This window comes from Balaenoptera physalus (assembly GCF_965194825.1).
Source record: "Balaenoptera physalus genome assembly, chromosome: 8".
Taxonomy (NCBI): domain Eukaryota; kingdom Metazoa; phylum Chordata; class Mammalia; order Artiodactyla; family Balaenopteridae; genus Balaenoptera; species Balaenoptera physalus.
Genome location: NC_138887.1, coordinates 48,057,416 through 48,199,505, shown reverse-complemented (window position 1 = coordinate 48,199,505; position 142,090 = coordinate 48,057,416). Strand labels below are relative to the sequence as shown.

The following is a 142,090-nucleotide window of genomic DNA, read 5'->3' as shown; positions in this document are numbered from 1 at the left end:
TTATCCTTTTTATATATTGTTGGATTTGATTTGACAATACTCTGTTGGGAATTTGGGGGTCTATGTTTATGCAGGTTTTCTTTTCTTATAATGGTTTTGTCTGGTTTCAGTATCAGGATAATGCTGGCCTCATCAAATGAGTTTCCTGGGACTTCCCTGGTGGCGCAGTGCTTAAGACTCCATGCTCCCAATGCAGGGGGCCCGGATTCGATCCCTGGTTGGGAAACTAGATCCCACATGCATGCCGCAACTAAGAGTTCGCATGCCACAACTAAGACCCAGCACAACCAAATAAATAAATAAATATTTTTAAAAACATAATGAGTTTCTTATGTCAACACTCTCAGTACAATTTTCACCCACTTACTTGAAGAACAAAAGAGCCTCTTCAAAATGGCTCCCTATATGAAAAATAGTGTGTATCAACAAAGCCTCTTTAGGATATGGATGACAAGCAGTAAGGTAGACATACTCATTGGTTCAGTAACTGAATCCAGAACCCCAGCCCCATAGTATTAAAGAAAAAACTCTAAGCCTTGGCACAGTTGTATATTAGTGTACCTCATTGGTCTCTTCCTGGCTTGGGACTAGCCAAAAAACACATGTTAATTCCAACTGAGTCTTCATCTATGCAATTGCTACCCTAATTTTTGTTTCAAAAAAACAAAAGAAAATCCAAATTCTCTCTCACTAGAATATAATCTCCTTATGGACAGGGCATATTATTTATTTATTTTTGTATTTGCAATACTAGTACAAGGCTTGAAAATTCTTGGGCATTAGCATACTTCATTTAATGAATGAATGAGCACTTTAAAAAGCTACACTTTGTACAGCTTTTCCTTGTACAAAATTCTTATTTCCGAACAGAATAATACTCTCTGAAACAACATATGTCATAAACACTAAAACTTAAATCTTTCACTGCTACTGTATTCAGTGTATTCAATTTGTCTTTGGGTTTTACAGGAGAAAAGCAAGATGGTATTAAATATAAGTAATGGTAATTGTTGCTTGTTTAAATGGAAGCTTTAATAAACCTCAAGATCATGTTGAAAGCTCAATAGTCTCAAGTTGCAAGCTACATTATATATTATAGACTTATAATATTACTGGTTATGTATATTCTTTTTGCAGAAATATTTTTTACTTAGGCTTCAAAATCTCCTTTAACTTTCAAAATAACCACAATTTTATACTTATGGTGGCTCTATGTCTTTGTCAATAAGAGAAAAAAAAATCTACATGATGTCTTTTTAACATGTATGTGCATCATGCATCAAGGGGAAAAAAAGACATTTCTGAATTCCTTGTCTTTGGGGTAGCTGATCAGTTAGCTGGCCTACACGACAATGACATCTACTGGCACAAGCTGGACTGAGCATCCAGAGGTAATTGTGAATGTGACACAGCAGTCTTTGAGTCTTCCTTTATGATTACTGCCTGATAATATGAGTTGCACCAGCCTGAATTTCTTAAGAACAGAGATCATGTTTTTTGTTTTGTTTTGTTTTTTAATATTTATTTATTTCGCTGTGCCCAGTCTTAGATGTGGCACGCGGGATCTTCCTTGTAGCATGAGAGATCTTTTAGTTGCAGCATGTGGGCTCTTAGTTGCAGCATGCATGCGGGATCTAGTTCCCTGACCAGGGATCAAACCCGGGCCCCCTGCATTGGGAGCATAGAGTCTTAACCACTGGACCACCAGGGAAGTCCCAGAGATCATGTGTTTTTGAGCTTTGACTCTGTGGTGCCTGATACTATGCTTGGCACATTAAAGATGTTCTACAAATGTGTTGGACGATCATGAACGTAATTGCCTGTAGTCTAACCTTTTAAAAAGCATAGGACTTTCCTGGTGGTACAGTTGTTAAGAATCCGCCTGCCAATGCAGGGGACACGAATTCCAGCCCTGTTCGGGGAAGATCCTACATGCCGTGGCAACTAAGCCTGTGCGCCACAACTACTGAGTCTGAACTCTAGAGCCGCAAGCCACAACTACTGAAGCCCGCATGCCTAGAGCCCGTGCTATGCAACAAGAGAAGCCACCTCAGTGAGAAGCCTGTGCACCGCAATGAAGAGAAGCCCCCGCTCACTGCAACTAGAGAAAGCCCGCGTGCAGCAACAAAGACCCAACATAGACAAAAATAAATAAATCAGTATATTTAAAAAGCATGGAATCTGATAATATTGTAACAGTGATTTACATTTTTTAAAAAATGATAAAATACTCTAAAATGATGGCTCTTCATGTTTGTGATTGAGAAATCTCTTATAAAGTCTAAAAATAAAAGTAAGTCCCACGTTCCAGAAAAATCACACACAATTTTACACACCATTTCACAAAGGGCTTAAATCCCATCTCTCAACTCCAGGTTAAGAACCCCAGATCAGGAGGGAGCAATATGTTTTGAGACATTTCAAAATGCATGTGGACAAATTAAAACAACAATGAGATATCATTCTATACCTATTAGAAACGCTAAAATCCAGGGCTTCCCTGGTGGCGCAGTGGTTGAGAGTCTGCCTGCCAATGCAGGCGACACGGGTTCGAGCCCTGGTCTGGGAAGATCCCACATGACGCGGAGCAACTAGGCCCGTGAGCCACAATTACTGAGCCTGCGCGTCTGGAGCCTGTGCTCCGCAATAAGAGAGGCCGCGATAGTGAGAGGCCCGCGCACCGCGATGAAGAGTAGCCTCTGCTTGCCACAACTAGAGAAAGCCCTCGCACAAAAACGAAGACCCAACACAACCATAAATAAGTGGTTAAGATGAAAAATTAAAAAAAAAAAAAAAGAAACGCTAAAATCCAAAACATTGGCAACACCAAATGCTAGCAAATACGTGAAGCAACAGGAATTCTCATTCATTGCTGGTAGGAATGTAAAATGTTACAGTCACTTTGGAGGACAGTTTTGCAGTTCCTTATAAAACTAAACATACCTTCATGTATGAACAAGCACTCATGCTCCTTGGTATTTACCCAACTGGGGTAAAAACTTATGTTCACACAAAAATCTGCATATAAATTTTTATAACAAATTGATTCATAACTACCAAAAGCAACAAAGATGTCCTTTAGTAAGTGAATGGATAAACAAATTGTTGTAATCCATGCAATGAAATATTATTTAGCAATAAAAATAAACTGTTAAGTCACGCAAAGACTTGGATGAAACTTAAGGAGGAAGAAATTTTCCTCTACTCTTCTAGGTTCTTCTGGCTGGTCTAAGAATTAAATTGACATGAGAGAGATTAATAGGAGAGAATCATACAAAAGTTTAATAACATGTGTACATGGGAGAGACCCAGGAAAACTGAGTAACCCACCAAAATGGCTGAAACCCTCACCTTAAATGCCCTCTTCAGCTAAAGACACGTAGTAGTTTGGGACTTCAAAGCAGAGGAAGGCAATTCACATGAAGGTGGAAAAGCAAATGTTTGGTAAACAAATGTTTTCTGGGCCACTCAAAGGCAATGCGACACAGAGCGGACTCTGATCTCCAGGCCCTGCCAAGTTTCCCCCTCCACACCTGGCCCGTGTTCTTTCCATATATCCCTGCTGACAGCTCTTTTCCAGGAACAGGGCCTTTAAATGCTTTAGGCAGCTAAGAGAGAGGTCAAAGTTTCTTCCTGAGTCTTTCGGGCCTTGATTGTTTTCCGTTCAAAATAAACCACAAGCCAAAGAGACATTTTGGGAGGGCCAATTTTGCTCTCCTACAAATGCATATTGCTAAGTGAAAGAAACCAGTGAGAAGAGGCTACATACTGTACAATGCCAACCAAATGACATTCTGGAAAAGCTAAAACTATGGAGATAGAAAAAGTTCAGTGGTTGCCAGGGGTCAGGGGGAGGAAGGGAATAAATAGATGGAGAACAGGGATCTTTGGGACAGTGAAACTATTCTGTATGATACTGGAATGGTGGATACCACATACATTATACATTTGTTTAAACCCAGAGAATGGACAACACAGAGAGTGAATCCTATTGTAAACTAAGTACTTTAGTCAATAATAATGGATCAGTACAGGCTCAGGTGCAACAAGTGTACTACACTAATGCAAGATGTTAATAATAGGAGAAACTCTGGGGCAGGGAGGAGGCAGTGGAGGAAGTGTGTAGGAACTCTGTACTTCCTAATCAATTTTTCTATAAACTTAAAATTACTCTAAAAAAGAGTCTGTTCATTTAAAAAATGAAAAGAAATAAACTTCTATCATATTGATATATTATAGGATCTATTTGTTATGGTAAAAAAAAATGCATGTGGTCTTATAAGGAATGAATTGAACAGGTTTACCTTCTAATGTTATTCTCTGCTACAATTTTAAATGACACATAATCTATGCCAGAAGTTTATTTTATAAGGGCTCATGTAATCAAGTCTCTCTAACAGAGGGCTACTTTGCTATTATAAACCCTACAGAGAAAAAGACTTTTTAGTTAATTCTTGGGTTGATGAAATTAAACACTTCATTTGGTGTGCTTTTCACTTTGATGTCCCTTAGGACTGAGAATTTCCTTTCTCAGAAAGCACTATAAATCAACTGTGAATGGCTGGTGTGATAGAGGGAAGAAGGACAAGTTTATAATAGCTTCTGCCGAGAGCTCTAGGCACATCTAGCTAGCGGCTGCCAAGAAATGCTTATTGGTGTGGTAGGGAGTTCTACTCCCTGGATCCTTGTGAAAAACTGAAAATTGCTTTTGGCCTGTCAGTTGCATTGTAAAAAGTCTTCGGCTTAAAAATTGATTACCATTTTATCTCAGAAAGCAGAATGGCAGTCCAGCAAATCATGATTCCCATAAGTCCTCATCTGAACCCCTGGTGCTTACCAAAGTGGAAATATTTTTAGCCCATCTCCATAAAGTTTAAAGGTAGGTGGACATTTGGGCCATAGCTTGAGCAATTTCAGGACAGCAGTTTGTCTTCTGGCCTGAGTTATTTGGAGTTTGGGTCTCTCATAATAAAAAATTTTTACTAAATAACAACTTCACCACGGGGCAGGCTTAACCTTAGGTAACAGAAAAAAAATAAATAATTGTAAGATAAAATTATAGCTATAACTGTTCATATTATTCAGGTTAAAAGATATTTTGGTGTGACTGAATGTGCTTGGCTTGTGTCCAGGGAAAAGACCCTGCCCCAAATGAAGAGATAAAACCAAAGGAAGTGAATCTCTACAGCCCCACTGGAGTCCTACCTTGCTCTTAGCTTGCTTGGGGTGTAAACTGGTGCATATACTGAAGTCTAGTCCACCGGGGCCAATGGAAGCTTTTTGATGGAAAGCAGACCACGTGAGACGGGAGGAGCCTTAGAGAGTCTCCCACTCTAACATCTCTACCCACCCAGACTCTTGTTAGAAATGCATGTATCTAATTTTGTAAGTTGCAGTTCTTTCTGGTCACTCACTGTAAACTGCAGTTATACTGGTCACTAACACCCTTGAGTGAATTCATTTGTCAGATTTCACTCTTATGTAGCATCTGGCCCAAAACAGGGCTCTAAAGAAACCATATACTCTAAAAAAATCTATTTAAGATAGGGAGGAGGAATGATTTTGGAAGAAGAAAGTATTGGGACACTCGGGGGACTGCCCAAAACTGTAGCAGTAACAGCAGTACTTCTGCTTAAAGGTATTTATTACAAGCAGCAACAGCAACTACGCACATATGTTTGCCTCCTACTCAGTATCCAGATTCCTTTGCTGAGAAATTCAGAGGATGAAATACCTAGTGGATAACTGTTATCACCTTTACTAACATTTCCCCCTCCGTTCAGTACTAAATGTTTCACTTGTGAAAATCCTTTGGCCAGACATTAATTTGAGATAATATACTGAGGCCTACTTATCTTTAAGGTAGAGGAATCTGAGCTGCTATACTCAAAGCAGCATCAACCTGATTTTCATAAGCATTAATAATCAGCATTAACCTGATTGTTATCAATCAGACCTATCAAAATAGGAAGAAATGATTGTAGGGGAAGGGGTAATGCTGTAGTGCTAAAACAGGTCCTATTCTTAAAACCTGTTTATTAACACAAGTCATACATTAGGTACACAGAGTCTAACATTTTGGTCCAGGTCACATGGTTGCTAAGTAGCTGAGTCAGGATTTAAACCCAAGCTCATCTGACTCACATTATTTCCCCCATTATTTCAACATCCTATCAATGACATAAAATTTCAGCCATGGTCTTAAGTGCTTTATGTCCATTAACTCATTTAATCTTCCCTGTAGTTCTATGGAGTAGGACTATTATTATCTCTATTTACACATGAAGACCCGGAGACAGTGACAGCAGAAATAATCTGTCCCAGGCTAGGCAGCTAGAAAATGGTAAAGCTTGGATTTGACCCCAGATAGCCTTGACAATACAATAATGTTTCTCTAAAACTCTAACTTGAGATTTGTCTTCTTACAAATGAATTTTGAAATCCTCCCCCATGGTGATCAGTTTCAGCCTTTAGAAGACATCTCTCTTCCCACTCCCTTTGCACACCCTTGTTCTTCATCTGTAGCAGGTGAGGTCATGAGCTCAGTGACAGCAGCACACCACAGACATTCAGCAGGCTTGCTCTGAATCAGTGGACAGGATTCAAAGCTTAACTCCCAGCTGTGTAAAATTGGACAAGTCCCATAACCTCCCCCTTAGTTCTCTTGTGTATAGAATGGGGATATTCAACCCTATCTCATGTCATTGTTATGAGGATTAAAAAGGTATGTGTGGGGACTTCCCGGGTGGCGCAGTGGGTAAAAATCCCCCTGCCAATGCGGGGGACACGGGTTCAAGCCTTGGTTGGGGAAGATCCCACATGCCGCGGAGCAGCTAAGCCCATGCACCACACCTACTGAGCCTGCGTGCCACAACTAGTGAAGCCCGCGCCCCTAGAGCCTGTGCTCCGCAACAAGAGAGGCCACCGCAGTGAGAAGCCCGAGCACCGCAATGAGGAGTAGCCCCCGCTTGCCGCAACTAGAGAAAGCCCGCACCCAGCAACGAAGACCCAACACAGCCAAAAATAAAATATAAAATAAATAAATAAATTTATTTTTTTTTAAATGTATGTGTGGCTCTTTTCATGCCTAGCGCAGCCATGGCTCATGGTCCCAAGAAGCAGCTGAAGCACGTAGCAGCTCCAGAGCATTGGATGCTGGATAAACTGACTGGTGTGTTTGTTCCTCGTCCATCTAGAGGACCCCACAGGCTGAGGGGATGTCTCCCCCTCATCATTTTCCTAAGGAACAGACTTAAGTATGCCCTAACAGGAGATGAAGTAAAGAAGATCTGCATGCAGCGTTTCATTTAGATTGATGGCGATATCCACACTGATATAACCTACTCTGCTGGTTTTATATATGTCATCAGCATTGACAAGACTGGAGAGAATTTTCGTCTCACCTATGAAACCAAGGGTCGCTTTGCTGTTCATCGTATTACACCAGAGGAGGCCAAGTATAAGTTGTGCAAAGTGAGAAAGATCTTTGTGGGAACAAAAGGAATCCCTCATCTGGTGACCCACTATGCTCACACCATCCTCTACCCTGATCCCCTCATCAAGATGAATGACACTATTCAAATTGATTTGGAGACTGGCAATATTACTGACTTCATCAAATCTGACACTGGGCAACAAACCATGGATCTCTCTTCCCCGTGGAAAGTGTAGCCGCCTTACCATTGCTGAGGAGAGAGGCAAGAGACTGGCGGCCAAACAGAGCAGTGGATAAAATGATCTCTAAGTGACATGACTTGTACTTAAAGATAACACTACATTAAAAAAAAAAAATGTATGTGTGTATACACCCCAGTGTTCACAGCGGCACTGTTTATAATAGCCAAGACATGGAAGCAACCTAAGTAAGTATCCATCAATAGATGAATGGATAAAGAAGATGTGGTACATATATACAATGGACTACTACTCAGCCATAAGAAAGAATGAAATGACGCCATTTGCAGCAACACAGATGGACCTAGAAAATATCATAATACTAAGTGAAGTTATTCAGACAGAGAAGACAAATACCATATGATGTCACTTACATGTGGAATCTAAAAAATAATACAAATGAATTTATTTACAAAACAGAAACAGACTCACAGACATAGAAAACAAACTTATGGTTACCAAGGGGGAAAGGGCAGGGGGGAGGAGTACGGGATTAACAGAAACACACACCACTATATATAAAACAGATAAGCAACAAGGATTTACTGAATAGCACAGAGAACTATATTCAATATCTTATAATAATCTAAATGGAAAATAATCTGAAAAAATATATATATGTATAACTAAATCACTTTGCTGTACATCTGAAACTAACACAGTATTGTAAATCAACTCTACTTCAATTAAAAAAAAGAAAAGAAAAAAATAAATGTGTGTATAAATATTCTCAGCCCAGTGGTTGGCACCATTCAATAAATGGTAGCTATCATTATTATTAATCATTACTATTATGACTATATTACTGTGTTACTGTTATACCAGTAACACAAATTGATAATGAGAGTGCTTGCCATTTTCAGTTACATATTTGTGTGCTGTTTCCAAAGGGAGGTACTCACATTTCCAATCCTGGGAAAGATGACTCATATTGTTCTTTCTTCAAAAATATTTGAAGCAAAGTAGTAAGAATTTGGAACAATGATATGCTTTATGGAAAACACCATGTACCAAAGAATGATGGTTATTTATCACAAGTGTAAAGTCAGAAACTTGAACCTAACTTTTTGCATTAAGCCACCTGGCAGGGATGACAGAGAGGCAGTAGTTATTAAGGAGTGTCCCCTCCAACCCATAAGAAGCAGTGACTCAGCACAGTGACCTTGCCCATGCAGGTCCATTGTTATGAGGCTTTCACTGTTATACGCCTTTGGCATAGAACACTGTAGCAGACACTGTGGATCCAACTACTTTTCTTCCTTTCTCCAACACTACTAGAATACCAAACTCTTTCATGCATCAGGCAGCAAAATGCTCAGGGAAGGTCAATTCCGCCTCTGGGAATAAATCATAATTGGCCTAAGCCAGTCCTGGTAATCTCATTTCCCTTTATTTCATTGGCTTAAGTATAAAAGTGTGATACATTGGGGGTCAATTAATTATAAGGGAAAGTCAGCTGGAGGTTATTTTTTAAATTCCCTGATGAAAGAGAGAGTCATATGAGAAGAAAATCCTTTCCTATTGCTGATATTGTCTGATGAGGGCATAATGTTTAGAATTGTAGCAATTATTTTGTGTCCATGAGGAGAAAAACAATAAAATTGCAGTCTAGCTGACCAAGAGCTCAAGCATCAATAAACATTCTGGAACTTCTCACATCTAGATTTCTTTTATATAAGATAATAGACTCCCATTGTTTAGCCATGTTTAGTCAGATATTCTGTTACTTGCAACCAAAAGCCTCCTAATTAATTCAAACCATAATTCACTTGGTTCTAAACTAAAATTGATGTGTGAAGTTAGGTGAGCTCCTAAAGCTCTCTGTAAAAGGGATATATTATGGGGAAATAAACAGTACACAATTCAACTTGGCTTATAATAAATATCCCAAACATCCGTCGTACATTAAGATGAAAAAAGAATGAAAAGAAGACAAGTTTTAGGATGAGACAGGTATGGACTTGAATCTTGGCTCTGCCACTTAACAGCAGTGTGATCTTAAACAAATTATTTAACATCTCTGAGCCTCACTTTTGAAATTTGTCAGGTGGGAAGAACAATACTTACCTGATAGCATTTGTGATAAGGATCATATAGAAACACATAGAAAGCTTTGTCTTAGTTTCTCTTTTGACTATGCAGGTCCTGACACATAGGAGGGCCTTAATTTGGTGATTGTATAATTTGTTGTTTAAACTGACACTGATCCAGGCAACCAAGACATATGGTCATCTTAGGCTTAATAGGTGCCTTAGTAAATGCCTTAATAAATGCCTTCCCTGCCCCCAACTCTCCCCTCCCTCTCTCTCTCTCTCTCTCCCTCTTCCTCTTCCCCTCCTTCCCTCACCAATTTAGGGATATCTTATTTAAATTACTCATTTCAAATCTTGACCATACCCAACATCCAAGTCCTCAGCAAGGTGCCCTCATCTAGGAGGCCCTCATGAACCCCAATTCCCATCATTCATGCCCTGGTATAATTCCCTCCTGTTGAGTGTGGACAAGACCTGTGACATGTTTCTAATCAATAGAATGAGGCCAAGGTGATGGGATGTCACTTCTGTGATCATGTTACCTTATGTAAGACCCTGGCTTGCTAGCACACTCCCTCTAGAGGCTTTCCTTGCTGTCTTGATGAAGTAAGCAGCCATATCATGAGGTCCACAAGGCAAGGAACAGCTTGTGGGCAGCTTTTATGAACTGTATGGTCTCTAGGAGTTGAGGACAGCTTCTAGATGTAGCAAGAAGCTGGGACCCTCAGTCCTACCACTAAAAGAAAATGAATTCTGCTAACAATCTAAGTGAGCTTGGAAGCAGTTCTTCCCCCACTCAGTCCTCCAGATGAGACCACATCTTGTTTGTGGTTGGGTGAGACCCTAATCAAAGGACCCAGCTAAACTGTACCCAAACTCCTGACCCACAGAAATTGTGAGACAATAAATGTGTGCTATTTTAAGCTGCTAAGTTTGTAGTGATTTTCTACACAGCAATAGACAATACATCAACTATCTAGCACGGTGTTCTTCCAAGACAAGATGATTCTCTCCTGAAGAGAAATTTTGCTTAAAACCTATTATAATATTAAAATAATAACAATTTCCCTACATTATGATATGCAAATCGAGAAACAGGCTCAGAAGGATTTACTGACTATATTAAGAGGGGTAATTAAGGAGAATTTAATAAAGGGTCTGTTTATAATAAAGCTGTGGCCAGGTCTTAGGAAAAGCAACAGAGCCAGAATCAGTGGGAAAGTTTTGCCATCATGTCTGAAGGAGAAAGAAGCAGTTACTAAAACCAGGGGCGCTGTATGGGAAGGGATCTGGGTAGGTGGGAGCTAGAGGACTAAATACCCTGACCTCACTCTCCTCCCTCCTACTCCAGCCAGTGTACTACTTTTGCTGAATTCAACCAAAGCCAGAAGGAAAGAGGCCCCACTGATGCAGTTCATCCAGGCTAGCCTCGCAGGGCAAGGAGCAAGGTGGAAGAGAGTGGAAAGTAAATCTGTAGGGGACATTCAAAGAAATCTGGTACAGGGGCTTACCCAAGATCTCACAGGGAGTTGGTGACAGACATGGGACCAGGACCTATGCCTCTGACCTCCAGACCTATCTTCTCTGGCCCAAAGTAGGTCAGAGACAATGGGGATGATGGGGTGTCCAGAGGAAGAAAAATTCACCATTTGTAGAAGGTTTTCCTTCTCCTAAGTAGTGTCTGGTATACAGTACATCTTCAATACAATTTTACCAAATGAAGAATATAAGTGATTAATGAAAGAAGTTTGACCAACTCACCTTCTACAGGGATTCAACCAGGCACGCTCACAGACCCCTCTGCCCTCCATAGGCACGAGCTTCCCTAACACCATTCCACCCACCCTGAGTGAGCCAAGCAGCTTTGGGTGATGCCAGGTCACTAAGTCCCAGGCTACTTCAGTTCTCTCTCTCCACCTGGCAGTACTTGACAGATGACCCCAGCATCTTCCAAACCATGTTTGTCCTCAGGTATCATATGGCCCTAAAACAACCTTCTGGTCACCAGAAATGCAGAAGAACATTAAGGGCTACAGCCAGATCCTCTTCTACATAAATTCTATATAACTTGTGTGTCCAGACACTGGTGAGCAGGAAGAACACTGGACTAGAAGTAGGCTGAGCTGGGTCCCAGTGCCCTCTCTGTCCCTAGTTTATACATTCGTTTATTCATTCAACAAACCTCTATTGAGAACCTCTCCTGTATCAAGCACTGTGCCATGTGCTGGAATTACAATGATTTTTAAGACCCTGTATCTACCTTCAAGGAGTTTATGCTAACCAGCTGGTCAATTCAGGACAACTCACTTGACTTTAGCTTTCTCATCTGAAAAATATGGATAATAACACCCACTATACTTCACTTCCTTTTTTTTTTTTTTAATTTTTTAAATGATATTCCTGTCTGCTTACATTCTTTTTATTTATGTATGTATGTATGGCTGTGTTGGGTCTTCGTTTCTGTGCAAGGGCTTTCTCTAGTTGTGGCAAGCGGGGGCCACTCTTCATCGCGGTGCGCGGGCCTCTCACTATCGCGACCTCTCGCTGCCGAGCATAGGCTCCAGACGCACAGGCTCAGCAATTGCGGCTCACAGGCCGAGTTGCTCCACGGCATGCGGGATCTTCCCAGACCAGGGCTCGAACCCGCGTCCCCTGCATTGGCAGGCAGACTCTCAACCACTGCGCCACCAGGGAAGCCCCACTTCCTTTTTAATAGCTTCAGTTTATAGATGGATTTCACATAGTTGTTACGGAGCAAAATAAAATGACTTATAGGAAAGTGTTCTGAAGAGAAGATAAAATTCTATGCAAACACACTCTTCCATGCAGAGAATTAAAAGACAGCCCTTTCCGGGACTTCTCTTGTGGTCCAGTGGTAAAGAATCCACCCTGAAATGCAGGGGACGTGGGTTCGATCCCTGGTCGAGGAATTAAGATCCCACGTGCCGCAGGGCAACTAAGCCTGCGTGCCGCAACTGCTGAACCCACACGCCTCAACAAGAGAACCCACCTGCTGCAAACTACAGAGCCCATGCGCTCTGGAGCCCACACACCACAACTAGAGAGAGAAAACCCGCATGCCACAACTAGAGAGAAGCCCATGCGCAGCAATGAAGAGCCCTCATGCCACGACAAAGATCCCGTGTGCTGCAACTAAGAGCTGACACAGCCAAAAATAAAAAATTAAATAATAAAATAAACAAACAAAGACAAAATGCTTAAAAAAAAAAAGACGGTCCTTTCCTTTGAGCACCTGTCTAAATGGGAAACATTCTTTGACTTGAGATGAAAGGCAAAAAATTTATACCTATATTTCCATTATCATTATTATTATTATTATCATTATCATTATTCTTTATTCTTTCCTATCCCCAGATTATCATTATCATCCCCAAATGCCAGCAGCTTAGAGCTGAATTATTTTTTGTTTGTTTTAAACATATGACCACTCCTGAGTATATCCAGAAAAAATAAAAACACTAATTCTAAAAGATACATGCACCCCAGTGTTCATAGCAGCACTATTTACAATACCCAAGACATGGAAGCAATCCAAGTGCCCATCAACAGAAGAATGGATAAAGAAGATGTGGTGTATATATACAATGGAGTATTACTCAACCATAAAAAAGAATGAAATTCTGCCATTTGCAGCAACATGGATGGACCTAGAGAATATTATGCTTAGTGAAATGTCAAAGACAAATACTATACGATACATGGAATCTAGAAAATAATACAAATGAATGTACATGCAGAACAGAAACAGATTCACAGATATAGAAAACAAACTTGTGGTACCAAAGGGGAGAGGGAAGAGGGGAGGGACAAATTAGGAGTATGGGATTAACAGATATAAACTACTATGTATAAAACAGATAAGGAACAAAGATATATAGTATAGCACAGGGAATATTATATATTTGTGTTACATATTCTCTATATAAGGAGGGTATTTAGTGGTTCACTATGTCACACCCCCTTTAATATACATAAGTATCTCAACCCTTTCTGTAGTTTGTTTTAGAAAAAATATATAAAAATTTAAAATTGTAACCAGTGTATTGAATAATCCAGACTCCACAGGGTGCAAGCAAAAAACAATGTAGTTTTTTCTCCCCGCTGCCCTTGCAAATCCTCTCTGATTGTTATTTTCTGTCCCTTGGCTGAAATCTTTGGCAGATCTCATAGCTTTTCTTGCCATTCTCGGTAATAAAAGAATGTTCTCCTTGTTTTCAGATCTTAAATAATCCAGTTCAGTGAAACATCAAAACTCTGAACTCTCATGGGATTGAAAACGTCTCTCCCCCCTCCTTTCTGCTCAGATGAAATCAAGATCTGCAGGGGTGATGCCTCAGTTTCTTCTCTCTGTCTCTTGTTATACTTTCCCCCACTTGCTGGCTGCAGTTTAGAAGCCTTTATAGGTTTGGAGCAGGGGTGAAGGAGAAGCATAAGGGGCAGGAACAGTCCTTGATGAGTACAGTTTTAATCTGGGTGTGCCAGTTTCCAAATGCATCCTCTTTCCTTCTGGGGAACCATTTTGGGTTCTCTGGTGAAGCCCCACCCTTACCCCTTCTGTACCCTCCCGTCTCTGGGATCAGCTGTCTCCACTTCCTTTGATGTAGGTGATGCCTCCTTAGGGGACCCGGACTCTGCTTTTGCATCTGAAGGTTCATCTGTAGCTTCTTCCCGCTGTGGTCCCCTCACCCTTATCAGAAGTCCCTCTTGGGCATGGCCAATTTCAAGACAACAACCCATGCCCAGGTTTAATCTGCAGGGTCCACTCTAGCCCAGGAGAAATATGCTTGTGTTCTTGACCTGCTGAAGCACTTTCTACCCTGTCAAATCCAGGTGCAACCCCTCAACTTCAGACTTTTCAGGTGTGAGTTCAGTGTCAAGCTCTGTGTCCCCCCAGCTCCAAGGATGTATGTCAAGTTCTCAAAGTGGTTCCATTGAAGCCTATTGCACCTGGCTTCAGATGAAGGTTCAGTCTCTCCCTTCCGCATCCCTTCTTCTTGGAGGCAAGAAGAAGAAATGCACAGCACCCTGCCCTCCTCCCAAGTCTCTTTCAAACTTGAATGCCCCCTATTTTCTCAGACAGTCTGGAAGTGGGTCATGGGCAATGGCAGCAAGATGGGGCCATCCTGAGGTAGCCTCACATTTTCCTGAAACTGAAGGGATTTAGCCTTCAGTTTCAAAATGTGCCTCCCCAGTATGTGCCAGTTTGGTCAATGGATTATTTTGAGTTGAAGACAACAGAGGCTCAAAAGACTTAGGAAGAGCTTTTTCCCTCCCCCTCAACTGCCTAAAAGAATTTATTTTTTTAATTAATTTTTATTGGAGTATAGTTCCATTACAATGTTGTATTAGTTTCTAACGTACAGTAAAATGAATCACCTATACATACACATACGTCCCTTCTTTTTTGGATTTCTTTCCCATTTAGGTCACCACACTGCATTAAGTAGAGTTCCCTGTGCTATACAGTATGTTCTCATTAGTTACTTATTTTATACATAGTATCGATAGTGTATATGTGTCAATCCCAATTTCCCAGTTCCTCCCACCTTTCCCCCTTGTCCAGCTGGTATCCACACATTTGTTCTCTACATCTGTGTCTCTATTTCTGCTCTGCAAATAAGATCATCTATACTATTTTTCTAGATTCCACACGTATGCATTAATATACTATATTTGTTTTTCTCTTTCTGACTTACTTCAATCTGTATGACACTCTCTAGGTCCATCCATGTCTCTACACATGACCCAATTTCATTCCTTTTTATGGCTGAATAATATTCCATTGTATATATGTACCACATCTTCTTTATCCATTCCTCTGTTGATGGACATTTAGGTTGCTTCCATGTCCTGGCTATTGTAAATAGAGCTGCAATGAACATTGGGGTGCATGTGTCTTTTTGAATTATGGTTTTCTCTGGGTATATGCCCAGTAGTGGGATTACTGGGTCATGTGGTAATTCTATTTTTAGTTTTTTAAGGAACCTCCATACTGTTTTCCACAGTGGCTGTATCAATTTACATTCCCAACAACAGTGCATGAGGGTTCCCTTTTCTCCACACCCTCTCCAGCATTTATTGTTTGTAGATTTTTTGATGATGGCCATTCTGACTGGTGTGAGGTGATACCTCATTGTAGTTTTGATTTGCATTTCTCTAATAATTAGTGATATTGAGCATTTTTTCATGTGTTTGTTGGCCATCCATATGTTTTCTTTGAAAAAATGTCTATTTAGGTCTTCTGCACATTTTTGGATTGGGTTGTTTGTTTTTTTGATATTGAGCTGCATGAGCTTCTTGTATATTTTGGAGATTAATCCTTTGTCACTTGCTTCATTTGCAAATATTTTCTCCCATTCTAAGGGTTGTCTTTTCATCTTGTTAATGGTTTCCTTTGCTGTGCAAAAACTTTTAAGTTTAATTAGGTACCATTTATTTATTTTTGTTTTTATTTTCATTACTCTAGGAGGTGGGTCAAAAGAGATCTTGCTGTGATTTATGTCAAAGAGTGTTCTGCCTATGTTTTCCTCTAAGAGTTTTATAGTGTCTGGCCTTACATTTAGATCTTTAATCCATAGATAAAGGGCCTGGTCCAGGAAGAATGCTATCACCAGAGATGACTACAGAGAATATGGGCTAAGTGTGATGGGCTGGGGGGAGCTGGGCAGGGCCTGTTTATTCAAAGTCCTCTGTGTCTCCCACTGTCTCTACATGGCAAGGCAAACATTTGTTTACCAAAATTTGCTCTTGCCATCTTCCTGAGAATTGTTTTCCTTCCCTTAGAAGCCCCAGGACCCTACCCCCTTCTTCTTAGCTCAGAAAGGTATCTAAGCCTCAATTGTCTGTCAGGAAACTCTCATTGGCTTTGTGGGGCTCCTATACATACGTAATTAAATTTGTTTATCTCCTATTAATCTCTCTTATGGTAACTTAACTAATAGAGCAGCCAGAAGAACCTAGAAGGGTAGAGGAAAAGTTTTCTCCCTTACAAAGCTTCTGCTGAAACTTTGAGATAACAGGAAAAGTTCATTTAATATCCAATTCCCAAGGTATATTATAATATTAAATAAACTTTAAAAATGAATATTTTCTCTCAGAGATTCTTAAATACTCCTTCCAGGGTCAGTGCCCATCCCCCATGTAGTTGAGGAAGATCACTGTTTGTTTTTGTTTTTGTTTTAGCTGTGCCGAGGCATGTGGTATCTTAGTTCCCCCGACCAGGGATAGAACCCCTGCTCTCTGCACTGAAGCGTGGAGTCTTAACCACTGGACTGCCAGGGAAGTCCAGACCACTGTTTTATGCATAAAAAATATTAAATCATCTTGAGCTTTTTCTTGGGGCCCCAGGCATCTTTGAATCCACCCAAATTTGGTACCTGGGATCAAGGATCTGTAGGGACCTCTGCCCAGATATAATATCTAACTTCGGTTAGTTGTAACTGGAGGTTGCATTTGACAAGGTTTACAGCAAAAACTGAAAATGCTGAGGCTCTTCGGCCATGCTACAGTTACAGTTCCCTAGGTCGTTAGAACTGGAAAGGCTCTGTCTGTCTAAGGGGTCAGTAAGACCTGAGCTTTGAGACATCATTTCAGCCACTTGTTTGCTTTCCTTAAGATCAGGAGCAGCTTGGGGTTGGAATGCTCATATAAGGCCACGAAGTAGAGTCAAAATGACTGTACCCTGGAGACCTGAATATACAACTCTAGCCTCACTGGCCTCATTCTCATGGCAACTGAGCTCACATTGCAGAGAGCAGTGAGTAATACAGTAGCTGTCCCTAGAATGCTGTTTCTCCCTTTGCCGAGAATGGTTCTAAAATATTTGCAGCCCTCCTCTTGACTAGATAATCAATCTAAGAGTCTGGATTTTCCCATAAAGTCTATATCAATATGATTCTGAGTTTTAAAAGGATTTTAAATGCCCAAGGAGATACATAAAGGAGAAAATATTCTACCAAGAAGGCTGTAACTCTCAGAGTACCACTCCACAGGACACGATGCTATCAAAGTGTTTTGTTACCAAGGTATCTCTGCTAACCCCAGGTGCCAGCCCAGTAATAGAATAGACACAGTAGATGTGGCATTTCCTCATTGGAGGAATCAGTTCATTTCCCAGATCTTAACAAGTCCTGATGGATTTGGGAATTGGTTTGAAATCTCCTCTAGGAGTTTCTACAAAACTCTACTCTGGATAGGAGTATGTATGAAGCGGTTTCTATTCCTTAAAAGCCCTGAAGATCAGGAACAGCATTAATTCTGTGAGTTATGGCTCCTATGAGAGCAGTGCTCTTAATCTTCCCAGGTGGTTGTCAACCAGGAGAAGAGGTAGTATCTCCTTCTGAGACGCTAAATGCCACAGTGCAGCAACTCATTGTTCTAAGGTTGTACGTCCCAGAGTCTGGCCACAGAGAGGGGGCACAGGATTCATGACAATGCAGATGAGACTTCTTTTGATCAGAGGTTAAGGGTGGGTGATAAATGAAAATGATTCCTATTGCCTACCCTGTAATGATAAGTAATTTGGAGATGATTAATCTATTTTTCTTTCTTATTCTTAGATAAGTCTCATCACTCCTGGCTGCCCCCCCAACCCCCAAAACACACACACACACACACACACACACACACACACACACACACACACACACACACAAAGTTAATGGTTGTTTACAAGTGAATGTCAACCTCAGGTCATGTATGTCCTAGATTGTACTCCACCATGCTGCCTACGAAGATAATAGACCTAAGAGTGGAAGCAAATCTGATTGTCTGAAGTATTATTCAGCTTGAGCCCTGACAAGTACAGAGTGTCAGTGTAACAGCAGCTGAACTTTGAAAAATTCACGTTTCTCTCTTTTGCTTTTCCTAAAAGTCATGACTTCCTCTTTAAAGAGTTAAAGCACCCATCTTTGGGGAAGGGTGGTAATTAGGAATGAAAGAAGTAACAGCTAGTTTCTGACATGTAAACTAGGATTTTGCAATGAGAAACAGTCAAGGGGAAGGAGATTTATTTTCTACATCTCTCTGGCTCCCACTTAACATGTTAGGAGCTAGACTTGGCAAACAAAATCATAGAGCTTTTCCTCTTTCACTTAAACACTATGCCAAGAAACTTCCTACTCTGTAGGTGTGTAGAAAGAGGATGGATGGAGAAGAAGCAAAAGAAAACCTTCCTCTGTGGTCCCTGGGATGGTGAGAAGGAAAAGAGGGATCAGAGGAAGGGAAAGTAGACAATGAGAAATTCATGCTCCAAGGTGGTCATCTTGTCCTTGTGGGATTCCGGGAGACTTATGCTGAGTGGCTTCACTTCACCATGTAATGCCCCAGTATGATTAGAAGACTGCAGTGCTGAGGTCCCTCCCTGAGAGAAAGAGAGAGAGAACTTAATTTGCACTCCAAAGCCTACCTTGCTACCCATGTAACATGGACACAGAATTGGCAGCCAGAAGCTTGCCATGGGACCTGTTGTGGCGATGGAAGAGATGATCCTGCTGTGTTTTCAGGATGGACAGCCTGGCCGGGGGCTGGATGGGGGAGAGAACCAGAGGGTCTGCAGCCAGAGAGAGTTGCAGGAGGGCCAAGCAAACAAGGAAGGCATGACCAAGCCCTGATTAAAGCAGGAAAAAATAGACAACTTTAGGAGCAACTGAAGTCTGTAGCCAAAACTTGGATGAACTGACCAGTGCACAATCAAAAGCCAGGACAGGACAAGTCCATACGGACCCCCTCTCCCAACCGCATACCATAAGAATACAATAAACTATACCCTTCCCCATGTATTTTCAGATAGGAGGGCAGTGAGAAGTGAAAATGTGGGAAATCTCAGAACCTGAGAAATATCTAATGAGGTGGTTTAAATTACTGGATCGGAATACATTGAAACCAGATCAAATCAAGTTAGTTTTGTTTTGTTTTTTCTTTCCCACTACCTACCAGTTCATAAGACCAGATCAGCTATAGACAAAGTAAAGAAACTAAATTTTTTCTAAGTTTCTGTTATCATGAGTAATTTTGCAATCCTGCTACAAAAACACTGAGATCAAATAATAAGTTCACATCATACTGCATTTGACCCCACAAAAATAGTCTTTTATTCCTCAGAACTTTGTTACTGATAAAGGTTTTTCTTTACGAGAGGCTTTTGTGCATGAAGAATGATCACTACTATTTGTGCTTTGGTTATTATCCAATATTTTAATCTCGTGGATGTATTAAATATGGTAGACTACATTATCTGCCCACAATTCTTCCTTCCCTCCCCTCTTCGCCATGGTTCACTGCAGGCAAACCATTCTTCCTTACCTCTTTGATGTTGGCCTTGGCCATGTGACATGCTTTAGACAATGGAATATGGGTAGAAAAGAGAGCCTGTCAGTTTTGAGCCAAGGTATTAAGGTAGTTACCTGTTTCTACTCTTCTCTTGCACTTCTGCCATCGAGCTTGAAAAGATCCTTGAGTAGCCACTGGTCCTACAATAGAAGCACTTGGAACATACCTAAACTCAACACACAACCTGAAAGATATCCTCACCAGCCCCCAGCTACAGGCCGTGAACATGAAATAAGCAATTTGGGTGTTACACTTTACACATCAATATTGCAGAAGAAACCTGACTGATGCATTAAGCCATTCGCATTTCTTTAAATAGTAAACAATCAACATTATCCTAAATATTCATATAACATTCATACTGCTGATAAATCAAATCACAGATTTATAAGTCAAATTTCTCAGATATTCAAACATTGATTATAAACTTATTTAATTATACTCTCTAGATAATGACTTAGGAACTTCCCTGGCAGTCCAGTGGTTAAGACTCCGTGCTTCCAATGCAGGGGGCGCAGGTTCGATCCCTGGCCAGGGAACTAAGATCCCACATGCCGCGCAGCCAAAAAATTTAAAAATAAAAATAAAATAAAATAAATAATGACTTTAAATCACAGATTAACATAGGTTCTTATAAACGTTTTAAACAACTTATAATAAAGACAAAACACACACACACAGTATTATACTGATTACTAGCACTAAAGGGTTTGGGTAGACAAATGACTGCTTCTCAGTTGGATTTGGAATCCAATCACACAGTTCTACCCCAAACCACTGGTTACTAAATTAAACCTCTATTATAGTCAACACTCACTTTTACTTTTAATTAATTGCCTTTCTTACAGATTTTAATTTTTTGACACATGGTTTCTCTCTACAAAATGATATGTTCTTTCATGTTTTCTATGTCTGGCAGTATATAACCAAATAGCTTACCACTCTGACTTAATAGTCTAACCTGAAGGTTTAATTGACAACTTCTGTTTCATGAGTACCTCATTATAATTAGCAGAATATCTAGATCAGGGTTTTGTAAACTTTAAGGTACATGCAAATCACCTGTGAATCTTGTTAAACTACAGACTTTGGTTCAGTAGGTTTGGAATAGGACCTGCGATTCTGCATTTCTAACAAGCTCCCAAGTGATGCTGAGGCTACTGGCCCTTGAAACATACTTTGCATAACAAAGATATAGAGATGTCTTCTCCTGGGTGGTTAAGGATTATGTCTATGTAGCCCATTCTCCTCTTTGGGATAACTGACTCTTATTTTCTTGGAATACATTATCTTCTTGCACGGCTATTGTATGTGCTGAATAGTTGTCAAACCCCCATTCTATTGGTTACTTTATATGGCTGCTGGTGTTGAAGAGTTTCTTGGAACAATATCTACTTCTTCTGCTGTTCCCTGTGTATATTCTTTCCTGTATACAGACATAAAAATAAGGACATTTATATACCTCATAAACAGACTGTGAGGAAAAATTGTGAAAGACTTTGAAATCAGAAAAAAAAATTCTTAACTCTCCTGTCTAGCACAATTTTCCACGGTTCATTGATGGGGTTCAGGACACACTACCACAAAATATGGCACCTTGGCATATTGAATATATTAAGCTGAAGAAATTTGAGAGATGGCGTGTGCAGGAAGGACTTTCTGACCTTACTCTGAAGCAGTTTATGAAACCCTTATGTGAGAAGTGCCCTCCCTGTACTTGGAAAAGAACATCCTTATCTCCAAGACTCCAAGTGGAATCTGAACAGGCCTTGCTGTTTACCCCAGTTTTCTATACTTAGTTCATATCCCATTTTTGTCCTATCACATTTTTCCACCACTCTCTACTCTTCATCAAATCTAGCATTAAAACACTCAGGTATGGGACTTCCCTGGTGGCACAGTGGTTGGGAATCTGCCTGCCAATGCAGGGGACACACATTCGAGCCCTGGTCCGGGAAGATCCCACATGCCCTGGAACAACTAAGCCCGTGAGCCACGACTACCAAGCCTGTGCTCTAGAGCCCGCGAGCCACAACTACTGAGCCCGTGTGCCACAACTACGGAAGCCTGCTTGCCTAGAGCCCATGCTCCGCAACAAGAGAAGCCACCGCCATGAGAAGCCTGCGCTCCACAATGAAGAGTAGCCCGCGCTCACCACAACTAGAGAAAGCCCGCACGCAGAAACAAAGACTTAATGCAGCCAAAAAATTGATTAATTAATTAATTAAAAGAAAAAAAAAACAAGCACTCAGGAGTAACCACTTCAGCTCTTCATTTTCTTATGAAGTGTCTTGTGTCACATAGAACTTATATTAAACAAATTCATATGTTTTTCTCTTGTGAATCTGTCTTGTTCTTGTCCCAGCCAAGAACTTAGAAAGGTAGAAGAAAACCATATTTTTCCTCCACTGTAAACTATTTTACAACTCTGTAAGCTGTAGTGGACTAATAATAGTACAAAGGATTTTTGTCTATAGAAATGCAAATTAACAGTCGAATGCAATTTATTATTGCCTGTGGATATATGCATTTTCATCTATTTGTAAATTTATTTTGGCATTCCTTATTGCCTGTATATATACGTGGTTTTTTTAATTCTCCTTTGACCAAGTAGTAACAAATGGCTGGTACCTTCATTAATTAATGAGTCACATGGATTTATTTTATGTCTACATAAGAATGTCATATAGAAATAATGCTCGCTTTTAAAAATTATCCTTTAGCAAGACATAGAAATTGAAAAGAAAAAAACTGCTTACTGTCTTATTCACTATTTAATATCATTAATAAGTAAAAATTAAACAAATCTATTCATCTTCACCATTCTTTTGTCTTATATCCACCTTTTTTCTTACATTTTATTATTTTAACTTTTTTCTTTTGAGTATTATTGTGAACTTAGAAAATAAAAATAATGATTTGATTCTTAATTTTTCAAAATTTAGAATATGGGAACGCCTTTAATTTACACCTACGCCCTTTCAGCACTGACTCTAATGTTTTTTTAAAGTATCTTTGTCTTCTGTCAATAGAAGGATATTTCCTGACCCGTTTCCATTTTTTTTCCTGTCATCTGGGAAACTGCTACCGTCCAAGGAGTCCAGGCTCCTTTTGGTGGAGAAAAGTATCAAAGACCCAAATATGGGCATTATAAGTACACATGAGAGTTGGTGGTGAGTGAATGCTACTGCTGCTGAGGCATTGGAGAAGTCACAGAGTTGGAAAATATAAGTCTTTTTGGAGTCTTGAGTTCATACTCATTTTCCCAAGTATATTAAATTGCTATGTCCTACTTTTCTCATAGGCTGGGGTTTTACTGACCTCTGAGAATTTTTCCCATGCTTCTGCTAAAGTAAACATGCTAAACCCATAGAAAAACACAGAGACATAGGTTTCCAGACACAAAGAAGAATGCTTGGGGGACAGCTGCAAAACAAAGGTTTCTATCTTAATTCTAACTTATTTCCTTTCCCTAATCTTGTATGGATAGTTATTTACATATGACAAGAGGAGGGAAGAGAGTTGGAAACCACAAAGATTTGGGAAAATCACTTAGGGACATAATGAGGACAAGATATGAACCATGAACAAGAACTCAAATATTCTGTCTTAAACAATCTCCAGGGCTTCCCTGGTGTCGCAGTGGTTGAGAATCTGCCTGCCAATGCAGGGCACACGGGTTCGAGCCCTGGTCTGGGAAGATCCCACTTGCCGCGGAGCAGCTGGGCCCGTGAGCCACAACTACTGAGCCTGCGCGTCTGGAGCCTGTGCTCCGCAACAAGAGAGGCCGCGATAGTGAGAGGCCCGCGCACAGCGATGAAGAGTGGCCCCCACTTGCCACAACTAGAGAAAGCCCTCGCACAGAAACGAAGACCCAACACAGCCATAAATTTTAAAAATAAATAAATAAATAAATAAATAAATAAATAAATAAATAAATAAAAATTAAAAAAAAAAAATCTCCATTCCTCTGGGTTCGAACTAGATTCCCAAATTGGATGAAGTAAAATATTCATCTTAACCTCCCCCTTGGTAGCGACAGAGAGTCAGTGTTCTCCAAGAGCGCTGTAACTGTGGCTTATGATCCCCTGGAGCTTTCTCTAAAGCAGGAAATACAATTTTTTTTCCACTGTGAGGTTTTTCACTTTGGCTATGAAAACCAAGTACCACTTGATTCTAAAGAGTTTTCCTCTTACCAGCTAATTCCCCACTGAGTTTCCTCCCCTTAGTTGCACTTTTCATCAGAACAAATTACCTCTTGCCCCACCCAGAGAATTGGAACCATGATTAATGTCAGATTCTTGGATCTAAGCATTAAATACAGCCACATCTGAGTTACAGGGCTCAGGCATCCTCTCAGTTCCCATGTGAGGCAGCCAGAGGGTGGAAAGAGAGTACAGCTCCTGTCCCCATGGATTGGCTGTGCTTTAGCACAGAGCTCATGTGACTTGGGGCCAAACTCTCTTAAAATCTAGATTGTTTCTCAAAGACGATCAAATCAAAATTTAAGTGCCCTCCCTTCACACAAACATACACACACACACACACACACACACACTCAAAGAATGAAATGTTGTTGTATTACAATAAGATTCTTCCTAAAACTGTATCACAGATTACCAGGTAAAGAATAGACTTGAATGATTTGTATACACTTTGTGGGAATACTGTAGGGTCTGTCAACTAATATTATATTTCCATCTTGAAAATGACCTCCTCTCTGCTTGTCTGAAGCAAGCAGCAGTTAATGGTGAGTACGAAGCAACAAAGTGCTCTGTTCATTTCTGATCACTGAGAAGTTAATACTACCCCCAAAGAAGAGAAGTTATCCTTTAAAAATCACAAATGAGGGACTTCCCTGGTGGTCCAATGGGTAAGGCTCCACGTTCCCAGTGCAGGGGGCGCCGGTTCGATCCCTGGTCTGGAACTAGATCCCGCATGCCGCAACTAAGACCAGGCACAGCCTAAATAAATAAATAAATAGTTTAAAAATAAATAAAATTGATCACTTAACCATTCAAAAAAATCACAAATGAACCAAATTTGGGGACACATTTAAGTTACTATCTCTTTGAATCATTTGTAAGAGACAAAATTTGGGGTACCTAGGCTCACATATGGAGGAGGATGAAGTAATGTATAAAAGATTTTCCAAACCTCATGAGGGTGAGGTTAACAGGAGACCTTATTGCCTTACTTTCTGAAAAGATGCTGAAATTTGAACAAGCAATTCACAAACTCCATTTATCCAATTTTATCACATTCCAGTACTAGGTAAAGTTTATAGACAAGAAGTATTTATAGTCTAGTTAAATTTGTATATGCTTACTTCATTTACTGAATATCTACTATGTGCCAGGTCTTGTGTTAGGACTAGTGATAAAAAGGTAAGGAGGAAAAACAAATCCCTGCCACCAGAATTTCTTTTGGTACCGATTTTATAAGCAGTTCTTTGACTTTTGCATTTAAAAGAAGCAGCATTGGTTGTGAAGGCAGCTAGAAAGGAACAGTCATTTTGCCTAAATACTGAACTCAGTGGGGAATTAACTGGTGGGTAATAGACGTTTCTGAGCAGCCAAAACCAATTTCCCACATTCCAAATACTGAAAGTCATAAGTTAAATCCCTAGACATGCCTCCTGGAGCATTTATTCCTATTTTATACACAATTTTAGCCATGGTGGTACAGGAAAATACTGGCTCCCTTACAAAGACATATTGTGAGAACTTTCAATGGAGGGAGGGAGAGTCTCCAGCGAGGAACAGAGTGAAACTGTGCAGTCCTGGTTTACCTTCATCTGATTCTAGTAGCTTTGTTTTCAAAGTATGTTTGACCAACAGCCCACAACTGATAAAAGGGCAAACGGTGCCACAGCCTTATAAAGCTGGAGGTTACCCTGAGGGATTTGATAAGGTGTTACGATTTTATAGCCTTCAGAGAAAGTAACCCAGAAGATGTTATGGTTTTATTGCCCTGTAGCATGTTATCCAGTTTTGTATCTCAATTAGCCACAATTTTTTTTTTTTTTGCGAACAGTATACACATCTGTATGTGTGTGAAAGCATTCAAGGAAACCAACTCTTTTGTCTAATTGCCTAATTCCTGATTCCCTCACTAATAAAAAGTAGATACATTCGAACAAATACACTTGTTCAAGAATTTTGTTTTTAAAGCTCTGTAGTGTTCCACACATTATCTGAGATACCTGCCCTTCAAATACTGACATAAATTCACAGGTATCTCATCTATCTTGCTTTCTTCTTAGCTCCTATCCTGTCTACAGAAAGAGGCAGCCATCTAAACATTCATTCCAGAGTATGTTTTATTGATAGTTTTGATGGCTTTGTGGTTGGGACCAAGAGAGATGTATTCTTAGCTCACAGCAGCTCCCCAGACCTCTCCTTCCCAGCCTCTCATCAGCTGACTGCACCATGAAGGACCTGACCTGGACAATGTAACCATCTGACTATAATAAAATACCAAAGTTCTGTGCCAAGAGAAATGTACCCGGGGCGTTTTCTTAAAGAACTTTGCAGTATGCGTAACTCCGATATATTTACTGTTTCTGTTACTCCTTATTTGTTTCCCTAAAATAAGTGGTAAAACTTAAAATAAGAAGAGCCTATGCTGAAGGATTATGAGAATAAATTTTCCCTTTTTTATTTCTGTTCAAATATCTCTCATCCCCTATATATAAGCACTGTTAGCAATTTGGTTTGTAATTTGGTTTCCAGACAGTTTTTCTATGTATTTTCAATGTGTTCTGCTATCTTTCCATATAAAAGCCTGTCTTTTTGTATCATTTCCTCACAATTCTGAAAGATTTTCCCAAAAGACTTTGAATGTTGGTACAGCAATGGAATACTTGGAAATTGTGCTCAACCTATTTGGGGATTTAGAAAATTGCTTGTAATTTTTCTGTTTTGTCTATTATTGGAAAGACTTGTGGAGTATGGGGAAAGGTAGGTGGAAATGTGGAGAAGACGATAGAAAAGAAGCTTAGAGGGCTTCCCTGGTGGCGTAGGGGTTAAGAATCCACCTACCAATGTAGGGGACACGGGTTCAATCATTGGCCTGGGAAGATCCCACATGCCGCAGAGCAACTAAGCCCGTGCGCCACAGCTACTGAGCCTGCGCTCTAGAGCCCGCGAGGCAAAACGACTGAGCCTGCGTGCCACAACTACTGAAGCCCACGCGCCTAGAGCCCGTGCTCCGCAGCAAGAGAAGCCACCACAATGAGAAGCCCGCGCACCACAACGAAGAGTAGCCCCCGCTCGCCACAACTAGAGAAAGCCCGCATGCAGCACGAAGACCCAACACAGCCAAAAATAAATAAATTAATTAAAAAAAAAAAAAAGCAGGGTGGTCTTAGGCATGGGAAATGTGACTGGAGGTAGGGAAAAGGTGAGGTAATCGGTGTTCTGCAGAGGCGTATCCGCGTTACATGCCTCTTCATAGGATACATGTTCCAAAATGGTGCAGTTTTTAGTCTTCTGATGTCAAAAGGTCATTTACGGAACACCTGGGCAGGCCCAGTTTGGGGGTCAGTGGTCCCAACCACTCTTGGCCAGTTTGAACTGGACGAGAGTCAACTCCAGGTCCCTGGGAAACAACTTAAGCCCACCTGTTACTATAGTGACCCATACATCAGAGGTGTTATCTATAGGGGTGGTTAAGGAGTCCTGTAATATATTACCTAGGCTACGTGAAGCTTGGAGGGTAGGCAATTAAAGAAAAAAAACAACTAAAGCAGGTTGATTAGTAAAGGCAGGTTACAAACAGAGGGGGTTTTAATAAGCTGTTCCCTTATCTGCTGTTCTGTAAGACACACTCAAGGATTTCTAAGACGCCAGCTTCTGTTAACCCTGTAGTTTCAATCCCACGTGACAACAAATTGTGCATTTCTGCTTTGTACAAGGAGGAACAACCATAGCCTGGGCTAGGACCTGTGGTGGAATTAGAGCCACAGCTGTTTGGGTTGGCACGGGTCAGCAGACAGCAATCCTGAGGTTCAGTGTCAGCAACAGCAGTGACAGTGCAGGTGGTCACTGTGCAACAGCAGCATGGCCTGGTCAGGGCATGCCTTCAGACTGCTCAGGTTTCCGAAGGCAGTGTACCAGGCACCTTAGTCAACACTGAGTCAGCAGCACATTCTGGAGTTACAGCATCAGGGCTGCGCTGTGGAATCCTCTGGCCTCAAGGGGGCACACTGAGTTTTGGGTCTGCGAAGAAAAATAGCTAGAAGGACGAACATTTGGACATGAACCAGCTTCTTGGATATACAGTACTTGGGGGGGAAAACTCAAAAAATACTGGACTTCCTGCAGTCATCCATGCCACACTAGATTGTATAAAAAAAGGAAGCATGGCTTGTGAGGATCATATGAGGACATGCTTTTCCACATCACTCTGAATACTTCTTTTTTGCCTCTGCTGGATCCTTTTCCTCCACGGGTTCTAAATCAGTATTCTACTTTCCCTCATTTGTATTCATTCATTCATTCATTCATTTATTTATGGCTGTGTTGGGTCTTCGTTTCCGTGCAAGGGCCCTCTCTAATTGCGGCAAGTGGGGGCCACTCTTCATCGCGGTGCGCAGGCCTCCCACTATTGCGGCCTCTCTTGCTGCGGAGCACAGGCTCCAGACGCGCAGGCTCAGTAATTGTGGCTCACGGGCCTAGTTGCTCCGCGGCACGCGGGATCTTCCCAGACCAGGGCTCGAACCCGCGTCCCCTGCATTGGCAGGCAGACTCTCAACCACTGTGCCACCAGAGAAGCCCCACATTTGTATTCTTTTATTGGTGGCCACATCCTGAGTCTTCAATGACTTACTGGATATTTTACACATATATTATCTCACAGTTTACCTAAAACCCACCTTAACAAAGAATCCTTATAGGTGAAATTCAGCCTCTGTACCCTGGTACCAAACTGAAACTCAGAGACAGAGTTTTGGGTGAAGTAGAAAAGAATAGCTCTATTGCTTTGCCAGGCGAAAGGGGCCACAGCAGACTAATGCCCTCAAAACTATGTGTCTACCTGGAGGAGGTAATGAGGAGTTTTATACTAATGGTTCAAAGCAGATGGCATGATCAACTAGCTCATGGACATTTTTCTGATTGGTTGGTAGTGAGGTAATTGGGAGGCGGCATCATCAACCTTCTGTTTCCAACCAGTCTGGGGTCTACATGCTTGTGGGCATCACACAGTTAACTTCTTCCACCTGGTAGGGGTTTCAGTATCTGCAAAACAGCTCAAAGATATTATTATGTATATTCCTTGAGAGGCGGAATCAGGACCCCGCCCCAAGTCTGCACTATTGTTTCTTGACTGCTCCCCTCTTGTTTCTGCATTCCCTCCCTTCCTTGATCAGCAACTGTTTGAACCTGCCCTTTGGAAATCAGGGAAGGTCATGAAGGCTGAATGAAGCTTATTTCCTACAAACGAGAAACGGGGGACACAGAAAGACTTTTGTGTCCAGAAATCCCATAGGGTCCTGCTTAGTTCCATGCTTACAAATCAATAAGAAAAAAATGTGCGAAAGAAAAATGAACAAAGGACATAGGCAATACAGAAAATGCATGAAACAAAAAACGTAAATGGCCAATAAACATGAAAAAGTATTCAATCTCATTAGGAATTTTTAAAATAACACAAAAAATCATTTTTTGCCTGTCATATTTATAAAGGTTTCTAAAACCTAGGGTTCCACTGTCATTATCCGGATCTAAAGCTCTTTTTAAAATGGTGATCCCAATGCCTCCAAGCTCGTAGTCAGTTTTCTTGTCCACTTGGGACTCTTCCCTTCAGGTGAATGATCCCTCCATTCATTAGTTATCTTTACAAAAGGAACAAAGGAGGTCTTCTGACAATTAGAAAAGCTAAGAAACCTCAAAAGGTAGTCTACTACAGCAAAGTAGACCTAATCAAGTTTCAAGCAATAGGTACAACAAGTCTTCTCCAAACACTTAATATGCAAATATATTTGAGATTGTCTCCGAGAATGACATGTTAACGTATTTCGCAAAGTTGTATTCCCAGGGATACTATTTCAGGAGAGGAGAGAGGAGAGGGGGATGGTTCACAGCACTAGTATTCTGAAGAACACGTTTTGGGAAATGCTGGATTAAATAATAATAATTAATATTATTAGCTCAATAAAGTAATACTGTTTGTCTTGCTCTGGCACCAATCTAAGCATTTTTGTAAACCTTATAACAGTTCCATGGGAGGTTCTATTTTTACAGATAAGGAGACTGAGACACAAGAGAAGTTAAGCAATTTGCCCAAAGTTGAACAACTAGAGAGTGGCGAGTTTGACTTTGCATCCAGGCAAAACCTAGTGCCTAACCTCTGTGCTATATAACCTCCATGGTCTCTTTTTTTTTTTTTTTTTTAATTTATTTACTTATGGCTGTGTTGGGTCTTCATTTCTGTGTGAGGGCTTTCTCTAGTTGTGGCAAGTGGGGGCCACTCTTCATCGCGGTGCACGGGCCCCCCATTATCGCGGCCTCTCTTGTTGCGGAGCACAAGCTCCAGACGCGCAGGCTCAGTAATTGTGGCTCACGGGCCTAGTTGCTCTGCGGCATGTGGGATCCTCCCAGACCAGGGCTTGAACCCGCGTCCCCTGCATTGGCAGGCAGACTCTCAACCACTGCGCCACCAGGGAAGCCCCTCCATGGTCTCTTTAAGCTCTAAATCCTAAGGCTCTTCCATGACGTTTGGTGTTCTATATTCTGCAATACGTGAAAGGACTGTTCCAACATCAGGTAGAAAGGATGCTGCTCCTTGTTTCCTTTGCCATCCATCTCAGTGTTACAGAATAGCACTCCATCTCATCGCCAACATTTCTGCCTTTGAATCATGGATCCTTAGTGTCTGCCAAGGCCTTAGAGTAAGAAGACAGATTTCCACTTCATTTCAATTAAAAAATGTTTAAATACACTCACTCTTCAGTATCCTAGGTCGTTTAATAAAGTAAATGAAATTTTCCTCATTTCTAATTCCATTAGGAATAAATGGTTTCTATTGCCAGGGTCTGCTCTAAAGCCTCAAATTAGAGCTTACTCTTGAACAACAGGGGTCTGAACTGCACAGTTCCACTTACACATGGATTTTTTTCAATAAATACATGTAGTACTACACGATCCATGGTTGGTTGAATCACCTGATGCAGAACCATGGATATAGAGGGCTTATTATGGGACTTTGAGCATTCATGGATTTTGGTGTCCCCGACAGGTCCTGGAACCAACCCCCCTACAAATACCCAGCGATGACTGTATTGACTAGTTAAAATAGAAGATCTGAGAACCTTTAGATGAAAAGAAAAAGAAAAGGCGCACAAAAACATAAATGTCTTATTCTTTTGTAGAAACGTAGGCTTATATGCCACTTGCTCTTTCATTTGAGTTATACTATATTGTTTTGTTCTCATCAAGAGAAAGCATAATGCTTTGATAGTGTCAATTATTTTACTTAAAACGTTTCTATGTATTCCTATATAGACCTAGGTAGCAAATTAAAGGGATATGTATAAGTTTTCAAAATGTAAAATAATGTACAATTTCAAATAATCTTGTAGATTATCATATACTAGAAAGAAAAAATTATTATAGTTACAAAAAGCATGCTCCTGAGTTCCGTGACTAAGTTCCGTGTTCCTGTAGAACACTTGGGGAAGCCTAATTGAAGATTTCTGGACCTGACACCTGATCTTAGTCTCAAACATTGAGGAGTAAAACAGCCTAAGCAAGCAGGCATTCTACATCAAGGAGACATCAATGGGGATTGTGTGTTCTTGCCTTATGAATCCCAAGCAAATAAATCTTGTACTCCATGCAATAAACCTTTAACTTTCAGTATGTGATAGTCTTTCCTCATTTCATAAATATTTATTGAGAGCCTGCAATATGCCAGTCTCTGATACAGCAGTGAAGAAAACACCAACCCTGCTCCTACGGAGCTTACATTAATGGGAGACTCTTTAATGTGTTCTACCACCCAATTATCCAAAAAAGATAATCTCGCCACGTAATCCAATTGTGTAAAATCTGTCTTGGGCAAAGGGAACGGCACGCGCATCCTCGAATCAGCTTGAAATGAAAACTCAGCCTGTGCGGGAAGGACGCAGGGCGCCAAACGCAAGAGGGCGCCCTCGCCTCGCGCCGCTCGGAGCGGCGCGCCGCTGTGACGCGTAGGCTCCGCCCCATGCTCCCTTCATAGCGCCCCCGCCCCCTTGAGCGAAATGCGCAGACTCCTCCTCCGGGCTCTGCTTCTGCTGGAGACGCAGCGGAGTCGCAGACGTCGCCTCCCCGCGTGCTTCTGAGGTTAGCTGCCGGGCCTTGTCCTACCGCAGTGGCTGCGCCGCGCGGTTCGGGAGCAGGGCGCTGCAGCCGCGGTCCCGGCCTCGGTGTTTGGTAAACAGAAGCCCCAGCGTGCCGGGAGCGTGCAACCCCTCGCCCGGCTCGGCGAGCCCCGGGCGTGAACCGCGGTGACGGAGGATGGCAGCCTCCGGGGTGGAGAAGAGCAGCAAGAAGAAGACCGAGAAGAAACTTGCTGCTCGAGAGGAAGCTAAACTGTTGGCGGGCTTCATGGGCGTCATGAATAACATGCGGAAACAGGTACCGCCTCTGTGGGAGTGACCGACGGCGTCGGGGAGGTGGTCCGGGACTTGGGCCCCTGTCAGCCGCGGCTGAAACCCGCGCCCCGGGGATCGCGACCCTCTTCTTCCTCTATCCTCGCCCTTCCTTGCATTTTCGCACGCCGGCGAAGCCGCTGTCGGTGGAGGGTAGCGTTAAACAGTTCTCGAGCAAAAGTGCCTCGTCGTCCGCCGATGCTGTGGCTCCTGACTCCTATGGGGCCCCGTGGGCCGGCATTCGGCGTCGGGTATCGCTTGTATAACAGCTGTGCCCTAGTTATCTCTTTGTGAGGCGAGGATCTCTCCATTGGCCAGCCGTTTTAAGGTGTCGTGAGATCTCGGGCGAAGAACCCCACTGGCACAGCCCAAACCGAAGCCCCCCAAGGAAGGGAGAAGCATTGCTGGCCTGACATCAGCTCCTCTAAAATAAGGATCCCCGCCCCCCTTCTGTGTTACCAGGGTGGAGCTAGTAGAAGACAAATCCTCCTGTACGTGTTAATTTAGAGCAGAAACAGCCGTGGATAAATACCGTGCCGCCTTTTAAGGGCACCGTGCGCCTCTGTTGAGAGGAGTTCTTTGTTCTTTGATGTGTGGCGTATTAGTGAAAGTCTTCAGCACGTCGGCGAAAGGTGGGTTATGAAAAGAATGGGTTTTAACGCCAGAGCATGTAGACTAGAGCATCTATTTGTTTTTAAATTCCATAGCATCTTATACCAGTAGGCGTAGAAAAGTCACTTGGTTATTTTCTCGTCCTGGCAGCTTTATTTCTAGAAATATGCATCCAGGAAGATTTGTGGGAGTGTTTCAGTTTTGTGACCGTGGTCCTGTTTTTCATGACAAAAGCAGGACATGAGTATAAGTAACTGCAAAACCTAGTTTGCTCAGCTGGTGGTGCTGAAACCACACAACCCAGATTGGGACTGGAACCTACAGGCAGGGACTCGAATCCACCGTCTTTTAACTGAGATCACACACCTGGTCTCAGGACTTTAATGAAGCTCAGGTTCTTTTTTTGTTTTGGGGGGGTTTTTTTTTTTGGCTGCGCAGCGTGGCTTGTGGGATCTTAGTTCCCCGACTAGGGATTGAACCTGCGCCCACGGCAGTGAAAGCGCAGAGTCCTAACCACTGGGCCGCCAGGGAGTTCCCAAAGCTCAGGTAGTTTATGTCTCATGGCAGAAGGAATTCAGTGAAAGACAAGGTGATAGGTAAGAAGTGGATTTATTTATAGAGATACACATTCCATAGACAGAGCGCAGTCTGTCTCAAAAGGCGAGAACGGCCTTGGGAGAAACACACTTCACAGACAGAGTGTGGGCCATCGCAGAAGGCAAGAGTCCCCAAAATATGGGGTGGTTCGTTTCTATGGGCTGGGTAATTTCATAGACTAATGCGTGGGAGGATTATTCCAACTATTGCGGGGGGGTGGGGGGAAGGGGCGGAGATTTCCAGGAACTGGGCCAACACCTACTTTTTGGCCTTTTATGGTTAACCTCAGAACAGTCAGGGCACTGATGGGTGTGTCATTTAGCATATGCTAATACATCACAGTGAGCGTGTAATGAGGAAGAAGGTCCACTGGAAGTCAGATCTTCCACCATTTTGGACCTAGTTGGTTCTAACCAGTTTTTGTCATGTTCTATGGCTATGTCATTCTTTTAAAGGTTGTGCCCTGCCCCCTTTCCTCCTGTTTCAGTTCTGATGGGACTGTGGACAACAGTAGAGGAATTTAAGAGTTTTATGAGGATATTAACTTTGGTTTCTTTAAGCAGATTCTGCTGGGGTCTTGTCTTTGTTCATCAGCTCCTGACATTGTGCATGAATGCAGTAGATATTTGTGGGAGTGCCTTTAAATCTTGCCTGGTCTTTGGGCTGAAGTAGCTGTGAATGCTTGAATTCAATATTTTATGTAACTTTCATGTATCTATTTCCATGTATACATTCATGTTCCTTTCCTGTGAACCTTTCTTACATTTAGGACACCACTGACTTTGCATTGCTGGTGCATTTAACTAGCGTCTGCCTCTAAAACGTAATTGCACCGCAGTTCACCAGTGCCCACATTTGTTTCCAGCAACCCTCCCACTCCCCCAAATACATGTTTTCATACGCAGACTGTAGCATTGTAAAGCATTGCCTCATTCCCTGCGTAGATAGGGTGCAACTGGGTTGCAGCATCAGATGTTTACTTGAGGAGGAGGGGATTTTCTGAGACTGTATGTTTAGCTTTTGGGGTTTAAAAATTGATTCATATCCATTTCTTAGACTTAGCTTTAAACAATATTAGCATCTACTTATTTACTGTTAAAATAGAAATACAGTTACTGAAATACCAGGATTCTGTTACTGAGTAGGAAGGGGGAAATGGATGCTGGGTGAGACATCAGGAATTTCTTCGACAATGGTTAACTGGCCTTAATCTGCCAGTTTCTCCTTTTGTCATTGGCTTTGCTTGTTATTCAGACAGTTCTCCAGTAACACTTTTACCAACTTCATGGAATCCTGCATCTTTTGTAAGGTGGGCAGCTTCACTTTGCAGTTGATTTACATTATACATGTATTGTTCTGTTTAACATAACACAGAAGAGGCTCACCAAGAATGACTGACAAGGGCAGTTGATGGGAAGTGGCAGAAATAGAAGCTGGTCTGAGCCAGAGGAGGAATGTTTGAGTGAGGACCAGTTTTAAAAGTGTTCTTCTATGGTGAATACTTTTGTGTTATTACTATTTTTGCTTTCCCTTACGATCTCATTACTTTGGGGATCAGGATAATGAGTGCCTGGATGACAAGGGCCCCCAGTAACATCCCTATACAAATTTAAGAACACTGTGAAATTAGAATTCCGGAATCCCAATTCCTGCTCTATCATTAATTAGTTTTGTGATATTAGAAAAAGATTTAGGTCATTTCATCTCTCTGTAGCATTGCAGCCAATCTGTACGTAGTGGTGAAAGGGGGTTCTGCTGAACCCGCAGCCTCAGCTTCCAGTGGAGCCTTTTCCTCCATTATCCTTTCAGTCGTTTCTAGCCTTTTGTTTTTAAGTAAACTTTACAATGAAGTATAGGATTCACGAAAAGGATCCAAATCATAAATGTGCAGCTCAAAGAATTACTGCAAAACGAACACACCCCCTCCAAGAAAAAGAGATTGGCTAGTACACCAGAAAGTCTCCACCTTGTGCCCTTCTCAATTGCTACCCCCTCAAAGGTAACCACTATTCTAATTTCTACTACCATAGATTTGTTTGTCCTGTTTTTGAACTTGTATACATGGAATCATACAGTATATACTTGTGTGTCTTGCTTTCTTAAAGCTAGCATTTTTTTTTAATTTTTGAATTTTATTTTATTTATTTTTTTATACAGCAGGTTCTTATTAGTTATCCATTTTATACATATTACTGTATAAACGTCAATCCCAATCTCCCAGTTCATCCCACCACCACCACCACCCTGCCACTTTCCCCCCTTGGTGTCCAAGTCTAGAAACTGTCATACAGAGTGAAGTAAGTCAGAAAGAGAAAAATATCGTATGTTAACGCATATATGTGGAACCTGGAAAAATGGTACAGATGAACTGGTTTGCAGGGCAGAAATTGAGACACAGATGTAGAGAACAGACTTATGGACACTAAAGCTAGCATTTTGTTTGTGAGATTTATCTATATTGTTGTGTGTTGCTCTAGTCCGTCTTAACTGTGTGTAATATCCCATTGTATGAATACACCAGAATTTATCCATTCTATCATGTTGGGTATTTGGGACTGTTAAAAGTAGTGCTACTTTGAATATTTTTGTACATTTTGTACATGACTCTTGATGTGTACATGTATGCATTTCTGCATTTTTGTTGGGAAATACCCAAGCGTGGAGTTGTTGAGTCATAGGTTAGGCTACATTCAGCTTTAATAGATCCTGTGGTACAATTTCCGAAGTTGTGCCAGTTCACACTTTGGCCAGCTCTGTATGAGAGAGGCTTTTGCTCTACATCTTTGCTAACACTTGATATTGTCAGTCTTTATAACATTAGCCATTCTAGTGGATGTATAGTGGCATCTTATTTAATTTGGTTGAGCACCTTTTCATTCATTTTTCCAACTCTTTTTTAGATTAATGTTATTATCTGTTACACTAGAAAGGGGCTCTACAAAGCAGGGCAGGGTCAAAGTCACTCTTGCAGGTACCCAGTGCTATTGCTATTGTGTTAATGAAGTCCAGAAGACCCTTAACAATTGAGAGATGTTTTGAGAACTTTCTGGGTACCACTACAGTTCACAGTTTCCTCAGGTTAAATGAATTAAAACATAATTAGAATTTTAAAGCTTATGTTAAAGCCCCATTGAGAGTTAAGTGAGAGAACCACAAAGCTGATTTGAGGATTGGATGCTGGGCAGTCACCTGGGCTCACTTACTAACTGAAATGACTCAGCTTCTGTATACTCACCTCTCCAAGACTGTCAATTACTACATGTCATTAATCTTTAGGGTCTCTTGTGAATAATCCAAACCTTCTGCATTAAATCCTCAATAATAGAAACACCAGCCATTCTCCAAAGTGTTTTATATGCTTGTCTCATTTAATTTTCATAACAACTCCGATTGACAACTCCCATTATCCATATCTTCCTATTCTTAACTCTATTCTATTTTCTCTTTTTGTCTGTCCAGTTTAGGAGATATATCTCTCTCTTCACTGTCTTTTCAATGTCCTAAGCTTTCTTGGCCCTCAGTCCTTTTTTCACATCCTTTGGGCAAAAAGCACTGATGACTGTTTACCTTCTTTGTGCAAGGCTTCTAAGCACAGCTGAAGAATATTCCATTACTGGGCAGTCCTCTGCCAGGTGAGTCCTAACTTCAGCTGGGCTGGCAGTACTACTGGTGAGCAGTTCTACTTACTATTTATTTTACTGTTTTCCTCTAACCCAAGCCCTTACTCTGTATCCTCATTTTCAGTACATCATCTCTCTTTTGACATCACAAATAAATAGAAGTCATTAGTCTGGAACTATCTAACTTTAAACTTTCCACCACCAAATCTATAAACCTGTTTTGGCACCTTTTTTTTATTCTGCTGCAATGGATAAAGCCATTTAAAGCCAGTACTTTCACCTGGGCTTTGACTTTCTCAGTACTAGTGTAGTCAGAAAAGTTACACCATTAGTTATTCTTTCTTTGTTAAGCATCTTTAACTTCTCCTTCTCTGCTGGATTCTAGCCATCAACATTTAGGCATGTTTTAACCTCTCTAGCCTTTAAGCTAACCAACAAACCAATACACTTATTCTTAGTCTCAATATTTCCCTGTAAATAAAATCCCTCTCCCCCTTGTTAAAACCAAAAGGTGGGTAGAGTCACTGCCTCTTGGCTCACTGTTTATCTATTCCCCTATTTCAGTTTGGCTTTCTAACTTATCCATTTAGATGAGTACTTGTTGAGAACCCATTGTGTGAGACCTACTTACCGTAAAATGGCAGGTACAAGAGACTGATACAAGGCCAGTGTGACTGGAGCACAGAACATAAGGGGAGGATGGTGCAAGATGAAATTGGAGAAGTCGCTAAAGATCTGCCCGTGTATAGCCTCATAAGTCAAGTTAGGGGGTTTTGCCTTTATTCTAAAACCCTTTCAAATATATGTGTGTATAAGAGGAGGAACAGGTGTGTCAGTCTTTCTTTTGAAAAAGATGATTGACTGCTCTATGGTGAATGAATTAGCTCTCAGAGTAGAAGCTGGCAGACCAAACAGGAAGTTGTTACAGTAGCGCAGTGAGATGGTCCTTTGGACTAAGGTGATAGCAGCAACGGCAATATCAATAAAGAAAAGATGGTATATTCAAGAGATTTAGGAGGTAAGATCAACAAGACTTAGTGATGGTAACGACATGTGGTTGTGATGACTAAATTAGAAAAACAAATTAAAATAACTTAAAACAGAACCTGATAATGAGTAAGCTCTCAATAAATGTTGGCTCTTTTTGCTGTTGTTGTGATGGTGGTGGTTGATTGGATGCTGAGGGGTTCTGTGCAAGATGTCATTTATGACCTCCAGGGTTCTGAAATGCATAACTAGATGGATGGTGACACAGTTCTCTGAGAGAGGAGATACTGGAAACGGATCAAGGCTTTGAGGAAAGGATTATAGTTTGTGTTTTAGATAGTTTAGTTTGCAGTGCCCCTGAGACATTAAGGTATCTGATGAGTTGACAGGTCTGGAGAGTTGTGGGTTAAAAGTATAAATTTTTGAGTTATCTGCATATAGAAGATAAACTTCATTGAAGCTGTGGGGAGTTAAGAATCTAGGATAAAGGCTGGGTAGGGAATGAGCCTGTAAAGAAGACAAAAAAGTAGTGGCCAGAAGAGTAGGAGGAAAATGAGAGTTTTGAGGATCAGAGAAGAAATTGTTTCAGAAGGAAGATGACAAATTTTGATGCCTAAGAGAAGTCAGAGTAAGATTAGAACTAGAAACGTTCAGAGGATATAGCAACAAAGAGGGGTTTATTGACTGTGATGAGAGTTGTTTTGATGGGGAGACGGATGGAAGTCAGATTAGTGTGAGTAGGATATGAGAAAATTGAGACAGTTCATTTGAGATTTGGCCCTGAAGGGAGTGAGGGAATCAAATAAAGGCTTTTTAAATGGAAGATGTATGTGTGTTTAAAAACTAGTAGGAAGAATTCATTTGAAATGGCGAGGTTTAATGTATGTGAAACAGAATGGGTGATTGATAGGTGATTCCTGAGATGAAGTCCAAAGTAAAGGTGAGTAATCTCCCATGGGAGGAGGATGGTTCCTCTTCCATAGGAGTGGGAAGGAGGAGAGGGTTGGTAGGTACATAGGTGGGTGTGTTTGGAATCAAGAGAATGAAGGAGTTCCTATCTAGAGGCTTTTGTTTTCTCTGAAAAGTAGGAGATGAGATCATCTGCTAAAATGAAGGAGGAAGAAGATGAAGCTGGAGGTTGAGGAAAGTTGTTTTGTGAAGAATAGAAATGGTATGATGGCTGGCAGTGTGGTTTTGTTTTGTTGCTGTTTTGGCCGCACCACATGGTGTGTGGGATCTTAGTTACCCGACCAACCAGGGATCAAATCCATACCCCCTGTAGGAGTCCTAACCACTGGACCGCCAGCACATCTTAAGAGAGACATGATTGTATTAAAATTACCTTCTGAGAAGAAGGGGGACAGTCAAGATTTGGGAGATGCAGGAACCAGGGTAGCCCCAAAAGCCTCTGGCCTTTTTCTAGGACAGTGTCTTCATTGCACCTCACCTCTGACTATTTGCAGTCTGTTTCTCTTTCAGAATTTCAAATCCTGGAGAGAGAGGATCTGATAGACGTAGTTTGGGTTAAATGTTAATCCTGTGAATAAATTATCCTAAGCAGAATAGGGCCATGTAGCACAAACATGATCTTGAAAGGCCCATGTATTGAGGCCATTTCCTGAGAAGGAAGAATTGTAAGTCAGGTGGCTACTCCAGTTGGCATCTACTACAAAGATTCATATTAGTGAAATCACTGATTAATTTTTTAGTACGTAATATAGCATATAATTTAGTTACATTCCGTTGAGCTGTCAAAAAATGTGGTTGATTAACATTTAAGAGAGACACTCTTAAGAATATGCCATCTTAAAGATGTTTAAAAAAAAAAAGAATATGCCATCTTATTTCAGGTTAGCTTACTGGAAAATGGTGTGCCAGGATTAAATGAGTTCTGCCTTAGACCTTCTCTTTGAGTTGCAATTAAATTGAATCACAATTTAATATTACACTGTAAGCTATTACTGTGAAAAATTATTTTAAAATGGTTTTGTGTCTTCTATAAAACTTCTTTTAGTAATTTTGCCTTTAGTCACTCATTGCTTTAGGAAGCAGCATGCTATAGTGGAAATAACATGGACATTGGATTCAAACAGATTTCTGGGTTTGAATTCTGCTCTGTCTTCTTACTAATTGTGTGACGTTGAGCAAGTCGATTCTTCAGCCTTTTGTGTTCCTATGTGCACAATGATCATAATATCCTACCTTACTGATGTTGGGACTAGTGAGAGAAAGAATGTGAAAACTCTTGATAAATTATTCAGTGTTACGCAGATATTGTTGGTATTGTTATTATCACAGTGAATCTGCTGGGATTCTTGGTTACCAGCAACAGAAACCATTCTGTCTTAAGTAAAAGTAATTTATTGCAAGGGTATCGGGAATTTACACCATTCACCGTAGGCTGGAAGATGAGCAGTCCTGGTAAACAAGCCTAGGGATTCTTTGGTAGCTAGGCTGCAGAAACCCTGGAGTCAAGGTTACAATGCAGGAACAGTCTTGACGACTTGCTGGTGCCACCATAAAGACATCCCGTTGTCCCCGACACACCGCCCCATCTTTCTGTCATTCACCCAAGATTCAGAATCCTGGAAGTAGGTATCTAATTGGTTGGCCTTAGATTGTTTGCCAGATTAGGGCTCTGCTAAGGAGTGAATAGAAGAATTATCTGACTTACTTGTTCCATAACGAGAGGCAGGCTCTGAGAATTGCCCTCTCCCCAAGATAGTTCATAATGAGGATTTTTTCCAGAAATGAGAGTTTGGGGTTCTAGGAGGCAGGGGAAATTGGATGCTAGATTGCCAGAATCCACAAATACCCACTATGACCTATACCTTAGGTGTCCAATGCAAACATGCATGCCCTTATTCTGTCCTATGATTTTTTAAAAATTATATATATATATATATATAGATAGATATCACCAATTAAATTTTTTCACTTACCATATCTAACTCCAAGATCACTTGGTGATATCCATTTCTTCTATAGGCATTTTAAGACCCTAAGGGTATATGTAATAATAGATTCTTTATATGATCGTGGAGGGGAAAGGAAACTAGTTAACACTTAGGTAAATATAAAAGCAAAGATGAAAATAAAAGTAGAAGCCACATTCACTGTTTATTATTTTTTCATTGTTGTATTTGTGACTTCTTCCTTCACTGGCTATTCCTATTCTTTGTCTTTAGCCAACCCCTTAAGGTTCTTTATCTGATGGGGTGACCTGATCTTTTATTCCTAGATATCTTGAACCTTTGGTCTTGCGTGTATAGGGTTACTTTAGTCTTACATTAACATTTACCACTGCAGTTGGCAGTACTAGTGTTGGCTCTGGGATTTGATTTTATGCTACTTAAAAGCTGATTAGTTAGCCTGTTGCTGTTTAATGGATGCTGGCAGAAGACATGAGACTCCTAGGTCAGAGACAACAGACTTGATTGTTCACAGCATAGCATCACCAGCATCAGCATGTATGCATCAGTTCCCCTTGCCCCACAGGTACTATGAGGGTGACATGGTGGGACCCAGATGGATGTTAGGGTTTGTGTTGCAGCTAAGGAATAAACAGTAAGGAATCTGCCACTTTTATAGCAAATGATAGGCAAGCTTGCTGTTTATCCTGGAGGGGAGACATTATCTCACCCTTATGGTCGCTTTCTGCCAACAAAACCCTGAGAAATGATGGCCTGGGTAAAAAGTGGTAGAGCCTTGCCTTCTTGGCATGTCCAGGAAGATACGCAGGAACTCGAGACCCATAGAGAACTGTCTCTCCCAACAACCAGAAGGTATCCAAGGGGGTCCCCTGAGTTCCAGTCATCTTCTGTCCCATGGAGGAAGAGCAACAACTTTTTTCTTGATGGCCAGGATCAGGCACCTACCCAAATGTAATAACTTTTTACCGGTGGCATGAGGAGGCCAAAATGGCCAGGTCACAGTCTTAACTGTCCATTCTGTGGAAACGTTGTTATATCGCTTGATTAAATGATTCTTCTTTTGGGTCCCCAAATCTCTAAACTGCTAGCAGAACCCACCTCCAGAAAGACTAATTGCTGAGATCAGAAACAAAATTTCTGTAAATGAATCCTTAAGCATATTAGTGAGGGGAGCCTCTTCCATGCCTTGGTTGCCAGGCTAGTTCTGGCTAGAACCCATTCTATCTATACAAATTAAGTGAAATCCACTTAATTTGTATAGATAGAATGAAAATGGATTGAAAATGGATTCAGCTGCTTAAAGAAAAAGGTTTGAAAACCACTGATCTGAGGCTTTTCCCTGAAAAGAGAATAAACTGTGTGTGTCTTTCTGTGTCTAAGCGGTGTTGAGAACAGAGGATTTGCAGGGGTGGTCTTAAGCAAAGCCTCATCTTCCAACTTTATTTTACTAGAGAAGCACTGCATATAGGGGATTACCAGGTAGTTGCCCATCTGTCAATAGGGTGTTCTATTATGTCTCAGTTGGCTGTTGATCTCTACATAAACTCCCTGAGTTGAGAATCTCAGAGAGCTGAATGGTAGAATTCAGGCACCAAATCCCCTCACAAAAGTTGGCTGGAGAAAGTACTGTGAGTTCGAATTCCCAGGTTTGCTTTGTCTTTTAGTTGTTCTGTTTTCTTACTGGCACAGGGAGTGCTTTGTTCTATCTTAAATGCTGACAAGGCATCCTCTATCAATGACTGTTCCTTTTTGTAGCCTCTGAAGAACAGTTGAAGAGGTTATTTACATTTTTACTCCAGAAAGCTCTGGAATGGGTCGATACCTCTTAAGTTAACTCTAGACTGGAAGGTCATTTCCATTTCTCATCTCAAATTTTTCTCAGCCAAGATGTCATTCATAGCTCTCTGGATTGTCTGCAGTGAACCGAAGGACAGCACTCCATCTAATTCCATATTAGCAACAGAAAATCCCCCAAATTTGTCTGTTATGAACCCTCTTATTATTAAATTCCCACATCTATAATCTCCCTGTAAATTAAAATTAAAGCAATTGAAAGGCAAAAGTCTGCTCTCCCTGGTTTCTTAAACTGCTCAGTCTCAGCCAGAAGGCGTTCACTTAAGTGTTTGGGTCAAGTCAGGGTAACTTCTTCAGCAGCTTCAGCGTCGGCTGTCTTCCATTGGAATAGATTAAGTTAGTTTAGCACCTCCAAAGCTGAACATCTCCAGTTTCAAGGTAGTTTGTGTCACGTGTTTTCAGTATGTCAAAGGGTCTCTGGGACTTTTAAGATTAGCATAGTGTCACCCCCACCCCTACAAACCTGAAAAGATTCAAGCACATCTCCTCTCTCTACAATAAATAGTGCAGATGTTGACACATTATTATACAGTCCTAACCCACCTTATTGTTCCCAGCCAAAAACACACAGAAACTTCGTTTCTGGAGGAACAGGGTTTTCAAAGTAAGAAAATCTTGGCTTTTGGTTTTGACAGATTGCCAGTCTGTGTCATTTCTCTGTAATTGATAGACCCTAAGACTAAACTCAGCTGGGAAGAATCACTTATCAAGAGGCTAATAGGGACACTATGTTTACTGGATAGGGAAGGAATTTCACATATGCATAGTAATGTTTCATTGGCATATGATACATTGTTTTTCACGGGCAAAATGTTAGGTATTTGCCAGGGGGATTTCTCAGCTGCTCAGTCTCTTAGAGTTTCTTTTTTCCCCTTGTTGTCCATCCTGCATGTTTAAAGATTAATTTTCATTTCTTTTTTGAACCCTGTGGTCCTGGCCACTCAGTGCAGAAATGATTGAGTTTTGTCTAGTGACAAACTCTTCCCTCCCTGTTGGGAGGAGAGTGGTCCCCATTTGTGACAGGCAGTTGTGCAGAGCACAGTTTGTGGCCTTGAATTCTCTGCAGTTCTAATCCTCCTGGTTGTTCTGCACCTTCGTGTCCTCATTAGAAGCCTCACCTCCTGTGAAATTCCTTATATGTATACATATACATGTGTATGTTTAAAATATATTGAGGTATAGTTAATTTACAGTGTTGTGTTAGTTTCAAGTGCACAGCACAGTGATTCAGTTTCTTTATATACATTAATCCTGTCTCTCGGAAGAGCCTTTTCTTGTTTCCCCTCCATTTGTCTCAGCTGGAGTGTGACCTTTAACAGATTCCTCTAAGGCCTGTGGCCCTTTACAGCGTGCTCCTCAAAACCTTGCCTTTCTTCATTTTTTGTTTTCCAGGCCTTGGAAACTTGGTGGTAGCAGACACATTCCTTTCTGTTACCTATTTGTGTCAAAATGGGCTGTGTCTTTGTGTCTGTTCCTTCCAGACAGCCCCAGCTGAGTTATTAACCTGTTTTTAAGTTGAAAACTTTCCTATCCGGTAGAGCTAACATTGTTTAGATCAAATGCCTCTTTTCCTTTTCTTTTTGGGCCCAGATGTTTTGCTAACCTACTTCTACTAGTGCCTTTCAAAGTCTGTAGATTTTGCCATGGTGGAAAATAAGAGGTCTGTGCGTTCAGGATTACTGCCAACCCTTAGCACCCTCAGTAAGGTAATTTTAATCATGGGGAAGCCCAGCATCTAACTTAGGTCTGGACTATGTCTGAATTATTTGGCTTCCCTTAAGGTGACCTAGTACTCTCCCTTAGTCTTATCTCCACAAACTTCCCATATACGTTGCACTAGAGCATATACCGTTCCTGTCTTCCCACCAGATCACCTTGCAGATTATTTAATAATGCATGAAATACTCTACTGCTGCTCTTCCTTTTCCCTTTTCAAATCAATCTGAACTTACTGTAATCACCTACTATAATTGTCCCAGGCTTTTGAGGGCAGTCCTTTAATTATGTGTTTGATTTCTTACCTTTAGCTTTAAAATAAATCTTATAAAAAAATTCCAGGATCAAGCTTCTTTCTGAGAGAAACGATTTAGTCTGCTCCTGAATTCTTTCTTCCTTCATTGTATCTCTTTGGTCCATATTACTTTTGTATAAATAACAATAAAAATAACTTTTTTGTGTTTCCTAATCTCGTCTTTTAGAGAACAGTTATACCAAAGTTTATCTCCTTTCCCTTTCGAAGCTGTTTGGCCTAGCTTGTCATATGTTTCCCTTAAGGAAGGAAATCCCCTTTTCCTTTATTAATCTAGGTGTGTTCCTTTGTTTTTCTTTAACTGTCCCACTCGCCTTATTGTGATTATACATGTGTTTAAGCCCAGTGCTGTTTTTCTTGCTTTTCTGAACAAAGATGATTTCCAAAGAGGCCTTTTAAATTTTTTCTCTTAACCTTTGGGTTTATTATGGCTTTGTTGAGACTTTTCTAGTATCTCAATCCAACATGATGATTTACCCTATATAATAAGGGTTCCGTTTTCGTTTATCCTTTCAGTGATTTAAATCCACCACCCAACTATAGTTGAATCTACAGTCTACCCAGGGATTTGTACCCAGGGTCAACTTGAAATCACGCTGGGAGGGACTGATTGCAGAACCTTGTTGACAAGCTACATAAATCCAAAGGTTAGTCATTCCTCAGTCCTCTCCTTGGGATACAGTAAAGAATAGAATTTGGGACAGCTGCTTGCATGCCTCCTACTAACGCCAGCACACATTGTTAAAAGCTAGAACCTCATGCAATGCTGTGGAGCTTACAGGAACCTAAAGTGCCTTTTGCAGTCCTGTCTGGCAAATACATAAAGAGAGCAAAAGGTTATTCCACTAATGCATGCCTAAAATGCTTGCCTGTTTTGAGGTCTTTCCAAACCAAAGGACTCTTCCCTCAAAAGTGTCTAATACTTGCAAACACTAAAGTAGCACCAAAGTTTCTGTTTGCCTCTGTTTGAGTGTCTATGCATACGGATTTGAGGGGCCCTCTTCTTCTTCTGGTTCTAAATATTTGAGAAGTAGAGGTAGGAGACAGATAAATTAATGGTGATGACAGACTAGTGAACATGGCATTGAGTTGAGCATAAAATGGGCTTCCTCTTCTTTTTCCCCTTAACCAAAAACTTACCCAGTCTGAGGCAGAGCAGCTGAGGAATGGGAACAGTCCTCTCCTGCCATAGATAGGGGCAAGCCTCCCAATGAATTATGTTCTACTTTGGGGGCAGATTAATGGAAGAAGAGTGAGCCAGGAGGCCTGGCTCTGTGTGGTCAGTGACCTCTACCATGCTCTTGCTCATCCTGTAGTCACTCTTCCACAAGCGACAGATGGAGAAAAGGACTGAAACTTCCTTCCCAGTACTTACCTTCCCCAGAGGAAGAGAGAGGACTTCGTGACAGAGAAATCTGTTGTTTCTCAAATTGATATGTTATCCCATTTTTTCAATTATCAAATCTCTCACCACATTTTTTAAATTAAACTTTATTTTTTTTTAGAGCAGTTTTAGGTTTAACAGAAAAATTGAGCAGAAAGTGCAGTTTTCATTTACCCCCGTTGCCCCTCCCCCCGGCCCCAGTTTCCCCTGTTATTAACATCTTGTCTAAGTGTGGGGCATTTGTTACAGTGGATGAGCCATTGTTACATTACTGGCTCACTCTTTGTGTTGTACATTCTGTGGGTTTTGACAGATGTATAATGACATATAGCCACTGTTAGAGTATCATACAAAATAATTTCCCTGCCTTAAACATTACCTGTGCTCCACCTTCTCACTACATATGTGAAATGGTATCTTTATCATATGCCAAATGCCCGTTAATGTGGATCCCTCACATTTCTTAGGTTTATTTCTCAACATTTAATTATTTTGTTGCTGCTATGACTGGGATTTTTATTTCTCTCATTTTTGTGTTTTTCTAATGGCATATTACATCTAATTGCTTTTTCATGTTTTATCTTATTTGTCTAGCCACCTTACTAACTTTTCATATTAGTTCTACAAGTGTTAAATTGATTTATCTTTATTTCCTTAGTGATATGGCTAAAATTTCCAGAACAGTGTGACAGGGTGTGTGTGTGTGTGTATGTGTGTATATATATATATATATATATTTCAAACTTGAATGAGAATGTCTCTCCTGTTTCACTAGTTTGCTGTTGATTCTGATGAATGACCTTCAACATACAGACACATCATTTTCTTTACTAAAGAATCTCAGGAAATGAATTTTTAATTTTATCAAACATCCTTTTGCCCATATATTGAAGTTTTTCTTTTTTTTTGGCCAAGCCTCATGGCATGCAGGATCTTATTCCCTAACCAGGGATCGAACCGGTGCCCCCTGCAATGGAAGCACAGAGTCCTAACCACTGGACCACCAGGGAATTCCCTGAAGTCCTTCTACATGAAAATTTTCTCTTTTAACCTGTCAGTATGATGAATTACATTTATAGAATTATCATTCTTGAACCCTTCTTGCATTCCTAGAACAATACCCTGCTGGATTCAGTTTGCAAATACTTGACAGATCTGTAAATGAGACACCTAAAGGAGGAAAAAGTCCAAAGAAAATGTGACCAAAATAGCAACCAACAGTTTAAAAAAAAAAAATGAAGACAGCAAGGAAACAATAAATAGTATTTTAAAAGATGGCATATGTAAGATGAAACATAAGTTATCAGTAATAAATAGGAGGGATTCAACTAAACCCTACTAAAAATAATCCTTAGATGGTGAGAACTTCAGACTAAGTTACACAAAAATCTATGCTGTTTATAAGAGGCTAAAAATTCAAAAGCTGAAAATAATAAATACAAAGATATAATTTTGGGAGGACATAAACAGAGAAATTTCAAGGTTTTTTGGTTTGTTTAATCCAGTGAAGATGTATTGCTCAAAAGGTAGTTTTGTTTGTTTTGTTTCTCTTCCATTCACCTAGGACTTGTTACCTCTCATTATCCAGATCACCTGAATCTCTGTCTCTTCCCATTTCCTGTCTTTGCGTACACCTCTTCCCCAGAGGATTGATAGCAGGAGGGACCTCTCTTTTTAGGTCAGTCTCATTTCTTGTTGAATAGGACCTATTCATCTATTGTAGTCCAGTCAAATAAATGCACCATTTGGGTATAAAAGATTGCTCCCATTTCACCTCCTCCTACTCGCCACACACAGCATTAATATCTGGCTAGAGATTAATCTTAGACTAAGACTAAATTGTACAGAGATCCCTCTGATTCCTCTCATTTCCTTCAGTGCCTGTAAATTCACTACACTAACATTCCCCATTCCTGAGTATGCCTTGGAAAGGTTTTTTGCTACATTTCCGTTTACCTTTACATTTTCTGGAACTTCCCGTCGGCAGCCATAGGCCCCTCCCCTATCTAATTTGCTTGCTATTCTGTCAGTATTCTTTCTTCCTCTCCCTCCTTTTTTCCTTCCTTCCCTCCCTCCCTCCCTTCTCCCTTTCTCTTTCTTTATCTTCAGCAACTTGATCAGCTTGTTTTGATAGTAACCAAATAGTTGGCTTGGTTTTGCTACCTGGTATTTTTGGGTGCGGCAAAGTCACCTGAGAGCTATGCCTATTCTGTACCCCCTCCCCAAATAAAAGGAAATAAAAATAAATAAAAATTTAAGACACTGTTGGAATAACAGTAGCTTTAACTATAATCTGCATATAATTTCTAAGCAATAGTCTATAGGCCTTATAAAAAAATATTTAAGTAAGCTATAAGAGTGAAATGTTCATCCCTTAGCCCATTAATTGGGACTCATTTCTTTTCTCATGCTAAGCATTACCATCTTATATGGGTTTTTTATTCATGAAGTAATAAAGTAGGAAATAGCAGTGATTTATCTATCAGAAACTATATCAGTAGTTTCAGTAAAATACTTAAAATTTGCAAAATGCCATATCCTCTGAGCTCCTGAGCCATTATTTAGTTTTGTGAGTGAAATTACTCTGAAAATACTATTTATCTCATATTCCCAGTGCCTAAGAGGGTGCTTCACAAAATTTTTTCTGAGCCCAAGCTGTACATTATCTTTAACTTCATTAAAAAATTGAAATTTTATTTGATAAAAAGGACATTTCTTTTTCCTTGAAATTCATCTTTAAGGGTTCCAGTAAATCTTAAATTTTTTCCTTAATGTACCCCATTTTTCCAACATTTTAAGTGTATAATTTAGATCTGCCTTCTCTCAGTAACCTAGAGCGACACATTTTGGCCTAGGTCAGAAATCACAATTTAAAAGTGGCTGCTGGGCTTCCCTGGTGGCGCAGTGGTTGAGAATCTGCCTGCCAATGCAGGGGACACGGGTTCGAGCCCTGGTCCGGGAAGATCCCACATGCCACGGAGCAACTAGGCCCGTGAGCCACAACTACTGAGCCTGCGCGTCTGGAGCCTGTGCTCCGCAACAAGAGAGGCCGCGATAGTGAGACACCCACACACTGCGATGAAGAGTGGACCCCACTTGCTGCAACTAGAGAAAGTCCTCGCACAGAAACGAAGACCCAACACAGCCAAAAGATAAATAAATAAATAAATAAATAAATTTAATTTTAAAAAAGTGGCTGCTATCCAGGTCCCATCAGAAGTGCATTTTAGAGAAGTGTTATTTAAGGAAAGAGTGCCGAATGGACATTTGGTTCATCCACTCTATATATTCTGAGTTGTTTCTGTTGCAAGTTAGATCTATGAAGGCAACTTCTTTGGAAAATGCAGTGTGCCACCTGCATTTTATCAAGGACAATTTTTAAAAAGCAGATTGTTATATTTGAAAAACCATCAAGGACATTGCCATTAGGTCATTTAATGTCCCCATAAAATCTCACCATGAGAAATATCTTAGAATTTGTGTCAGAAAAAAAAATTTGGCTTCCCCCAAAGATTAGTAGACTACTTTTTTTCTGATTATAAAGATCTTTTCTTTTTTTTTTCTGACTGTTGGGAAGCTAAGTGCCAAATTTTGATACAGCAAACTCATGACAGCAACTCTGTAAGTCCTTCCTAAATAGGTTTTACATTAAAAACAAAATCTGTGCTGGAAAAAGACTGGATTTAAATACAAAATAGAGATAAAGCATTTGGCAAGCGCCTGTTTTATATCTTCGCTAAGCCATGCCCATTGAACCCCTTTTAATTTTATTTATTTCTCTCTTGATTAGAAAACATTGTGTGATGTGATCCTTATGGTCCAGGAAAGAAAGATACCTGCTCATCGTGTTGTCCTTGCTGCAGCGAGTCATTTTTTTAACTTAATGTTCACAAGTAAGTATCTTAAGATAAAACATAATATTTTTTCTATGAGAATTAGGTGGGGTCTAATTGAAAATATGCCATTTTTCCCAGTTTTAGAAGCAGTTAAGTTAAGGCCACAGAACAGTGAAGAGATTGAAGAGTGGTCATGGTGATGACTGATCAAAGGAAAACTGTCCTTTCATTGGCCCTAAAGGCCTGAAGTCTTTATTAATGGAGATATAGCTTCTGCTTGAATACCGGGTTTTTTTCTTAACCTCCGGTAGAAAGGCAAAGGAGCAGATAAGTCTTATGGCATTTTATCTAGCAAGTTAAACTAAATAAAAATGAAATATAACATATTATACTAGAAAGAACCCTAGTTTGGAGTTGAGAATTGGGTCCAAGTCCTGGTTCTACTTAGTACTGCTTGTGAGCTTGATCAGGTTATATAATATATCTGCCTCAAGTTTTCTCTTTAGTGCTCTGGCTACCTGCCAGGGTTTTGGGGAAGAATGAGAGCTTTGCTAGTGAAAGCTGACTATATATATAATTGTCATTGTTCTTGTAGGTTTGTTCCAGTTACATCAGAGGCATTTTGCCTGTAACAATTTAAGAGAATGCTACCAAATTAATTTAGGAGTTGGGGAAATACTAAATGTAGTTTTATGTCTCTCTGTTCACTTGGGCTTTTTTTTTAGAAGTACACTAATTCACTAATTTCTTAAATTATTTTAAGGCACATGTCAAGTATGGAGAATTAATTTGCATTTATTATAGGAATGTGTTGGGCTTTCTGAGGTATTTTCTTTCAGAGAGGTCTCTGTCCTGTTATTTTTCTCCAACATTTAACACAGCCTAGAATGATCGGGTTCTTCAGTTAAACTCAGGGTAGTACCCATGCCATTTATGTTTCTTCTCTTTGTATTAGCTAACATGCTTGAATCAAAGTCCTTTGAAGTGGAACTCAAAGATGCTGAACCTGACATTATTGAACAACTTGTGGAATTCGCTTATACCGCTAGGTAAGTTAGGGATCGTTTCTGTTGTGGAGGAGTAAGGTCGGGATCTGCCATGACAAAGCGTTGTTGTAACAAATTGGTGTGCTCCAGAATCTTCAGAATGAAAAACTACACGGGTGGTAGGGGCGGGGTTTGAGGATCCTATGCCATACTAATTCAAGGGCTGAAAAGTTTAATTTTTTGTTTAATTTCAGGGGCTAGAAGGATACATTCTATGGTAGCATTATTTAAATAATAAATTGTAGAAAATTAACTTTCACTTTAACTTACTTACAGAATTTCTGTGAATAGCAACAATGTTCAGTCTTTGTTAGATGCAGCAAACCAGTACCAGATTGAACCTGTGAAGAAAATGTGTGTTGATTTTTTGAAAGAACAAGTTGATGCTTCAAATTGTCTTGGTAAGAAATGAGATTCCTATTTTTTAAAAAACCAAAAAACACCATTAATGTGTATTTTAATAAAGAAAAAAAGCATGGTTATAAGCGTCCTCATTTAATCTTTTTTTTACTCTCATTTAATCTTTTTTTTTTTTTAATTTTTATTTATTTATTTATTTATTTTTATTTATTTATGGCTGTGTTGGGTCTTCATTTCTGTGCGAGGGCTTTCTCTAGTTGCGGCAAGTGGAGGCCACTCTTCATCGCGGTGCGCGCACCTCTCACTATCGCGGCCTCTCTTGTTACGGAGCACAGGCTCCAGACGCGCAGGCTCAGTAATTGTGGCTCACGGGCCTAGTTGCTCCGCGGCATGTGGGATCTTCCCAGACCAGGGCTCGAACCCGTGTCCCCTGCATTGGCAGGCAGACTCTCAACCACTACGCCACCAGGGAAGCCCACTCTCATTTAATCTTAAAGACGTTGTCCACTACAAAATTTTCTAGTAATATATTTTATTTATTTATTTATTTATTTTTAACATCTTTATTGGAGTATAATTTCTTTATAATGTTATGTTAGTTTCTGCTGTATAACAAAGTGAATCAGCTATATGTATACATATATCCCCATATCCCTTCCCTCTTGCATCTCCCTCCCACCCTCCCTATCCCACCGCTATAGGTGGTCACCTAGTAATATATTTTAAGAGGAGGTTAGGGAGATACATATTAACCTGGGCAGAAACAAGCCATAAAATACCGTATCAACATTTTCCAAAATAAAAAATAGCCTCAGTAATGAGTTTTTGTGTGTTTAGGAAAAGGAGTAATGATTTACTTCAGAAATGACAGAATGATTCAGCATTAAAAAACCAAACATAATATACTATACTAACATGCTATAGGAAAAAAATATTTAAAATCATAGCAACAGATGCTGAAGGCACTTTTGTGTTTTCAGTACTCATTCCTAATGTTTAAAAAAAAAACTCTTAAACTAGAAATAAAATACCTAAGTTAACCTATATGTGTCTGAAACCTAAAGCTAATATTCTTTGCATGGAAACATGCTACTGTTCAGCTTCGTGCTGAAGATTTCCATCAATGTAGTCAATCAAAAAAATAAATAAGGTAACAATAAAAGTTTCCTTATCAGGCATAATCAGAACAGTAGTTTGTTGGCTAATTTAAAATTTCATTAACGCAGTGAGTGGTTAAACAAGATTACATCTGTCATAAAGGTGTTATTTTAGTGTAACATAATAATATACCAATCTGCCAATCTCTGACTGTAAGACCAAGTCTATGATTTGAATACTGATCCATTGTCTGTCTTTTCTAAATCACATCAATAATATATTATCTATGATTTTTTATTTTTAGTTTCCTTAAAATGAATTGATAACTGAGCAAGACAGTCTGATTACAGAATCCCTCTAGAATTTTGCAGTGTTTTCCCAGATTTTATCAGTTGTCCTGGTTATGCTTAATTTGAGCTGTTTTCAAGTCTGTCATAAACCTTAGAATTAGTTTTCATAGAAGCAACTGCTTTCTTTTCACATTCATATTTTATTGATCTGCATGATATTTAATTGGGTTGCATAATTACAACAAATTCAACTGCCAAAAATTAGTTAAAAAACAAATACTGGTTCTTGGTGAAAATATCATTTCCCTGGTGGGAACATAAATGTTCAGATGTAGCAAAGTGTGAGCACGTAGCATGCCATGGCATTGGTCAGTGCATTTAGAAAATGGCAACTAGTCTGACAAGTCACTAGCAGGCATCAGTTATGAGAACCATTATGGTTATAAATATGAAAGTGTCAAAACTATCTGAAGACAACATGAAGTTGAAACATGGAAAATCAAAGCTAATAAACTAAAAAAAATTTAACTGATGACTTTGAACGGAGGCCTGCCACAAATCATATACAGTAATCAGTGGTTTTATTTAGCAGAGGTTGGCAAACTTTTCCTTTAAGGGCCAAATAGCAAATATTTTAGGCTTTGTGGGCCACGTGTCACGTGTGGTCCTTGTTGCTCCTCTTCCTACTTCTCCCTCTCCTGCTTCTCCTCTCCTTCCCCTCCCCCCCTTTTCTCCCCCACTCCCTCTTTTTTCACAACCCTTCAAAAATATGAAAAATGTTCTTAGCTGCTGACCCTACAGCTAGATGTGGGGTGGATTTGGCTCATGGACAGTATTTTGCAGACTCCTGATACAGAACATTAATAATCAGTTAGGGGGGATCTTCCCTCCTAAAGAGAAAATAAGATAGCTGAATGGAAAATATATGGGGTTTCTATGAAGAAAACTGTTAATTACATTGAAGATCATTGAAAAATATAAGTGGAGATCTATGTCATGTTCCTAAGTGGAACTCGTCCATGTTGCAGAACAGGCAACTGTCCCTAACGTAATCCAAAAATTCAGCAATCCTAATTGAAGTCATATCAGGATTTTTAAAAAGTAGAATGTTATAAGCTTATTTTAAATTTATTTGCAAGAGAAAATTCTATACCAGTAGCCAAGAAAAGTTTGAAAAAACACTGAAGGGGGCCTGTCCTACATAGTACCAAATTCAGCCACACAGAAGAGAGTATATTGGCATAACAATAGACAAATCAATGGAAAAGAAAAGGATCCAGATTTATGAAATTTATTGTCTCATTTTCCTAGAGTCATACTTAATCTTTAATGTATATTTGTTTGTTTTTTAAGGTATTCATTTTTTATTCATTTATTTTCTTTCTGTGTTCAGGTATAAGTGTGCTAGCAGAGTGTCTAGACTGTCCTGAATTGAAAGCAACCGCAGATGACTTTATTCATCAGCATTTTACTGAAGTTTATAAAACTGATGAATTTCTACAACTTGATGTCAAGCGAGTTACACATCTCCTCAACCAGGACACTCTGACTGTGAGGGCAGAGGATCAGGTGACTAAATTGGCTTCTCACATTTTTCTTAGTAAAAATGTCCCTATGGATTTCTTATGCTTCATTTTTGGATACATGACAAAGAAAAGAATCATATTAGGAGAGAATGTGTTCTTTACACTAATTCCAAATTCTGTTTCATAGGAAAAATAAGTTTTGGGTGCTTGTAGGGGCTGGCTCTTTGAGAGACAGGCCACTTGTAGAGATGCTATTGGGTCGGTAAAACAATGCCTCCCCCAAAGTTGTCCACATCCTAATCCCTGGAATCTGTGAATGTGTTACCTTACATAGCAGTTGAGACTCAGCAGATGTGGTTAAGGATCATGAGAGTAGGAGATTATTGGGTAGGTCCAATGTAATCACAAGGGTGCTTAAATATGAAAGAGGGACAGAAGAGTCAGTGTCAGTGTGATGTGATATGAGATAGACTTGGTTGGCCGTTGTTGGCTTTGAAGATAGAGGAAGGGCCGCCAGCCAAGGAATGCAGATGGCTGCTAGATGTTAGAAAAAAGCAAGGAAATGGTTTCTCCTCTAGGCCTTCAGGCAGCCCTGCTGACACCTTGATTTTTGCCCAGTGTGTGACCCATTTTGGACTCTGACCTCCAGAACTGTCAGATAAACAGTCAGAGGCGTAAGCTGGGTACAGGTGTTGGGAACTGGATGAGGTAATACTTTGATATGCAGACATTCACTTAAACCCTGTTTTCGGTTCCCCATCCTTCTCTGTATTTTAAGTCAATAAGTTTGTGATAATGTGTTACAGCAGCAATAGGAAACTAATAGAGGTACAGTAAGATCGCATGCTTTGAGTTACTTTTGTTCTAGAGATAAAAGGTTTGCACTGAGCCATATTCTTTCTCCCAGTCTTCATGGCCCAGAGTATTAGTTTGCAAGTTGACAGGTTGGACCTGGAGAACCTGAGTAGGCATAAAGAAAAAACTCAGTTATATGATCAAAATTGACTGACTTATATATAGTGTAGAAAGTAATTTTAGACTGAAGAAACCTGACAAACTTGATGAACACTACCTACAGGTTAATATCATCAGTGATATCATGTACCCTTGTGTAATGAGGATGGCATGTTACCTCTGTGTCTTCCTCCCAAAAAAACTGTAACCCCAGCCTAATCATGAGGAAAACATCAGACAGACCCAGATTGAGGGACAGTCTATAAAATACCTGATCAGAACTCAAAGCTGTCAAAAAGTCCTCAAAAACAAGGAGGGTCTGAGAAACAGTCATAGTCTAGAAGAGCCTAAGGTGACATAACCACTAAATGTAATGTGGTATCTTTTATGGGATTGTGGAACAGAAAAAGAACATTAGACAAAAACTAAAGGATTTTTTTTTTTTTAAGTATGGACCTTAGTTAATAATAATGTATCAGTATTGGTTCATTAGTTATGATAAGAGTTTCATACTAATGTACTATTTTAACAACTGAGTGCAGGGTGTATGGGAACTCTGCACTATCTTTGCAACTTTTCTGTAAATCAGAAAGTATTCCAATAAATAGTTTATTTAAAAAAACAGACCAATTCCCATAAAAAATTAACTGTCTCAGACTTAGGGCTTATTAACACCAACCCAAAATAACTAATGTAACTAACTCAAATGTGTGTGGTAGATGTGTATGTATATGAAATAATGGGTTGGTTTTCAGTGTATTTAAACTAGTGATTTATAAATCCAATTATGTTAATAAACTTGGGCTTGTTTGGTACAGTTAAATGAATGCTACCATATGATTTTGGAAAGCAATTCTTATGTAAATATCCTGTAATTTATTTTTTTTATATAGAATTATTATATCATAAAGTTTCCATGAAGTAAATAAGTCTGTCAATTCATTATTCACGAATAAAATCGTAGATGACCTTCATATCTCTTGGGGTAGAAGGCCTCTGAGGAAATTAACCTGCTTTCCTGGTACCATGTGAACATATATTGAAACTATCATTGACCAATAGATATTTTTCAGTGGAAATGTACATCATATCTCCTTCCAAAAAGGAAGCTATGTTTTGTTTAAAAACAATTATAGATTCAACATCCTACCTATCATTACATTACGTAGTAGTAATTAGTTTTAAAAAACATATTACCTAGAAGAATCACTAGAGCATTGTGTAAACTGTTCTGAAGTACAGATGGTGTTTGGGGGTGAAAGCAAATATCTGGATAAAATATTGGGAATAAGAAGTTGTGTCCTCATGAGACTCTCCGCCTTCAACGTAAGAGCAAACATAGGTAATTGGAAGTGCTGCTGCCTTCTAAGAACTGTACTATGCTGTTTTTCTCCCCTTAGGTTTATGATGCTGCAGTCAGGTGGTTGAAATATGATGAACCTAACCGCCAGCCATTTATGGTTGACATCCTTGCTAAAGTCAGGTTTCCTCTTATATCAAAGAATTTCTTAAGTAAAACAGTACAAGCTGAACCACTTATTCAAGACAATCCTGAATGCCTTAAGATGGTCATAAGTAAGTTGCCTTAATATCCATTTATAACTTATCGTGTAGCCAGTTTCTCATGGGCTTAAAACCCTTCAGAATGGATCAGACTCGGTAGGCAGGGAGAAACGCTCAAGACTTTGCGCTTCTGGATAATTAATCTATTGGGGTTCTCAACTGTCTATCTGGAGGGAACTTAGCCTCAGCCCTTATTTATAGGAACATGTGTGATAGAAGTTTAAAAATTACTTATGCTTTGTCTCCTTTTGTGTACAATAACTTTCATTCACTTTGGTTTTTGTGTTTCCTTTTTAAAATAATTTAGCCAAGTAGTGTACTGTGATCACATTTTCTTTCTTAAAGAAAAAGGTTTGTTTGTTGTGCCTGGAGCACATTTTTTGCCACATTTTTTTTTTCATTTACTTAATTTTTCTTGACTTGCAGGCTAAGTTCCAAACCCTCTGTAAAATGCCTCTTAATAAAATTGTCTGTACAATTAAACAATCTGCTGCTTTTATTTTTTGGAAACACATTTATAGAGCCTTCCTTCTGCCTATTCCAGTATGGAGTGTTTGCCCTTTAGGCTGAAGGCACAGTTCTTGTCCTGGGCCTTCCCTTCTCTGCCATACTGGGATGTTCTTTCACTCCTTTCCTAAGTTAGATTCACTATCTTCCTCAACCCCAGGTCTTTACCTTTCTTAATTCTGTTTGATTGAACATATCCTTAAAAGGTTCCTGAGAAAGAATATATGATCAATAAATATTTGGAGATTTGACAAATCTCATACCTTTATTTTATCATAAAATGTTGAAAGATAGTTAACCTGGGTATAGAATTATGTTGAAAATCATAGGCATTCTCCATTATTTGCTAGCTTTCATTGTTGCTTTTGAGAAATCTGATGCCAGTTTATTTATTTATTTATTCTTCCTTGTAAGCATTTTAAATCTTTTTTTTTTTTAATCCCTGATGTTTTGAAAGTTCACAATAATGTACCTTGGTGTGCATCTTTTCTTTTTTTTTTTTTCTTTTTTTTAAGTCATCATATTGGGCATTCTCTATCTTTTCAGCCACAGATTTCTCAGTTCTTTATTATTGATATTGTGATTCTTTAGGCATTGAGTCTCTAAAGTCTCTCTTGTTATCCATCTTTGCCTCTTTGTTCTATCTTCTTGGAGATAGGCTTAATTTTTCCTTCAGCACTTTTCTTTTTTTTTGGCTGCACCGTGTGGCCTGCAGGATTGTAGTTCCCTGACAAGGGGTCGAACCTGTGCCCCCTGCAGTGGAATTTCAGAGTCTTGACCACTGGACCACCAGGGAAGTCCCATTAAATACAGTTATTTTATATTCTGTGATTGATAATACCAATATCTGAAGTCTTTGAAGACCAAATGCTGCTGTTTTTTCATTGACTTATTCCTGGTGGCTTAATTCTTTGTGTTTTGTAATTTTGGATTGGGAGCTTATATATATATATATTTTTATATATATATATATATATTTTTTTTTTTTTTTTAATATTTGTTTATTTGGCCGCTTCGGGTCTTCCTTGCGGCGTGCAGGATCTTTAGTTGCGGCATGTGGGATCTAGTTCCCTGACCAAGGATCGAACCCGGACCCCCTGCACTGGGAGTACAAAGTCTTAGCCGCTAGACCACCAGGAAAGTCCCGTGAGCTTATATTTGATCGATCTTAATCTCCAGAAGTACTAGGAGGTGTGGTTTGTATTCCTCCAGGTTTTCCCTGTTTTCCGTAAGAGGAGAATCGTGTTTGCTTTTGCCAGGTGCCCTGGACCACGACAATCCAGGACTACTTTGAATTCTTCTCGGCTTGTGGGTTTCTAGACTTGTAGACAGGTAAATGCAGACCTCAAACCTGTACGAGCTGTCATTATAAATTCTCAAAAGAGGGAGGCTTTACCTCTGCCTGGAGGTGAAATTGAAATAGGCAGATTACTATTTTTCCTTTTTGCCATTAGACAGTTTTCTTAGCTTATCTTCATCAAAAGTGTAACCGATACAAGTGATCCAGCTTTAGATAGAGCTCTCAGTTCCAACACTTGTGCAAATCCAAGACCTAATCTTATTTCCCTCATACAGCCAATAATATCAATTTCTAGGTTTCCAGTATTATCGAAAGCTCTCAGAGTAGCTCCAGGGTCTCTTAACGCTCACTATTCTGGTGTTTAGTTCACTCTCCATTTTTTGGGCCTCTGATCTTAGCTATACACTTAAAAGAATGTTTCTTTTATTCTTTCCAGCATTATAGTAATTTTGTAGCAGAAAGTTATTTCTGAAAGTCTCAACTGTCATACTGCTGTAAGTGGAAGTTCAGCTTGTTCTTTAAACAGGCATGAAATGTGTAGTGTATGACTGTGATATGCTGAGATAAGTATGTTCCTGCTAACTCTACCAGGCTCTTCTTGAGTTCCCATTCATCTTAAACCAAAAACCACATAGACAGTATCCACACATGGGATAGCAGTATAGATTTCAATTAATATGTAATGAGCAAGGAAGCCTCTCCTAGAAGGTATTTAGAAACCTACTTTGAAACCTTAAGTTGTTTTTGGCATTCATCTGCGCATTTCATTTAAGGTATCGCTGGTTTCAGACACAAAATTAAGGAAGGAAATAAAAGAGAAATGAGAACTTTCATTCCTGCCTAAGATACCCTTCTCAAGAGTGGCAATAAGTTTGAGTGTCCTGATTATTAAATAGTATCACTTGCCTGTTAATTTGGAAGTAAAGTAAAATTTCTGTCAGACTCATCACATAGCTACTACCTAATAATATTATTGTGGTTTTAGGTAAGTTGACCCAATAGTGTCCCCTAGTTTGGAAAAGTATTACAATATATCCATACAATGGAATGCTCTATATTTACTAAAAATATTTTAGATGAATATCTAATAATATAAAAATTTTTCATGAGTGGCAAAAGTACAAGACAGTGCATGGTATAATACCTTTTGGTTACAGTTATGGTGTCAAGGGAAAAAAAAAGAGGGTATGAATCAAAGATACATCCTTGTGAATATCTACATTTAAGGGCTGGTAGACAAAGAACCGGGAAAAGAGAGTTCACCAAGCTACTTGAACCACAGGCTGGTATCTTTTTTTTTTTTTTTTTTTAACATCTTTATTGGATTATAATTGCTTTACAATGGTGTGTTAGTTTCTGCTTTATAACAAAGTGAATCAGCTATACATATACATATATCCCCATATCTCCTCCCTCTGGCGTCTCCCTCCCACCCTCCCTATCCCACCCCTCTAGGTGGTCACAAAGCACCAAGCTGATCTCCCTGTGCTATGCAGCTGCTTCCCACTAGCTATCTATTTTACAGTTGGTAGTATATATAAGTCCATGCCACTCTCTCACTTCGTCCCAGCTTACCCTTCCCAGGCTGGTATCCTGATAACCAAGATGTAGGGAGTTTTAAGAAGCACAGCATAGGTTGCCACTAGTTTCTTGAAGTACAGGGACCTCAAAGAAAATCAGGCCTAGAAGATGCCTTTAGATTAGGACTTTCATCTTTTGGATTTCACAAGTTAATATCAGATTTTTTGTTATGCCTCTATTTGCAAACTCTGTGTCATATTTCTGGTTTCATTGGGTAGAGAGCTGCACCTGTTTCTTCATACATGGTGTAAGCTGTTGAAGATAAATTAGCCAGTTTCAGTGAAGTATTTAGTTCTTATGTGGATTCTGAATTGATTTAGAAACAGGATACCAGGATTATTCAAGAAATCCAAACAAGTGTGGGGATTAGGCTCTTGAGCAGGAATCTTTGTTTTTTGTTACATTTTTTTCTTTTTCTTTTTCTTTTTCTTTTCCTTTTTTGTTTCGTCTTGTTCTAATAAAGAACTGTGAGTTCTAAAATTCCTTGACTAGGCACAAGCAGCTGAGACTCTTCCAGGCTTTGGAGCCTGGGTAGAGCTCAGTGGAGGAAAGAAGGCCTCCCTTCTTCAGATCATCAGTTACCTTCCTACCATCTGATTTAGGGGCTGCCTTTTGAGAGAAGAAGAAGAAAGATGATAGGAATATAGAATAAAACTAAACTGAAAGAATTTACAACTAAAAGAAAACAAGTCATAAAAACAAAATGAAGAGCACAGTCAAAACCATAACAAAGGGGCTTCCCTGGTGGTGCAGTGGTTAAGAATTTGCCTGCCAATGCAGGGGACATGGGTTTGAGCCCTGGTCTGGGAAGATCCCACATGCTGCGGAGCAGTTAAGCCTGTGCACCACAACTACTGAGCCTGCGCTCTAGAGCCCGCGTGCCACAACTACTGAGCCCGTGTGCCACAACTACTGAGCCCACGTGCCACAACTCCTGAAGCCTGCGCACCTAGAGCCTGTGCTCCACAGCAATGAGAAGCCTGCACACCACAATGAAGAGTAGCCCCCCGCTCGCCACAACTAGAGAAAGCCCGCACGCAGCAACAAAGACTCAACACAGCCAAAAATAAATAAATACATAAATTTATATTAAAAAAAAACCATAACAAAGGGTCAGACTAAGTTCTTATTCAAAATTTGCAAATGACAGTACCTGGCTCTCAAAGGAATAACTCCCAAAGGAATAAACCTAAGGAGCAAGGCGTTTCTCAGGGAAAGGTGCCAGAGAGTTTGTCCCCAGCCCTGTCCTGGGCGAGAAACAGCCCATCAGTGAAGGAGTTTGTGCTTCCTCCAGGGTCGACATGGTTAGCCACATTCAGCCACTTTTACCCAGTGGCCTGTTGCCTGGAACAGTTCCCTCCTGTTTCTCTCCTTCCCTGCTGCCTGTCTTCTCTTGTTGGGAGTATTATGTGCATAGATCCCACAGTACACCTCTGCCCTGTGTGGAGCCCTCACTAGAGCAGCGGCTCCCAAACCCCACAAGATCCATTCAGGTGTAGTGTTCAATAATTCGGATTTCTGACACATTTCCAAGTGATGCTGCTAGTCAGGGAACTATATATCTTAAGAACTACAGTCTTAGACCTAGAGTGGGAGAGGAGGGAATGAGGAGAAGTGGTTTCTATAATTGTAAAGGATTGTAAAAAACAAACAAATGAAGAATATATGATAGAAACCATATGTGGCCTGCAGAGCCTAAAATATTTGCTCTCTGGCCCTTTACAGAGGAAGTTTGCTGACCCCTGACCTAGAGCAGGCTGCTGAGCGTTCCAGCTGTTCTAATGCACAGTGCTTCTACTCATACCCTGAAATGGAAGGAGATGCTAGCAATATTGATAACTGATTTTCATTCATTCACAACCTGTTTTCCAAACGTGTCTTCTCTATCTCTCTTATAAAGGCCCAACACAGCCTCATGAACAGAAGTGTTTTCTGCATGTATTGAGAATTGCTTACTTTATTTTATTTTTGGATCAGTAATACTGCACATCATCTACAATTCAAAAAGGTATAAAAGGGTATATGGTGAAAAGTAAGTCTCACTGGAGGTAACCATTATTATCTTGCATATCCTTCCAAAGGTAGTCTTGAGTTTGTGCATATACAGTAATTTACTGACATATACTTGTATAAATTATGTATAAAAATATATATGAATAAAGATATAAATTTTTTAAACAAATGGTATCACACTCTGTGTACTCTTTTACGTCTTGCTTTTTTTCTTTCTTTTTTTTCTTTTGGCTGCGCCACATGGCTTGTAGGATCTTACTTCCCCGACCAGGGATGGAACCTGGGCCCTTGGCAGTGGAAGCCTGAGTCCTAACCACTGGACCACCAGGAAATTTCCCATCTTGCTTTTTTTCATTCCACATTATTTCTTGGAAATCGTCCCTTGTGTACATGTTACCCTTCTTCATGTTTCTCAACAGCCACATACAGTATTCCATTATGTGAATATACTGTAATTTTTAACCACTTGCCTGACAGTGAACTTCAGGTTGATAAAATCCAAAAGGGGGAATTACTGGCTAAAGGGTGTGTGCATTTGTGATTTTCACAGATTATCCTGTATTGCCTTCCAGATAATTTGTACCCATCCACATCCCCACCAGCAGTGTAGGAGCATGCTGCTTCCTTTATCATACCCTGTGTTCCAGATAGTTTGATCTTGTACAATCTGATGAGTGAGAAAGTATGATTTTAATTTTTATTTCTCTAACTAGAGCAGTTGAGCATCTCTTCATATGTTTGAGAGTTATTTGTAATTAGTTCTTTTTCTGTGAACTTTGTTCAGATTATTAATCTAATTTTCTGTTAGTTGATTGTCTTAATATTATTAAGAATATCCTTAGGTCTTTTATATGATTTATAAATACTTTCCTAGTTTGTCATTGTCTTTTGATTTTGTTTTTTCTTTTTTGCCATGAAGTAGTTTAACTTAAAATTTTATGTAGTTCTGAATATTTTTTTCATAGTTTCTGTGTTATTTGTCTTTTCTTAGGCTTCCTTGTTCTGGGCCTATTTTTTTTTAACTATCTGATTTTTCCTATAGTTCGTTTGTGAGGTTTTTTACATTTTAAAATATTCTATTGATTTGGCATTTGCTTTAGAGTAAAATATGAGGTAGCGGTACAAATATTTTCTCCATATCATTGTCTAACGTCATTTATTGAACAATCTACCTTTCCCACACTGATTTGAAATGACGTCTTAAAAGTTTTTAACTGTTGAGTGTCCCCTGACTTGACAAAATTAAGGAATTGCTTGAAGGAAAAGGGTCATGTTAGATCACAATAGTTCTGAATCCTCACTGCATTTTAGAATTGTCTAAGCAGTAAGTACTTCTCAAAGTTTTATGTGCGTCTGATTTACCTTAGGATTTTGTTAAATATGTGGATTCTGATTCAGTAGGTCTGGGATTCAGTATTTCTAACAAGCTCCCAGGTGCTGAAGCTGCTGATCTTTTAACCACATTTAAGTGGCGATACCAGTGCCTCAGCCCTACCACCAGAGATTTTGATTTAACTGGCCTGTGGTCAGGCCCAGGTATAGGTGGTTTCTGAGATTTTCTAGGTGATTCTAATGTACAGTGAAGATTGAGAACAGCTGGGTTGGGAGATCTGAATTTCAATAATTAGTATTATGGCAGCTGTTGCTTAAAAAGCCAGATAATTCCCTGGCATTTTAGTAAGTGGGTGGGACAATCTTAGCATTAATGGTGATGGCTGAGAATAATAAATTGATTAGGACTCAGATGATTATACATTTCTCCTGCCTCTTCTCCCTCACTCTTTCCTTAAATGCTATAGAGGGATGATTGAAAAAAAAAAAAAAAAACAGTTCCAGAAATAAAAACACTATTTTGTTTGGGTATTTCCTTTTCAAAGTATTAAAGTGCCTGAAGTTCTTGAAGAGTTGCCATGTATTTTTCTACAGGTGGAATGAGGTATCATCTCCTGTCTCCAGAGGATCGAGAAGAACTGGTAGAAGGCACAAGGCCCAGAAGAAAGAAACATGACTACCGCATAGCACTATTTGGAGGCTCCCAACCACAGTCTTGTAGATATTTTAACCCAAAGGTAACTAATTTTTATTCTTGTTTTTGTTTTTAAAAGCACTGAGCACATAGACACGCACCTACCACCAGCAGTAATAACTCATATAGGAGATGTTATAGTTTATGGTGTTCTTTCATAGACCTTACAAGATACATAGTTATCACCTTCATTTTACAAATAAGGAAACTGTGAGGGTTAGTCAGATTTCAAATGTTTCCATGATTGCTCTGGAGTGCTACATGGTAACCATTATCAAAGAAAACGGGAAACAGTTCTAGCTTCTTTTGTTAGGAGGTCCTTGCATTCATTACAGCTCCTTGCTTTCCTTATGTGCGATTTTCATTGAAAATCTGCTTCTAGAGCTATGTGGGTTGTTTTTTTTCCCCCTTAGTAATTATGTTTGAATATAAAATAATACACAGTCATTCTAGAAAATGTGGAAAATCTAGACCATCATGAAGAAAAAAAGAAAATTACCTTTAATCCAATCATCTAAAAAAATATAAATTTATTTTATTTATTTTTGGCTGTGTTGGGTCTTCATTGCTGCACATGGGCTTTCTCTAGTTGCAGCGAGCGGGGGCTACTCTTCGTTGCGGTGCGCGGGCTTCTCATTGCGGTGCCTTCTCTTGTTGCAGAGCACGGGCTCTAGGCACGCAGGCTTAGTAGTTGTGGCGCATGGGTTCAGTAGTTGTAGCTCGTGGGCTCTAGAGCTCAGGCTCAGGAGTTGTGGCGCATGGGCTTAGTTGCTCCGCGCCATGTGGGATCTTCCCAGACCAGGGCTCAAACCCGTGTCCCTTGCATTAGTAGGCAGATTCTTAACCACTGCGTCACCAGGGAAGCCCCAACCGTCTAGAAATTATTACCAGTTTTAATGTGTTTTCCATTATGTGTTATGCCAGTTGGACAGCAGAGCCTGAGTCATAGGTCTAGGAACACAATTTTTAAAAATAGATTATGAGAAAATGCACTCATATTTCTACCCCTTGTTTCTTAGAACTGTGTTTTTTGGCTGTGGGGGAGATAATACCATATTTTGCTGTTACTACATGTATTGCCCAAGCAGAGCAGATACCATAATCCTAAAAGATAGCACCCCGACCTTGCAAGGTGGTACCCATAACCGATGTTGAATCTTAGCACTTAATGGTCTCTTTCAACATCTCATAGGCCCATTTTTTGTTGATGATAGATAACCTGGTGAGTCCAGAGCATCCTTTTTACATCAGGATACTCCTTTCTCTGAGATGTGGGTCCTTGGAGGCTTTCTGTGTAATACTGTAGTGGTGATAATACAAGGCATTTATAAAAACACATATGATGGTGTTGTCAAGAGTGCAAAAGACAGCAAAGGCCAATCCAAATCCAGAGTAAGTATCAGTTCCAATGAGGACAGAGCTTTGTCCCTTCAACAATGGAAGGGTTCCAGTGTAGTTAGCTTGGTGTTAGGTAACTAACTGGTTCCCTCAAGGTGTGATAACAAATCAAGTTCTTAGAATCGGTCAGTATTGCCAACAAAGTGGGTGCTAGCCAGTAGTGGACAGCCACACTGGCCTCAGGGAGGGAAAGTCCATCAGCTTCTGTAGCCACTGACTTATGCAGTTACTGCATGCATATCTATCACTGCCACTGGAGTCACTCATAAGCCCATTGAGCAAGCATCGGATTGGGGAGGAAAGATATAGATGCAATCCCGTCCACATGATTATTAAGAGACTTTGCTGCAGTTGTGGGCACTCTGGTAGGAATTCATGTGGGACCCAAATTTGTTTCCTTTCTGGAGTGCGTTCTACATTATCCTTCCTCAGATCTCCTTGTCAGCAGTCTTTCGTGCTTGCTTATTTTAAGTCCGTATCCGTCTGGGAAAACCATTAGTCACCATCCGAGAATGGATAAAAACTGACCTGAGGCTTTCTCTACTGAGAGGTATAATGGACATTAAAAGGAACTGCTTGAAAATCTGCCATATCAGGATATGTCTCTTCTGTATTATCCTTCAGTACCATTCCTGAAGGGAGTATAATGCTTAAGCAGTCCACTCTTGGCTAGTACTATCACAAATGAACCAAGCTCAGGTCTCTCAATTTTGTCAGCTGATCTGTAGGGACCACCTCCCTGAAGACATAACCCTGGGTGAGGGAGAAGGCCTACTGAGTAAGGGTTGTGATTATCCCATTTGGGTATTCTGTGCCTTGGGGACCTCCATATGCCCAGTTTTATGTTTAAATACTAGATCATGGGTTGAAAGCATGCTATTTGTGATTTGGTAGGTCAGGGAAAACTGTTCAAAATGGGTTAATGATATGGTCACCTGGTGTCCCTTGGTGTCAGACATTTGCTGTCTGTCAGACCCTAGCAGCCAGCCAGGAGCTATTTACTGAAAAAATGGTACCTGCTTAAAGTAGGTTGGCCTTGCTCCAGAATCCCACAGGTGTGCTCTCTGGTCATATTGAGACATGCCTGAAGTTATATGCAGCATCTCAATCAGCATCCCAATGCCCTAGGATCACAGGATAGCCTGAGCAGCTGAGCCGTATGATTATAGCCTGTCCCACTTAGAAAGTTTACCCAGTAAAAGTATAAATGTAGGACACCCAAACACAGGATATGTGTCATCTGTAAAATGTTAGAAGATGGTTGGGGCAGCAAGCTGTCCTTCCTTTCCAAGGGGCTATGCCAACATGCTGTAGATCAGGGCTTGCCAAACTTTTTCTATACAAGACCAAAGAATATTTTTAGCTTTTTAGGCTACACATTCTCTGCCATAACTGCTCAACTCTGATGCTGTAGCAGGAAAGCAGCCATAGATAATACATAAACAAGTGGGCATGGCTGTATTCCAATCAGATTTTTTTTTTTAAACAGTGTGATGAGGTTTTTTTTTTTTTTAAGTTTATTTATTTATTTATTTTTGGCTATGTTGCGTCTTCGATGCTGTGCGCAAGCTTTCTCTGGTTGCGGCGAGCGGGGGCTACTCTTCGTTGCAGTGCGCGGGCTTCTCATTGCAGTGGCTTCTCTTGTTGCAGAGCACAGGATCTAGGCGCACAGGCTTCAGTAGTTGTGGCACGCGGGCTCAGTAGTTGTGGCTTGCGGGCTCTAGAGCGCAGGCTCATTTGTGGCGCACGGGCTTAGTTGCTTAGCGGCATGTGGGATCGTCCTGGACCAGGACTTGAACCCGTGTCCCCTGCATTGGCAGGAGGATTCTTAACCACTGTGCCACCAGGGAAGTCCCTCCAATCAAATTTTATTTACAGAAACAATCATTGGGTTGGATTTAGCCTGCAAGCCATAGTTTGCCAACCCCTGCTGCAGACCTGTGGACATCTAGGGACTCTGAAGTGACCAACACTGTACTCTAGGATAACTTCTCTCCTGTCCTGTGAAGCACTTGTCTAACCAAGACATACGGGATCCTTTCCATTTTCTGTTCAGTTCTGTTTCTTGAACTGATCAGTATTACAGGCATCAATATAGGAGACCTTTGGCAAGGTGAGATAGACCAGGGCTCCTGCAGCTGAGATTATAGCAGAGAGTTAGAGTCTAGAGATCTTGAGGTCAGACTATGAAATTATTTTATTTTCCCTGCCAGTTGAAATTCCATGTAATGATCTGGGTAAATAGTAACAGAAATACACATTAGCCAGAGTGTTAACTACAGACCAAGTTTTAGTCAATCTGTTCCAGTAAGGAGACCACATCTGGCCCTGCTACAGTAGTTAGAGTCGCCAGTGTGAGTCATATAACTCATAGAGTATATATGCTGCCAGATATCAAAAAGACCTCCAAGGAAAGAGTATCAGGTTAGATTGGTTAAATACCATCATATTTGGACTATCCCTGTGGGCTGCTCTCAGGTCATATATCTATCTCCGGTCCATTCCTCCATCTCCAGGCTGATTTTTTACTAAAGACATCTAGCTTCCTTTCTTAGTAGAAGACTGAGCGACTGGCAGGTACCATGAGTTTTCATGGCCTGTGCAATACAGTTCAATAAGCACAATGTCAGTGTGCTTAACAGGTTGATACACCTACACATCTGTTTCATACCAGGTAAGTTTTAAAACTACTAACATTTCAGTGGCTATTTAATTTCACTGTTTTTTAATTTTTCAGGATCCTTTTGAGTCAACAGCAGGAAATTTGTAAATAAACTTTTTTTTTTTCCAAGGAAAATCTGAAGTCATAGGAGCTTAATTAAATCTGTAAACCACAGCTTTCAGCTGTTGATAATAGTTACACCCCTCTTGTTTCCCAAAGCCTAACTTGGTGTTGATTTTGACAGTTAAAAGGCAATTAAAGTATGTTTTGGTAGAAAATACTTTATCTTAAAGTAGATGTCTATTCTGATGTACAGGGGGACAAGGAGAATCCTGATTTCATTTGAGAGACAGCACTGTTTTTAGAATAAGGCAAATATGGAATGACTACTAGCACTTTGTTTTTGGTCTGTAGTTGTAACACTTCCCTTAATTTTTTTTTTTAAATTGGACAGATGAAAAAAAAAAAAGATGGATATTCTGCACGAGCCTGGAAATGAGACTGTAACTTCAGAATTCTCATTTGATGTCTTACTTTGCTCTTATAAATGGCACGTTCCTAGTGCTCTTTTGTATACTCAGTCACAAGTTTTTAGACTTCCAGTGGAAAAATTTAAATAACTGAGGATATAACTACCAATAAAAACATCCTCATTCCATCAGTTATTACTTTATTCCCTAACACTGACACCATTAGAATCCCATTACAATATTTATTAAATATTTCTATTAGAAGTACCAACCTCTCCTTTCTTTCTGCTGAAAACTTCATCTTGAAAATATTCACTATTTACTATTATTTATAATATTTTAATATAAGTTGGTTGTCTTTATTATTTATAATATTAAAACAATTGGGAAGGCTGATTTCATTATAAGTTATTATTTACCTTGAATCTCCCAAGGTGAACATTATTTCATTATTTAAGTAGACTGCTTAATAATAAGTACTGTATAGGAATTGTTTTAAAATTCTTGAACTTAATATTTTCAGAGATGCTAAAATGGTTTTAACTGTCATTAAACGGAACCCATTGATGTGTGTCCTGTACCAACCCAAAATGATTATTTTCACTGAATTGATCTCCTTCAAAGAGACAATTTAAGCAGTACTACTTAATTGAATTATCTAGAATTAAGCCAACATCCCTATAAACTATTATCTTTAGATATTCCTTGGCTATTGCTCATGAGAGGTGGCAAATATTTGTATTAACTGCTGACTGAAAAATGATTAGAAAGAAAATCTTAACATTTTTTCTAGTAGATAAGTAGATAAAGGATAAAGAAATCTTGGGTTGCTATATTGAATTGAAATGACACTCTTCTTGTCAGGGTCCTTTCATGAAGCCTGCTGAGTCTCCCCTTCCCCACCTGTACCTGTTTTTAAAGTTTTCAAGTGCTTATTGATTACTAGAAGAGTTTTTTTTCTGAATCCAGTGCTCTGTTCTCTTAGAATTGGTGTTCTCAAATTGTAGTATGGGAACGTTTTATGATATTGATGCCAAATAAAAGTTGACTTAATTGACCAGATTATTTGGACTATTCTTGTCAGTGAAATCATCAGCTTTGAGGGCTTAAAACTTTGTAGGGGTCTTGGCTCACCACTTTCATATGGTGGAGAAATAGGAGACTATGGGACTTCCCTGGTGGTGCAGTGGTTAAGAATCTGCCTGCCAATACAGGTTCAATCCCTGGTCCGGGAAGATCCCACATGCCACGGAGCAGCTAAACCCGTGCGCCACAATTGCTAAGCCCACGTGCCACAACCACTGAAGCCTGAGCACCTAGAGCCCGTGATCTGCAACAGGAGAAGCCACCACAGTGAAGAGTAGCCCCTGCTCGCCGCAAATAGAGAAAGCCTGTGGCCAGCAACAAAGACCCAACGCAACCAAAAAAAAAGGAGACTGTGCTCTAGAGAAAAAGGGATTCTGCATATTCCCTGGCAAAACCAAACAAGGAGTAAGACCAGCAGAGTGAGGGCTAGACCCTGTAAATTGCAAAGGCAGAAAACCATATGGTGCCATATTTTATGGAACCATCAGTTTCTTCTCCTGAGTACCTTCTTCTTTTTTTTTTTTTTTTTTTGGTCTCACCGCGGGGGCTTGTGGGATTTTAGTTCCCCGACCAGGGATTGAACCCAGGCCCTTGGCAATGAGAGCACAGAGTCCTAACCACTGGACCGCCAGGGAAGTCCCTCTTAGTACCTTTTCCTACTTAAAACTCTGAAGTAGATTCATCACTGAGCTTAGTGTCTGGCCCAATGTGGGTAGTCAAGTTTGTGAGGATGAATGAACCGGTATAACTTTATATAATATTTCATAAGCAATTTTGTCAGTTGGTTTTATAGGACTGGATTTAAATATAGGTGGACCCTAAATCAAAAGAAGTGAAGTTACTTTCAACACAAAACACATTTTCCTCTTGGAAATATTGTTTACTAAAGGTATCACAGTGCCTTTTCTCACAGTATCATAGCTAACTTCCCTCTTAAACAGGCCTTCACTAAGGAGACAGTCCTACATTGTCATCAGGGTGGAAACTGGCAGTTATATGTTGCATGTGATTTTAAAAGACCTGTGTGTAAAAGAAGTGTAAACCTTATAGGAAAATGGTGTTACATTAAAAAATTAATGAAGCTTTTGTAAGAGTGCATCAGTAGTGTTTGTCACCAGCAAAAGAGTGTTGTAGGAGCAGTATACTGGAGTCAAAGAGTGAGTGTTGCTAAAATGATCAGGGGCACCTGTAAGAACAAAATATCCAAAATGGACAGCAGTAATCCCAGGTGGTTTGGACCTATAGCTGTGTCCCACAGGGACTGATGTTGCTGGAATGCAAGTGTGGGCCAACATGGGTATCCCTTAAGCTTCCTTAGTGGTCAGTATAACAGGCGCCAGTGGTAAAAATCAGTGTTCTTTGCCGCTTATGCACAATAAGTATTCCTCATACCTGTTTGTTTGCAGGCAGTTTGGTTAGACAGGTGGTCCTCACATTCAAGTAGAAGAGATTGGAACACATTCTGAGGTAAATTCTCAGTAGAGTGCCTTCCTAGAATGTCTTCCAAAATAGGAATATTGAGAGCCTCTGTTTTGTTTTGTTTTCAAGCATCTCCATAACACACTTTTGTAGTTTTGTTGTAAAGTCAACCTCACAGCCCTTGTACCCTACAAAGGTGCAGTACCTGAAGTTCCCACCTTCAGGGATCAGTTTCCTTTTGTGTTTAGTCACTGTGCCTGCAAAAAACCCCGGTGAAAATACGACTCACCAAGAGAGGGATGACTTCAGACTCTGTAAGCCACAGCCAGCCATAATTATTGTAAATTAACAGATCAGTCCCCTTAAAGGACAGAGAGGGCAGAAACAAAGCTGTAGGTATTTGATTGAGGGCCACAGGTGGGAAGGAATAAGGAGACTAGGGATGATAAATCTGTGTGGTGGTGTTTTAAAGGACTCTTGTCATCCTGGAATTAGCTGGAGGGTAGTGGCTACATAAATGCAGGGCTAGTGGGTAAGAGGCTGAGGGAAATCACCAGGGAATGAAATAAATATTTACTATGCCATGTCATTCAAAAATTACTGTTGGCTACCTTTGGTAATTGTTCATATGATGACCCAAAGGCACAGTAAGATCTTTTATCCTAGAAGTATTAAATCATGTTCAGATAGGTTTCCTGTGATATTCTTTGAAAATTGGTGATCAGTATAAGAGAAAAATTGGTGATCAGTATAAGAGAAAGCTACCCTCAGTTGCTATAAACAATAGCAGATTGTACCATAGCATACTGTACAGTTAGCTGGTTATAAACTGCAGTTTGAACAAATATTTTGTCATATATTACCAGTATGACAGTTCATCTAGAATTTGAAATTTTGGGGTTGGACTGCAGCAGGGATTATGAAGGAGTCAAACGCAAAGTGTATGAGATGTATACAAGCTTGAAGCAATTAGAGAACACAGAGGCTGAGGTTGGTGAAGCTGCCCCTGAGTGTAGCCAATTAAAAGTCCCAGTATGGGGGCTTCCCTGGTGGCGCAGTGGTTGAGAATCCGCCTGCCAATGCAGGGCACACGGGTTCGAGCCCTGGTCTGGGAGGATCCCACATGCCGCAGAGCAACTGGGCCCCTGCGCTACAACTACTGAGCCTGCGCTCTAGAGCTCGTGCTCCGCAACAAGAGAAGCCACGACAATGAGAAGCCCACGCACCGCATCGAAGAGTAGCCCCGGCTCGTCGCAACTAGAGAAAGACCGCGTGCAGCAACAAAGACCCAATGCAGCCAAAAATAAATAAATAAATAAATGTTTAAAAAAAAAAAAAAAAAGTCCCAGTATGGGATAGGTAATGACAGCCTGGGTGGTCTGAAAAGAAGAGATTCCCCTGGGTTGAATTTGTCCATGGACGCTTCATGGAAGTTTTCTTTTTCTTTTTTTTTTTTTAAATATTAGATATACGTCCCCCAAAATCAATGCATTTTTTTTAATTAATTTATTTATGGCTGTGTTGGGTCTTAGTTTCTGTGCGAGGGCTTTCTCCAGTTGCGGCAAGCGGGGGCCACTCTTCATCGCAGTGCGCGGGCCTCTCACTATCGTGGCCTCTCTTGTTGCGGAGCACAGGCTCCAGACACGCAGGCTCAGTAATTGTGGCTCACGGGCCTAGTTGCTCCGTGGCATGTGGGATCTTCCCAGACCAGGGCTCGAACCCGTGTCCCCTGCATTGGCAGGCAGATTCTCAACCACTGCACCACCAGGGAAGCCCCATGGAAGTTTTCTTGAGGGACACTTACTGGTAGAGTTTAGATAGGAAGAAAGAGAAAGAAAAGAATATATTGAGTCCTAAGTATGAATATATCTTTTTGGTTTGATAAGTATGAGTATTAAAAGTTTTCATAAAATGCATACAAAGTATTATTTAACTGAATGGAGTCTAACTTTTTGCTTTAAAAAAAAAAGAATTTAGATATAGGTGGAAGAACTGAAGGACTCACCCATTGGTCTTTTTTCTTTTGTGAGACCTTTTTTTTGGTCCCTTGTCTTGTCTTCCTTCCTCCCTCCTTTCCTTCCTTCTTTCCTTCCTTCCTTCCTTTATTTCTAAAAGAAAGCAGCTGTTTTGTAGAAGGAGCATGTCAAGTCCAGGTATAGGAGCTTAGGCAAGTCAGCCTTTCTGAACTTCAGTTTTCTGGTCTATTAACAGAAGGTTTAAATCTTAGGATTTGCGTGAATATCAATTATGTTCATTTGACTCTTTGATCTTCATTCACTGAGTCTCTTTCTCCCTGCCATCCTTAAGTTTTTCTCATTTTCCCATATTTAAATGTAAAAAGGCTTACCATCTCCATTTTGTTATTTTCTTCCCCCTGCCTAACTCTTCCAAACCCCCTGACTGGGTGCATTATCTCCTATACTGTACACATCTGAGACAAGAGTTGATGTTTGTCCCATTGGTGAGAACGTTTTATTAAATGGGTATGTTACTGCATTTTGAGATTTGAGATAATCATTTAAAGTATAATATGCCTTCCTGTGCCAAGATAAAAAATTACACGTCAAAGTTCATCTAAAGGCAAATCTTGTCATTGAGATATCTGGCAAGGTGCTAGCGCAGAGATGTTCCCCTGCTATTTCATGTATTTTTTACTGAAAGGACAAGAGCTGATATTGAGCATAATATTCATATCAGGTTTCACTTTTGAACTGCGTTTCATCTCACTTAAATTTCTGAGTAGATTTGAGTTGTGTGTCTTGGTGGTATGGTTTTAGTTTGAGAGTGGAGGGGGGAGAACATTTTGTGACTTTATAAAACAGTAGTGATTCTTAATTAGTAATTCCCTTTGAGCTGGTGTCTGGCCTCACTTCCCACTCCTTGCTGGTTTTAACTATCAGTAGCTGGGAACTGCCCGTTGATATGTTCACTGTTCCTGAGTTTATCTAGCAGCTTACAGTAGCACAGTCATGCCCTGCCCACCCACTGCCAACTGTGGAAGCCTTTTTTCTAGCTGTGATGCTATGTTTTATGAAGAACTTCAGTTACAAGAGTATTTTCTTCCAGTGGCTGATTATTAAATCCCTTTCTGGACTTTGGGAGGTTAATATGTTTACAGAAATATCTGTGTGATCCCATTGAAAATGAGTGCATTTCAAAGTGGGTACAGCCTAGGAAATTAAGCACAATCAAGTGTTCACTTCTGAAAAACTAGAGTGCCCTAATAGCGTGCTATTTAGAAGGAAGGCAAAGACTGTTTCTGATCCGTCTTGTAGTTGAAATTCAGCCGCGTAGTATAATAGCTATTTGTTTAAATTTTTAAAGCCTTAACTTAAATTAGTTTTAAGTCCACATTTCTGTTAAAACATTTAGTACTATTATAAGCATCTGACGTGAGAAGTTGTTTTCTTTGTACCATACTTTTGGTACTACTTGCCTGGTTGTTGTATTTACTTTTTCTGTTTAAAAAAATAATATATGCTCATTGTAGAAAATTCAAACATAGCAAGATAAAAAGGAGAAAGCCAGAGTGCTCCCAGCATAACAGACAGTCATCAATGGTTGGTGAACATCATTCCAGTCCTCTCATTTTTTTTTTTAATTTAGAATTTTTTATTTTTTTAATTTTATTTTTTATTTATTTTTTGTTTTGGCCGCACCTTGCGGCATGCAGAGCTTCCCTGACCAGGGATCGAACCCATGCCCTCTGCAGTGGAAGCACGGAGTCTTAACCACTGAACTGCCAGGAAAGTCCCCAGTGTTCTCACTTTATATATGTAGATCATGCCATACGTGCTATTTTACAAAAACTTTTTTTTACTCTCTCAGCATTTATATTGTGGTATTTTCATGTCAATGAAAATACCATCCTTTTGAAGGGCTGTGGAGTATTCCTCATAAGGATATATAATATTATCATTTATTTGTAATAGTGACTCTATTTCTGTTTTGTAAGTAAGTTCATTTGTACCTTTTTTTAGATTCTACATTATATGTGGATATCATATATTTGTGATATCATATATTTGTCTTTCTCTGTCTCACTTCACTCAGTATGACAATCTCTAGGTCCATCCATGTTGCTGTAAATGGCATTATTTTGTTCTTTTTTATAAGCCACAGTGTTTTGATGTACTTTTCATGAAACTACTTCTAGGAATGTTGTGGCATCTGGCATATACCTCCTCTCTCCCCTAGCTTTGCTTGATTTTCTCTCAAAATGATGCAAAATAAAGTTCTCAAGTCTTAAAAATAAAAAGTTTCTTTCACTTTGCATTTTGGTTGTCTTGATTATTATTAAAATTTACATCTGTAGTGTTTCTATTATTTGAGGATTCATGTGTTTTCAGAATAAAGATTATATAAAATCAATCCTTACTCTCAAGGAAAATAGCAGGCTGATGTTTTTACCCTAAGGCATTTGGAGAAAAATATTACAGCCCTTCAACTCAAGAAGGGCTTTCACTTTCACTTCCTGTAGCAGTGTCCTACAGCTGAAAAGTCACACAAGACAAGATGTAATGGCGTACTCAGTCATCAACTGCAGACTTCAGTGTGGTGGGGATTCAGAAAAAGGAAATCTGAGGGAAGCTTGCAAAAAGAAAAGGAGTCTTGAGCTTGAAAAAAGTCTAGAATGTGATATATCACAGTAGAGGCAAGAAAGGCTGACTGGGACCAGGAAAGACAGGACTTTATACATGGGTATGTCTGCATATATATGTGTGGATGCATACATGGGTGATGTGTCAGAGCTTAAGAAATCCTTCTACCTGTGTTTTTTCTAAGCTTTCCGGTTTTCTCATTTTCATATCTTCTCAGCAGCTAAGCATAGAACCTTGCCTGGAATAGGTACTCAATAAAAACTGCATTAAATTATATTTTTAGGGTAACAATTTCCTGCCCACACACATACACTGTGACTCTAGTGCTGTTCATCCATCTGTTGCTAACATGAAAGCTCCATGCCCCTCTAGCTTGCCCTGTAGCCTGTGAGTGCTGGGAGCCATAAGTACTTCTTCCTCCACCTACAGGCCCCAGGTTGGGAGTGGTCCCATGACTAGAATAAGACCTGGCAAAGATATCCACTGAGCTGACAAGCCTGACTTCCCCTCTGTTTTTTTCCCCTCTCTGCTTGCTTCTTCAACTACACAAATCTCCTAGGTAGTGTAATAAGTTATTAAAGGGCAAACGTTAAATCACATTCTCAGTACTCTATTTTGGATGTGGGGTAGATTGAGGGAATTGGGTAGATTTCCAGGGAGGTTGGCCCATACACACACAGAAAAAAAAGACCATAAGCTCCCCTGCGTACAACCAAAGGCAGATATGCTCAAACATAGGTGCATTTAACACCTGACAGGTATATTTAATGAGCCCAAATGTAAAGCATTACATTTTATCTGAAATAAAGTCTATTTTGCATTCCAGGTAAAAAGAAAGATCATTTCACTTACCTGCGTAGAAGATGAACTATTAGGGAGAATATTATTTATAGCTAGTATTTATCAAGCATAGTGTTTAACATGTATGGTGACCAATGACAGTATTGGGAGAGTTGGAAAAGATTTAAAAACTTGAGGACTTCTAGAGAAATCAGAGCCCACATTGCAAGTAGATAGAAACATGTGCCTATTCCCGTGTTACACACACACACACACACACACACACACTGCAGACACACAAGCTAATCAATTTTCCCTTGGGCTTAGAGTTCTGAGAGAGCAATGCATTTTAATTCTTAAATATGAAGCATAACCAAGTCCTATATGACTTATGATCATCCATTCCCTACTCGGACCCTTGAGTAGTATTGGAAAGTTAGAATTATTCTGTTACCAGCCTCTTTGAAATTATTTCATTCTTTGGAACCTCATAATCTTAGTGCCTAAGTGTTTAAGCTCATCTAGCTAAAAGAAATAGTATATTGTTCTTTTAGTTCCAGCTTCTACATGGGCAGTTCTTTTTAATTTGAAGAGTATCAGGTCTTGGAGACCATTTCAAAGAATATCTGACCAACTTTCTCATCCTGAAATTAAGGAAGAGTTTAGAAAGATAATGTTCTTAATGATGTCTTTAGAAATTATGGGAAAATTTGCTTATTACTTTCTAATAATATCAGATAAATTGGGTGTAAGAGTGGCAAGATTTGAGATCCACTAAGTTAATGTACCTTATTAATGAAATTGTATTTCTCTGCTAATGAACCTGGTCAGGTAGGAGCTATGGGTAGATTTGCATAATATGTAAGAGAGTCATTTTGTTTACTTTTGAGGTATCGCTCCCTGTAGAATATTTTATCGCTTACTTTTTTTCATCCTGTGGTACACAGTTTCCCCAAGAAAACGAATTTTTAAGATATTCTTCCTCAGTTTTTCAAATCCATTGAGTAAAACTGAAGCTTCAGGAAGATGTTATGTTTATCCTACAGTTCTGTGTGCCTACCAATAAAAATACCACTGAGTAACCCAGGGGGACTCATAGACCCTAATTTGAGAATAAGAAAGGGATTAAGGCTCTGTTTCTCTGGTCACCTGAAAAGCAGAATGTTTATCATCACTAGGAATCAGGATATTCTCAATCAGGGACTCTTCTTTTTCCTAAGAGACCATTTCTTATGTTCCATGATGCTTTGATCTAATTCAGTGAATGCCTGAAAAACAGGACATTAGCATGATAGATATCAAATTTTCCCAAAGGGAAATCAACATTAATAAATCACACACAGTGCTTTGATTGATGAGATTGGGAATTGTTTGGATTTCTATCTGACCCTAATTATTTTCAACCATTTTCAGAAAGCAGCAGGAACACTGTAACTTCCTTGCTTTAATAGGGGGAGGATCCAACAAGCTATAACTTTAGGAGCATTCCCCCACATATTTACATAGAAGAAGGGCACAGGTGTCCTTGGATATCATCAAACATAGGAATCAGTGGTGCTGTGAACAGCCTTTATGGTGAAGTACTGATAGGTGCCCATTTCTTCTCATTGAGAAGAAAAAAGTTGTTTCCAGACTACTCAGGTTATTCAAGTATTTCATAATATCACAGCTTTAAGAGTCTGGCTGACTATACTGGCTCACCTGAATATTTACAGAAAATTAATATCTCTCAGAAGTCTACAAAATGCCTTCTGGCTTTAGACATTAGTAGGTTAATGGCAGTTAAAGCTTCAAATTATCCATTGATTCTTTATATCCCTATACATCCGGCAAAGAAGGGATGCGCATATTTACATTTGAAAAAAAAATCTTTCTTTAAATAACAAAACTGCTTATTTTAGTATTTTCTTGTATTGTTATCCTCAATAACAGAAGGAATAGAAGACTGGGTGGTGGTGATACATACAAATGTGTTAAAGTTTATTTTAGAGCCAGAAAAGACCCAAAGCCGTCACTGTCTTCCTCTTGCCTTCTGACACGACTAACCAACATTCCGAAGAAGCCACGCAAGATTAAATAATAGTCTCAAGCCAAGCATTCTTATATGTACTCTGATAAATTTAACATATTCTTATGTTTTGTATGTTCTCAATTATATCTTTGCTTCATCCTTTTCTATTATAGTTTTCCATTACTGAAATCTTCCTGTCCTTTCCTGTTACAGGATTATAGCTGGACAGACATCCGCTGCCCCTTTGAAAAACGAAGAGACGCAGCATGCGTGTTTTGGGACAATGTAGTTTACATTTTGGGTGGCTCTCAGCTTTTCCCCATAAAACGAATGGACTGCTATAATGTCGTTAAAGATAGCTGGTATTCCAAACTGGGCCCTCCAACACCTCGAGACAGCCTTGCTGCCTGCGCTGCAGAAGGCAAAATTTATACATCTGGAGGTTCCGAAGTTGGTAAGGACTTATTCAGTATTTGTGTGTGCTTTAAAGCTGAGGATCTTGGCTTTCATATTCAAACAGAGTTGGTATTATTTGTCCAGATACTTTTTGACAAATTTAAATACATATCTGTCATATTTTAGAGCACATTTCCCTGAAGGTTTACCTTACTCTTTATAAGTCATTAATTTACGAGAACTTCAACTTCCTTGATTACGTTAACTGTCCATTTTTTTGTCATGACAGCGGTTTCGTTGACGTCACCTGGATTTTAGCTTCATTGTTGCCATCTGGATTAGTCATTTTATATATGTAATATTATTTGCTTTAAAGATTTCAGAGTTTGGCTTACTCATAGACCCACATTCAGGCTTTTAAAATCTGTATTATCTTTGCTTTCTTTGTATCAGAAAAAAGTAAGAATAATCTTTTTCATTTGCTTTATTCTTTAACTTTTTTTGTTTCTTTTGGCTTCGTCGGGTCTTCGTTGTGGCATGCGGGATCTTCGTTGCGGTGCGTGGGCTTCTCTCTAGTTGTGGTGTGCAGGTTTTCTGTCTCTAGTCGTGGCACGCGGGCTCTGTAGTTAGCGGCACTCGGGCTCTCTAGTTGAAGCACGTGGGCCTAGTTGCCCAACCAGGGGTTGAACCCGTGTCCACTGCATTGGAAGGCAGATTATTTACCACTGGACCACCAGAGAAGTCCCTATTCTTTAACTTTTTAATGTAATGATTGGTAGTGGTATCTTAAGCTTATTGATCAGAACAGGGTGTGGGTATGGGTATAAAAACCTTTCTCATTGACAGATAATGTGTAAGTGTCCACTAGTGTTTGTTTACTAAATGAATAATTTTTCTAAATGAATATTCTAGGTGCAGACTAGCTTTTATATGCTTTCGTCTTTTCAAGTAATTTCTTTAGCTAAATAATGGGCTTATAAAGAAAACTAGGAAGACCAAGTAAATCTAAAGTATGGAATTTAAACATTGTCTTTTTATTTTCTTTTATGATTTTTATATTAGCCCAAAGACTGTTTTACTCTTGGTCAGCATATTTATTTGTTTTAAGTTTCTACCCCCCGCTCCCACTAGATGCAAAATGAATACAAGAAAGATGATGATTTTCTAAATGTGACTTAAGAGGTGATCTTTCCCTCTCTTTAAAAGCATTCTCACAGAATGTCTAATACAGCATATTTCAAATACAATAAATCCTAAATATAGTAGGAAGTGTTTTATAGATATACTTTTTTGTGTAAAGTATAGTAGATAACTTCATTTCTTCAGCATTTACTAAGTCAGTTTTTCACTTAAATAGTAACTTTTTTTAATCTGCTATATACTGTATATTTCCCTTTAGTGTCAACCGACTGAATCTACCAAATTTGAAATGTTTAAAAAGTTAAAAAGAAGTTACTGTTAGTCATGACTATTACTTCTTCTGTCTGTTACTCTTCATAGGCTTTGGTTTTGATAGAGACTTATAAGGGTGTTATTGCTTTTAAGCGTTAGAAAAGTCCAGAAAAGTGGGAGGGGAGCAATAATTTGATAAAGTTCTAGCTTCGTTTTTCTTGGGAAAGAAAAAAAGCACTTGATCTTTAGTGGTATCATTTCTAAAACTCTTTATTGAGCTCCTAAAATGTGCAGAAGTTGCAAAACAGGATGGGTGTGTTTTGCCGTTAAAGTGTATAATCAAAGTACACCAGAAACACATAACGATACTTTGAGTGTATACTCAAGAATGGACTGGCATGACTTCAGGGCCTACCCACACAACTACTGAGAGCAGTCAGGAAGAACAGTTTTGTTAATGATGCAGTAGCTGTTGTAGAACATTAAATGACAAGCCTGAGGATACTCTTCAGATAGTAGTCTTCATATTTTAAGATATAGACTTCCCATCTGTAAACAGCTGTGTTTTTCCCCCTCTCTATAAACATTTGAGGTTCAATTAATTCCCATCATGCGTAACTGGGCCGGAAGACATACATAATGTTTCTTATTTAATTTGAAAATCTTTTGAAATCAAACCAATTTCTTTTTTTGTTTGTTTAATTACCAATTAATGTCTCTCCAGCAGATCCTTTTTTGAATATTTTCCAAGGTCTATACAAACAGGGATAGCTTTTTCTGAAAGTATTTCTACGTTTTGTTGTTGTTGTTGAGTAGAGAAAAGACTCTACAACCCTAAATTCTTTCCTCCAGTAATTAATGATTCAACTCTACAGTCAACTCACTTCAGGCCCACATACACACTAAGTTAAGCAAGATGGGGTCCTTTTCTTTTACAGGAAACTCGGCTCTGTATTTATTTGAGTGCTATGATACAAGAACTGAAAGCTGGCACACAAAGCCCAGCATGCTGACTCAGCGCTGCAGCCATGGGATGGTGGAAGCCAACGGCCTGATCTATGTTTGTGGTGGAAGTTTAGGGAACAATGTTTCTGGGCGAGTACTGAATTCCTGTGAAGTCTATGATCCTGCCACAGAAACGTATGTTATCAGTTTAAAACTCTTACTACACAATTAATTGTATTCTATAAGCTCAATGGAAGAAGATGTCAAAAGGCAGAAAGAACCCAGCAGAAGGATTTTTGAATGTGCTAGGGTCAGGGGCATGTTTATAGCCTTGACCCTTCCTCTACACCTTAAGAAATGGCTTGACCTTATACCCCATGGGAGCCCCTCTCTTTCTATTCCTGCTTGTGCAATAAATAAATGTCTGTGAATAAGAAAATATGACCGATTCATCAAACTCAAAATATTTTTGTTTGAGAGATCAGGAAGTGTAGAGAAGGGGAAACAATTTATGATCAGTAGTAAATTTGCCTTTAATTAGAAAAATATTATGTATTGGTTCGTGGCATTAATGAATCATACCCCTAGGTATAATGTCTTTTTTGAGTTTGTGCTTACTAAAGTATGTTTGGATTCATATTTATTAAATAAAACTATTCTTTTTTAAAATATTTATTTACTTATTTATTGGGCTGTGCCATGTCTTAGTTGAGGCATGTGGTATCTAGTTTCCTGACCAGGGATCAAACCTGGGCCCCCTGCATTGAGAGCGCAGAGACTTAACCACTGGACCACCAGGGAAGTCCCTAAATAAAATATTCTTAAGTCAACTGGGAAGTAAAATAACTGCTTTTAAAAGGCAAAATACAAAGAAATAAATGGTTAGCCCGTTTTTCTGATCTCGTAATTAATGATGGAACCCATTCAATACAGCCAAAGGATATGAGCTAGTTATTGATAGTGGGGGGTGGTAAGTATAGTGTAATTAACTAACAAGAAAATGAACCCAGATGATCTTCCAGTCAGACCTTTTGTTGATAGTCAGAAACATCCAAAGACCTTCAATAAGAAAATTAACTTGCTCGTTTGAAAGGATTGTTCTTCCTTTACCAGAACAAGTTATTGGGCAAATATGTTCAACTTAAATGTTATGCCAAAGAGCTGCACCAAAACTCTTGTGCTCAATTTTTGTATTTAGGAAATATTTCCAGGCTACAAAACATAGAAGTCTTCTACTCCAGCTATTGCTTTTATTAAATTAAGAGTAAAGATTTAATTATAAAATATGATTGTCATTTGCAGTTATTTATGCTTCCCACCTATTTTTGAAGGATTTAAGGAAGCAAAATCAGTAACTCCTTTCCCAAAGAAAAGTGCAATTACAATTGTTCTTTTCTCATTTTTTTGCTCAACTAGTCACCCATGTTAGGGATAGAATTGAAAGAAGCTTATCTTGAAACTTATCTTTTGCTAAGTGTCTAGACTAGGAAACCTCTTGAGATCATCAAACTTAATACTTCCCAATGTTTTTTTAAACTGTACCTTTGTACTTGCCAGGGCACACCGGGGATACGCCTTATCCTAATCCCATCATCCGTCCATCCAGCTATCTATCCACCCCCTCTTGTCCTAAACCATAGGAGCAAGGTATATACCAACTGTCCTCTCTCCTATATCAATCTCTACTTAACCTCCCATAAATCCTATACTCAAAAAGCATTACAGCATACTAGTTGGAAAGCTGTAATCTCATTCATTCTGCTGCCTAATTATTGTTTTGTTTCTAAAAAAATATCTTAGAGTAGAACCCATACCATATGAACTCCAGGCTTCTAAATTCTGAGATCTTTATTCAGGCAGTATCGGTGTAAATCAATATATTCTTATTTATAGTAGCAGAGAAAGAGTATAAAGGAATTCTACAACTTCAATATTTTTTAAAACTAGGTGAATATAATCAGTTTGGGGAATATTTTAAAACTTACACAACTTAGCATTTCTTTTGTCTTGTATATACTGAGCTTATGTATTAAATTTGAATTCTCTATATTCTCTAAATTTTCCTAAGTGAAAAAGCTAGTGTGAATATAATTATCCAAATCTCAAAGTGAAAGATGTTATATACTACTATGATTTCCTTTCTAATATGTTGTGTCCATCCAACGTATTTTTTGTAAAACTGTTTCTTCCCAATTTTGACAATTTTTAAAGTGTTTTCTAACTAGAATATGTTCGATTGGAAGCTAAGAAATGAAACCTATGGAAACAACACAACACAGTTTCCACAGTTAGAATTTTAAGGAAAGCTACTGAACACTAAACTCAGGTTGGAGAGAGCAAAGACCTAGTGCATACTCTGCATGTGAATTATAGGAGGAAGGAAGCGTGTTTCATGAAGTTCCTTAATTCTAAACCTTGAGGAGACTTAGATGTACATAAAACATTCTCTTATTTTATATCATAGACATATTTAGAGAAGAAAGGGGTATGTATATTGAATTTTTCCAAGTCAGATACTCTGTTTAACACACTTTGACAGCTCACTGTGTGGAGAGGCTGTGGAGGTCGAGTACTGGCTCTCCCACTTTCAAGCTGAATGCTGGTCTTTTCACCTGGAGGAGCACCTGTGTTCATCCTGAAAAACAGGAGGACTTACTTTAACTGAATGCTCAGAAAATGAGAGTGGTGACTGTCAAACCATTTTTAAAACCAAAAGTATGTAAATATAAGGCAACAAGAGTTGTTGATATTTCAGAGTTCATCATTATGTTCTAATTATGTTTTGAAAAGTTAAATGTATTAAATTATTTAAAAGAAGAGTTATAAATCACCATATTAGAGCATTACACTTATGCCAAGTTGCCCTTTTTTTGTTTTTGTTTGGAGTCTTTCGATTTATATCAGCTGTTAAGAGCTGTGTGTTGGTACCACCTTCACAGTCACCAATGTCAGTTATCTGTATGGGAGTACATGCAAAAGAAGAGATGAATATCATAGAAAACAATAACAAAATTGTCTGTGTGTTTAATGCTGCTACCTGTGAATTAGTATCCTTCAACACTTGTGTCCACATTTATATTCTCAGTCTCTTTCTTTATAGTAGTGCCTGTGAACACAGCAACGTGCTGATAAGTTATTAAACATGACAGAATGATAGGAGCTGCCTGAAGTTCTAAGTGTATATTTAAAGATGGGTGTGTGAATAGTAACAGATATGCTAATTTGCTGATTGCTAGAGGCCCATGATAAATTTGTTTTACTTACCCTATGTAAATATTAATTAAAACCACGTGTGAGTAAAACCATATTAGTACCTTATATTTTCTTACATATCTTCCCCGTTTTGTTTGTTACTGTTTTACAAGTTATTGTGAACTGTAGGAAATGGATGTCTTCCAAAGACATGTTAATAGTCTCCAGATATCCTCTATTTCCCATATCCTATTGGAGTTGAAAGGAATAAAATCCCTATTTACCCCACCTATAAATTACTGAAAACCACTGTTAAACTTTTGTTTTCTAGCTTTCCAAATGTGCACGTGCACATTTGTGTGTGTGTGCGTGCATGTGTACACATATGTGAGTGGTAAATGAGCGCTTACTTGGGATAACAGACCTTTCTTATAAATTCGTATGAGTCCTTTTACCTTCTTGTGAACATGTATACTGAAAACTTTCCTTTGTTTTTTCAGATGGACTGAGCTGTGTCCAATGATTGAAGCCAGGAAGAATCATGGACTGGTATTTGTAAAAGACAAGATATTTGCTGTGGGTGGTCAGAATGGCTTAGGTATGTGAAGTTAGTTCACTTTTCAACTTTTGCAATGAATTTGCTGATATTTCCTTATCTTAAGTTATGAAAATGTTTCTTGAGATCTAGATACAAGCATTAATCACATACATCATTAGACTTTTCTTTTTATAGTTTCTGTGAACTAATGGTTTATGAAACATTGTAATACGTTTAACATTTCTATCCATGAATGTAGGTAATAGCCACCAGTCATTGTGACAGTCTCAGGTGGCTTTAGCACGTTTCCAAATACCCTCTGGGGAATGGTATCACATTAGCTTAAGAACTATTGAGTGGGGACTTCCCTGGTGGTCCCGTGGCTAAGACTCCATGCTCCCAATGCAGGGGGCCCGGGTTCGATTCCTGGTCTGGGAACTAGATCCCACATGCTGCAACTAAGAGATCACGTACCGCAACTAAAGATCCCACATGCCACAACTAAGACCTGGCACAGCCAAATAAATAAATATTTAAAAAAAAAAAAACAACTATTGAGTGACAGAAACATTTGAACTTGAATATAACTTTTTTTTTTTAATTTATTTATTTATATTTATTTTTTTTTTGGCTGTGTTGGGTCTTCATTTCTGTGTGAGGGCTTTCTCCAGTTGCGGCGAGCGGGGGCCACTCTTCATCGCGGTGCGCGGGCCTCTCTCTGTCGCGGCCTCTCTTGTTGCGGAGCACAGGCTTCAGACGCGCAGGCTCAGTAGTTGTGGCTCACGGGCTTAGTTGCTCCGCGGCATGTGGGATCTTCCCAGACCAGGGCTCGAACCCATGTCCCCCGCATTGGCAGGCAGATTCTCAATGACTGCGCCACCAGGGAAGCCCTGAATATAAATTTTTAATTTAACTTTTAGGACTTGTATCCAGGCTCTGAATGGCAGTGTTTCCTACACATTTTTAAACGTTGCATGAAAATATCAGTATTACTTTTTTAAATGAGTAAATTTGATCTTTTTATTTTCTTAAATAATGTTGTACTAAAGAATCTTAAATAATTTCTTTTAATAATGTAGAATTTGGACTGAATCTATAGATAAGATTCCACAAAGCTTATTTTAGTCAGTACCTTTAATCATTACTTAAGTATAACAAAGAAATAACTTTATTTCCTTCTTCTGTCTCTATCCATTGCTGTTTTTCATAAGCTGCTGACAGATAAATGGTAGAAGGAAACAGAAGGACATTTGAAAGATTATACTCAAACTTAATCAGAAGGAAACTTCACTGGTCTACTTTTTAATTTTTCCAGAGCAGATAGAACATCTTTAATTTTATAGAATAAATATAAGTATTTATGATTCTAAAATGACAGATAAAAATTAAGTTAAATTTCTGTTGTGTTCAAGTAAGAATAGGAATTTAAATGGTAGATATGTGAGGATTCATTGTAAAATTCTGACAACTCTTCTACATGTTTGAAGTTTTTCATAATAAAAGGTTTGGAAAAAATACAAAGAATTATTACTTTAAGAGATCTTAGAATTGTTCATGTAGTTGTTCACGTTTTATTCTTTTGAAGGTGGTCTGGACAATGTGGAATATTACGATATTAAATTAAACGAATGGAAGATGGTCTCACCAATGCCATGGAAGGGTGTAACTGTGAAGTGTGCAGCAGTCGGCTCTGTAGTTTATGTCTTGGCTGGTTTTCAAGGTGTGGGTCGATTAGGACACATCCTCGAATATAACACTGAAACAGACAAATGGATCGCCAACTCCAAAGTCCGAGCTTTTCCAGTAACAAGTTGTTTAATTTGTGTTGTTGATACTTGTGGAGCAAATGAAGAAACCCTTGAAACATGAAAAATGAGTGAACTTCAAGACTCACTGGAGACTCAAAACTATGGCCACCAGTGCTTTGTTCCAAGAGTTTGGTTACAAAGTTTTAGTTTGGTGTTTTGTTTTTTTCAAGGAAGTTTCAAGTAAAGTAAGATTCCTATAAAATAGATTTTCTTTTATATGGGATTTCTTACTTAATTCAAAGACCGTATTTCAGCTGGCCACATAACCAAGAACGTATCTAGCAAGAAAACTTGTAAAGTTATAAGCACTTGGTGAAAGTATGAATTCTTAAATGAATTTCACATTTGTAACTATGATTATGGCAGAATGGGGGACTGACTCACCATAGAAGCAACCTCATCTTAGCTCTAGATTCTATTTTCATACATCATAGAAGTGCTATGTAGTTAGGTCTGTTTGTTTCTGTTCAGTCAAGAACTAAGAAATAGTATGAATTGTAAGTCAAAGATAGGCGGTTCTGATGGAGCAGCTTAGTCTCACGTAGTTTTGCTTGTCTTCATTTGTTCCATTTAGTGCCAAATGTATTGCATTTTAAAAACAAGCCAGAGTGAGTCAAAGCATACACTTATATCTCACAAAACTTCATAAATACATTTTGAGAGTTAAAAATGTACCCAACTCCTCATGAAATATATTCTATCCAGTTAAATAATTCCATCTTTTTAACACAAAATGTCAAGCCTAGCACCCATCACGAATTTATATCACTTTTTTTCCCAGGGGTTAAAAAAGGATTATGCCTCTTCAGTGCTCACTCTGTTAAATAAAATCCAATCATTATAAGAATTATTACCTAGCAAAAGAAAGCTACTTATAGCAAATTTCTAGGTCACTAGAACAGCACTGATAGTTATACATTTTGAACTTCTTACAGATTAGAAAGGTACATGACTTCTCTTCCTTAGCAGAGCACATCATTGATATTTGACTCAGTTGTCTCTAAAAGTTTTTTAGTTGAGTTAAATATTTGTCATCTTGTATTAATTGCTTATATGTGGTCAGTAAATCTTTTACAAACCCACCTATTCATTTCTTTCCTAGTAATGTTTTGCCCTTTTACATTATGAAATGTATGGAGTGAGCCATGTAAAGCTGTCACCATCCATGTTTTTACCTGGTAATATTAAATATTTTTAAACTTCAAGTAGACCGCTAAGTTCATTCTTCATTTTAAATGTGTTAGGTAATAGTTGTTTTTTGAACTTGTGAAACAATGTTTCTTTTTAAATTTTTATTGTTTTCTTTATAATGGAGGTTATAAGCTTAAAACCTAAAAATGTTTAAATGAAAAAGGAATTATAAAACGATTATGGTAGATATATTTCTATTTATGTAAGGTTTTATGTACATAACAGCTTTATTAAGATATAATTTACATGTCATACAGTTCACTGATTTAAAGTGTACTATTCAATGGTCTTTAATATATTCACAGAGTTATGCAACCATCACCATAATTTTGGAACACTTTCTTCAGCACAAAAAGAAACCCCATCCTCATTAGCAGTCACTCCCCATTTTCCCTGTATTACCTTCTTATGGCTCCTGGAACAAATTACCATAAACTTTGTTGCTTAAAACAACAGAAATTTATTCTTTCACAATTTGGGAGACCAGAAGTCCTAAATCAAGGTGCTGTTAGAGTTGAGTCCTTCTGGAGGCTCTGAGGCGAAAACTTCCCACACCTCTCCTGTAGCTTCTGATGGCTACCGGCAAATGTCGGTGTTTCTTGGCTTATAACTACATCACTTCAGTCACTGCCCCAGTCTTCACATGGCCTTCTTCCCTGTGTGTCTCGTCTCTCTGCATCTTCATGTGGTGTTATAAGGACAACAGTCGTTGGATTTAGCTCACCCTCCTCTTAATCCATTGTGACCATATCTTAACCAATGACATCTGCAAAGACCCTGTCTCCAAATAAGGTCACATTTTGGAGTTTTGGGGAGACATTATTCAACCCAGTTGCATCTCCCAAACACCCCATCCCTAGGAAACCATTAATCTTTCTGTCTCTAGATTTGCCCATTCTGAACATTTTTATGTTGGATTTTGAATTTTTCTCTCCGTTGGAAAAAAATGTGTCAATTTTTTTTGAGGGTAGAATATCCATTTATCATATTACAATGGTTATATTACTTAATTTGATACAATAATTTCCCATATGGGAATATGCAGCTGTTTAAGGTATTTTAAATAACTACCCTTTTCTTTAGGCTGTATCTGCTGACTAGAGCACACTACGATAAGTATGTAGACAGCTTTGATGTAGGTTATAATGAAGTGTGTTTGGTTTTTTTCCTTAGTAATCTTAGTAATTCTAATTAGTGTCTGTTTCCTGTCCTGGAAATAGTCTGATATTGTCAATATCATGATAATGAGTAAAAGTACAATATGTTGGCGAGTATATTTTCTATTACTCCCCCACCCAAAATTCCTATCCTGTATAGTGCTCTACTTTCTTTTTAGTAGATAAGTGATTGTTAATGTTATATTTTTTGCAGTGACACGACTTTGATGACATAGCAGTTTAGCTTTTACTTTTGAAAATCACAGCGTGAGCATGAAATTTTAATGTCTTGAAGAAAATTGTTGCTGTCAAAAACAGTCATTAATTACAATTGTGACCTAGCTTTCAAAAATGTGACATATAGTGTCATGGAAAATTTAGAGTCATGAAAAGGAGACATTTTTTAAAACCAGCGGTCTATTTTCCTTTTGCCTCATATACTGTTAACGGCAAATATTTTGGATTTGCTGCAGAGGCCAGGGTAAAGGAGATATTTGAAGGAAATTTTGCTTTTTAAGGGTGGTAGTGTTAACACACATCAACAACTTCAAAAATTCAATCCACTCAAACATGGCACCAAAACAGGTCTCACTAAGTCCCCGTAATGTTAATATGAAAGTATATTTTACAGGTCACATCATTCAGCACTTGATAAATCATTCCTTTAAATAACCCCCTTTCTCCTTACAGTTGCCTCAAAAGACTTTTAAAAGCTTGAATCTACTTTCATCTTCCTAACTTTCCTCCTTCCCAAGGTGATTCAAACTACTTTAGGAGAAAATCTGTACTGGGAAATTGTCTGAAATGTCATCCTTACTAACTAGAAAGCTTTTTTACTTTCCAGAGCTTTAAACCTCTTCTGATAACAAAGCTGTAAAATGGGGTTCAAGGTCTGGTTTATTCAGTTCTTTTTTTTTTTTTTTTTTAACATCTTCATTGGAGTACAATTTATTCAGTTCTTGTAGGGGATCTCCCTGACTATCTTCCAGCCATCCATTGAATTTGTTTCCACTATCCATGTTTAATTTCCAAGAGCATTTTCTTTTTAGGATTGTCCTTTTATATAGCATGCTGGTCTTGTTTCATGTTGCCCTGTCTGAGGATATTTTAGTTTCCTTAACATTACTTATATTTTTGGTGTGTTTCTCTTTCCTCTGACTTCTTTTTCAATTGCTTTGCTCTTTCCTATTGGAGTCTTTCCTCAAATATCTGGTGCCTGGCTGTGCATTTTATATTTAAAATTAGACATTAAGAAGTTGCGAACTTTTGTTTACAAACGTGAGCTGAATTGTCAGTGAATCTCATCATATGTTAAGGAAATGGCTGCTTGTTTTTTAATAAATTTATTTATTTATTTATTTATTTATTTATGGCTGTGTTGGGTCTTCGTTGCTACACGTGGGCTTTCTCTAGTTGTGGTGAGCGGGGACTACTCTTCGTTGCGGTGCACAGGCTTCTCATTGTCGTGGCTTCTCGTTGCAGAGCATGGGCTCTAGGCGCGCAGCCTTCAGTAGTTGTGGCACATGGGCTCAGTAGTTGTGGCTCGCGGGCTCTAGAGCTCAGGCTCAGTAGTTGTGGCGCACGGGCTTAGTTGCTCCGCGGCATGTGGGATCTTCCCGGGCCAGGGCTCAAACCCATGTCCCTTGCATTGGCAGACAGATTCTTAACCACTGTGCCACCAGGGAAGCCCCTGTCTGCCTGTTTTTGTTGGAGATCCATAAGAGATCCACAGATCTTTTTCTGGGATGTTTGATTCTCCAGAATATAAACTTACAAACTCCTGCCCCTTGGGTGGGGGAGGGCAAGCTGGGAAGAGACTGACTATAAGCCTGGCTGCAGGATTTCTGGAGCTCAGGCAAAGCGCCATTCAACAGGCAGAGTTCGGTTCCTCTTTTGTCAGTACCATAACTTGACCCTCTATATTTACATCCTGAACTCTAAAGCCTCTCTTGTTCCCTTTTTTGAAGAAAAGAACCTATCTCCCAACAGGTAAGGATAGTCACCTAATGGATTTCTAACTGAACGTCATACAGATTTTCAAACAGTCCACCGTTCTGTGATACCTGGTGGTTCTTAATTCTTGTGGCTTTTCAGCCTTCTCTGGGGACATCAGTCGTCCATCTTACAGGAATATGGTTCTTCCTCTAAGTAATTTACTATGTACTCTTCTATGTGCATTCAGTCTTCATAAATTGTGGTTTGAAATCACGGTTATCTCCTAGTATAATCAAAGACGATGTTTTTGCTTGTTTTCCCTCTCATTTTGAGATATTTTCAAGAGGAAAGGGTGGCAGAGGCATTTTTACTCTGCCACCTTGAAACCAGACATTTCCTTCCCGTGACCTCACTCTCCTGATTTCCACCTACCCCTCCCCTATCACTACTGAGTTCTACATGCCTCAGCCCTAGGCTGTCATCATCTCACACAGCACTTTATCCAGATGATTTCAGTCAGAATTCTGCCCTTGCCCACCTCTCCACCTTCACGGAGCACCATACACACCCTCATTTAAGCTTCAGCCTAACTGGTATTATTTTAGGTCTTTGATGCCAGCAAAGTCCTTACACATGCTGGCATTTGCATGGGTGAAAAGTCAGTGAACACAGAGGTTCATTACTACAAAGGGACTGCTCAAAATAGATATGTTAAGAATAATGGGAGCCAAGTTTCTCACTATGAAAGAAAAAAATACAGAGGGGAAATAAAATGAATTCTGTGATCTTGGGTTGAAATTGGAGGTTATCAGTGTGAAGTCATAGTTTTTAATATACATATAGATATAGGAATATGTATTAATGTAAATGTGTCTGTGTATAGTATGTATTCTCTAGCAATGCCCATGAAAGGATTTGGGAACAAAGATACCACAATAGCAATGAGCAAATTTAGAGCTCAGATCTTGGCTTCTAAGTGCCACCAAAGAAGACCCAGGGCTCCTCGGAGAACAGGCTGATTCCAGGACTGAAGCAGGGAAAGTGTCAGATGACCCTGGAGCATCTTTTAGGCCAGGAAGTGAAGTGCTCAAAGAATCATGGGATGTGTCAACTGGAAATGATTTGAGCATCACAATAAATGATAGTAACAAATTATAACCCAATGAATAAAATTGGAAACCATAAGTCATACTGATAGGGATAAATAAATGAGTGAACTAAAAGTTTGGTGAGGAATGAGGTTTTTATATACTTTCAAAGTCTCTCCCTACAAAATCCTTATTACTAACAAAGAGGAAAAGAGTAATTTTACAGTGGAGCAGCTTGCCAGACAGCACCTGAAGTGATCAAAGTGAACGTGACAATATGACAAACAGAAACTGTGCACAACTTGACAGGTACATTGTGAAGGCCATGGATGCCAAAGATGCATAATCTAAATCTAATTACTAGAAAACAGATAAGTCTGCATTAAGGAAATTCTACAAAATAACTAGCTGTAATGTTTGTGTCAAGGTCATGAAAGTCAAGGAGAGACTGAGAAAATGTTCCAGAATGAAGCCTGAAGAAATATGAGTAAGGCAACAATGATTCCGAACTGCATCCTTGTCCTTTAAAGGACATTACTGGGACATTAGGCAAAATATGCATAGAATCTAAGGATTACATAGTAGTATGCAGCAATATTAATGTCCTGATTTTGGTGATTATATTGTGGTTAAGTAGAATGTCCTTGTCTGTAGGAAATACAATAAATAACTGGGTGTTGGGGCATGAGGTCTGCAATATAGTCTCAAATGGTTCAGGAAAAAGATCTTTGTACTATATATACATGTAACTCCTCCATAAATTTTTTTCAAAATAAATGAATTAAACTGATTTAAAAAACTAGGTTGCACCAGTTATTCCCAGTGCTCCTGTAGATTCTGCTGTCATCAAAATCCAAACAAAGTATATGAGCCAGAACAATGGCTAGTCATCTTAAACCACCGGGGACGAACCTGTAATCCAACAAAGTCAGATTTATTGACGCACTGCCACCAAGGAGACTGCACACTAGAGGAACTGTAGGGTGTCTCACCACACAATGGAAAAGGTAGATGTAGGATTTGTGGGAAAGGTGGAGTTCAGGTAAAATCTAAATGAAACAGTTTTGATAGTCTCAAAGCAAAGCAGAGCGGTGTAAAGAGGCATCAACATCACATCTGGAGTGAGAAGTGGGTGTAGGGTCATGTTCCCTTGGAAACCACAAAGTTAAGAGAATAAGTAATGTTCTTTTCAGGAACCCCTTGTCTGCAGCTCTGCACCTGATTAGAAATAGAAGCTGCTTCTCTGTGTCAAAGTGTCTTAGATCCTCCAGGCAAGAGTGGAATGTTTCATTCTTACTGATAAAATTTCAAATAGCAACGTTTACATGGACTTTAAAGAACAAGGTTTCTCCGTGTAAGAATGTAGTACTCATCCAAAGACGCGGGTTGTTATGATACTTTTTAGTTGCAGTTTGTCCTTAAAAGAAACTGTTTCCTGTAAACGTTACAACTGGCTTTTATCTTATACTGTTACCCATCCTGATGAATGGCTGGGCAGATTTTTACTTTCTCAGCAGTTACAAATGAAAAATACGACTCGGTCTCTCAAACCACAGCTAATCCTCCTCTCAGGGCCTTGCTGAAGTTATGGGTTTGCCTGACGAACTTTCTTTCCTCTCATTTTGGACCTCAAGCCTCCCCTGATGAACGACACCCTACACCACGGTCTTCAGCACCTTTCTTCACATAACCTTTCAATCATCCTGCCTTCCCAGGCCACGCTCAGTGCGTGGGGGGCGGTCCCACTCTTCTCAAATCCTATTGGGTAAAATCCACGCCTCTCCGCATTGGGGGCGGGACAAGAGAGAAAGGGCCTTTCCCAGGCGCGAGAAGATGACGTCACAGTAGCGGACCCGCGACCTCCGGTTGCTTTGGGCTCTGCTAGCTGAGGGTGTGGACTGAAAACAGTTCCGTCCGCGATGCCGTCGCCATGACCATTTGTCAGTTCTTCCTTCAAGGCCGGTGTCGCTTCGGAGATCGGTGCTGGAACGAACATCCCGGCGCCGGGGGTTTGGGCGAAGGACGGCAGCAGCAGCTCTCAGGTGACGTTCTCCTCCATCCTTCGCCCCTAGCCGAGCTGAGGAAGGCCTGGCGTGGGGCCGGGCCGGCGAGGAACAGCCGTCCCTCGTGGGCCCAGCCGCTGGGCACAGCGCCGTGGCGCACCAGTCAGGTGACGCGGACGTGCCCGCGTCGTCCCCTCGCCCGCCCCGCCCACCCCGCCCACCGGCTCTTTTATTCATTTATTAGGAACTCGGTTGGCTTTTGTTGAGCGGTTGGAGGCATGGGCTTGGTCCTGGTTACTAATGAAAAACAGTTAATTTTTAAGTCGGAATACGTGTCAGAACTTACCTTGTGGGGCTTCCCTGGTGGCGCAGTGGTTGAGAGTCTGCCTGCCAATGCAGGGGACACGGGTTCGGGCCCTGGTCTGGGAGGATCCCACATGCCACGGAGCGGCTGGGCCCGTGAGCCACAACGGCTGAGTCTGCGCATCTGGAGCCTGTGCTCCGCAACAAGAGAGGCCGCGATAGTGACAGGCCAGCGCTCCGCGATGAAGAGTGGCCCCCGCTTGCCACAACTAGAGAAAGCCCTTGCACAGAAACGAAGGCCCAACACAGCCATAAAAATAAATAAATTAATTAATTAATTAAAAATCCTCTGCCTATAAAAAAAAATTGCTGCAATGAACATGTATTAAAAAAAAAAAAAAAAGAACTTACCTCGTCTTTGGGCGGCAGTGGTTCGCAGAATTGGCATAGGTCGACCCAGACGCCTCCTTTCTTTACTGCTTTACTGTCCTTCTGGGTATTTGTTTTTTCCCCTTGATGCCTTGAATATAATTTTTTCTAAACTTTTTTCTAGGGAGAGGCTAGCGACTGGGGTCAAAGTCAGGATTCTTAACTTTGGGGAACTCCTTTGAAGATCTAATAAAAGCTACAGAGCCATTAACCTCAGATAAATGCACATGCTCATAAAATTTGGGGTAAAATCGAGAGTGGGATGCTCAGTTAAGAACTCTGGGCTATGAGGGAAGGGGGTGCATGACTACGTTGACCTGCTTCCTGGCCTAAGTCATTGTCAAAGCTTTTGGAATATTACACTAAACCAATTGTGGATGATGCAAAAGGATTGACTGTCTTCGAGGAGAGGAGGGGTCCGAAATGAAACCATAGTACAATGCAAGGTTTTAGAGGTCAGATGAATAATTAGGTTTTCTTAGGACTGAAACTTAGTCCTTAAAGGTACCACAAGATGCTGACCACCTCTCCGTTCTCTTTCCTCCTTTAGAGCTATTTATCTGACCCTTAAACCTTGTGTTACATTGTGGTTTCACGTCTGATTCCTCTTCTTGGAGACAGTCTTTTTTCATCACCCACAATTGGTCTAGTGAAATATTCCAAACCAAAAATTAAGACTCAGGATCTGATAAATGTGCGAGTATTTCCAGGAACAACAAAACGTAATATTTGACATTCTGTTGAGACTCACTCTAAATGCAGTAATTAGAGAATAAATGGTGAATGGATACATGTTAATGGATTTTAAAAGTGGAGATAAAACTAGTCAAGTAAACAGTGTATTTAATGCCCAGAAACAAATAAATGCTTATGGAATTAGTAAGTATGAAGACCAAAAGCTGTATACAAAAGATGGAGTGAATTTCTTCAGTTGTGTCATCCCCGCAAAGGATTTGAAACTCTAAGAAAATAAAATATCATTAACCCATACTTGAGGGATCTGGTCTAGCAATCTGCCCCCTTTCCTCCTAGGTTTTGTTAAGCAGTTTTAGAATTGGGAGGTGAATTTTCATAAAGGGAGTGTATCTCCCATCACTCCAGTTTTTTTTTTTTTTAATTAATGAATTTATTTATTTATTTTTGGCTGTGTTGGGTCTTCGTTTCTGTGCGAGGGCTTTCTCTAGTTGCGGTGAGCGGGGGCCACTCTTCATCGCAGTGCGCGGGCCTCTCACTGTCGCGGCCTCTCTTGTTGCAGAGCACAAGCTCCAGACGCGCAGGCTCAGTAGTTGTGGCTCACGGGCCTAGTTGCTCCGCGGCATGTGGGATCTTCCCAGACCAGGGCTCGAACCCGTGTCCCCTGCATCGGCAGGCAGATTCTCAACCACTGCGCCACCAGGGAAGCCCCACTCCAGTTTTTAATATACATATTTAATGGCATATCTCCTAATTCAGTCAGAAACAAGGTGAATTATCTTGACCCCAACTAAGAAGTGATGAATAAATGAGACAGTAGAAGTGAAAAAATTTTGTAAAATATAGAGACAGAGAGGAGGAAAATGTTGGCTTATTTTGATAGTTATGGAATACTAGAAATCTGCTCATAATAGAGGAACTCAGTGCACTTTATTCATATGTAAATTACCTCTATAATCTCCTTATGGAAGGTAGGTGGGTAGGTGTTGTTTTCTCAGAGAGAATACTGAGTCAAATAGACTTACCCATCTATTCAAGGACAGAAGATAGAATCTAATCTTTTATATTCAATACACTTCTCAATACATTGTCTGTTTTTCAGATTTTACTACTATATAGGGCCCAGTTGGGGAGCAAAGAATGATACAGACACATCTTTTTATCATGAAGGAGCTCATGATTTAAGATACATGCCTTCTATCCACTCCATTATCGAACAGTTGTTTACCTAATAAACTTACGTCAGCTGAATTTAGTAATATATCGTTATTTTTCTGTGTATTTACAGTCTTCTCAATCTTGTTAACTTAGACCATTATGTGATTTGTGGATACTACACTTACCTATATAAATTGAAAATGAAGAGTTTTGTAATTTAAAATGAGTGGAAATGTAGTGCTTGTTGAATCTTTACATAATGTCTGCACATAATAAGACAAACTACAATGAAATTTTAAGAGATTTTAAAAATGAGTTGCTAGTAAAGTTGTTTATTTTGTTGTTTATTTCAGGTAGTAACAGACGAGGATGGAATACTACCAGCCAGAGATATTCCAGCGTTATCCAGCCATCCAGTTTCTCCAAATCCACACCATGGGGGGGCAGCAGAGATCAAGAAAAGCCATCTTTTGCTTCTTTTGATTCTGGAGCGTCAGCTAGCAGGAACAGTGGGTTTGGATTGTCTCAGAACCCATTTGCTTCACCTAACTCTGATGGGCAGAAAGATGAAAAGAAACTTCTGTAAGTGAAAGCCTTCAGAAAAATTCCTGCCCATTTGCTTATTTTTTTCAAAAATACCTACAGTACTTTCCTTAAAAAAGAGGTAATGTTATTATTACTTATTAAATTATTAAAAAATCAGAATAAGCAAAAAGCAGAAAAAACATCCATGATCAGAGATAACTACTATTTTGCAGGTATCATACTAGACTTTATTTCGCTTAAAAATGTCATTCTTCTTTATCAATACAGTGAGTTCTTGGGGATAATTATGCTTTTTCCACTTTTCTATTGATAACACTGTCCTGTGAATATCTTTCTAATGTAGTCCTGCTTATGTTAAATTATGAGTTCTTTACAAAGTATGAGGTGATTTAAAGCAACTCGTGATCTTGGAGGTCACTTATAGCATCTTGTATTCTTCTTTCTAAAACTTTTACTTCAGTAAGCCCATGCAAACATTTCATTTGATTTCCTTCATTATTGTGGAGTAGATTTCTTATCATTTATTGAGAACATTCGTAGTAGAATTTATGATTGGTGCCGAAACAGTGCCTGGCTGTGTATAACTGTTCCGTCAGCCCCCAGCAACTAGGACAGAACTTAAATATACTCATTAGTCTTTTACATCCCATAACTAAATTAGACTAGTTGTAAACATTTTGAACCATGTACCATGTATAATTAATAAAAATAAATAAATAAAGTAAAAAAACAAAACAAGAAAAAAGAAACCGTCCTTCCTATATTTGATGTTGTCATAAAAATCCTAAATTTTATTATTATTTTATTATCAGTTATTCTTATTTGATTAATTTTCCTCTTCTGGATAAAGGGAAAATGTTTAATTTAGACCCAGATATATCCATGACTTTGCCAACAAGTTAACCATGGACATGGGTCTGTTCCCTTTTTGCAAAATGTGAGAATTAGACAAAATGATCTCTGAAGTCCTAACCACTTAAATATTTTATGGTTCTTTATTACTTACTGGTTCTTTCTTTCCCAGTTAAATGATCATTGATGTTAATGATAATGAACAAAGAAAGATTAAACTTAGTATTGTGTATTTTATTATATTTCAGTTCTTTAAGATATGTATGGTACGATAGTTGAGTTCTCAGTAAATGTATCAGTTAATGGTTCAGTGTATTGGAAAACCAAAATTATGAACTTCTTTGATATTATAATATTTATAATCATGAAATATAGCTCATATTTCTATAAGCTTCTGCTTTAAAGAATACTCCTCAGAAAATATAACGGAAAAATCTAAAATTATATATTTACTACAATTAAAATTTCCATGATTGAAAATTATAAATGATAAATTTTAACAATCAGAAGAAAAAGATCTTTTGCCCTTTTTATTCTTTCAGGGAAGGAATTGTAAAAGATATGGAGGTTTGGGAATCATCAGGGCAGTGGATGTTTTCTGTTTATTCACCAGTGAAAAAGAAACCTAATATTTCAGGTAACTAGAAATTATGTGTTTTTAAATTGTGTTTTACAACTATTATTTTCTAAAACTAAGACTATGTCAAATAAAGAAATCGACCACAAACTTAGCTACAGTTAGGAGAGTTTGGACATTGTTTAAAGTATCCGAGTATTCTAGCAGAACTTCATAATTCAGAGATTGAGGTTGGAAGATATAGTTCAAGTTATATAGATCCCTTGGGAAAAATAGTAGAATCAGGACCCACCACATTTCCAATTCTGTAAGCCCAAGAAGAGGCTCTGCTTCCTTGGTTTCCTGTAGATACAACTTCAGAACCCTTTAGCTGCCTGCAGTGAATAGAAGAGTCCCGTTATGCCAAGGCTTTGGCTGCCTGATTCTGTTCTTTCTCCCCTATCTTTTTTTCTAAGGATAGTTATTTTTCATAAAGCATGTTGAGATCTATTCTGGGGGTAATATTTGAAGGGAAGAAGCTTTAGCTGGGCTACAGAGATAGCATTTCTTTAGAATACTCCTTTCCTTCCCATTTTCTTTTGCCCATAGCCCTTTTTGGGCTGAAAGCTAGACAACCACAGATTTTTTTGTTTTGTTTTGTTTTGGTTTTTTGACATCTTTATTGGAGTATAATTGCTTTACAATGGTATGTTAGTTTCTGCTGTATAACAAAGTGAATCAGCTATATGCATACATATATCCCCATGTCCCCTCCCTCTTGCATTAGACCACCACAGTTTTCTAAGCCTACTCTGGGTGGTCCTGGGCCCTATTAAGTTGAACAGCAAGTGCCTAGAAGATGAGAGCCCTTTCAGTCTCTCAGAACTCTGGGATTTCTGTCTGTCTCTGCTCTATCTGCTCATTCTCTGTGAGCATTTGTGTCACACCACTCCTTAGTCGTTTATTTACTTAATCATTCAACAAATACTTATTGAATTTCTTTTGTGCCAGGCCTCATTCTAGGTGCTAGGGATATAGCAATGAGTAAGATAGATAGGATCCATCCCTTATGAAGTTTATTTTCTTGAGGGATGGAGGCAATAAGTAATACAAATAAATAAGATAATTTTAGGTAGTCATTTTTCTGTAAAGAAAATAAGTGTGGGCTTCCCTGGTGGCGCAGTGGTTGAGAGTCTGCCTGCCAATGCAGGGGACACGGGATCGAGCCCTGGTCTGGGAAGATCCCATATGCCGCGGAGCAACTAGGCCCGTGAGCCACAACGACTGAGCCTGCGCGTCTGGAGCCTGTGCTCCTCAACAAGAGAGGCCGCGATAGTGAGAGGCCCGCGCACCGCAATGAAGAGTGGCCCTCGCTTGCTACAACTAGAGAAAGCCCTCGCACAGAAGCGAAGACCCAACACACCCAAAAATAAATAAATAAAATTAAAAAAGAAAAAAAAAAACGCTTCCCCCAATATGACCATATATGTTGATTATTTAAATTAAAAAATGATCAACAGGGCTTCCTTGGTGGCGCAGCGGTTGAGAATCTGCCTGCCAATGCAGGGGACACGGGTTCGAGCCCTGGTCTGGGAAGATCCCACATGCCACAGAGCAACTGGGCCCGTGAGCCACAATTACTGAGCCTGCGCGTCTGGAGCCTGTGCTCCGCAACAAGAGAGGCCGCGATAGTGAGAGGCCCACGCACCGCGATGAAGAGTGGCCCCCGCTGGCCACAACTAGAGAAAGCCCTCGCACAGAAACGAAGACCCAACACAGCCATAAATAAATTAATTAATTAATTAAAAAAAAAAAGAAATGATCAACAATCTTCTTGAATTTGCAACTTGAAATCTTTGACACCTTCAAAGGATTCTTCTCTACAAGCAAAATATTTAAAAAAAAAAAAAAAGAAAACGAAAATAAGTGTTAAGTCTTTTTTAAAAAGTTCAGAATTGAACTTAATGCCTAACGCCCTAGAGCAGTGGTTCTCAGTGTGAAATGTAGATCCATAAGCAGGGTTGTAAGATAAAATATGGGACATCCAGTTAAATTTAAATTTCAGATAAACAATATTTTTAGTATATGAATATCCCATGTAGTATTTAGAACATACTTATACTTTTTTTTTTTTTTTTGGCTGTGCCGTGCAGCTTGTGGGATCTTAGCTCCCCGACCAGGGATTGAACCCGGGCCCACGGCAGTGAAAGCACCAAGTCCTAACCACTGGACCACCAGGGAATTCCCGGGACATACTTATACTTTTAAAGTATTTGTTGTTTGTCAAATATTCAAATTTAACTGGGCATCCTCTTTTTTTTGGCTAAATCTGGCAACCCTATTGCTAAAATCCTTTTAGGGGCTGTACAAGTTTAGAAATATTTTCATAATAATACTAAGACATTAATTGCCATTTTCACTGTGTTGACATTTGCACTGTTGGTACAAAAGCTTTGATGAGGCACAGGCAACAAACTGTACTAGTAAATTATAATAGTCAATAAAAAAAAATTTTAACGCCATTTTCACTTAAGAATGTCCTTGATGAAGAGGTAAAAATTATTAATTTTATTAAATATTGACCCTTAAGTGTACACCTTTTAAATATTCTATGTGACAAGATGGGAAGCACACACAAAGTAACATTAACAAATTTTTTGATATTGTAAGATGACATGTGCCAACATTTGGAGGTTCTGGATAACTCACTAAACCAATATTTTCCAGATGACCAATGTGTGATGTTACAAAATTATACATGTTTGAAAAATCCTTTCGAAGTGCAAGATAAAACAATAGTTTTGGTTTATTAATATGATTTCATTAATATGATTTGAGTCCACATTATAGCTAACCTTTAAGAAACTACTGTCTGTCAAGTTTTGGTATAGTATCAAGAAGGATATCCACAATTATCTGAAAAGGCCATTAAAGTCATCCTTTTCCAGCTACACATCTGTGTGAGAACAGTTTTTCTTCATATACTTGAACCAGGCAATATACTGAAACAGGTTGAAGCAGATTGAACAGCAGAAGCAGATATAATAATCCAACAGTCTTCTATGAAGCCATACATTAAAAAGATTTACAAACGTAAGACAATGCCACTTGTATCACTAAATTTTTATTTTTTGTTTTGGAAAATAGTTTTTTCATTTATGTTGATATATTTGTTTCTTATTTTTAAGTGAATTAATATTTTCTATATTTTTTCAGTTCTCATTTCAAATATGGTAAATATTGATTTATGTAACCCATGTAAGCAAAAGGTCTGGCATCCTTATTTACTTTTAAGAATGTAAATGGGTCCTGAAACCAGAAAGTTGGAGAATCACTGTCTGTAGGCATCCATTATAATGAATTAATTTTTCCTGTGCAGCTAGAATGATACTACGTTTGTACCACCCTTGAAAGAATTGAGGAAATAGTCACTCAAATCATTTTCTGTCTTCATGGTTCAGATGAGTAACAGATGGAAGGAGGAGAAAATATCCAGAGGGATAGTGTTTCTTCACAGAGAGTGGCTATCTATTCTTAGGAAGCAGTATTGGAGCTGAGTCCTGAATGAAGAGAAGATGTCACTTACGGGAAGATTTGGGGGAAAATGTTCCTGACAGTACAATAGCTAGTGCAGAGGGCCTTGTGGAAACAAGGTTGGCATGTATTTAGTCTAGCAAGGCCTGAATTGCCAGAGGAGAGTAAATAAGAGAAAGAGTAATATGACATAAGGCCAGAGAGAGGCAGCCAGGGGCCAGATTATGTTGGGCCAAATTGCACTAGGAAGCCAGAAAGAGCTTTGAGCAGGAGGAGGGATATGATCTGATTAGAAAAAGCTCACTTAGGGACTTCCCTGGTGGCACAGTGGTTAAGAATCCACCTGCCAACGCAGGGGACATGCATTTAAGCCCTGGTCCGGGAAGATCCCACATGCCACGGAGCAACTAAGCCCATGCACCACAACTACTGAGCCAGCACTCTAGAGCCCGCGAGCCACAACTGCTGAGCCCGCGTGCCACAGCTAATGAAGCCCGTGCTCCGCAACAATAAAAGCCACCGCACTGAGAAGCCTGCGCACCACAGCGAAGAGTAACCCCTGCTCACCGCAACTTGAGAAAGCCCACGCACAAGCAGCAAAGACTCAATGCAGCCAAAAATAAATAATTAAAATAAATAAATTAATTAATTTTTAAAAAGCTCACTTAGACTGTTGTATGAAAAGAAATGGTCTGTTGGGGGGCAAAATAGCGGCAGGGCAATGAGTTCGGAGACAACTGCTGATGACTGAGAGTTACTAGCAGTGGAGACGGAATAGGTCAAATTCGTGTTCTGTTTTGGAGCTAGAACTGGCAAGAGGCTTATTAATTAGATATGGGGAAAGAGAGAAATGCAAAGTGATTCTAGGTTTTGTGGCCTGAGCAGTTAATAAAGGTGGTAAAGACAAGTAGTTAGAGAGCCTCCAGGATTCTGATTTGAATGTTTAGTCTTTTCTTTATTCTGAGGTAAGGGTCTTTGGAGTTAATGGTGTCTGGTTATCAGTAATTCTCTGTAGAAAAATATCCTGAACTTTTTTTCCCTTTCTTAAAAAGTTTTCCTAATTATGAAAGTTACAGCTGTTGCCATAGAAAACTTGGAAAATACAGAAATATGTGAATAAAGATCAACTGATCTCAGAGATAACAACTGTAACATTTTAGTGTATTTCTTTCAAAACATGCACACACATATTTCTTATTTATATGTATAATTAGGAATCATAACCTAGTGTTGTATTCTGCTTTGTTTTCAGTGTCTCTATTACTAAAAATACTAGAATGAACATCTTTTTATGTAACACCCTTTGTTTATACATTTAATATATGTATATATTATATATTATATAACCTCATATTATATATGAGGTTAAATCCTAGAAATTCTAAGATCAAAAGGTATGAGCATTTTTAAGGCATTCGACATTTATTGACAATTTTCCTCCCAGAAAAGTTTTACCTTTTTGATTTCCATAATGGCAACTTAGGAGAATGTCCATTTCACCACATCCTTAATAACAGTTATTCATTATTAATTTTTGTCAGTCTGATAAATAAAGCATTGTAGCTCTATTTAAGTTGTATTTTTAAATTGAACTTCTTTTGTGTGTGTGTGTGAACTTTTTAGTTTCATTTATTTACTGGCTATTTGAATTGTTTTGTGAATTGCCCGTTCATTATCTTTACCCATACTAACTTATTTTTCTTACTAATTTGTAATAGCTATTTATACATTTATGTTAGCTCTTCTCCTGTCATATATGTTGCAATTATGGTTTTCCCAGTTTACTGTTTGCCTTTCAATTCTGCTATTGTAGTTTCTGACTTACAGAATATTTTTTTTAGAAGTATGAATGTATATGTAGTCAACTCTTTCTTGTTTCTTTTGTTTATTATTCCTTCCACTCCATTTATCTTTAGAAAATTTTTCCCCTTCAAAGATCAAATAACCAGGGCTTCCCTGGTGGCACAGTGGTTGAGAATCTGCCTGCCAATGCAGGGGACACGGGTTCGAGCCCTGGTCTGGGAAGATCCCACATGCCGCGGAGCAACTGGGCCCGTGAGCCACAACTACTGAGCCTGCGTGTCTGGAGCCTGTGCTCCGCAACAAGAGAGGCCACGATAGTGAGAGGCCCACGCACCGCGATGAAGAGTGGCCCCCGCTCGCCACAACTAGAGAAAGCCCTCGCACAGAAACGAAGACCCAACACAGCCAAAAAAACTAACTAAATAAATAAATAAATAAATTTATTAAAAAAAAGATCAAATAACCAACTATATTTTATTCTAATTTTATACTTTATTAAATAGAGTATAGGCTTTGAATTTTTTCCTTATGATTATGAAATTTTTCTAATGATCAAGATTAGCATATTTTCCTGTCTAGCACCTCTTATTTTACTATACTATCAAAAGTATTGGTATTTAAAGATTCCAATTGATTCCTCACTTCAGGTTTTACAGATATTTCACCAGAGGAGTTGAGACTTGAATACCATAACTTCATAACAAGCAATAACTTACAGAGTTATGTAAGTTTGTTTCCTATTCATCTACCTAACAGATTAGCTGTTAATTATTGTCTTCTCTGTAGTGGCTTGCTTGTGTGTTGGCAAAGTGGATGAGGTCTGTAATTTTTTTTCAGAACAAGGCTATTTTTATATTCTAAATTAAAATTTAGAATTTCTTTGAAATTGGTTGGTTATCTAAAATGGTGATAATATACTTTGACTGTAGTAACTAGGAATGTCATTCTTTTTATTATGGGTTATCCAGCAGTCAGTCCCAGAAATCATACCTTTCATCATTTGGCAAACATCTATGGAGCATCTCTTAGGTGCAGACACCACAATGAATGCTAGAAAAACAAACTTAAATAAAATGCAGTGTTGGATATAGATTAACATTCTCATATATCAGATATCAAAAAATTGAAAAGCTGGGCTTGAATAAGTTCAGTGCCTAAAGGAAATGACATAAATCCTGTATTTTTCTATTGTCTACAGTCAATATCATGTGTTTCACCTAGTACACATGTTTGTCTCTGTACTGCCAGGTACTTGTGATTTTAACTAGGTGATACAAGGAGTTGGAGAACAGGGAAAGGGGTCTACAGCTGGAGTATCTTTGGCAAGTAGGGGTAGGTCAATGCAAATTTTACAAGTTACGGGCCGTAAAAATGTTTTATAAATTTATTGTGACTTTGGAAATACAGAAATGAAGTTGTTGGAGAGATTATCTTAAACACTCAATATTGACTCATTATTTTTCTGTCTTCTCTCCAGCTACATTCTATCCAACAGTTAATAAATCAGTGGAGGAACAGGGTAAATGAACTGAAAAGTCTAAATACATCAACTACAATAGCTTTGGTGAGTATTGGAGAATTTTCTACAGGGAGATGTCTTATCTATTGCTTTTTTGCAGAATTTCACTTTGGATTTGGAAAGCAAAGCTAAAATTCTCTGTCAAGAATTGTGATACACACATTCTCAAGAACTATATTATCATTTAGAGGCACGGTCCTGGAATTGTTTTCTCTTTGTTCCTTCGTCAGAAAAGCACAGATAATTATGCTTTTCTAAAACTATTTTTAGGATAAGGTTTTTAACTTTGGTGGTACTTGTTTTAAAAATTGGAAAATATTACATAAATTCAAGTATTCCAGGTTATCAGCATTTAAAAAGAAATTGCTTTGAAAAATATGAATGCATATTTAGACTAATGTATACTTTTGTGACTGAAGGACCATATGTTCCTTGTCTTATACAGAAATGCCTTTAGGAGATATATGCCCACTTGTCCCCAAAGATACATGATCCTACTGCAGCATAGTCATTATCTCTGTCAATTAAGTTTATTTTGCTACCCCCATAAGAAGTTCTTAAGAATATTATTTTTAAATAAGATATTTACATTTAGAATTTGATATTTCCAGTCTCCTAGGTGGTTTTTCTTTGTACTTTCTGAAAAAGGCTATGAGAGTTGTAGCTGCCTAAAGTTAGTGAATGACTGTTTGAAAGTCCCGACACCCTACTCCTTTCTTTTTTTTTTAAATTTATTTATTTATTTATTTATTTTTGGTTGTGTTGGGTCTTCGTTGCTGTGCGTGGGCTTTCTCTAGTTGTGGCAAGAGGGGGCTACTCTTCGTTGCAGTGCGCGGATGTCTCATCGCGGTGGCTTCTCTTGTTGTGGAGCACGGGCTCTAGGCACGTGGGCTTTAGTAGTTGTGGCGCGCGGGCTCAGTAGTTGTGGCTCACGGGCTCTAGAGCGCAGGCTCAGTAGTTGTGGCACACAGGCTTAGTTGCTCCGCGGCATTTGGGATCTTCCCAAACCAGCGCTCAAACCCGTGTCCCCTGCATTGGCAGGCAGATTCTCAGCCACTGCGCCACCAGAGAAGTCCCCCTACTCTTTTCTTAAATATGTGCTTCTAAATGACTAGACTTTTTTTTTGGCATTGCATTTTATTTTTGTTTAATTAATTTTTATTGGAGTATAGTTGCTTTACAATGTTGTGTTAGTTTCTACTGTACAGCAAAATGAATCAACTGTACATATACATATATTCCCTCTTTTTTGGATTTCCTTACTGTTTAGGTCACCACAGTGCATTAAGTAGAGTTTTCTGTGCTATACAGTATGTTCTCATTAGTTGTCTATTTTATGCACAGTATCAATAGTGTATATGTGTCAACCCCAATGCCCCAATTCCTCACACCCTCCCAAATGACTAGACTCTTGTGCAAGCTAATTTCTTCTACCTTTCGGTTGTTGTAATGCCATTTGAATTCAGTAGGACTCCTCGGAAGTATTTTTTCTCTAGATGAGAGGTGGCCCACCATCACCATTGCTGATGTAGAAGGGATAACTGAGTCCAGAGAACTACAGAGCTTCCTTCAAAGTTGGAAGTTCCATGTTCTTTGCCACCTTCCTAGGGGCCCTTCTGTAGGTGAGAATCTTGGACAGCCTACCTACAACTGGCTTACCATGTGTCAATTCTTTATGCCAAGTGATTTTTTTTTAAATATTTATTTATTTATTTTAGTTTTGGCTGTGTCGGGTCTTAGTTGCGGTTAGCGGGATCTTCATCGCGGCATGCGGGATCCTCCGCTGCGGCACCCAGGCTCCTCATTGCGCAGGCTCCTCATTGCAGGGTGCGGGCTTCTCTCTAGTTGTGGCCCGCGTGCTCAGTAGCTGTGGTGTGCGGGGTTAGCTGCCTCGCGTCATGTGGGATCTTAGTTCCCCAACCAGGGATCAAGCCCACGTCCCCTGCATTGGAAGGCAATTCTTAACCACTGGACCACTAGGGAAGTCCCTGCCAAGTGGTTTATTCTTTATTCTTTTAATCTATTATATGGATATAATTTGTTTATCACATACCTGTTAATGACTGAGGGAGAGAAGCTAGATGAAAAAAAGAAAAAGTACATACTATATGATTCCATTTATATGACACTCTAGAAAAGACAAACCTCATCTCTAGTAATAGAAAGTAGGTGAATGGTTCCCTGGGGCCAGAGGTTGGGAGAGTGTTGACTGGAAGGGGACACAAGGGAACTTTTATGGGTGATGGAAATATTCTAAATCTTGATTGTAGTGGTGGTTATAAGTTTGTCAAAACTCATCAAAATATAGATAGATTGTTTTAATGGATGCATTTTATTTTATGTAAACTGTACCTCAGTAAAGTTGATTTTTTTTTTAAAGAAAAAATGCCAATAGGGTTTTAAAATGAGAGAAATCTTATATGCTTAGGTTGATGAGGAAAGGCTTCTTAGAGTTAAGGATTAAGTGAAAAGTTCCTTGAAAAGGAGATTAAGATTTCAGTAAGCAGAGATGAAAGACATTTCTAGAGCAGAAAATAGCAAGAGCATAAAATATTTTCAGGGAATAGGAAATGTTTAATAGATTTTAGTGGTAAGCTTTTAATAATGTAATTGCAAATTAACTTCAGTTCAAGCATTTGAGTAAGTAGACTGGGTAGCCTCTAAAGGTCCTTTACCTAATCTCTAGGTTTTTTGGTAAATGCAGATCAACCAGTAGAAACTAAAATCTAGAATTAAAAAGTATTTTCCTGATTTTAATATGTGTTCATTGAAGAAATTTAGAAAGTGTTTTAAGAGCATAAGTAAAATTAAAATCATTCATAATTCATCAGCCAGACAATCACTTCGAACTCATTGAGGTTGGCCCATTTTTTTCTATGAACATTCACTTGTAGGCATTTTTCTATGTTAAACAAAATGAAGACGTTTTTAAGTGCACATTTTAAAAATTGAATTTGGCTATAAAGTGTATAGAAAAGGTACTTGAGAATTATTCACTTGCCTACCTTTTTTTTAATAGCTCTCTGATATAAAGGGTGGAGTAAATCAAGCAGCACCTGCGTTTGGATTTGGCAGTAGGCCATCAGTAACATTTGGGTCACCAGGTAAGTGACAAAGTAATGAAGGACTCCACTGATTCAGAAAAATAGGATTTTATAGGTTTCAAATATAAAGCCTGAAGTTTTGTTTAGTGCCATTTAAAGTCACCCTTGCCACCTTCTACCACCTTCCATAATAGAACTTCAAAGAATTTGGCTCATCAAGCATTTGCGAAATAGGGTTAAGAATGGGCATGTTCTTTGAAAGAAGAACATGGCTCAGGCTTTAGAAGTATATTTTAGGAATGGTTTTTCAAGACTTCCATAGGAATACATAGTTAAGGTAGCAGCACCTTTGAGGACTTCATTGTCCCTGTACATAACAGCATAGTATTGTCCTCAAATGACAGCTCCGATGAGATGAGGGGACAGGTGAAGTGAAGGCTCACTCCCTAATCCCTGAGGTTTCTCAAGAGCTGCCTCCTTGAGTGTAAATTATGGTGCAAATAAGATCAATGTAGCAGAAAGACAGGACAACAGGGTATAGTGGGTTTGTCCTAGCTTCTCATTTTCACTTTTCTCTTCTTCCTTCCAATAAGTTAATTATCATCTAAATATGACAGAAATAAGAAAAAAAAGGGCGGGTGGGGAATAGTAATATAGCTACATTTTCTGACTAATAGATTCTTTTTTTCTTTTTCTGGTTTTTGTAGGTTTTCCAGTGAATAACAACAGCAGCATTAATGCTCAGAATTTTAGTTTTAAACCAAGCTCTGGATTTGCTACTGCCCCTTCTGGAAACCCTTCTGTGTTTGGGAATACTCCAGCATTTGGAGCTGTACCCTCCGCCAATTCTGCCATCACTGCTTCTACTCCAGCTTTTGGACTTGGGAAACCCCAAATCACATCTGCTGCTTCATTTTCATTTAAAAGCCCTGCAGCTTCTGGTTTTGGATCATCCGGGTTTTCAGCATTTCCAGCTCCTATGGCAGTAGGCCCTGTTGGAGCTCCAGAGGCCCCAGCCTTTGGAAGCGGCAGTTCTTCGGCTCGTTTTGGTAGTCTAGGCTCACAGTCTCACACTGCTTTTTCCAAGTCATCCAGTGGCACCTTTGGAAACAGCAGCATATCCACTTCTCTCTCATTCTCAAATGGCAGCACCACAACAGATAATGTATTATTCACACCCAAAGATCAACTAACAGCAGAAGAACTGGAACAATTTCAATCCAAGAAATTTACTCTGGGAAAAATTCCATTAAAGCCACCTCCTGTGGAACTTCTAAGTATTTAAACGAGTAATTTTAAATACAGAAAAGAACAGCTTTTAAAATTGTTTTGAGTAGTTCATATGAAAGGACAGATATATATATATATGCACATACATATATATTATATATATATACATATATATTTATAAGAAGTATAAACTTTCAATAATAGGAGTTTTTAAATTTAGCATTTTCTTCTTGAGCATAACTATTTAAGTAAAACATAACAAAAACTCAGCAGCGGATTTTTTTTTTTTTTTTTTGCTGTAATTATGAATGGAACTGAAAAAACTGTCAGGGTGCACTGAATAAAGTACTTTTCTTATTCTACATCACTCTACTCTCTTACCATTTAAAATTTTACCTTTAAACATTTTTTTTTTTAAAGGAAGGAGATAATTTCTAGAACCAGCAGAGAAAAAATGCTTAAATGTTTAGCCTACTTACCAAATAAACATCAGTAGCATGACTTTCCTTCATGTTAAAGAAGATTCTCTTAAAGAGAGAAATAATTTTTTTTTTAACATGAGTATTTTTCCTTTTTTTTTTTTTTTAATTAATTAATTTATTTATTTATTTTTGGCTGTGTTGGGTCTTAGTTTCTGTGCGAGGGCTCCCTAGTTGCGGCAAGCGGGGGCCACTCTTCATCGCAGTGCACAGGCCTCTCACTATCGTGGCCTCTCCTGTTGCGGAGCACAGGCTCCAGATGCGCAGGCTCAGCAGTTGTGGCTCACGGGCCTAGTTGCTCCGCGGCATGTGGGATCCTCCCAGACCAGGGCTCGAACCCGTGTCCCCTGCATTAGCAGGCAGACTCTCAACCACTGCACCACCAAGGAAGCCTGAGAAATAACAATTTTTAAAGGGTGAAAAATTTTTAGGACCTAAGAAGCATTTTCCCCTCATATTTTTTCCTCCTCAATTCTGGCTCTCATGGACCATTTGAGTTTTCTTCAACAATTTTGGGCTAATTTTTATCTTGGCCTAATTTTTATGTAATTCTATTTTTTCCTCACATTATCCCATCAAGTGGATGGATTGTAAGAGGAGTAGAAATTATGATCTCGTGGGAATAAATAGTATACATATATCCTTTGTAGTTGCATAAAACATTTCTGGAAGAATATGTAAGAAACTTGCTAACAGTGATTACCTCTGGGAAAAGAATTGGTGTCTGGGTTAGGAGAAATACTTTATATACCATTTTGAACTGTTTGAATATTTTACCATGTACATGCATTACTTTGTTTTTTTAATTAAAAGAAAATCAGGAAAATTAAAGGATTAGGAAGCTTTTTTCAACTAAAAACAGCAACATTATTGGCAAGTTTAATGATACTTATGATCAAGCTAGTTTTTCTAGCTGCATTTTTGAAAAGCATTTTTTTATATAAATTTACTTTTTTTTTTTTTTTTTTTTTTTTGGCTGTGTTGGGTCTTCGTTGCGGTGCGCGGGCTTCTCATTGCCATGGCTTCTCGTTGCAGAGCACGGGATCTAGGCGTGCAAGCTTCAGTAGTTGTGGCACGGGGGCTCAGTAGTTGTGGCACAGGGGCTCAGTAGTTGTGGCGCAGGGGCTCTAGAGCTCAGGCTCAGTAGTTGTGGTGCACGGGCTCAGTTGCTCCGCGGCATGCCGGATCCTCCCAGGCCAGGGCTCGAACCTGTGTCCCTTGCATTGGCAGGCAGATTCTTAACCACTGTGCCACCAGGGAAACCCGAAAAGCATTTTTTTAAAACTAAGAAATAACTCTTTTTTCAAGATGCATCGTCTCTAGACTTTTTTTTAAGTAACAGAGAAAGGACTTTATAACTGGAAAAAAGTTTTTGAACAAATCTAGGCTGCTTTCTTCCATCTCCATTTACATTATTAAGGTATGCTCTTATTCCTTTATGGTATATTTCTTAAAACACTTTTTTATAAAATATGTTTATTATAATAAATTTGGAAATTTCCAACAAGGAAATTAAAATTATCAGTAATCTTCTCCCTGCTTCCCCCAAATAGTTTATGTAGAGCGGTGAGGATTCACCAGCTGTTTCTAGAGTTTCTATTAGAATTCTCAGACATGTTTGAATCTCCCTGTGTCCTCAGATTGAGGGAGTAATATCTTGTATATCTTATATATGGTTGATCCAAATACCCAGAGACCTGTCACGAGTTGAAGCGTATGTGTCAGAGTTCTGTGTTCCTTTCTCAAGCCTCAAAAATTACACAGCTAGCACTGCGAGAACAGTTTCCTAACACAGATCTGGCATTGAAGTCATTTTTTTAAGTGAAAATAAAAACTATTAAAAGATATGCACTCCACGTGGTTTTAGCATATATGCAAAGGGTTTAATCCTCAGGGGATCCAGATTCTCAGTTACAGTTTTTGAAGAACTGTATGACTCTCACAGTTTTGGAACCCCAGCATTTAGAATAAAATCTACTCAAGGGGGTGTATGTTTGAAACCATCCTTGGTGTAGAGGTGATAAATAGACTGTAAGTTCCTGCTTTGGTCGTAAGCTCTAAAGACTTTCCAGTGTTTTTTTCAACTTATAGTTGACTCCTAGAGTTGTCCTACCCTGATGGAATGAACCCTGTGCTACCGTTAGGTTGGTTACAGGCCTACCAGGCTCCCTTGGGTCCCAATTGAACTTCCCCATGTCCTGGAAGCTCTGAGGATGCAGATGAAGGGCCCAGTGTTTCTAAATCTGCCTGACTATAAGGATCACCTGGGGTACTGATTAAATAATATATCCATTGGGCTAAGCCTGGGAATGTGTTTTTTTTACCAAGTGACCCATGAGATCCTTCAGGCAAGTTTGGGAAACTAGCCTATCCAACTACGTTTAGGCTACTTAGTAATATGCAATTTGGGAGTTGTAATTGTTGGAAGTCTATTTTCTGTGCTCTCACACACACACACAAAAATGAGATCCAAAGTTGTCAAATAGCACTTGTCAAAAAGTACAAATAGGTGCTATGAGTTCCTTAAAAGTGTGAGAAACTAAAGCAAAGAAGTCCACAAAGTAGAAGTCAGCAGTATGCATGCATACTGGTATCAGGAGGCCAGGAACTCCTAGACAGGCCCTAAGGGGCAGCAGGGCTTCAGAAAATCAGAAACAGGTAACACTGAGGTGGTGGTGGCCAGGCATAAAGGTAGATTGAGTTTCAAGACCCTAAGAGAGAGTGGAAGGGAAAAGGCAACCACAAGGCACAAGAGCAAGTGCCACCATCTGGATTTATTCAGTGAGGCAAGAAGCGATTCTAGCAGAGCTGGTCAAACTGAAAGTATACCCAAAATAAGCACACACAGCCTCCCTTCACAGCTTCTACAACAGCTGTCCCTTTTACCTAGGACTTAGAGCAAGGGACAGAATTGTATATAAGGTTTTATTACAAGTAAACTGATTTAACTAGGTTGATTATCTGATCACAGATTAGAAGGGGAGAAGTGTAACAGCTGAGAGCTGACTAGAAGGGGAGAGAGAAGCTGATATTAAAACTATTTAAAAGGCATAACATAATTTAGCTACATAGTATTGTTCATAAGAGTAAAATAGTTCAATCCAGTGTCCAACAACAGGAAATTGGTTAATGTGGTAGGTTCACATATTGGAATACTAAACAGCCTTTCTAAATGACCTAGAAGAATAGGGAATAAACTTGGAAAGTTTCCACTCTGTAGTCAATGGGCAAAACCTGTTATAAAACAGCATGTACAATGTGATCCAATTTTGGGGGAAAGTGTATATTCATGGGAGGAAAAAGCCTAAAATTAATAATAGCTCAGATTCGTTTGGTATTTTTATTGTGGTTAAAAAAAAAATAACATTAAATTTACCATCTTAAACATTTTTAAGTCCAGCGGCATTAAGTTACATTCACATTGTTGTACAACAGATCTCTGGAACTATTTCATCTTGCCAAACTGAAACTATATACCCACTAAACATTAATTCTCCCTCCCTCCTTTCTCCAGTACTTGGCAATCACATTTCTACTTTCAGTTTCTATGATTTGACTACTTTAGATACCTCATATGAGTAGAATCATACAGTAATTGTCCTTTTATGCTGGCTTATTAGCATAACGTCCTTGAGGCTCATCCTTGTAGAATGTGATCGAATTTTCTTCTTTTTTTTAAGTTTGCATACTATTCCATTGTATGTATTGTATGAACCACAATTCGATTATCCATTCAGCTGTTAATGGAATTTGGGTTGCTTCTACCTCTTGGCTACTGTAAATAATGTTTTAATGAACATCTCTTAAAGATCCTGCTTTGAATTCTTTTGGATATATACCCAGAAATGGGTTTGCTGGATCATATGGCAGCTCTGTGTTTAGTTTTTTGAGAAACCTTTACACTGCCCTTCATAGGAGCTACACCATTTTACATTCCCACCAGCAGGGTTTCAATTTCTCCACATCCACCCCAACACTTAGTTTCTTGTTTTGATAGTGGCCTTCCTAATAGGTGTGAGGTGATACCTCGTGATTTTGATTTGCATTTCTCTTATGATTAGTGCTGTTGAGTATCTTTTCATATGCTTGTTGGCCATTTGTATATCTTCTTTGGAGCACTATCTATATATTGAACTCCTTTGCCCATTTTTTAATAGGGTTATTTGTTTTCTTGTTGAGTTTTAGAAATTCCCTATGTATTCTGAATGTTAACCCTTTATCATATATATGATTTGCAAATATTTTCACCCATTCCATAGATTGCCTTTTCACTCTGTGGATTGTTTCCTTTGACACACGTAAGTTTTGAAGTTTGATATAGTCCCATTTGTCTATTTTTGCTTCTATTGTCTGTGTTTTTGGTATCACATTCAAGAAATCATTGCCAAATCCAATGTCCTGAAGCTTTTTCTCCTATGTTTTCCTCTAGTAGTTTTATAGTTTTAGGTCTTACATTTAGGTCTTTAACCTATTTTAATTTTGGTCCATGGTATAAGGTAAGTGTCCAACTTCATTCTTTTGCATGTAAATATACAGGTTTCCTAGTACCATTTGTTGAAAAGACTATCTTTCCCTATTTTGTAGTTTTGACATCTTTGCCAAAAATTATTTGGCTATATAGGCAAGGGTTTATTTCTAGGCTCTAGTCTCTGTTTCATTGGTCTGTATATCTGCCTTTATGCCAGTACCAGACTGTCTCAATTGGTGTTGCAGTGTAGCTGGTTTTGGAATAAGGAAATGTGAGGCCTCCAACTTTGATCTTTTTCAAGATTATTTTGGCTATTCAGGGTACCTTGAAATTTTGTATGAGTTTTAGGATTTTTTTTCTACTTCTGCAAAAAAATGACATTGGGTTTTTGATATGAATTGCATTGAATCTTAACATCGCTTTATGTAGTATGCACATTTTACCAATATTAAGTTTCCCAAACCATAAGCACAGGATGTCTCCATTTATTTGTGTCTTCTTTGATTTCTTTTAGCAATGTTTTATAGTTTTCAGTGTACAAGTCTTTCACCTCCTTGGTTCAGCTTATTCCTATGTATTTTATCCATTTTGATGCCATGGTAAATGTGATTGTTTTCTTAATTTTCTTTTCACATTAGCCATTATTAGTGTATAGAAATACACCTGATTTTTGTGTGTTGATTTTGTATCCTGCTACTTTGCTGAAATTACTTATTAATTGTAACAGGGGTTTTTTGTGTGTGTGCTTGAAGTCTTTAGGGTGTTCTACATATACGATCACGTAATCTATGAACAGAGATCATTTTACTTCTTCCTTTCAGAATTGGGTGCCTTTTATTTCTTTTTCTTGTCTAATTGCTCTGGCTAGGACACTTGGTATTAAGTTGAATACAAGTGGTGAGAGGGGGCATCTTTGCCTTGTTTCTTTTTTTTTTTTTTTAATGGAAACTTTTAATCCTAATTGCTTTTTTAAAAAATTCATTTATTTAATTTTTATTTTTGGCTGCATTGGGTCTTCATTGCTGCACACGGGCTTTCTCTAGTTGCGGCGAGCAGGAGCTACTCTTCGTTGCAGCGTGCAGGCTTCTCATTGTGGTGGCTTCTCTTGTTGTGGAGCACGGGCTCTAGGCATGCAGGCTTCAGTAGTTGTGGCACGTCAGCTCAGTAGTTGTGGCTCACAGGCTGTAGAGCACAGGCTCAGTAGTTGTGGTGCACAGGCTTAGTTGCTCCGCTTTGCCTTGTTTCTGACCTTAAAGGAAAAACTCAGTCTTTCGTGGTTGAATATGATGTTAGCTGTGGCCTTTTCATATATGGCTTTTATCATGTTGAGGTAGTTTCCTTCTTTTCCCAGTTTGTTGAGTGTTTTTATCATAAAAATGTGTTGACTTTGTCAAATGCTTTTTCTGCATCATTTGAGATGATCATATGGATTTTGTCCTTCATTTTGTTAATGTGGTGTATTATATTGATTGATTTTGTGTGTTGAACCATTCTTGCATTCCAGGTACAAATCCCACTCAATCATGTGTATTATCCTTTTAATGTGCCGTTGAATTCAGTTTACTAGTATTTTATTGAGGGTTTATGTATCGTTATTCATCAGGAATATTTGTCTGTAGCTTTCTTGTGTCTTTTTCTGGTTTTGGTATCAGAATAATGCTGGCTTTGTACAATGAGTTTGGAAGTGTTCCCTCCTCTTCAGTTCTCTGGAAGGGTGTGAGAAGGATTGGTATTTTAATCCTTTAACTGTTTGGTAAAACCCCTCAGGGAAGTTATCTTGTCCTGGTAGGGAGGTGTTTGATTACTGCTTCAATCTCCTTATTAGTTATAAGTCTGTTCAGATTCTTTATGATTTACTTTTGGTAGGTTGTATGTTTCTAGGAATTAATGCATTTCTTCTAGGTTATCCAATTTGTTGATATATAATTGTTCACAGTAGTCTCTTTTTTTTTTTGGCTGCACTGCACAGTTTGCAGGATCTTAGTTCCCCAACCAGAGATCAAACCCATGCCCTCTGCAGTGGAAGCACAGAGCCCTAACCACTGGACTGCCAGGGAATTCCCCACAGTAGTCTTTTATAATGCTTTTTTATTTCTGTGACATTAGTTATACTATCTACTCTTTCAATTCTAATTTTAGTTATTTGAATCTTCTAGCTCTTTTTCTTAGCTAATCTAGATAAGGGTTGGTCAATTTTGATGATCTTTTTAAAAGACCATGTCTTAGTCTGCTTGGGCTGCCAAAATAAAACATCATAGAATGGATGGCTTAAAAAACAGATATTTATTTCTCACAGTTTTGGAGCCTGAAAGTCCATGTCAGGGTGCCAGCACAGTCAGGTTCTGGTGAGAACCCTTTTCCTAGCTTGCAGATAGCTGCCTTCTTCTTGGGTGCTAAGGTGGCCTTTTCTCATGCATGTGCATGAAGAAATAGATTTCTGTCTCCCTCTTCTTACGAGGGCACTATTCCCATCATGAGGTTCCCACCCTCATGACCTAATTTAAACCTAATTATCTCTCAAAGGCCCCACCTCCAAATACCATCACTTTGGTGGTCAGGGCTTCAACATATGAATTTGGGTGAGGGGACACAAACATTCAGTTGGTTTTATTGGTTTTATTGATAATACCAACTCTTGGATTTATTGATTTTTTTCTGTTGTTTTTCTATTCTTTATTTCATTTACCTCTCCTTTAATCTTTATTGTTTCTTTCCTTCTGCTAAGTTTACGTTTAGTTTGTTCTTTTTCTATTTCTTCAAGGTATAAAATTAGATTATTGATTTGAGATCTTTCTTCTTTTTAATGCAAGCATTTATCTCTATAAAGTTCCCTCTTATCACTGCTTTTGCTGCATCCTGTAAGTTTTGGTATGTTGTATTTTTCATTTGTCTCTAAGTGTTTTCTAAATTCACTTGTGATTTATTCTTTGACTCATTTGTTGTTTAAGAGTATGTTGTTTAATTTCCACATACTTGTGTTTTTTCCTTCTGCTGTTGATTTCTAATTTCATTCCATTGTGGTCAGAGATACTTTGTATGATTTCAGTCTTCTTAAATTTGCTAAGACTTGTTTTGTGACCTAACATATGGACTACCTTGGAGAATGTCCATGTGCACTTGAGAAGAATGTGTATTCTGCTATTGTTGGGTGAAGTGTTCTGTTTATGTTTGGTTCAATTCTTCTATAGTGTTAAGTCCTCTGTTTTCTTATTGATCTTCTGTTTGGCTGTTCTATCCATAACTGAAAGTGGAATATTGAAGTATCCTACTATTATTGTGTTGCTGTCTTTTTCTCCCTTCAGTTCTGTCAATGTTTGCTTCATATATTTGGGAGTTCTAATGTTAGGTGCATGTATATTATAACTGTTATATCTTCCTGGTGAATTGACCCTGTTATCATCATGCAATGTCCTTCTTTGTCTCATATGATAGTTTTGGTATTAAAGTCTATTTTATCTAAGTATGGCCACCTCTGCTCTCTTTAGGTTCCTGTTTGCATGGAATATTTTTTCCATCCTTTCGCTTTTAGCCTATGTGTGTCTTTAGATCTATAGCATGTCTCTGTAGACAGCATATTAGTTGGTTCTTGTTTTTTATCCATTCAACCAATCTGTGTCTTTTAATTGGTACATTTAATCCATTTACATATAAATTAATTATAGGCAGGAAAGGACTTATATTGCCATTTTGTTTTCTGTATATCTTATAACTTTTTTGTCCCTCTCTCCATCCTGCTGCCTTATTTTGCGTTTTGCTGATTTTTTGGTAGTGACGTATTTTGATTCCCTTCTCATTTCCCTTTGTGTATATTCTATAATTTCTCTGTGGTTATCACTGTAATTACATAAAATATTTTAAAGTTATAATAATATGTTTTAAACTGATAACAACTTTAATCACATATAAAAACTCTGCTCCTTTACAGTTCTGCCTCACCCACTTTATGTTATTGAGACATAAATTATCTCTTGTAAAATTGCATATTTATTAACATAAATTTATAATTACTTTTTATGCTTGCTTTTGTTTTTTTAAACTCTGTACCAGATTTAAAAGTGATTTATGCACTTACATTACAATACTACATAATTCTAAATTTATCTATATGTTTACCTTTACCAAGGAATTTTATATTTTTGTATGGTTTTTGTTGCTCTTTATCATCCTTGTGCTTTAACTTGAAGGACTCCCTTCAGTATTTCTTTTTTTTCTTCCTAGCCAGTTTGTTTTCTATTGACCCCACAATGCTCAGGTCTCGACCATGTACTTCGATGGTGGTCACAACCATTGCTTCCATTGCTGCTGCTTGGTCTTCAGGTTCTCCTCACGCTTGTTGAGCTGGCAGTGCATAGTACATATTTTCTTGGGCTGCAGTTCCAGGGGTTTGTACTTCTTGCCCTTGTAGAATTTCCTGAGGTTCTCTTTCTGAGTCTGGTTAATGGCAGCGAGAACACAGGCAATAGATTTGCAAACAACTCGAATCTTATAGAGTTTGGATGCTGCACTGCCTGTCACTTTGGAGACATGCAGCTGGGACAGCTCTACTTTCAGGTCATCCATCTGTTTCAGCAGCTCCTCCTTCTTCTCGCCTGAAAGTCTCAAGACTTAATCTTGGCCATGGCTGCACAAGGATACTTTAAAGTATGAAACAGATGAATGAAGACATCTTCTTTACCCAAAACATTAATTTATGTTAAAAATTATTGCAGAAGAAGAAACTCAAGGGGTCTGACTTCAATAATACTCATCAAAGGTAAATTAATAGAACAAAATACCACTTCATGCCCATCAAATTGGCAAAAATCAAAGTCTTACAATAACAATGTTAATGAAGATGTAACATTGTGGAGACTGGTGAGCTGCTGATAGGAGTGTGGATTGGTGCAAGCACTTTAGAAAGCCATTTGGCCACGTTGAAGATGATCATCCTCTACAACCTAGAAGTTTTACTCCTCTGCAAGGCCCTTGCTCCTCAAAGCATGGTCCTAGGACCAGCAACATCAACACCATCTGGAAACTTAATACATATGCAGAATCTCAGGCCCCATCCCAAACCTACCAAATCAGAGTCTGCATTTTAACAAGATTCACCAGATGATTATATGCACATGAATATATGAGCAACTACTGCATGTGGGGAAAGGAGACATGTATAAAACTTTAAATAGTATTGTTTGTAGTAGCAAAACATTGGAAACAACCAGAAGTCCATGCCCATGATAACAGATACACTTTGGTATAATGGGATACATCTGTACAACAAGTTGAGTTACATGTATAAACAGCCAAAAAAGCACAGGTGCAGAATGATATGTATAATATACCACTGAAAGTACAAAGTACAAAACAATATTATATATTGTTTATGAATTTATAAACATAATAAAGGAATAACAGCATGAGAATAGTAAGCACCAAATTCAGAATAGAGTTTGTTCAGGGCGGGGAAAAAAAAGAATGAGATTTAGGAGGCATATACAGGGGGCTTTATATCTGTGACTTTTTAAAAATTTAAACTTAATATGACAATAGTAAAATTTTATAGAGTGGGTGATGAGTACATAATTATTCATTATATTTTTTCTGTACTTTTCCATATACTTGAAATAAGTTTACAAATTTTTAAAGGTTTAATTCAGAAAAACAAAAAAAGGAATGCCTTCTTTCCCACCCTAAATTTTGTATTATCGAGTAGCTTTTAGATTTCTGAAGTGATCACTATGAATCAACTAGTTTGTCAAATTGTTTCCAAGTCTTGAATTAAATATTCCACTCTGAATATTCCATTCATTCAAGTACTGAAGTACAAGGAGTAAAACTACTCTAAAGAACAACTGACTGTGGATGTAGACCATGTTATTTTTGCTGCTAATGAAATGTTAAAGGTACACATTCAAATATTTGTGAAGCAAAATGGAAATTACATTTGATTCACTTATTTGGGTAAGAATATGTGTTTGTCTCTCTACTTACACCAGACAAGGAAGATAATCTAGAAGCAATATGATAACCTTGAGGCTCTTTTCTCAACCATATGTTATCAACCAACTGGAAGTCTAGTCTTGTTTCCTTGGTCACTTATAATGTAAACAGCATTTAGTCCTATCAGCATTGAAGCAGAGAAATAGAGGAATTATCTGCCACTGATATTTTTTTATCACAATGGTTGTCAAGCTTTTCCATTCGGAAAACTTCTATTGACTCTATATGATTCACATCTCCCCTACACCAAGAAAAAAAAAATCAAAAGAGAACATGACTTTACTGGAATTATCTATTAATTTAGAAGCTATTCAACTGAGGGACATTTACATAATTCAGTAGAGAAAACATACAGTGCTGTGTAAGAAAAAGGTTGCCTGATTATAGGAATTGTTGATCATCAATATTAAGGACCCACCAAATGCAAATGTTACACTAAGGATTCAGTCCTAAGACCTATTGAGAAGGTTTGGAAGCAGGCTCTGAAGGATTATGGGAAGTTCTAAACAAAGTGTCAAGTCTATCAAGGAGCTCATCATCAAAGATGAAGATGAAGGAGAATAGAATCATATGCAAATTCAAACAGTAACCTATATACAAAAGCACTGCAGTGAGTACCTCAAAATGCTACAGAGTAAGGTTAATGGAGTCATGAGGGGCCATGAGCCTGTGGTAACTTCCCAGAGGAAATGAATTTTAATAGTTTTGAGAGGGAAGTGAAATCATAATGGGAAGGAGAAATAGCCCAAAGGGCCAAAAGTGAGCTTCTAAAGTGAGATAAGCTGAGCCTGGGAAGACTATATTCACTTTATGATACAGAGTTTGAAAAGATTGTCTCTTTAGATGATCTAAATGTGAACTTGGGCAGGTTAACTTTTCTAATCCTCTTATCTGTAGAATAGGTAATATTCACCACCCAGAGATTGTGTGATCAATAATGAATGTAACATGCTTAGGAGAGAAATTATGTTCAATAATTCCATTATTCACTAAAATTATGCTTGTTCACTATAGAGAATTCAGACCACATAGAAATACATAAAATGAAAATTATACTTCACGTTCCCAATAACATTGTCTTTAACATTTTTGTGTGCATTTCTTCAATTTTTATCCCTTATACACATTCTAATAGTTATTATCATTATCGATGCTATCATACTACTTTACATCTTGTCACTGAACAGAGTGTCTTGAAGAACCTTCCATGTCAGTACATATAGATTTACCTCACTGTTTTTTGTTTCCTTAGATAAGTAGATTTATTAATATAGGATGCTTGTGAAGGATAGAAGCAGGCAAGCAAGAGAGCTCTGCCCCGAGAACTATGTGGGCTACATTTTTATAATCAAAGGAAAAGTGGGGAGGGAGAGAAGACCACCTTCTTCCTCTTCCTTTGTAAAGTTATTGCAGGAAAATTGGGCACAAGAGGACGGTCATGTCCCAGGTGAGTCCCTGGGATGGGCCACCAAGTGAGGATCCTTGGCTTCGCACAGGAAGGAATTCAAGAGCTAGCCATAATAAACTGAAAGCAGAGATATACATTCCATGGGCAGAATGCGGTCTGTCCCAAAAGGGGAGAGTGGCCCCAGCAGAAACACGCTCCCACAGTGTGGGCCATCTCAAAAGGTGAGAGCGGCTGACCTCACTGTTTTCAAAGTCCATATAGTATTCCACTGTGTGTCCATTGCTTAATTTACTAAACCAGGCCCCTATTTAAGGGCCAACAATCCTTCACTAGGACATTCTAGAACATATATCTTTGCATTGTGGTAGTGTTTTGTAAGAAGCAAAAATGCTGAGTTGAAAGTATGAAAAATTTTCATTTTAATAGAGTTTTTAAATTGTTCTTTGAAAAGTCTTACTGATTTATCCCTCCCCGCTTTCCTCCCCACCATGTAGGTGCTGAAAACAGAAGACATAACCTATTTGTATTTCAAAGGATAATAGAGGATGAATTTTTTGTCATTGAAAATATACAGCAATAATGGCCATGAAGACTGGGAGATCAGCAGCGTTTCCGTAAGTCCCTTCCAGTGACCCCCCGGACCAGTCCTGTATGGACATTGCCTCAGGTCTTATGTGCTTTTTTCATCAAAACCAGAGATCCGTATATATATAATACATCCATATGCATACATAATCAGATACATTGTTGCTATTATTATTTTGAACAGACTGATATTTGTTAGATCAATTAACAGTAAGAAAAATAAAACTTTTATTTTACCTTCAAAAAAACAAAAAGAACAATCCAGAGACCCAGAGAGTCAGGATTCCCAACTGCTCTGAAGATACCATCTGCCCTGCAGACCAGTTTTTGTGCTTGACCAAACAGCGGAATCTCATCAAAACAGGAAGGAAAAAAAAAATTTCTTGGCAGAAAGTACCACCTTAGGCAGCTCACTGTTGGGGGGCAGAATTGGACAGGGATGGCTTTAAGAAACAACCCTAGCCTTCTAACTGGCCAAGCAGCTTCTAACAAGCTGCTAAAGGAAGAGGAAAATGAAACTCTAGGGGAGAGAGAACTATCCCCAAGTGACTGAGGCACCTCCTGACCTCACATGCTTCCTTATCTAGCTTAGATCCCATGGCCCATCAGTCAGTCACTCTTAAAGATACGTAACTGCAACTCTTCTGCACTCCCTTCCTCGAGGTACTTGCCTGGCCAGCCTGAAACCCAGGGAGTCTGTCTCCTGTGACCAACACACCTGCAGGGCAGAGTGCTGCTGCAGACAGCTGCGCTGTGAGTCACGATCTACGATCTCGGTGACACTGCCCAAAATTCCACACAGTTCCTCCAGGGGGCTCAGCACCTGTTCCCAACTAAGCCGTTCTCCACTGTCGCCTAATCTGTCTTCTCTCTGAAAGAATGACTCCTCCTCATACTTCACAGAGAATTCGAAGCCATCCAAGAAGACACTGGTCATTCTCTTCTGCACTCCAAGTCCAGCCCTTCACACATGCTATATGACACCGCCAGTTATCCACTCCCCTTTCACCAAGTCTCCCATAAATGTCACACATGCTGTAGCATCTCCCTGCTTGGGGGGTGGAGAAGCAAATGCAAAATGCTCTCCATCTCATCTTCTCGCCACCACTCCAGCTCTCTACTCCCTGTAACAGTCATGTGTCTTTAAATGTTAGCTTCACTTGATGGCTCCCCTCCTCCGCCCAGTCTCCTCTCACTCTTCAACCCATTTGTCTCCCACCCGCCATTCCCCTGAAACTGTCCTTGGTAAGGTCTCACTACTCTCACTACCAGTTAGGCTTCTTTTCAGGCTCCCTTTTCATCTGACAACATTCCTGCCACAGCTCCAGACTCTACATCTTCTCTGAAAGTCAGTGAAGGAAAAAAGATTCCCAGCAAAATTCTCACAGCCTCTCTGGCTCTGCTCAGGGCTATATGCCCATCCTGGATCAGTCATGGAATACACAGAGGCTCTTCTGATGTCCTGACCAAACTCTGATACGAAGGTCTCCTTTTTAATGGCTGCATAGTATTCCATCGCATGAATGTATCATTATTTATTTAACCTCTCCTTTGCTAATAGACATTTGGGTTTTTCTAGCAATTTGCTAACATAAATAATGCCAGGATTCACTTTCCTGGACCTTGTCCACCTACATACACACTCACACTCACACAGTTCTTTCTTCACTAAACTCATAGAGCTCATGACTGCTGAATTGTGCTTTTTGTGTTTTTAAGGATCTTTCCATCACACCACCAACATGTCACATTGTATGTTCCTGTGACCACTATGAGGAAGAGAAGGGGGGAGGGGACACTGGAGGCTGCAATGTCTAGACTTTGTCTTCATTGTCTTCAGTTCACCAAATGTAGTCCAGCTGTCAAGAAAGGAGCTCTATGAAGTTTAACCTAAAATTAGAAGAAAAAAAAGCTTCAAATTTCTATGGAAGTCTCACTTGCCTTCTAATTTCTCTGGGTGACCTAGGGGTGCAGGGGGAGGCAACTTTCTCCTAATCTGTCCTGCCTTGTAGCCTCTGTTTCCACCATGACAGTTCACATGAACTGTTAAAAACCTTGAAATTTCCCATTTCCCTTCTTTTGCCATTGTCTAAGAGCTGCTATGACCCAAGTTGCAGAGAGAGCCTCTACCACATCCCTCCAACCTCCATCCTCAAAGAGGTGACAGCACCCCCAGACCAATGCCTGACTTCTTAGCCCTTGTCTTGGTCCCCTTCTTTGTGGTACTGGCCTTGCCTGTCCCACAATGCCCTTATCCTGCCAACCCATCACTCTGAAGCTATAAATCAGCACTTCTGGTTAACTAAATGCAGCATCTCTCAGAATGTCATGTGTTCTTTCTGCTTCTGATGCCTGATTTTTAAAAAAATAATGTCTTTACAAACCTTTCTGGGCTAGCTTCAGTTTAGAAGTCCTAGAACTCAGCTCTAACACTATCCAGATCTGCAGTTAATACTTGATTACACTTCCTGTCCTTTTATTGTTGTTAAATAAGCTTTCTCTTCCTTGACTTGTGGGAAATTTTTTCGCATTTTTTTCTCTTGTGCCTTCACATGCTCAGTGCCATGACAAAACACCACCAACCCAATTCTCCCGTCCTTACAACAAAAGTCCTCTTCCTCCTCCTTCTCCCCCCATGCCCAGCAGGGAGTGAAAACACAGACTGAAAATATTCTCTCTCCTACCCCTTTCTGATGGGATCCCTGACCCTCTCCATCAGCATTCGCAACTCCACAGGGGTTCCCAGTGAAAATTCCAGTCCCCTTTGGAATACGGTCTTCCCTCAGGTCACATTTGCTGATATTTTATAAATACAACTTTCTTTTACTGGCACTTAGTAAACTGAATGAACAAGTATCAGTACTACTCATAGGGGCTTCGCTCGTGGTCCAGTGGCTAAGACTCCGTGCTCTCAATGCATGGGGCCCGGGTTCAATCCCTGGTCAGGGAACTAGATCCCATATGGCACAACTAAGGGTTCACATGCCACAACTAAAGACCCGGCACAACCAAATAAATAAATTTTTTTTTTTTAAAGTACTACTCATAAAATATAGAGAGAACTTACAACTGCCAGCATTGTTTCTAAAGGGTATTACAAATGCTGCACTATTGACATTAGTTAACACATTTGTTTTAAAGACTCAATTTTATCAGAAGCTTCAAAACAGAATCAGGAATGGTGTACAAGTTATAGTCCGTACCTTGTGATTATTTTGGTTTTCCAAAGCCTAGTTTCTTTTCTAGATCTGCATACATGAGTGATTCTTTATCCTGTGAAAGTAGCACTTTATCACTGCATAGCTCCCTAATTCCCATTTACTCACAAGATTTAGAAGAGAGGAGCTCAAAAGGCAAGTTATTCAACTTGAAACAAAATTTCTACTAAGAAAATAACTAAGAGGGCTTCCCTGGTGGCGCAGTGGTTAAGAATCTGCCTACCAATGCAGGGGACATGGGTTCGAGCCCTGGATGGGGAAGATCCCACATGCTGCAGAGCAACTAAGCCCGTGCACCACAACTACTGAGCCTGCGCTCTAGAGCCCGCCAGCCACAACTACTGAGCCCTCGTGCCACAACTACTGAAGCCCGCATGCCTAGATCCCGTGCTCTGCAACAAGAGAAGCCAGCGTAATGAGAAGCCTGCATACCTCAACGAAGAGTAGCCCCTGCTCGTTGCAGCTAGAGAAAGCCCATGCACAGCAACGAAGACCCAACGCAGCCAAAACTAAATTAAAAAAAAGAAAATAACTAAGGCTTGAAGCAGAGGAAACCCCAGCTGGCCTATTTCCATTACCTAATTAAGAAGGTAAATCAAGGGACTGCTGTGGTGGTCCAGTGGTTAAGACTCCACACTTCTAGTAGGGGGCACAGGTTTGATCCCTGGTCGGGGAACTAAGATCCTACATGCCATGCAGTGTGGCCAAAAAAAAATGAAGGTGAATCAATATACGAACGTTTGCTGATTTGATTAATTTGGGAGGTGGTGAATTACATTTATGGTATTCAATGTCTCAGTCTATAATAATGCACATATGTACATATGACTCTTTTTTTAATTTCCTTCCTTTTTAAAAATTTATTTATTTATTTATTTTGGGTGCGTTGGGTCTTACTTGTGGCACGTGGGCTCTTTGTTGCGGCACATGGGCTTCTCTCTAGTTGTGGCGTGGGCTCCAGAGCACGTGGGCTCTGTAGTTGAGGAACACGGGCTTAGTTGCCCCGAGGCATGTGGGATCTTGTTCCCGTACCAGGGATCAAACCCACTTCCTCTGCATTGGAAAGGGGATTCCTAACCACGGGACCACCAGGGAAGTCTCACATATGACTCTTTTAAAGGACAGATTCTCTGATCCCCCAAGTCCCACTGGAGCCAACACTTTTCTGCAGTCCTATGAGATCCAGGATTGTTTTCCTCTGGTTTGTCCCAGAGTGTGGCACGTCTACCTCTGGAGGTACCTGAGATGACTTTTGGAGGTATGTGAACACATTTTTAAATTTCAACAGGTTTCCAATATTTATTTTACAATAGATTACTTTTCTATAGCTACAGTAGATTATTTTTCTACAGACAGAAAAAAACATAGCTAGTGTATCAAACTCCTGAATTCATGGGTACTATTGCTTAGGGTGAGATTAAAGTATCACTAGTAGATCCAAAGATAAATATTAAGTAAAAACTACAATAAAAAGTACACAGATATGACAAAAATCAAGAAGGTGGTACAAGGGTGACTGAGGTTGAGAAGACCCTGCTCTCTCTCTCATGCTGCCTGAAACATTATGGTGCTTCATCAGAGTTCAATAATGTGATACCTGTCCCTCATCCATCCTTTTGCCTGCAATATTTCAAATAGTCTGCCACAGGCAAGGTGAGTTAACTTAGTGGCTGGCTTTCTGTGCTCCCTGTTTCCTGCGTAGCTGGTGCAGCAAAGCAGAACCCACCTGCTGAACTAATTGTGCTGAATTTGGGCATCAGAGAAGATGCCGGTCATTTATCTGTTCAGTGGCTAGTGAGTTCTTTTGGATTTGTTTTACTTTTGAGAAAGACGAAGAGGGAGGTAATGATCTCCTCTCCAGGAGCCCTGGGCAGCTGACTCAGGATCACAGGACTTGCTGGCCTGGAGGCATTTCAACACCAGGCTCGGGTCCTTGCAGAGCAAATCCCATGACTCCAAGGGACTGCCCCCACTCACTGTTGTGCCAGAATGCCCCTGTGAATGATACTGCTCAAGTGAGTAGGTCCTGGAAAAATCTTCTTATGTTATACGAATTTTATGGGAAGAAGGTGCTTGATCTTGTAGGATTTAATTTATTTTAACAATTGTCATTGATTTATTCAGGTATAACCTTATTCTAGAAAGCATAGGAGATGACTTACAAAAATACTCACAATAAGAGAAAACTTTAAACAAGTAGATGAGGAAACTGGGGCAAAAGGAAAGTGAGAGCAGGAAAGGTAAAATGGAGCCAGGAATGAGGACTGTCACCAACACGCATGCAGTACGGGCTCTGCGCTTTCTAGCGGCGGTGGCCCGGGGGCCTCTAGGCTCCCTCACAGCGTGAAGGCAACAATGAGTGATGAGCCCATAGTGACCCTGACTTTTTTCCTAAAAAGAGAACACAAACAAACAGCTGCTCAGGACAAGGCTAACCATTCCATGTGCTGAGATCAGAGGAGTTTCTAGTGTACATGTGATGCCTTCAATAGCATCCTCAATAATGTCCCTAGGATGCACCATGGTGGCTTCACAGGGCTGTTTAATACCAGGTCCTTAAGCAGAGGTGGACAACTGACTTTTGACAAATATCTGAAGGCAATTCAGCAGAGAAAGGGTAGTCTTTCAACAAACGGTGCTGGAACAATTGGATATTCACATGCAAAACATGAACTTTGATCCATACCTCACATTATACATAAAAATTAATTCAAATGGACCATATTTTCATTTTAATATTTAATTTAATAGCTGTATTGAGGCATAATAAATCGTATATTGCTCATATTTAACGTGTACAGTTAAATAACTTTGACACACATACATATCCAGGAAGAATGGAATTGCTGCTGAGGGAAGGCAGACCACATCATCAGTCAAGGTTCAGTTGCAGAGAACAGAATCCAGTCTAGCAGAAAATTCCACTCTAGTTGAAGCAGAAAAAGACATTTCAGAGTATAAAATGATGTAGGGGATCATTACAAGGGCAAACAATAGAGGCTCTACCCTGAGCTTCTAGGAACAACTCTCAGTCTCATGACCAAGCCAGAGTCAGCAAGCTGCCTCTGCTAAGCTAGGAAGCCACCCTGACTTCTGCAGGCCTCAGAGCTCTACCACTTCTGCTGCACTCCTCATTAGTAAAGAGATGCATGTGCCCTGCCTCTCCTCATAAAATCAGTTCCAAATTCAGGTCTTGCAACTGATTGTCGAAACCTAACTGACATCTGGAAATCTAGCTTTAAGAAAGTCTGGGCAATGTAGTTTTTAGCTTTCCAGCCTCTGCAGTATTGGAAGGCACTTTATTTTATTTTATTTTATTTTATTTATTTATTTTGGCTGCATTGGGTCTTCGTTGCTGTACGCGGGCTTCTCACTGCAGTGGCCTCTCTTGTTGCGGAGCACGGGCTCAGTAGTTGTGGCACGTGAGCTCTAGAGTGCAGGCTCAGTAGTTGTGGCGCGCGGGCTTAGTTGCTCCACGGCATGTGGGATCTTCCCGGATCAGGGATCGAACCCATGTCCCCTGCATTGGCAAGGGGGTTCTTAACCTCTGCGCCACCAGGGAAGCCCTGGAAGGTACTTTAGAAGGAGCTTGGGATAGATGTTGAGCAAGCAAATCCACAATACCCATCACGCTGTGGAAGGAGTTGGTTTGGGGGACAAAATCAGGAGTTCAGTTTTGAACATGGTAACTTTAAGGTATCTTTTAGATATAATAGTAGAGGTGTATAGTAGGCAGGGTAATAAAATGCTGCAGCATAATATAGTTGTACAAGCACAGATTCTGGGTCTTGGGTTGGGTCTGGGTCTTGAACCCAGTCTGCTAGTGTTCATATCATACCTATATCATTTATTAGCTGTGTGACATTGGAAAACTTACTTAACATCTCTGTGCCTCAAATTTTATCACCTATAAAATGGGAATAGTAATAGCATTTGCCTAAGTAAGGTTGCTCTGAAGACTTAAATGAGTTAAGCTTTGTAAAGTGTTTAAAACAGTACCTGTCACAAAAGAAGTGTGTTTGCTCTAGTAATAATTACTATTGTCTTAATTAATAATTATTGTTTAATTAATAATGCAGGTGGTCCTCCATATCATGGGTTCTGGGAAATAATGAATTTGTGCTATTTTAAGCCACTAAATGTGTTTTGTTACATAGCAACAGATAACCAATACAGTGGCCTAAGTATGAAGTGATGGTCAGGAATTATTAAGTTAGAACTGTTACAATTTGGAGTTACAAAACATGTTCTTTTTACCCTGGGGTGCTGCCTGCCTGCCTCTCCCAGAGAGCCTCAACCCCTGTGTTGGGCCCAGTGACGCTGCCTGGACAGTATGTGCTGACCAAGGCGGCCCAGCCCGATGCCACCCGCTCCTGTTCCATCCAGCCCCAGGCCCTGGTGGCTTCCACCTCTGCCTCTACCCTCTGACTGGGCTTTGCACGTTCCACTGACCCAGGGAGGTGGTGGGTGGAGGCGCCAGGCTTCAGCTGCCTTCTGGGGTAGAGCACTAACCTGACCACGGCGGGTCTGCGGTGCTCACCCCATTGAAAGCAATTCCAACTTTAAAAAAAAAAAAAGGTGATATTTTTAGTGATACGTACGGAAGTATGCAGGAAGTGTCTGGGATTTATTTTAAAATAATGGTAAATAGATAAAAATATATGAAGAAAACACGGTAAAATGTTAGTAATTACTAGATCCAGGTGATGGATATACATGGAATCATTGTGCTATTCTGCTTTTAGATATGTCTGAAATTTTTCATATTAAAATGTAAATATATATACATATAGATGGGTGTGTATAGAGAGAGAATTCTGTCTTAAAGCCCCTTTCTCCTCCTCCTCCTCCTTTATGTTGATGTTTCCTAATTGTCCCTTTCATTTGTCTCACGAGGGTATCCCCTTTGGGTGGACTGTATTTCTGAAAGGTGTCCCTATCAAAGCATACTTTTATAATCTTCTCCTCTTGAAAGTTGGATTAAGCCTGCAGACTCCAGCTCTGTGTGTCCTGAAGTCCAGTGTGAGCCACCCCAGGGGGACTGCCACCTCCTCTCAGCAGGTCTGGTTGAGCCCCTGGGGGCTGAAATGTCCTTGAACAATGGCCCTTATTTGCTGCCTTTCAGGGGGCCTGGCGTGCTCTCCTGGTGCCAACCCCAGCTGCCTTTTTCACCATTCTGAGCTCTCCTCCGCCACCTCGGCCGAGCCTTAATTCTTTCTCAGAAACCCGATTCCTTCGGCAGAAGCCGTGTGTTCCGCTCAGGCCCCATCTGACAGCTGTGGCCCCTGGCCTGGCCCTACAGACATTCAGTGTTCCCTTTCACAGGCCGTGGCGTGTTCCTGCCAGAAAAGTCCACTTCCTTTACGAGTCTCTTTTTCATGGTGTCGCTCTTTGTGGCCTTGAGTGTCATGCCAATTCCTTGCACACTTGATGAAAGGATTTGGGGGCAGAAAACTTGAATCAATGGGGTCTTTTTATTTTTGAACATCAGTAAACAGCACAAATCAGTTCAATGAGTTCAGACTCAGTTATTTCCATGCTTGGTGCAGTCTCTACCCAGCATTAAATCCCACTGAAAATGCCTCTTATTATCTCCAGCTAATGAAGAATGTTGCTCTTTTTTCGTGGTTTGAACACACTCCAAAGCACTGGCCTGAAAGATCGGTTTAACACTGGACAGCACTGAATACAAAAATCTTTAACTTTCCCTTTTCTACAGCTCACTGACATTATTCTAATCGTTTTCTTTCCTCTCCATTTATTCTGCTCACTGACAGTATTTTTATCTGTTTGGTAGTGTAAAATGCAACCATTTGTTTTTGAGACTAATGAAGACATGCCAGGATCCTCTCCATTGATTCAGTTACGAATAATATAATTAGAGATTAAGAGGTCCAGTTAACCTGTTAATTTGTCATAGTTGTACCTCCATCCAAACGGCCCCTTCTCACCTGTGTCATTCTCAATATCCAAACCCAGGAAGAACACTTAACAGTATATTGTGGCACCAGCAAAGAATATGACCCTCAATATTTTTTACTTAAAAATAATTGGTGGTATATGAATTTATTGAGAAATAAAACCACAGAACAAATATTCCTGAAAGAAGATTTTAAGGCAAAAAAATCTATATACTGTCCCCTGTAATACTGAATGCCTCCATATTTTTAAAAGGTTAAATCTTTTATAGTTAAACCACTAATACCACGAGCGTAAGTTAAGTGGTACCAGTGATATAGCTTCATCAGGTACTGATAACACCTAGTGAAACCCTCAGCCCAGCAAGAGGGTTCAGTGGCAGATTCCAGAACCAGACTGCAGGGGTTCAAATCTCAGTTCTAGTACTTACTAACTGTGTGACCTTGGACAAATTACTTCATCTCTCAGTGCCTTAGTCCCCTCTTCTGAAAAATCAGAACAATTAGAGTACCTATTGTCTCCCCTCCTCACCTTGGTGGGTTGTTGTGAGGATGTAAAACACTTAAATTATTGTCCAACATATGGAAAACAATCATTGTCATTGCCATTGTTGTTATCCTGGGTGGATGACCATTAACTCTCTCTGCTCTAGCTTCGCAGCCCTGCCAGAATGTTCTTCCTGAAGCACTGCTACCATCTTTTCTCACACTAGCCCACACTTGACAAAACCTCTGGCATTTTTTCACTCATCAAGTGATCTGCCACTCCCCCTTGGGGGAAGTTTCATTTCTGTGGCACGATAAATCACCAGGCTTTCACTCAGAAGGCAGAAATGATCAGGAAACCCCAGGTCACAACATGAAACAGATCTGGTTTTTCAAGATCCTCATTCACTTAAAAAACTTTAAAAAAATGTTAACCTAGATGGAAAGTTGAGTTAATTTTATTCCTCTGTTTGAAGCACATTCTCATTAGTCTCCACATAAGTCTGTTCCCTTGTTTTATATTTTACTTATTCTCTTATTCACTTTCCTCGCTCCCATCTCCCCCCACTCCAGCATTCTATGTTTAAGGTGACTCTCTGTTTCGGGCTTTGTGGAAAGGCAGTGTGGCAGTGGTGAACGCATGTGTCTTTAAGTTACACATGTGTTATGTGTGATATTCCCCCTACAGTCTTAAGGTCCACGCCGCTGTGAGGACTTCTAGGCTTCTCTTCTCCCTGCCTAGTACCCCAGAGCACCAATCCTTACATCTGACTCTCCTGGTCCCCAGGTGACAGACACCCAAGTTGCTCCCAAACGTCCTCTACAACGAACCAGGGAAAAGAGGGGTTCTCGGAAGATGGTCTCGGGAAATCTTGCTACTACGTGGATGAAAATAAAATTGGATCCCCACCTCCCACTACGTACGAAGTGAACTCTAGATCGATTAAAGACCAATATCCGAAAGCTGAAACAATGGGATTAAAAGAAGTAGGTGTGTGTGACTATCTAAGTGACCTGGGGGAGTAGAGAACTTCTTAAACTAAACCTTAAAAGCATGAAAATCCTTGAACATTTCTTCCATTCACCTTGGTTTTCCAGTCCTTCCTCACCTCTTGGTCAGCCCTTCTCAATTGCCAAGAGGTTATCTTTTGTTTAAAAACAAAAGTGGAACAACAGAACTTTCAATTCTCCCTTCCTGTAAATCAAAGAGATAGTCTTTTTTCTAGGCTTTTCCTTCATCCAGCACAGGGATCAGTAATCTATGACCCATGAGCCAAGTCTAGCCTACCTCACAGTTTGGTACAGTGTGCTAAAAAAGGTTTTTACATTTTCAAATGGTTGAGGAAAAAACAGAAGAAGAATATTTTGTGACACTTGAACAACCTATGAAATGTCAGTGTCCATAAATGAAGTTCTGTTGGAACCCAGCCAAAATCACTTATTTCCATCTTGTCTACACTTGCTTTCTCACCGCAGCTGCAGGGTTGAGTAGTTGTGACAGAGACTGTACGACTCACAAAGCCTGAAGTAGTGACTCTCTGGCCCTTGACTGGAAAAGGTCTTCCAACTGGATTGCATGCCCCTTGAGGATGGGAGTCATATCCAATAGGTCTTTTTTTTTAATATAAATTTATGTATTTATTTATTTTTGGTTGCATTGGGTCTTCGTTGCTGTGTGCGGGCTTTCTCTAGTTGTGGCGAGCGGGGGCTACTCTTCGTTGTGGTGCGCGGGCTTCTCATTGCGGTGGCTTCTCTTGTTGCAGAGCACGGGCTCTAGGCGTGTGGGCTTCAGTAGTTGTGGCTCACGGACTCAGCAGTTGTGGCGCGTGGGCTTTAGAGCACAGGCTCAGTAGTTGTGGTGCACGGGCTTAGTTGCTCCGCGGCATGTGGGATCTTCCCGGACCAGGGTTCGAACCGGTGTCCCCTGAATTGGCAGGCAGATTCTTAACCACTGTGCCACCAGGGAAGCCCCTCCAATAGGTCTTTTATTTCCCTGATGTCTTAGCACAGGGCCTTGCAGGTAGCCAGTGCTACTTATAACACATAGGACTACTTTTGGCTTCAAGTAACAGAATACCCTACCGATAGGGTTTTTAATTCTAACGTAACAAGGAATCCAGAGATAGGGCTGGCACTGATTCAGCAGCTCAAGGTCTCTTCCCCTGTCCCCTCAGGGTTGCAAGAGAATAGAGATAGCTCCTCAGAGAGTTTCTTCAAGTGACCATGTTCAAAGGCAGAAAACTGGCGGCAACATGGGCAAAGAAATGACCTGGTATACCCTTCTCTTACAAGAGAAAAAAATATTCCCTGAGACACCCCCATCCCAACAGACTTCCCCCCTTGGTATTAGCCAGAAGTGGATCATGTGCTCACTTAGGCCAGGGGCTGGATCCCCCTTCCCTGAGAGCTAGAGATCTCCACCCAAAACTCAAACGGTATCAGAGAATGAGGAATAGGGGATGGCTTTGGAGTAGGCAAAGAATAGCGTCTACCTAAGGATTAACTAATGATGCGGCTGATTTTTGAACTTGGAAAGGCAACCCAAAATTTTGAACTATTTTTTTCTGAGTGGAACCAAGCAGTAGCTTGATTCCAACCTTCCCTATGATTGATAACTCATTTTAAAAGAGAATAAATTTTTCAAATAGTTTCAGATGGTTTTCAAACTGCAGACGCACCAAAATTGACTGAGTAGCTTTTACAAGTTCTGCATGTTCTTTTCTAATGAAATTTAACGGTCCACAGTCAGGCCCCTCAGCTGCACAGAGTCGCATGGTGGGAGGCCGTAAATTGAATAGCATCCCACAGCCTGCCCTCTTATAGTCAAAACTCTTATATGCATAATGGCTGGTCGATCAGGATCACGGGAGTGATCTTTCACAATGGTTAAACAAGCAATCAAACAGAACGATAGTAATGGCTTCCAACCAGAGCATGCTGCTGCGTGTAGGAAAGAAAGGCCAGGATGTGAACACACAGGTTCCAGAGAGATGTGAAGCCAATGCCCAGCATGTGATCCGGGCCCCTGTGATTCAGAGCCGCCGGCTCTGGCAGCCTGCCACAACAGGTGGCCCCTTTGATTCTCCTGACTCACGTGTTTCACATTCTGTTTATGAACCTCTGCACATTCAGTTCAGCAGATGAGCAAATGCAGACACAATCAAACAAGGACAAGTAATAACAAGAAAAATAATATAACTTTTAAACCTAGAAATCTCGAAATGCCAGCTCTGTAAAGAGAGTGTTATGATGTGGTGGGTTTTATATACTTTTAGAAGATTTGGCTGGTCTTCTTGCTCAATATCAGTGTTTCCCAAAATTTTTCAGGCTATGACATTGTGGGATCTGTCCCCACATGCTTGTCCTATTCTGACAGTCCCACCTGCCTCTAAGACCCAGGCGTGAACATAATCCACACCGTCCTGCACCACAAAAACTTGGGGGAAACAGGTGCAGGGGTAGAAATTACAAATTTATATGTAGCGAATAAAACACTTTGTTTCACAAAGGCAACTTCCTTGACCACTTCAGTGCATAGCCTTAACTTTGTAGATCAATGTTTCCTAATGCCAGAAGAAGGTAAGGAAGTGGTCAAAAGAACAACAGCAAAACATATTTAAAAATTTAAACTTTAAAGCATTGACTCCTGCCATGAACCATAGTCTACCCAAACTTCTCCCAGAAATTCAAATATGGCTATGGAGTTGCTCTCTCTGCTTCAGTCAAACATTACACTTTTTATGACCTGTTGTCAATATTATCGGCACCCCCAATACACACACACACACACACACACACACATACTCAAAAATTGTAATAGAATTTGCATTCTGTGGCTTGCATTCTGTCAGCTTCCAACTGTATCCCCTTCTCCTGGGTCCCTGGGAGAAGCAGGGGGTGAGGCCTGTGATGCTGGGCCCTAAACCTGACTCTACTCACAGGTCTCGGCTCTGGAACAGAGCGTGCAGCTGGGCACAATTTTCACTGAACTGGAGTTCTTTTGCATTTCCGTATTTAGTTCAAGGTACTGAGAAAACCCCTGTTTCATTTTCAGTCATTTCATGTAAAGGATTAGTGAATAGATACCATTTAGCTCTAAAACTACATAAGCTTTAGAATTCACATGATTCATAAAAGAAAGATAAATAAATGTGCAAGAAAGTTTTTGTCCAAACCCACCAAATTAAGAAAATGCTGAAGATAAAGAGAGCAAGATGGAATGTAGCCTCTTTATAAAAACTGACCTGCTCTAACAAGGGAGTTGTGTGTGAGCTGAGGTTTGTTTCATTACAGTTATGTATGTCTTCAATGAAATCACATTCTAAACATTTTCAGAATTTTCCCATATATACTTAAATCAGAAGCTTGCTGCTTTTTATGTGAAGGAAACTTCAATTTGTTTTCTAAATTTCATGTGAGAATTGCAATAGCCCTCTCTTATTGGCATAAGGCCTCCAAACCTCAATCAATAAGAATGGTCCAGAGCCTACTCTATGCCTTGCCCTGTGCTGTTTGTATATACTTACTTTTAATTAATAGTCTCTTCAATTTAGTGACTAGAAAAGTGTTCAAAAGTTATTAGAAGATGTGATGCAATAAAAAGGAAGTAGTATTACTTATGCAGTACTCAAAATGCAAAACCTGAATGTAAGCATGAGGAAGCATGAGGCAACCCTAAAATGAGGGGCATTCTGTAAAACACTGGCCAATACTCTTCAAAAATATTAATGTCTTGAAAGATAAAATAGGCTGAGGGAATGTTCCAGATTAAAGAAGACTAAAGAGGGCTTCCTTGGTGGTGCAGTGGTTAAGAATCCGCCTGCCAATGCAGGGGACACGGGTTCAAGCCCTGGTCCGGGAAGATCCCACATGCTGTGGAGCAACTAAGCCCGTGCACCACAATTACTGAGCCTGCACTCTAGAACCCACGAGCCACAACTACAGAGCCCACGTGCCTAGAGCCCGTGCTCCGCAACAAGAGAAGCCACCACAAGGAGAAGCGCGCGCACCACAACAAAGACCCAAGACAGCCAATAAATAAATAAATGTTCCTTTGCAAAAAAAAAAAAGAAAAGAATGCTGGAGACAGACAGTTGGGTGTAGGGAGTGGGCATTAAGTCAATTATGTGTAATGGGAACTCGACCTCTGTGTTTCCTCTTCTTCATCTCCACTCCTGGGAAATAGGTCAGAGAAAACAATACCAGATGTGCATTAAAACATCGTCCCTGGGCTTCCCTGGTGGCGCAGTGGTTGAGAATCTGCCTGCCAATGCAGGGAACACGGGTTCGAGCCCTGGTCTGGGAAGATCCCACATGCCGCGGAGCAGCTAGGCCCGTGAGCCACAACTACTGAGCCTGCGCGTCTGGAGCCTGTGCTCCGCAACAAGAGAGGCTGTGATAGTGAGAGGCCCGCGCACCGCGATGAAGAGTGGCCCCCACTTGCCACAACTAGAGAAAGCCCTCGCACAGAAACGAAGACCCAACACAGCCATAAATAAATAAATAAAACTAAAAAAAAAAAAAAAAAAAAAACATCGTCCCTATTACACTCATTTTCCATAGAAATCAGGCTTGACCCTCTGCCCTGGCTGTAGGGTGAGCATGTCACCCTCATAGCTCCCCTCCAGCTGTGGCCCCCAACCCCTGACTTGGTTGCCTGGAGCAACACAAACTCCAGGCCACTGCTCAACCCGTGGGGAAGCTCTTCCTGTCCTTCTGGAGCTGCTCTGTGTGACACACCAGCCACTGGCACATGTGGCCAGTGAGCACTTGCAATGTGCTGGTCTAAACTGACACATGCTGTAAGTCTAAAATACACAGTGGACTTCAAAGACTTTGCATGAAAAAAATATAAAACATCTCATTAATCATTTTACACATTGATTACATGCTGAAATGATGTTTTAGAGATATCGAGTTAAATGGAACATAGTCTTAAAAGAATTTCAACTGTTTCTCTTTTTTTTTGTAAAATGTGGCTGCCAGGAAATTTAAAGTTACACACATGGCTCACATTATATTTGTACTGGACAGTGCTACCCAGCTGGGACTGAGCAGCCCCTTTCTTCGTGCCCTCAGTGTGCACCCTGACATATTAGCACCTGCACATGCTTCTTCACCTGGCTGTTAACTCCAACTGGACTGCCAGCGCCATAATGCTTGGTGCCCTTTTATCCTCGGTTTCTAGCATCGTGCCTGGCACACCTAACAAAGGGTGTCATGGAGTTAATCATTTTTTTTTTTTTTGTAATCAGGGTGAAATTCACACAACATAATATGAACCATTTTTTATAGTAAATATTTTATACTTTTATTTATTTATTTATTTATTTAACATCTTTATTGGAGTATAATTGCTTTACAATGGTGTGTTAGTTACTGCTTTATAACAAAGTGAATCAGTTATACATATACATATGTTCCCATATCTCTTCCCTCTTGCGTCTCCCTCCCTCCCACCCTCCCTATCCCACCCCTCTAGGTGGTCACAAAGCACCGAGCTGATCTCCCTGTGCTATGCAGCTGCTTCCCACTAGCTAGCTATTTTACATTTGGTAGTGTATATATGTCCATGCCACTCATATGAACCATTTTAAAGTGAACAATTCAGTGGCATCTAGTACATTCACAATGTTTTCCAACCACCACCTCTATTTAGTTCCCAAACTTTTTCACCATGCCAAAATAAAACCCATACTCATTAAGCAGTTACTCCCCATTCTCACCTCCCTATAGCCCCTGGCAATCACCAATCTGTTTTCTTTCTATGGATTTGCCTATTCTGGATATTTCATATAATAGAATCATACAACACGTGACCTTTTTTGTCTGGTTTCTTTCACTTAGCATATTGTTTTCCAGGTTCATCCACATCGTAGCATGCATCTGTGCTTCATTCCTTTTTTTTTTTAATGTTCCTTCTTCTATTCACATTATTCCCTCCTACCTGAATGCACTCTCCCCGTGCCTCCTCTGTGCTTATCCAGCTTAACTCATCACTCAAGAACTAAGTCATACTTTCTCCATAAAGATTTCTCTACACCTTCCATCTTCTCTGAACTCCTTTAGCTCTATCTACATTACTTAATTTAAATGCCACACACCAGTGATGTGTAGGATTGGTTTTTAAATAATCCAGCAGATAATGGTGTGGGGAGGGGGATGAATAAGACAAGATTGGCCATATATTGATGACCATTGGAGCAAGTGATGCGTACATGGAAGTTGATTATGTCATTCTCTCTATATTGTGCATGTTTGAAAGTTTCCAGAATAAGAATTTCAAAAGGTGTTTCATACTATTACCTGTTCTATGAGTCTCATCCTCCCCATGAGATCCTATGCTCCTCTGAGGTCAGAGATTGTCATTCATGCCTTGGTTGATGATGGCCAGTATAGAAAGGCAGACCTCCACTGGTGAATTAAATTCTATCTGAGGTGTTAAAAAATTTCATTGAGAAAAAGCTGAATTTAGACATGAGAATAAAGATCCAAGAGGCTATTCCAGCTTCAGTTTCCTGACCTTTCTTCTACAGTTAAAATCCCTTTTGATTTTTGCTCTAACTTCTTTCTTGGGCTTACAGTTGATCTCCCATGAATGAGTGCAATGCACTGGCTCCTGTGTTCTGAGACATGTCTGGATAATCCATAATTATCAAAAATCTGGAAGCCAGGTTTCCATTCAGATTTCTAGTTTTGCCCCTCCCTTCTTTCTCTCTGCTTAGATCCCATTCTAGTTCTCTCTTTCGTCCCACTGATCTACGGGCACCAGAAGTAGAAAAGAAAGGCATCATTGCTTCCACCTCCACTCATTAAACTTTCATGTCTTATTCTCCTTCTACACTAATAATTCAGAGAAAGTACTTTAATAACAAAACTAGGACTTAGTATGATAACCCACACTTTTCTACACCTACTGCTCTTTCTAATTTCAAACGGGCAACTCCTTAAGAAGAGTCTTGTCAAAAAACGTTTGCAGCCAGCACCGCAAGAAGAAGACTCCTTTACCCGAGTCTAGTGTCCGATTCCTTCAGGTAGAAAATCAGGCTAAAAATATAACAGCAATTGCCACTTTGTGATAGCAGAGGTGACCAGAAAACGATGCACTGACCTTTTCTCCTCTTTCCCTGAAAAGCAAGGGAAAATATTTTCATGGAAGAGTAATTTCAAAGCTTAGCAAACCTAGAAACCAGGGGGTTTAATTACTTATTCGTGTGGGGAGCGCCCAGACAGAAGAGGCCGAGGAAGTGGACACAAAACAGAAGTCTCTGCGTCATTTGTTAATGCTTAAATCTGAAAACTGTGACTCTGATTATAACACGTTAGAAAGCCCACATTAGGACAAAGCAGTCACATGCGCTTTCTCTCTCTCTGAACTGATTCCTTTATCTTCAGTTTATTCTTGCCTTCTGCCCTGCCAAATATCAAAAGCTTTGTTTCAACAAGTCATGTAACCTCTGAGAGTTACTTCCCACCACTGCTCTTATCACACACTCTTCTTACAAACAGAATTTTTTTGCTAAATCACCTGCTGTATAACTGTGACAGGCAGAATAATGGCGCCCCCAAAGATGTCCACATCCTAATCCCAGGAACCCGTGAAGCTGTTCTGTGGCAAGAGGGGATTAAAGGCTGCATATGGTATTAACGTTGCTAATCAACGGACTTTAAGACAAGGAAATTAACCTGGATTATCCAGGTGAGCCCAATGTAATCACAAGGTCTTATAAGTGAGAGAGGGAGGAAGGAGAGTCAGTGTCAGAGTGATTGGGTGTGAGAAAGACGTGCCTGGTCATGGCTGGCTTTGAAGATGGAAGCGGGCCCCGAGCCAGGAAATGCAGTGAGACCTCTAGAAGCTAGAAAAGGCAAAGAAACAGATGCCTCACTGGAGCTTCCCTGCTGCCGCTTTGATTTTAGCCCGCTGAGACCCATACCAGAAAGCAAGGTATTAGATTTGTGTAGTTTCAAGCCTCCAAGTTTCTGCAAATTCTGCTAACA

At 39.5% G+C, this 142,090-nt stretch overlaps 2 protein-coding genes and 1 pseudogene across 7 annotated transcripts; all 3 read left to right on the top strand.

Moving 5' to 3' along the window:
- The first annotated feature begins 4,079 nt into the window (after positions 1-4,079).
- LOC309665905 (small ribosomal subunit protein eS4 pseudogene) lies at positions 4,080-10,088 on the top strand (annotated as a pseudogene). Its single transcript has one exon. The product of its transcript is annotated as a small ribosomal subunit protein eS4 pseudogene (transcript).
- Positions 10,089-32,307: 22,219 nt separating this feature from the next.
- KLHL7 (kelch like family member 7) lies at positions 32,308-88,713 on the top strand. 5 transcript variants are annotated; one of them, XM_082472718.1, is made up of 13 exons: positions 32,542-32,680; positions 45,843-45,973; positions 48,299-48,388; positions 50,501-50,603; positions 51,502-51,595; positions 51,869-51,993; positions 54,734-54,909; positions 57,221-57,395; positions 64,711-64,853; positions 79,451-79,691; positions 81,964-82,165; positions 85,663-85,760; positions 87,286-88,713. In XM_082472718.1, the coding sequence occupies exons 4-13, from the start codon at positions 50,525-50,527 to the stop codon at positions 87,567-87,569; spliced, it is 1,617 nt and encodes a 538-aa protein (XP_082328844.1). In that variant the 5' UTR covers positions 32,542-32,680; positions 45,843-45,973; positions 48,299-48,388; positions 50,501-50,524; the 3' UTR covers positions 87,570-88,713. The 5 variants fall into 5 exon arrangements, with proteins under 5 accessions (XP_082328843.1, XP_082328842.1, XP_082328844.1 ...); XM_082472719.1 differs by lacking the exon at positions 48,299-48,388 and adding an exon at positions 33,157-33,326 and having other exon boundaries at positions 32,543-32,680; XM_082472717.1 differs by lacking the exon at positions 48,299-48,388 and having other exon boundaries at positions 32,308-32,680.
- A 150-nt stretch (positions 88,714-88,863) lies between these two features.
- On the top strand, positions 88,864-110,911 carry NUP42 (nucleoporin 42). The gene is made up of 7 exons (XM_082472761.1): positions 88,864-94,921; positions 97,819-98,047; positions 99,406-99,500; positions 105,404-105,480; positions 106,234-106,320; positions 109,295-109,379; positions 110,027-110,911. The coding sequence occupies exons 1-7, from the start codon at positions 94,810-94,812 to the stop codon at positions 110,602-110,604; spliced, it is 1,263 nt and encodes a 420-aa protein (XP_082328887.1). The 5' UTR covers positions 88,864-94,809; the 3' UTR covers positions 110,605-110,911.
- Positions 110,912-142,090: the final 31,179 nt, after the last annotated feature.

Coding starts and splice junctions, on each gene's coding strand:
- KLHL7 (XM_082472716.1), top strand. CDS start 32,561: ATGGCAGCCTCCGGGGTGGAGAAGAGCAGCAAGAAGAAGACCGAGAAG. Junction 64,854..79,450: donor GTAGATATTTTAACCCAAAG/GTAACTAATTTT, acceptor TTCCTGTTACAG/GATTATAGCTGGACAGACAT. Junction 79,692..81,963: donor ATCTGGAGGTTCCGAAGTTG/GTAAGGACTTAT, acceptor TTTCTTTTACAG/GAAACTCGGCTCTGTATTTA.
- NUP42 (XM_082472761.1), top strand. CDS start 94,810: ATGACCATTTGTCAGTTCTTCCTTCAAGGCCGGTGTCGCTTCGGAGAT. Junction 105,481..106,233: donor GCAATAACTTACAGAGTTAT/GTAAGTTTGTTT, acceptor TCTTCTCTCCAG/CTACATTCTATCCAACAGTT. Junction 106,321..109,294: donor CATCAACTACAATAGCTTTG/GTGAGTATTGGA, acceptor TTTTTTTAATAG/CTCTCTGATATAAAGGGTGG.